Raw genomic sequence first — 131993 nt, 5'->3', positions numbered from 1 at the left:
ACACACATGCTCTAGCTTCATCAGCTATGTGGCAGCATAAATAAGCATGCTGGTGTATAAATATGGGGCCGCGCGCGCTCGCTCACTTGTGTGTGAAAGCTGGAAAAGCACGAGCGGCACACATTTCGATAGGTTTATATTATTTCGCCGTTGAGCGGTTTGGCCGAAACTACCACGAGACGGCTTCCGCTGCTGCTGCTGGGAAATAGATGCAAATTAAAATATTTGCGGTGTGAAATGTCACACACCTGTCTGTTTAAAATGTGGCAAGCGAAGCGGCGTTTGTCAACCGGAGCGGGCTGGAAGGAAATGATTGCGAAATCAATTCGTTAATCGTCGAACCGGATCGGAAATTGCTGGAAACCGGCGTTCGGTTGCACGTTTTTCGGCAGAGCAAAAATTATTGCAATCATGTTAAACTGCAGTATGGCAGTGAGAGTTAGCTGTTTAAGGAACACTTTTTTTCTTTTAAAATACTATGTAAATTTAAAAAAAAAATTTAGTGCAAATATCGTATAAGCAAGACTTCATTTATTAAAGCGAAAACTAGACCCAGGGGCTGCAATTACTTTCCAACTATTCAAAGGCACCTCTAGGACCCTCCTCAAATCATCGTCAATTGATGTCTCAATCAGTGTACCATAAAAAAATTACACCGATCAATGGTGAATAGTTGAAAAACAAACTACCACCGTAATGTCTGTAATAAAACATTTGACGCCCTACCGTTTAGCCCTTCGTCTGTGATTACCAAACAGTTAGAGTTTGGTTTTTTCTTCTACTAACTACAATATTCTGTTTGAATCACAAAAAGTGTATTCTGCTTTCCATCCCATTTGCTACCACCTTTAAACCCGGGAGTGTGAACAGTAACAACCTCATCAATTGTGCAGGAGTTTTGTATATTTCACGAACTTTGATTGCATATTTTTCACCTCGCACTTGATCCTTGTTAGCTTTGCTGTTAGCTGGGATGGGGAGGGAGCAACATGTATATTACAGACAAAAAACACACACACACATTTGGAATGAATTCACTGCTGTACTTAACCAAACAAAACGGGGGTTTGGGTGAGTAAAATTGCAATTCCTCGTACTACGGCACACCTACGCTTTATGAACGCAGGGCAAAAACGATGACCAGGAAATGGTGAGATTTACTGTGGTTCACACGATTCATCATGCCTCTGGGTCGCTGGGTTGGATTCATTACGCGTCGATGGTTAATTCATGGCGACACCTGATCGTTTCGGGCGAGCCGTTTGTGCGAATGCACTTTTTTAAAAACAAGGGGTGAACCTGCTGCGTGGGGGAAGTTTGCGGCCAACAACTAATTGCTTTATTAACTTGCTGCATATTGTACGTAGTAGGTGGAAGAATTGTTTTGTTCAAATTGTTTAGTAGCTACAGACGCGACTTTTTTATATCGCGTCTCCTAACGTTTGTGGTTTAGTTGTTTAAGTCAGGCTGTGTTTCAAGTTCGTTAAGAATACTTAATTTGTTTTAATATTATTTTATCTATTAATTATTGAAGAATTCACTGTAGTGTGATTTCTGTTTTCCATTTCCAGTGGTCTTCGACTGTTTTCACGTCATTTGACATCAAGCCGAGGAAGCCAGAATTGACAGGCCGAGACCATTCGAGGTTGTAGTAATAAATAAGAAGAAGTGTTATTTGAAGCTTATATAATTGTATAATTTATTCCTTAACTTGCCCAAACACGGATATTATTATTTAATATTATTTTTGTCTATTGGAGGCATCCCATGTTGTCGTGAGGCATTTAAATTATTGCGATTGCGAAATTTTATTAATTGTTCCAGTTTTTATTTATGTTTGGAGATCGATCTAGTAGTCGGATGAGTAAGCGTTTCTGCATACTTGGAGTTTTTGACTAGACTTCTCAATCTGCAGAATTAATCAGTCGTCACCATGGAGGGACGATGCGGATGGGATTTTAACACAGGTGCTGCCGTATGAAGAAAGGCGCCATAGTCACCCTATACCACCGAGTCTCATCGTAACTGAATACTAATTGCTTTTTCAAGATGACCATGCTCCTCAGATTACGAGAGGAATAAAGTTTTATGTCTCTAAATCGCTATGTATCAACGCATTTGGTTGTAAGGAAAATTGAATATATGTAGTCCAGACACTCAGAATATCTTGAAGAAGACAGTTCTATTATCTCCTCACAGATTCTGAAATTTAATACAATTGTACATTGGAATAGTTATGGTGGATAGTAAGTTGAATAAATTGGGTTGAATTCGGTAAACATGTTTTAGAAAATATCGTATAATATACGGCCTGAGGAAACTTGTTCGCTCTAAGCTTCTGATGTGATGAAACAGAGAAGTTCTGTGCATAATATCTATTACTCTGGAACTCGTTATGTACTCTGGCCTCTGCTGCCCTTTACAAAAATTGTCAACTCAGTACTGTTGAGTACTCAGTACTCAGCACAAACTCAATGATCTATATTCACTGATATATCTCTTACAGCATAAAATAAACACCATTTCGACCGTCATGTTCAGCAGAACCCTTAATCGATTTTTACCACCAAATTCCACTTCGTATAAGAGACTACCTCCTATTCGTGCGGTTATTAGCCAGAAAAATATTTTAAATACAAAAGCGTTTTCTTGTTAAATACAACCTCCAAAGTTGCCATAAACACTCAACTCACAGTAACTGCAGCGAGAACATTTTCCTTGATGAATGATTTCCTAATTTCGCCTGCCCGTACGAAACCAGCCTCCATATCTATTTGAATCTTTCCAGCGCAAAGGAATATTCCCTAACCACACAACGTGGCAGCGAGATGTGTGCGTGTGTGTGTGTATTTGTGCGTGGCAAAAGATGGAAATTAAAATCAATTTGTCCATCGACAAAACATACCGAGCCCGGCGAGCTTTCAATCATTCGGCACAATCCATCTTTCCCTTCGGCCAAACGCATTTCGCAAAATTCTGAAACATACAAAACGCACAAAGACATGCAGCTGCTGCACGGTACGGTGCGGGTACCGTGGTCCCGGGGCCCACCAAAACCCTGGCCATTCTCTTTCGCCATACACACGCATATCTCGAACGTCGTACGCCCAACTCGATCTCCTGCAATGGCCAACGAAAGAAACGACGAATAAAATCTAACGTTTCACGGAATCGGGTCGGTCCTGCCCAACTCCCACTCTCTCCCTCCCTCTGTGCGTTCGTGTGCGTGTCCGTGTGCGATGTATAATATTTGTTTGCACATATCGTTTCAACATTGAATTTCCAGGTTTGTTTCGTTCGCCTCATTCCACTCCCAGGACCGGATAGCTCCGGCGAAATCTCCAACTCCTCTTCGCCGAATGCAAAACCCGTGCAGGCAGATGCATCTAGGCCTCTCCGAAAAAGGAAAAGCCGTTTCTTCTTCGCCGTGCACGAACCCGGGCCAGAAAGAACGGGGGGGTTTTCCCCGGAAAAAGAACCGCACACGCACACCTGAGCAGAGCTGAGCTGAGGGTCTCACCGCAAGGATTTCGCTACGGTGCAAGGACGGCGAAATTTCATCCCGTTCATCGAAGCTGTCACGGGAAAAACGGCGTGTTCATTTGCAAGCACTCGCCCGACGGAAAATGGGTGTGAGTTGGGGCAGGCGATGCAGCACTGAAACCCCTGTACACAGAAATCGACAAATTAGTTCCACCAGGGTTTCGCTCGTACGCATATTCCGCCGACGTACCGGGTGCGACTTCGCAGCGCATCACCAGGAAAAGGATCTTCTGCGGGTCGGGTTTGGTTACGCTGTTCGCAGAACGCTGGACTCGTGTTCGATTCTTTCGTGCCTTCGAATCGAGTTCTTATGTAGTGGAGCATTCGAGCTGAAAAAACGGTAACAACAGGCAAGAAAGCACGAGTTTAAAATATAATACAATAACATGCCGGACGAGCGAAATTCGTTGAGTTCGAATAGAGAAAATTGGGATTTTTTTCTTCTTCCGTGCTCCATCTCGTTTGCTCTTATAAGAAGCTTTGAGCTAAGCTTTCATCGTGGTTCAGCATCATCAGGTACCACCACCACCACCACCACCAGCATCACTACCATCATCGTCAGCATCATCATCAATCGTTCGATGTTCTCCCTTCGAGAGTCCACATGTTGGCGCATTGATCTCTTATTTGGTCCCTTGGAAACTGAACGCTGGGACTCTAGTCTCTCGTACACACACACACTCCAGGACTACGGTACAAACATTGGCGAGGCGCAGATGCGTACGATGCGCCCGATGCGAAAGAAGCGTAATGATGATGGAAAGAACGCGCGAACCAAGCGGATGGTGCAGTTTCCCAGGGGCCCATGTCTCATCGTTTGGCGTCGCCATGGTGGCCCTCTGTTTTCCAGCACACACACACACTCTTGGAAAATGTAGGCACGTTGCTGGACATTTGCGTTTCGTTACGTTGCGCTTCAGGACACTCCCGCCCCCTCCCAAGAGGGGATGGTTCCGTCGTGTTTGGTCACCTTTAGTTGAAAGGACATCGTCGACGACGACGACGACGACGACGATGACTCGAACGACGCAGTTCGGCTAGCTTGATTGGATACGCACAACACAGAAGGCATAGGAGCCCACCACCACCACCCAAAACCACCCACCAACCCACAACACCTCCTCTTCAAATACACCTCCCCCTCACCCCTTCCCTATCAACATGGCAACGGACTCCGGATAGTGCTCCGAGGGGGCCTTCTCGCTCACGTGTGTGTGTGTGTGGGTCCTTTCTCTGCCGATATGGTTGCAACGGTTACCGCGTGCGTATGATGGAGGCCCGCTGTTTGCGTATGTTTTGTCTCTCGCCCCACTCTAAAACCCCATTCCGCTCCCTTCCCTCTCTAGAAATCCTTGAAGGAATCGGGAAATGCGGGCCGGGAAAATGCTGGGAGTTTGCGAAAGCAACCCGGGTGCGCTTTTTTGATGGAAAGAAAGCAAACTCGAGATGAACGAGTGGTTGAACGTCGTACACGTATGTGTGTGTGGAGTCGCGCACCCGGTCACACATGGCCCGCGCTCGGAAAGGACAGTGGACTGAAGGTGGGAGGGAGTGGAGGACAGGATGAGCGGATTTTCATCCAACTCCAACCGGATGCTGGAACGGGGCGACTCATGCTTCGGAAAATCGAACGCTGAAAGGAATAAAATCGACGAAAAATCCCTACTCTCCCTCTCCCCCACCCCCCACAACAACCCAGGTCCGGGGAGGCAACCATTTCTTCCTGGTAGGCCTATGGTAGCCGATGGAATAGTTTTCTCGTTCTTTCCAACCTGCAGTTCGCGATTAGACACGGGTGCGGACTATTGCGAGATGAAGGCTTGCCCGTTCGATCCGCTTGCCTGGGTGTTTTTGCCCTGCTGAAGACAAACCGAATTGAGGATTTTACCCCCCCCCCCCTCCCAAACATTGGAGTGTTGGAGATATTGGGAGGACCTGAGGTGCACTTCCCATCTGCATCTTGCACAATTCCTACAGAGCCCGCTTTTTCGGTGCTTTATAAATATTATTTCGCATTTGCTGCTGCTGTTGATGCTACTCGAGCCCTACTGGTTCCTTTTTCTTCCCGAACCGGGAACTCATCCGGGGCTGGTTACGATCCAGGCTCACACAGGACACAGGAAACAAAGGCAGAACCCTTTTCTGCCTGCGAACGGTGGAGAAAGGAAGGTAGGCCGGGGTTTAGGTTTGGTTTTGCTCGATGCCGAATCGAATGAAAAACGTCTATATAACGGCGCGCTTGATTCGTTTCGGTCGGCCGTTTGCACATCCGTTGCACATGGGACGAGCTGGGTGGAGATGGGTTTACTTTCACAGAAAAATGTTTTACGCTACACAAAACTGCTCTCGGAGCTCCGGTGCTTATTTGCGCCCAGTGGCCCACGACCGGCCAAATATACATCCTTGCGCCCTCCTCCCAAAAACGCTGGGCCGCTGCATCCTCGCTCTCGCTCCCGTGCTCGGAATTGTTATTTCCGAGGAACCGAGAGCCCGGTTTTCTAATATACGGAATGATTTATTTATTTTGCTTGTCACAAGAAACGGTTTTCGGCCGTTTTCGCCAGCTTGTAGCCGGGTAGCCCGGGTTGTTGCAGAATGCGCTTGCCGACAGTGGGCCTCGGTTGGGGATGGGAAGAAAAATGAAGATTTGTGCAATGTGAGTTCTGTGTCCCCGTCCAGCGATGCCTGTCAGCAATAATTGGACGCTAAGGTGGGACGCCAGGGATAACAGGCACACAAACACCATGGACAGCCGGGGGGTTTTCGTTTGGCGGAAGGCTATTTTGGCTATAGTGTGTGGTTTGTTTTTCGATGCCTATCGACACGGACACTATACTCTATTTTCCTGTCGTTCGAGATGGGTATAGGAGTTCCGGGGGAGTGTTGGGCATAATTTAGACAAGACATAGAATGGAAAGCTACAGCCACACTCTTTGGAGTGCATGATCAGAATCGTGTGGACAAATACAGAGGATTATTTGGAATAAGCGCGATGACTAAATTTGCTTTTATCAATTTGTTTTCAGCCTACGTCTTTAGATAACTTGATACAATAAAGCTATTAGTGAGCTTTGAGGGCTTTTAGGCGTTTTTGTTCTTGTATTATCTAGAACAACTAAAGAGAAGCTAACCTACTAAATGAATTCATGGATTAAAATATTTGAATATAATTTCACTTACTCGCAAGACATTAAGCTGAAGTACATTATTCAATATTCTGAACAATATAAATACGTTATTCAATATTCTGAGTAGTATTCTCAACGAAGTCAACAGATCTATGATTGAATTTAATATAAACGAAGCGAATTTTAGATATCAAACCTCAAATGAAATTCTTCAAGAACTAATTTAAGAACTTAGAATCTCTTGTAAATGATGTTCCTAGCATAGGTATACAAAAAAGTTTTGAATAGGTTAAGGATAGAATCGGTGTCAAATCGAGGTCTTCCGGATTTTTAAGCGTAATGCCTATAAGCATGATCCTTTCCACGACAAACTCCTTTGGGCGATGACAAGGTCTCTTGGTAGATGAGGTCTTGTGATTATCTCATATCTTTACATAGATGAGGTTCCAAGGACTAGGACACACATCCTAGAACATTCAGACGGTATGAATGATAGACTAGGCTCCTATATGATGGACACGGAAGAAGAACTTAGCAAGACATGACCTTCTTCTCGATGACATCCTATATCTCTCCGTCAACCATTAAATCTGCTTCCTTATCGATCTGCTAACTTAGTAAGTTTAAGACCAAATATTTGATTGTAGAAGAAAAATTTAAACACTTTTTGTTTATTTACTTAAAATTTTGAATTGATAAATAAAAGCGTCAGGTGTCGCATAAATAATATGCTGATTTTTTAATTTACATTCAACTACCATAAGGCCATGAAAATATCGTGAGGATTTGTAAAAATTACATTAAAAGTTTTATAACAAAACCATCAAAAGTTATGAACATCACTCCACGATGAACTCTACTGTTGATGTGCTTTGAGACAAGATTCTATCTAGTTCTGCTCATCGCGTACCATTTCACCCAATATCTCATCTCCGATTCTGTGTCTCTTCATCAAAACAACAACAAAAAAAGGCGAACCATTCATGATTCAAACAACCTATGCGGAGTCCGTCGAATGAGCTGTCGTATTGGGCACTAGCTACTGTCCAACACTAGACGGTGACAGTGTTTGAAGAAGCCTTCATCCAAACCGGGACACACACACATAAAAAAAAACATCCACGACTCGCATTCTCTTCAAAGTCTAACAAATTCGAACAGCAACGCACCAGCTATTAGAAACTGTAAGTTACGCAGAGCCACGGGCAGATTGGCACACCCGTTACCCAGCTTTACTGTCCGAGGCAAGACATCGCGCAATAGAGTGTGTCCCGCGTACCTTTATTTATCTTTCCGCTGATAACAAAAGCAACCTCACCTGAGCGACACTGCGGGCAAGCATTTTAGCTGCATCGAGATTAGAAATGAGAGGATGTGTTTTTTGCGTTTGGTCGCTGACGACGACGCTGCCGACGAGTCCTTGCGATGGCTGGTGGCCTTAGAAAATATGCATGCCAGTACGAGTAGTACTGGGTGACTGGGGGAGAAAAACAGAACAGACAAGTCAAATGAATGCCAAAATTCAGCCGAATATATAGCCCAGCATCAAACATATAGAGACGGTCGCGAGTGGCACGATTCGCGCAATCCGTTGACTTCGAATGTGTATCGAGTGGTATCCCTTTTGCAAAAAAAAAAACGCGAAAAACCTGCGCTAGACGCCCGCATTTTCATCGCACCACCGAATCAATATCCTTAGGAATGGGTATTCCACAGGCTCAGCGACAGCCGATGTCAGCCCGCGAAGGAGATGCACTCCGCGGATAAAAGCGCTACCAACCGGCTCGAGGAGACAGCCGTAGACAATCAGACAGAGTCGAGCGCAAAAAAAACCCCTTGGCCACCGACGCAGGCTGGGACAGGATGTGCAAACTGGATGTGCTGCTGATGATGAACACCCTTTCCGGTTATGGATTGTAAACAAACGTGATCGTGAATCGCGATGGGAACACCGCCGTTTGTGTGCAGGGTGCAGTGCCGTGGTGCAAAAATGTGTCCAACCCACCCACTCCCCCCTCCCACGATGCTAACTTTTCGGAACAATGGTTCGCCAATGTTGTTCGGAAGATAGGGCCCCGGGCAACTTCTTCCTTTCCAGCCCCAACTTCTCATGGCACCTCAATTGCAGCGGCAAACGCAACGACGGTTTGGTCAATCGGGCGATTGGAAACGCGATCCGGGCTTCTTCTTTTTTTTTTGTCAGTGGTGTGATAGTTTTATTTCTTAAAACATTGCCATTGCCAAACAGTGTTCCGAAAAAGCGGAGGGTGTGCCTGCCGTGGGTTTGTGTCCCGGAATTGTTTGCTTTTTAGATTAGTAGTTTCGACGCTCTCAAACCTCCGCCGAAAGCCAGGTTCGGGTTCGGTGTCGGTTTCGGTGTGGTGTGATGTTTTGATTTGACTTTATCGTGGGCACATGTGATGCAGAGACGATTGTTGGAGGTACATTTCTTCGGTGATTTTTTGGTTGAAGAAAAAGCAGGGAATTAGCAGCTTTCTTTGCTGTTCGGAAGAGGTCCTGCTTGGAAGTGATATTCCTGAAACTATTATAAACATATTTTATCTTGTTTTACGCTTTGGTGTACTTTGAAGTGCAATTGATTTAGAATATGTTTTTTGTTCTAATAGACCTTTTTTGACTCTGCAACCTCCAGATTATGCTTTACAATCAGTTCTGAGTACGGGAAGTCGGTCCGGATAGGATATGATCCCTGGTCGTGTCGTGCAAAGACCCGTATAGGGACGGCCATCGAACCGCCATAGGAAAAAATTAAAAATCAGAAGAAAAACTTAATAAAAGGCCTCATAAATTCGATTGAAACGGTGTGTATTACAACTCATAGTTGTATAGTAAGTCCTTATTACGAAGGAACGGTCCGTGTGGGATTTGAACCCCAATCCTACCGTATGAAGGCTGGAGCTGTTGTTGCCTGTACCTGGTCTCTGACTCTGTCACTTACTTCGATCACAAGTCTTCAATTTTTGGGTTTCCTTATTCTTGAAGCTAGGTCTGATTCTATTGCTGTGAGCCTTTTTAAAATACTTATCTCATGTAATAATTTTTTACTCTAATAAGCTAACAAATTACCAAAAAGTAAGCCATAAAAAAATCTAACAGCGCAATCATTCGAAAGCTTTATTTAAATCCAATGAAACAATTATTGCAGAATCTCATCCTCAAAGATAAACCGAACGCTTATTAACATTCCCATGAAAAAGACAACTAAAATTGCTTTGTCTCCAACTCCCGTCCTAATTCCCCTTTACCCTCGCAACCACGCTAGAAAGCAGAAGGGTCACCGTGTCAGACCACCGGGAAAACAAAATCTTCAAACTCTATTCGCGGTCGTTACCGCGACTTGCAGTGAGGTAGTTGCTACCGTTTTGCACGAAACACGACCATTACTCGGTCTGGCTTCTGTGTCTGGTTTTTGCTCTACGCTACACGAGCGTTGAATTATGTTGCTCCAATATGTACCGATGATCACGAAGAATCGCGGTAACAAGCGCGACCACAATGCAATAATGCCAGCCAACCAACCGAGGTGCTCTCGCTGGAAGCTGCATTTTGTCATCGGTGTATCAGACCGGGAGGGCCAACATTTGCATACTAATAAACATATTGCTCGTAATATGTTTATTATAAATAATCATGTTGATAGCAAAAGGGGACTCAGGAAACAGACGGGGCGAACGAAGATGCCTGGCGGCGGCCCAACGAAATGGCACGATCTTCGTGGACTTCGTGTGGGATCTTCCGATTTGAAGAAGGGGTTGGTATTTTTGCTTGGTGTTCTTCTGGTAAATGCTTCAGCATCAAACCACATTGTTTCGATTGCCAATAAATGTCTCCAATCCGGTTGGGGAAACACACTCGCTTTTCCTTGTTTCACTCTCGGGCACGATTTTGCCCACCATGCTCGATGAGCATTTTATATCGCTTATCCGCTTACGAAATCATGCTACAAATATCTCCCACGTTACAGATCTAACTGTCTGCCTTCATTTCTATCATCTTTCCACCGGGTTCGCTCACATACTTCATCCACAAGTGCACAATAAAATTGCAGGGAAGAAGGTTGAAAAAGAAGGTACGGCTGCTTTTTTTTGTTGCTGCAAATTTGATTTCCATCCAGCGAGATTTATACAAATAGTAGCCAAACAAAGCGGAGGCAATCTCAACTCGATAATCATACAATTAGGAGCTACCCGACACAATCCAGGACTCTGAAGCGGTAGCGAAGCAAAAATCATCATGCTGGCAGCAGTGGCAATTCCAGCAGCAGCTAAACAGAAGCTGGTTGGAGGGCAAATTAGGTTGCATTTGAATTTATTATAATCAAATTATAGTGCGCAGCCTGGCGCGGGAGACTGTCGACGGGGGCGTTTAGACGTGTAATTGTGTGTAGCCCTCGGGGAGCATTTCTTGGAAGGTTTTGGGAAGAAAATGAATTCGACTGGCCCAAACTTGTACTTATGTTTGATGAGATGCCATATATTAATGATTTGTTGGATGTTTTTTTTTCTATTTACTATAAAATTGAGCCTCTTAAGTGCTATAGTTTTTAAGAGTTGCACTCAGAGACGGTCAGTAATCGATAAAGAAATACTTTAAACATTCCTCATCACACCACCAACATTATGCAAGAGCGATTAACACCTCATAAACCAACACCACATCGCTAATCGCAAACGAACGATCAGTCTCACAGCAGTTCCGTTCAAAAGCACCACCATCATCAACCGATACTAATCCAATGGGTTTCCCGCCTCAAAAGCATATTGTCACCATCAATGCGCGCCCACAAGCATCCTCCAGCAAAATCGCTTATTACCTTCACGGCGTGTGGAGTGCACCGTTTTGTCTGCCATCTCAGCTCCATTTCAAACCCACCAACGGTTTCGTCACCATGCATTCTCACTCAAATTACGACACAATGCCATTATGTAGTTAGCAGCACCGTGCGGCACCGTCACATCGTTTAACCACTGCCCGGTACGCGCGTTGATGCCAGGCAGTTGACATTGCAAAGCGGCACACCGACACGGTCGCGCGCGTGGAAAACCCACCTTCCGTGCGAATCCGTGCGAACGCGCGTTCGATCGATCAGGACGACGCGTGATGGAAATCCGCGATCACGTACCCGCGATGCTGGGAGACGGCGTGACGGCTTGTAGCACACGGATGGACGACTGCATTTTCCGACACGTCCTCTCATTACTGGTTGATTTATCAAAAATGTCACTATTGATGGTTGTTAATGTACGAGTGTAATGCGGGGATAAATAAACAATCGACACTAATCGACACGGTACGTCAATTTTGAATGGCATTTGTGGCTTACCACAGAGGAAAGAGGGCTGATGGGATGATGCATAATAGAATAAAAGTTAAAAGCATGACATTAAAAGTCATTATTTTTTTAGTATTTTAATTCTATTTTGAAACTGTAACACAATTAAAGTTGTTTCAATATAAAAAAGCAAACAAGTGATCTAAAGTAAACAAAAACTGAAGAATTACATGACATCGAATTATGTAATTCCTTAATTATGACTTACTTAATTATGACCACTAAGTTATGAGAAAATTAAGAAAAAAATATCTAGAAAAAATTATGAAATCCTAGCAAGGAACGATTTATGTAAAAGCTAATTAGCAAAATTCAGCAAACAAATTAATAAATTTAAAAGAAGAATAAAATAAATATCAGGAAAGAAAACGAACAAAGAAGAAAAACACACATAAAAAAGTTAAATTTAGTTTGATAAGCAATCGATCAAGACGACCAAGACAAAAATTTTAACAAAAGTTATGATTCTTTATGAAACATTTTTAAAAAACTGAAGAAAAGAGAAGAAGAAAAAATATTAAAAAGAAAGAAGAAGTAGAAGGAGAAACAAAAAACATCAAGAAGAACACAAAAATAATGATTAAAGCAATATGAAGAAAAGCAAAATGTTACAATGCAGTAGAAATATTTGTATAATACAGGATTTTTCCGTTGATAGGGCAATAGCATCCATGTTTATGGCAGGCTTCTTAGATGGAATGACAAACAAAGCTAGTTGATATGGAAACGGCTTCAGATGACAGGGAAATCACATACCTTTAATTGTAATATCCAAAGATGATATTGTCATAGTAGCCGTTGATATTGCACGCACTCACCCGAGCGCTGTAAGGAAGTGTACAATCAATTGAAAACCCCTGTATTAAAATGTTGTACGTAAAAAAAACAGCAGGAAAAATCAAAACGAAATAAAACCATTAAATTAAAAGCTGTTCGTACAGCAGCATTCAAATTAAACGTCTTCCAAAATAAGAGCATCCGAAAAAACGAATAAAATGCTTCAGATCAGCAGTCAGCTTAATTAAAATGCATAATAAATGCACCTTTATCGCATTTTGTTTTCCTTTTCCCCAAACCAGCAAACTTCACACTCACAAATTTATCCTCAATACACTGATTGTTACAAAAGGAATAAAAGAAAACTCACCCAACCCACTGACTGGGGAGGTTTTCCCATACCAACACACGCACACCTTCCTTTCTTTACCATCGGTATGCATTATGACACACGACATGATTTTGTGTTTGTTTTCCTTTTTTGACACCCTTACTTCACACGCACACACACACATAAACGGGTTCGGGTCATCAATGTCAGGAAATGATTTTATTTGCCACTCAGGGCGCCCGGTTGGTTAAGAAACAAAAAAAAAAAGTCACGCGTCCGGACATGCCACCAAACATTTTTGACACTCACGCTTGGTTGGCGCAAAGAAAAACAAAATTCAGCGAAAAACATTAATAAAAAACCGAACCAACAAGGATGCATTCATTTGCATGGGAAAGTGGTGAGCATGATGGTTTGTCGAGAGAAAAAAAACAAAGGTGACTCGCCAGGTTCAGGGGGAAAAACTCACCTCGGTGCATCATCCCGGAGCTGCATGCATGCACTGTACTGCACGGAGAGGTAAAATAAAGAATTCCCACAATGCATGCCAAAAACGCATGGAAAAACAGCGAAACAAACGAAAGGGAAAAAAATGCAGGCTACGAAACGCCAGCCACAGCCACAACCCGGTAAAGTGCAGTTCGAATTGACTCCACTTGGAGATGGGATTTTTCCGGTGAGGGATGAGGCGTTTGATTGCATGTAAAACCACCGAGGATAACCCTGGCCCGCCCGGCACACAGAATGCACTCCCGTACCCGGGTGGTGGCAGGTGCATTGCAATGAATGCCCGGTTCACACAAACGCATCCGATGAGGCTCATGGCATCATCATGTGTGGGGGTGTGTTGCCGGGTTGATGCAACCCCCGGATGGATGGATGGTTGGAAAAGTGATCAAACTCGAGTGTCGAAGAGAGGTGTTATTTTCCGATACCGCGATGCATCCCATCACACCCACCCCGCTGCTCCCTCCCAGCGATGGCAGTCCTGGGTCCCTTTTTTCCACAATGGCACGCAAAATTCACACACAACACACAGATAAATCACACCACCCGCTGACCGGAAAAGTAAGTGAATAACAATTTTACACCTCCCACCTGTGTCATCTCATTGTCCACCTCCATTTTTGGGGCCTCGCTCTGGACCGCATGCATTCGCGTGCGTGCTGCCGATGCGTTCTCCAGTTTACAAAGGGCTACTCCACCCCAAAAAGTGCAACGTAGACCCGTGGTTTATGTGTGTTTTTTGTTGTTGTCGAGCGAGATGCATTTGTTTGTTTCGCTTTTATTTGGTGTTGGGTGACTTTCGACGATCGGCCTATACCGCTGGCCAGATGCAGTAGTGCAAAAATGCATTCGATCGTTTTCGCTCGTGTTTGTTTACTGTTTTGGGCCAATTTTATATTTAACCAAATCCCCAAAGCGGTCACAAAACGACTTTTGACACTTGCGAATCCCTTTTTTTTGGGATGCGTTTTCCCCTTTCACTGGGATGGAAAAACCGTGTGAAATATGTATGGGAATATTTCGATTTTTTTGTTTTTGATCCGGTGCATGTGGGGGAGTGGGAGTGGAAAACTGGAAACCCATTGGAGATCACTATCAAGCGAGCGTAAATCAGTCAGGCAACACACACACACCTCATATACACATACACAGTGTGATACGTTTTATGGATGCAACCGGATTCGCGATGTCCGATGCAACTGGTGTTGTATGCAGGACAAGTGAATTAAACGATGCACGGCACGGTTAGGCGATTTGGGGTGTTGGTTGCAGTGGCCACGGTTGCATGCCGTGTGATGCATTTAACAGGCGCGAGCGCGTGCGACACAAATTTCGACCGGATTAGAACCCACCATTTCCCACGGTGGTTTGATGCATTCTGGGGTGGACTACGGGTGGTTGGGTTGGGTTGGGCTATTGAACACGTAACGGTGTCGACACAATGACACACGGTGCCATTACATCGGGAGCGGGAGTTTTGTAATTCACACCTCCCCTCCCCGCCATTCGGAAACCGTTCCTTTGGGGCAATATGTTCGAATTTGTAACGATGATGGATGTGGTGCACTATGGGTTTCGATCGGGTCATAGGGCGAACTCTATTTTCGTTTAAAAGCTAGAACTAAAATTGTTAATTCAGGTTAATTTGGTTCACTGAGATTTATTTTTGCTCTGAGTATTTCAGGTAAGCTGTGAAGTTTGACAAATAAATATATGAATAAGCTTCTATTGCCGACTCTCTTACAAGTTTTGATTTGTGGCGTTCTTATTGCATTCGTCAAGCATAACTACACTTATATGTTAATCATGATACTAAAAATTGACGGAATATGATTTGGAAAGTTTGCGTACCACGAGAGGAAGATACTCAGAAGGATTTATGGCCCTGTATGCGAGTTGCTACAATGACGTCCTCTAAGAGCTGAGCGGTGATGCCAACATCATCAACATGATTGTTAAATATTGCTCTAGAATGGCCGGGATATTGATTGTCTGATTATCAGACACTGAGCTAGATCATGAGCGGTTTCGAAGATTTCAGCATCAGTAGCTTAAAGTGGATGAAGGCTTTCTTGTGACTGAGTTAAACAAAAAGCTTTTCGCATACTTTTAGCACCATTTGAGTCTTGGCTTACAAAGTCCTTCAATACAGGGTTGCCCAAAATAAATCGCTGCCCATTGTAATCGTGTTTCGATCGCTTTCTATTCAAACGTTATCTTACTATCAGCTGTTTATTTTGAGTAATAACATGGACTATTGCGTCTCAGACTGTGACCTTAAATTTGGGATAATTGTGTCAATTTTGTGCAGGACATTTTTCACTATTTAGGCACTGGATAAATTCTGGATAATTTTCTGAATTTTAAGAAGGTTCCTAGAAAATTATCTTGAGGCCAAAATTTGGCAACGATTTTGTTTTTGGAAGATATTGTGAAACTCTATCCGATTAGAAACACTCGTCACGAGCGATTTCCAGATCCAGAATCCGGATAATTGAATATTTCAACCAAATGTCCGCCTCAAGCCCATCGTGCGATTGACAGCAAATTGCATTCTATTGCACCGATTCAAAACGGAAAAACAAACCAAGATCCAGTGTTAAGTGCTTCCCCTCGCATTTGTTGTTGTGCTAACGTTAATCGACTAATTGAGCAGCACAAAAATGCAAGCCACCATCCAAATGAAAGAGTGTTAGCTTACATTCTACTAAAAACAGAAACATTGAAAAACTCGCTTCCTTGCCCCATGTGCATGTTTCCGTTCAATCAAATCAATCGAAATCAAATTTAAAAGTTCCCAAGAAATATCCATTCCATTCCAACCTATAATAACGCTTTAGTTTAACAAAACTCGATAAAGGATGCAAATTGCACAGTAACAGAAAAAAAAACGAGCGAGACAAATCGCATTTCTTCTTCAATACAGGCAGTGGTCCTTAAAAATCTCATCCAAATATTAAAATGCAAAAAAAGAAACCACCAGCTACTAGCCGACGAATGCAAATTAGCTTGCGGCCATTTCGTAATTTGTATCCCTGGAAGGCAAATGGCCGCCGTTTCGCAATATTTACTTCGCAATTCTGGAGCATTCTAAATAAAACTAAAGCAACAACAAAAAAAAAAAACGGTTATGGTGCATGTGCGTGCGCGTAAGCCTCACCAAATGGGACATAATAACAATGTTCGGTGGTGGTGGCGTTGCTGTTGCCACAGCAGTGCTTTGCGCACTGTTTTCCCCGGGTGCAAATGCTTATTATGGGATATTTTAAATGGTACAACCAATAAGTAAACGAAACCGATACCAATCAAGTGTTTTCGATCGTCGGCTGTGCTGCGGGGAATCGAATCGAATCGGCAAAGAAGATGTTGAGTGAATTATTTATTTATTTCCCATTCTTCACTCTGGTCGGGAGGGAAAGGATGAAAAATGAGTCTTATATTTAACAAAAAAAAAACGTATGCATTCAGGATAATGAAGATGCATTCTCTTAAAATCACTCAAAAAAAGCCCTTTTCGATATGCAAATCGACTGCGGCGTGGAGAAGAGAGACGACACCAATGTAACTTCCACCCCTTTTTTGTTGTTGTGGTAAACTCACTCACTCAACTCATTAATTCGCACGGCCGACTTAATGATGGCGATGATGATGGTGGTCAGCGCAAAAGAAACAGAACGCAAAATAGGGTGGTGCGCGATTACACCGCGCAAAAATGGGCAACCCGGCAACCCGGGTAATTCGGAAGCCACAGCCCCAATAAATGGGGCACAATATTATATAAATGGGTACGAATCTTGCCCCATACGAGAAGCCCATTGCAGGGAGCGGGTAATGGGCAGCGAGAACCGACATAAACACTGCCGACACAAATAACGACTGCAGTGCATGCAATCCTCAATCTGCATACATTTTGAAGTCCCTTCCGCTGGATCGCTCTTGTTCGCCGGCTTCTCGGGTCTCGGTGTGTGCGTGCCGCAATGGCGTTCGTTTCGGGAGGCGTAGAATAGTTATTTTATATTTTTATATACACAACAATGCGATATTCACACATGCGATACGGTGCGTTTGTTGCCCTTTTCCCTCCATAATCGATCGTCCCTGCTGTATGACCAACAGTTTTTTTCCTCCCCCCGGCTGTTTCTTTGCACCTATCTTTGGAGGTATTTATTCAAGCCTTCAAGCCTACCTACCGGTACCACAGACCAAGCCACCAAGTCAACCTGTACCTTGCCGGTAGCTATCCTGGCGAATGAAGCAGGAAAGAAGGCAACAGCAAAAAAATGTCCGGGGGTTGCGTGCCTTCGATCGTGAAGGTAGGCATCATCACATAACATACGAGCTACACAAAAAAAAAACCCGGCTCCATTCCAGAATGAGACCGACGTGCGTGGGGCTTGACGGGAATGAGACAGTCTGCTACGGTGTCGGCAAGCGCAAGTGAGATAGAGCCTGGTCCGAAAGAAAGAGTACGAGCCATCCGTCAACGATTATTGGCAGGCCGGGTTTTTCGGAGCCTCCGATAGCCGGAACGCGATTCCTGGGGCGTTTCTTCGGTGTACGCAGTCGAGACCGGTCAGGCGTTTGCGTCAAGCGTGCAAGCTTCTTTTATGGATGAAAAGCGCATCGCAATGCACTGTTTGCCCTTTTTTTTTGGGCGTGAGGAGATGGTTTGGCAGGGTGGACGGCAGTGGGCGGGAGACGACGGACGCACGAAAAAGTAAAAGACTAAACGGTGGCGGATTTTTTTTTTGCGCCGCGTTATCATTATTCACTCACATGCACGGTGTCATTGTGTTCGGTTTTGGATGATGGTGTTGTGTTTTTTTTGGTGATGTATTTTTAGCAATTCTATCAGGGGATGTTTGGGAAATGATATCAGAAAAAAAATCCATGAAGTAGGACACAGTAGTTCAATAAACCAATTGCAAAATGTAGCTGGTCTTAGTTTTTACGAAAGAACATTTTAAGGCCCATCTTAAGCTTAGACTTTCGGTCTGATCGATAATCGTTCATAAAGTTAAGTTACAGGTCTTATCTTCCACACTAAACTCATATATTTTGTTAATTGATTTTTTTCTCTTAACTACCTTATTTAGAGGTCAACTTTCTCGATACTTTAAAGTTCAACTAACTGAGGGCTGTGTAACTATTATTATCTGTAAAGATAATGCAGGATGTCTGTGAGTTAAACGATGATCTCACTATTGTGCAGTGAGTCAGGTTCTACAGGCTTCTGCAAAGAGCTGATCAAGTCATGCGAACGGTACCGGTCGACCCAATCCGTAAAGTATTTTTGGAATGGAGAAAATAGTTCTTCAAAATTGAGATGAAGTAATGACGTTCCAAGTTCCACAGAAAAGCCTGCATAACGGACTGCTAGTGTGAAAGTGATATCGAAGACTTCTATGGCTGGTCAATTCCAAGAAGCTTATTTTATACCAGTTGAGATAATATAAAGTCCGGCGGAACCGGTCTTCATACGGTAAGACCGGAGTTCAAACCCGATCCATTACAACTCCCCGCACGCAGGACGAACCGTCAGAGCTACCGAAAACGCTCGAGGTTGTAGTGCCAAGGGAGAAAAGGATAAAGTTTCTATAATTTTTTTTTGCTGTCATCTTTTACTTATTCTTTGGCCTTGTATATAACAACATTCTGCTTAAGTTTGTCGATTATGAGTTTCATGTAGAAAACCAGAATCAAGAAACTATTTTACTTAATGACGATCAGATGACTCCATTACTACCACATAATTTATTGATCCGGTATGTGAGTGACTGGACCCTATACTGAAAATGTATTCATGTTATGAAACAGAACTACAAAAATGCTCCAACCCCAAGTAGCAATTGCCCAAAGCACCAAAACTATGATCGTTAATCGATCGAATTGCAACCCGTTCTGTGTTTTTCTCCCAAGTCGCCCCCTGAAACCAATGGCGTTCCTTCTGCGATGGCGATGGTAATGATGATGATGGTGATGGACGCTGTCTGACCATAGTTTACCCCCTCCCCCCCCCCCCCGTTTCACCCCGTTTTCGATTAAACTAAAATGGGCACTCAGCTTATGCACCGATTATTAATGCAAAGTGATGGACGTAATTCGACATTTTATTTTATAGCGACATGTCAGTCTCGCCGACCGTGGCGTTTTGTGGTCGAAATGGAAGGACAGGAAGGGCATACTGGCGATATTTAATACTGTACATTGTCTCCGAGATTCGATGGATGGTATTGAGAGTGAGAGAGAGAGAGGGAGGAAGGCAAGAAGAAAAACAACACACACACAATCATTATTGCACGATCGAACAATCAAGATCGGAGGGAAAATGTGACAGCTTTGGGGCAACTTTGGGGTTATGGTTTTTCCCCACTCCTTATGCTTTTATTAGTATGCATTATGCTTTTTAAGTTGTGTTTTGTGTCACGATGTCGAAAGCTTGCAAAGGGTACTATCAAATTGTGCATTTTGTTCCATAAAATATTTATCATAGATTGTGCGAGCTTTCGAATGAGCAATCATTGTTAGTCGAATCGAACAAGCCCATCCTTAGAAAAGGGCTACGATATCAACAACACTGCCAATTTCAATTCGATTGCATGCTTTTCAGCAGTTAGCTTTTCCACCATCTTTTCTCTTATCAATTCAAACCGGCGTGTACTTATCATCCTTTTCCCTAACATTAACTCAACAAACAGAGCTGTGCGTAACATGGCAGTTGTAAGCCTGCCACAGCCTCACAGTTTCATCCTCGATAAAGCATCGGAAACATTGACGAGGTGGCTTGCCTGGCTGGGTGGAAATGTTTTTTTTTTTCACCCTGCAATACGCCCGGTTTTTCACCCGCGGCATCTGAAGTGCTCCATTGAGCGTAACCGTCTAACCGTGAAAACCGCCAAACGGGAAAACCGACGAGTGGTGGCGATGGTTAACCCCTCTTCAATGTGCTACAAAATGTTGCGGAAAATATATCAATTTATACACGTATGTAGAGCGAGCCAGCCCCACTTGAGGCGCGTTCTCGCAGTCAAAATGGTTGCGTAGAGGAGGAAATGATTGAAGAGAGGCAAAAAAAAAACACGTAACCCACCCGACATATATTGGTAAACATCGGTGGGTGGAGTGTCGGGAGCATGGAATTGGCATCCGCAGACCCAGCCGTATAGAATCATTAAACTTACATTTAATTTACACTCGTAATGAGAAGGGGAAAAAATTGCCAAATAAAATTTTGTTGGATGGGAAGAATCAGGCAGAATCAGGACGAAAGGTACGAGTAAAAAAAACGATTCAAAAATAATCAAAATGCCTCGAAGCATTGCTGGAGATTTATGAGTACCGCGAGAGTTTGCAGAGAGGGTTCGCCATTGCTTTTTTGTTAGCTGCTGTGTGAGTGGAAACCTTATCACCTGCTGATTTTAGAGGATGCTAAATATTATTTGATATGAATTGAGTTAAGTTCAAAATAGGGGTCCTCATCGCAAGCGCAGAAGTGTCCTGCTGGGATTAGTCTAAAGGACTCAGTTTGTAAATAGAAGTTAAAATTTATTCCAGACAACTCTAGCTTTGATAAAATATTCTATTTGATTCACTTGCATTGAAAAATATTTTCCAAGAAAAAAAACGAGCCAACCCCGCTTCAAGATCAAAAATCAAACACCTGATGATTCAATTCCTTCTGCCCTCTGTGCAAAAAGGCCCCGAACGACGCCCTGGGAAAACTGGCAACAAATTGTCCGTATCGAGCGAGGGAGTGGTTTCAATTGCGATTTGTCAAACCGACACCATCTTAACCGAAAAAGCCACAACCGGCACTTGTGTGCAGCCGTCGGTGTTGCCGGAAGGAAGCCGTTAGCGACTAACATCATCATTATCAGAATCAACACCCGACCGTCATAAATCTATTCCCTTCCTATTTGCTGGTGAGATTCCTAGCCAGACGTTCCACCCCCAATGAATGGCAATGCAGATCGGCAGCCTTTGAACGCAAAGCAAGAAACGACCTTGCCCAACGTGCCATCGAATGGCGAGGGATGAATCTTAATCTTCTTGGAGTAATGCCGTTTACCCAGCCATCCGCCACACGCACAGCTCACCAACACACTCGCACACCCCACAAAAAGGCAAGATGGTAGCTATCAAGTCACTCGAGTCCTTGTGGAAAGCGAAAGTAAATTTTCACTCAATGAACAGCCCGACCGTTTCCTACGACGGCACCGTTGCCGTTCTGTACACGAGCAGCACGAGCAAGAATTCCTTGCCCTTGTGCACATCACAACACAACGCTCTCATCCTTACACCAACCACAAGGACGAAACTCCGAAATCGCACACCCGCCCCACCTCAAAACCGACCAACCGCCTGAACCTTTCCAACAAAAAGGGAAATCTTTCGCTCGGTAAACACACATCCGTACACATCCGAGAACGCTTTCCTTCACATCCGAAGCAACAGGATGCCCGAAGTTTGCCGGTGTGTGTGTGTGTGTCTGTGTTTGGGGCGTACACCGCAGCAAAAAGGACAAGAAGCAAAACACATTAAGCAAGCAAGCAAGCAAGCCCAAGACTCGGGCAAAACTCGTCCAAGCAAGTGGGCAAGACGTCTGCAGACGACGCAGTACGCAGGGAACGTGCGAGACATCACCACCCTTCTGAGGTTGGAAAAGGAGCAACATTTGTGCCCCAAGCGCACACACCGGGAGGATGGGGCAGCGAATGCAGCGAGGTTCGGGTTTTGCGACTCGTCTGGGGCGACAAGAAGGCAACAGTTTAAACACACTTTTGCCCATTTAGCACCATTTTGTCATTTTTGATAGAGAGCAGATGGAGTTGAAGCCGAGAAGGGGGGGGGGGGAGATTCGGTGGGGTTGAGTTGGTGGGGGAAGGGTTGCGGTTGGAAGGGAAGAGAGTGTCGGCTTGGTGAGAAGATATCTTGTGAGATCCAGTTACGGTTACAGCATCATGGCTGGTTGACTGGCTGGCTGTGAAGTTGTGGTGGATCGTGAGAAGTGAATTATTAACCGAGCGTTGTTTGATTTGAAGAATGCTCTAATGATGTGAAATTGGGAATGTTTACATAGTCAAATTCTTTGTCGAGAAATTGTTTAGATTTTTTTTCTGTTTTGAACCAATCATGTCGGAAGGAAATGATTTAACTCTAACGTGCACAATTTGAATCAGCTTGATTTAGCTAAAGTTGAAGGAGAAGCAGAGTCAGTATTGTTATTGAGCCTTGCATCATCCATATAAAGTACGTCAATTTCCCAAATAACTGGAATTCATGAAATCCCGCTAACGTTATCAGCTCCGTAGAATGCTGTGGCCCGTTAAAAAGCGGAAAAGCTCCTTTGAAGCTGTTTAACACGCACACGCAATTCGAAGAAGCTTAAGATTGCACTTTTTAACATGTTGACGATAGGTGCTCTTATCGAAGCATTTGTTGATGTACACAACCGTTTTCATTTTAAAATTCTCCGAAATGCTGGAAATTGCTCATATTCCCGAGGCTTGTTACCAAGATTTCTGTTAAGACGTACCTTAAGGGCTTTTCAATCTTCCTAAGCGATGAACGTAGTCAAACAAATAATATGTTCTAAGGTGGTCCGGCGGCCGAGGCTATAACGGTGTCGTTCTTCACACGGCAGGACCGGGATTCAAATCCCATCCAGAACGCTTCCCCGTACGCAGGGCTGACTACTTTGCTACGGGTGAAATCAAGTCACAGTAAGCCAGAAATTGGCAGGCCGAGACTTTTAGTGCCTAGGAAGAAGAATAAAGTGATCTTTAATATATTTTTAACTTGCTGCTCCAAAAATTTAAAAAATTTGAGACTCATAGAGATTTCATTCTTGCCTATAATCCATCTCAAGGCGATCTATACACAATTTTCATACATTCTGATGCCCAAAGACGCATTTGTAAGGCCACAAGGATTAAAATAAGGATTAGAGGCGCCAGAGGACTCTAAGAAATTAAAAAAATTGATCAGGGTTCTCAAGTCTTGAGCAACTAGGAATCCTTTAGCTCCTAGCAAAACTGCTAATTGAGCAAGTCTTGCTCAACGTAACAAACCAAACCTTGTCAACAGGACGTTGAAAGGTGGCATAGAGCCTAACAAGAAATCTTTTTTCATGATTTTTTATCTGTCAAAAGATTTAACAGTTGATTCTTCCAGTTTGAAAACAATTGACAATTGAATCCATTTTGAAAACAAAACAATTATTTTTTCTCCTATGTTTCTCACCTATAAAACAGACACGAAGCCTCCAATTGCATATTGATTTGTCAATCATTGTACCGTCTTTACAGTACGCACACGGGCATCACAATTGCATCTCCTTTGTGTTCCGTAAACAATTCCAGGATTGAAATTTCGCTTAATTTGACGCAAACGTCACTTATCTATTCTTCAACCGGAGTTTTGCGTTTCGAAACTAGCGCCATCATCTTCCCAATAGACATTCCCGTCTCGGCATTGCACTACACGCACGCCGATGCAGATGAATGAGTGAGTGAATTGAAGACAATACAATCGCTCCCCTGATTCTGTGATGCTAATGCTCTCAAGCAACACCAAAAACATTTCCCCACTAAAACAGAGGGCCCACTCTAATTCTAGACAAACAAGTGATTTTGATTGAAAACGACTAGCCGGCGCCGGGGGTTCGTCGTGCGAGCCACCGACTGGCCGATAAATTGCGTACCAAAACTGACAGTTAAAAGTGGTTTCGGGCGTCCAACGTTCGAGAGAGAGAAAAAAAAGTCTCACGTCTCATTTGAAAGGCTTGAGAAGGACATCAAACGAAATGACATTTCTTCTTCAACACATCCGGGCTCCTGAGTCCAAATTGACGAGAACATTTCACTATTATTTCGCACACAGTTTCACTCACTCGCAGCACGTCCTGTTATCTTTAGCTAGGGCCAGCGGAAAATGTGTTCCTTTATGGAGGTATCTTGTTCTTGTTGGTTTTTTTAAACAAAGAAATTGGGAGGAGTTTTGTGCCGTATGTTGTCGGAAAATGTTCAATACACTCACAAGCTCACACACACACACGAAATGCTGTGTAATGCATCGTCCTTCATGGTTGCCTTTATGTGTCGCAAACTCCCCGGCAAAACGGATACACGCAGCCTCGAAGACTTTTGGGGCCGAAACAGTGCACGCGGTTGCATTTCGAACTGCATGTTTTTGACAAACGATCTTCAGCACGCAGAGTGGCAGCGGCCGGGCGCAAACCCCTGCGCAGGCTAACATTTCCGTGTGAGGTTTCCCTCGTTTGCTACGTTCGCGGAAAAGCGCCGAGAATAAGGGATGCCGCCTTTATGAAAGGGAACGATTTCACCACGTATTTCGCATACTTGCAGCCGGGTTTGGTCATCTCACACGCATCGGCTGCATCGGTCTTTGGCCTGGCTGCCGCATCAGGAGGCTCTGTCCGGTAAATACAGTCCTTCTGCCGTCCTTCTTTTTTTTTTGGTCGTTGCTCGGTCGGTTTGTGTGCATGTGCCGTTTAGATTCTCTAAACGTGGCCGGCATTCTTGCGATTGCTCTCTTGTTTGATGATCTCTGGCTGGCTCTGCCACGGTCAGTTCGGGGTGGGCTAATTTCTAGTGCACGCGAAACTTGAAACAAGACCCCCGTACCGTACCGCAGTATGAATCGAATGGAGCTCCACACGCACACACGCTTTTTTCTATCTTGTTGAACAGAAACCGAACCGAGGCTCGGTCGCAGAATGTCAGTTCTCAAGATCCGCTGCAGGAATTCTGGTTCGCGCCTGGAAGCGTTTCGATACGGTTCGTTTCCGTACGGTGCCGGCATTCCTTGATGGATGCGACTCACACGGCCACTTATCGTCCGTCAACTGGCTGGCTCGCCGATCCCTGATTCTCCTCCCCGCTGCTCTCGGCCTGCCGGTCAACGCTTCGCAAAACGCGATTGGTACCGGTCTTATGCGCGTCCATGTCCTGGATCTTTGCTCCAGCACACCCAAAACGCGGGACTACTTCCGAGTGGTGCAATTGAAAAAGTACACTCTTGGCGTCCCTTTGGACGAAAAAAGGGAAGGGAGCAACAGCCCGTCCGCGGCGTCCGTGGGCGACGAAGCGTACACTCGGAGCAGCTCGGTCGGCCGTTTGTGCGCCAGCCCGACGTACACTTCCGGGATGAAGAACGCACAAATGCACAAAGATTACGCTGCATCTGGCCGGGACGTGCGCTAGAATTTCTTGAGCCCATAACGGCACCGAAGCGGGACCCCGGATGGAGTGGTTTGGGATTTCAATTTCATTTCCTACCAAGCGAGAGGCCTGCACAGCTCGCGGTCCATCGGTGAATATGATTGAAGTGAATCAAGCGCAAATGTTCAATTACAAATCGCGTGCAGTATGTGTGCGCGTGGTTGGTACACACACACAGACAGAGTGGCCTGGTCAAAAATATGCAAACAAGCGGCCACGGCGAAATGCACCTAAAAGTGAATATATAACTCGAGGAACAAAAAACCCGAAGGAGCGACTGATTTGCATCGTACCTCGAACGGTGCAACCGAGAAGATGCATTTAGCGCTATGCATCCGGAGTGAGCGGCCGATAAAAAAGAACCACAATTTTTGGGAGTAAAATTTTACTGCTCAGCATTGTTTTAGTGAGGATCCTGTTTTTTCGTTTTTCCTAAGGAAAAGTTAAAAATCGTTGTTGATCTTGCAGTTGCAGTGAGCCCAGGTTCGTACTGGGCCACCATCGGTATCTATAAGGTACATTTTGTGGAGAGTTGTCAAGTTTGACTGCCGAAAGACGAACAATGGGACCCTCCATTTTCTGCACAGCTCGACTTTGCATACAAACATTCTAGTCGTTTACTTTTTGAGGTATTTTAAAGTGCAATTTTTAGCTTCGTATGAGATTTGCAACTGCTTTTATATCACCAGAGTGGATCACTTTAAAGGCAACGAATGGGACGGTATTGGTAATCATTTACTTTTCGTTATAAGACCCTATCAGTACCAGACTATCGAGCTCAGGGCGAATTTAAGTCAAGGAAAGCCAGAAGTAGCAGACTCTACTTCCTGATTTTGTAGGCTCAATAGGAAGATGAAGTTAATCGTCCAAAGTTATGCTCCTTAATTAGTATCACTAGAGAACCTTGTAAATGCAGAAGAAAATCTTATTTGAGCTCTTAAAGTATGGCTCCAATGGCGTGTATCAGATGTAGCTAAAAGGGTGTACCTTGAGAAGGCAGAGTGGATTCTGATGAAGAGTATTTCGAGATTGTAAATTGAATACCTAAGTCAGTGATGTCAAGTGCTAAAGGGCATTGCTTTACAAGTCCATGGTTTTACAGTCACTTCAGATGTTGAAAAGAGTTTAATCTTACCTTTACTATATCTCTAGGAGCCTGCATCTGGAATGCTTTAAAGGAACTTCCGTCAAAATTCCACATCAAATTGATGACGGATTTACAAAGTAGTTTAACGCAAAAAATTAAATACTTTCTCCCTATATTCATTCCAAAATATAGGAAGTCTAGACAAAGTTGTTAATCTGTTCTAATCGGATTTGATCCACGACCTCTTCTTGACTGGAATAATCGCCATGGTTCATGCTCTAAGGCTGTCGAATATCCAAAGTTTAATCCTACACCTAAATCGAACATCTATGACTATTTTCAATTTAACCTGCAATTCCGCCAAATAGATTAAAGGTTAAAGGCTCCATAGGCCCACCTCGAAACGGCTCTTTCAACTACTCTTCACTGCTTTAACTTCGACGTTTTTTTTTTCTCTCTCGGAACCATATGACAAGAAGCGCTAGCAACTTTAATTATTCTTTCACCGAAACGAAGAACAACGGAACGCTTTTTTTTTTTGTTTGGTTAGCTGCAACTCAACTGCAATTGATGTAAAAGGGTTGCCAGCCAGCCACTTCACATTGTGTGCGACCCAGCATGGCTTCTTGCCTTCATGCGTATGAACATTGTACAAAATCAATTACATTACAGACACATCGAGCCAACACACCACTTTGATGCTGAGGTCCACCACCATGCCGAAGTTGAAGGCGACCAGAAGGCGTAGGCCGAGATCCCGCTTGACCAAACGATTCCTACACGCACCAGACCTCCGTGCACTCGTGTGTGTGTGTGTGCCTTTTCTCAGTCACCGTAAAGGGAAGTGCTAGAAATGAGCGGACAAACAAAAAAAATCGACCCAAAAAATGCCTGCACAAGATCGAAGTGCTTTCGTCCCTGGCTAAATGTGCCCGGGACAGCCACCAAGCCGGCCGGCTTGTAGCATTAGACGCTTCGTGCAATTTTTCGTTGTTATTTTTTTGCTTTGGTTTTTCTCGCTTTCCACAATCCCTCTCCCCTGGACTCAGCGCATGCTTCCGTAGCAATAATATGCATAAGCCATCGGAAAATCGGGTTCTGCATCGTGCGTATGGTGCGGCCCTATCCTTGGAAATGCCTTCACAGGGCCAAGGCTCACACACACACACACACACACACACGCACAGCCGTCGAACAGCGACTTGCATTTTTATGGATGACGTGGATCATTCCGGTGTGCAAGAAAAAACAAATGCCGGCAAAAGGGTTTTTGGTTGGGTTTAGTTTTTTGTTGTTTTTGGACTGCTGCTCAAATTAAAGGCAGTAACAGGCACGGAGCACGGTACATTATGAGAGAGAGAAAGAGAGAGAGAGAGAGAGAGAGAGAGAGAGAGAGAGAGGGAGACGTGTCTTCCAACTGGCAGCAAAAAGATAAGCCTAAGGGCAAAGGTTAAAAAATCAATCCAATAGAAAGGAACGAATGGGAAAGAGATCGTACAAGTGCGCTGGAGCATTAAAGAAAAAATGGAAAATTTATGTAAGGGGGTTGTATAACGGAGAAAAAAAATCACCCACTGTGCAATATAAAAGTTGGAAAACGAAGGAAAAAATCGGTCTGAAACAATATGTAACGAAAATGGAAGACTTTAAATAACACATCGTGATCAAAACTTTAATAAAAAAATTGAAAGTATAAGAAAAAACGAGGTAACAAAACTTAAATAGATGTTAACCAAAACATCACGGAAACAAAACAAAAAAAAATGATAAAAACTTTAACAGCGATATTTTCTACTTTAAGAAAAAGGCGAGTATAAAGAACAAAACTGTGAATAGAAGAACAGAAGTGGGGAGTTTCGAAAAAAAATAACAAACAAAAAAATAAATATCAAAAGTAAATCAGGAAAAATTAGCTGTAAAATAATAAGTGAAAAAATAAGAACAGTCATACGAACAGAGCAAAGCTGTAAAAAAGAAGAATACGTAAAAAGTAAAATGAATGAAAAGAAATGAAAAAAGAGTATAGAAAAAAGTAATATAAAAGAAAACAAAGAAAATGTGAAAAGAATGTTAAAAGCGCACAACAGAAACATAAGAACATTGAAATAAAGGAAATACTGCATAGAACAATATAATTATTACTATTTGATGCTTAATGAAATTAATTAACAGAGCTTATTGAAACTTTACCCAAATCACCCGATCGAACTCTCGGTAAATGTAGCACGGTTCGTTAGCTTAAACCAATTCCTATACACACACACACTTGGAATCCTCCTAGCGTTAGTCCTAGCCTTAGCCAGGAAAGTGTGCATTTTTACTGCTCCTACTGCTGCGCTTGGCTGGCAACCTCTTACCTTCATCCTTCATCCGGACCAAAATAACCAAACAGAAAAAAACACTGACCACACTGCAATCAGTCGCCGGGATCCCGTTTCGCCCTGTGCGTGTGCGTGTGAGACGAGTGTCCGTGTAAGGCCTCCGCTCATACTTCCGTACCGGCCGGACTGTGACTCTTTTGATGATGCGCCGATGTGAAGAGGCCTGATGTGATAGGGAAAAACGAAACAAAGAAGAGAGAGAGAGAGGGAGGGAGCGAGCAAAAAAGAAGAAGAAAGCCCCCATGGTAAGGTTCCCCACCTGGTGCCGCCTGCAGTCACCGTCACCGGTCGGCAGGAAAACTTCGATGCCATCGCAAAAGGCGTATGGGTGCGTGATTGTGTGTGTGGGGAAGGATGCGCCAAATGATCGAAGCCATCGGAGAAATGGGTTTTCCTTTCCGTTGTCATTTTTTTCGCTCAAATTTCTTTTTCGATTTTCTTTTTTGGGTTGGATTGGTGTATGGCGCGTGTTGGAAAGGGGTGAGTAGAGAAAACCCCCGCAGGGCCAAACGGGGAAAAAAAACCCGGATTCGCCGAAAATTCTCCCAAAAAAAGAAACAGAAGGCCTCGCTAGGAAAAGCGGGAGCCAGGGAGAGACAAAGCGACGGCGAAGGAAAAACAACTGCAACGAGTGAAGAGTGAAAAATTAAACCTCGTTCTCGGATTCACGTGGAGAAGGACGCGTGAGCATGTGTGAGTGTGTATCTCTACACCCGCGTGCTGGGTGGCGTCCGAATTTTAGAATTCGAATTTGAAACCCTGGCATTCGACTGATGACGCTAGAAAACCGGAAAGAAACCCATTCTCCCCGATGCCATCCCCGGTTGCCAGCGACTTTTCCTGTGTATGAGCCCCCCTCCCCTCCCCCCATTTCCCTCCCAAAACCACCCCCTACCAACCCGCTTCGTATGTTATTTCCCTTTCCACCGACCAAGACCAAGAATACTTTGAACGATGGCCTGCAGGGAATGCAGCCCAGCCCAGCGTTGCTTTATTTTGCACAAAACTTTCCGAACTGATTCTTCATTCGCGAACCCTTTCGCGTGCGGGGAGAAAATGGCCAAAAAATTCTGGAGCTTGCCGATCGATGTCATCTACGCGGTGAAAAACACCGCGGAACTGAAACCATCTCAATTCGCTTCTCCGCTTCCCTTTTTTTTGGAGTTTATCTGTGTACCTTGGTGCCGTGTATGGTGGTTGTGTTTTTCCGAGCAGGTTTTCCACCCCCCCGAAAAAGGAAGGAAAAAAATAACAGGGTGCCTATAGTTTCCCTTAAAAAATGCGCACGATTGCGTATCGCTCACCGGATGCGAATCAGTCACAGGACAACGCTCCCGGGGTCTGTCGGATCTGCCGCGCTTGGCCGGAGCAAGATGGCTTGGCTTGCACCGGAATCAATCTAATCGCACCGCCGACGACGACCAGAACATCGCACACGGGTGAAACGCATCGCGACGCCGTCATTAGAGTCACACTCAGGCCAACACGCTCAACACCACCACCGCTAAGCAGCGAAGAAGCGCCCTTTAGTGGACGACGGCGCTAAATTTATTAAAAAAGGGGAACATTTTTGGGGGTTCGGGAAATAGCGTTTCGGACGAGCGTATCTGATTCTTGTTATGCAGTTTTCTTTTCCTTTTTTTTCGTCCTCCCAACAAACACTTCTTTTTTGTTTTGCTCGCACAGAGGCACACATCTTTTGTGCGATCCGAGCAAAAGCTAAATTGTGACCGTCTATTTTGAGTTTTTCGGGGGGTTTTCGCTAGTTTTTGTTTCTTGTTTGAGTCGTGAGCCACCTCCTGGTGCTTTTTTATTCAGACGCAAGTGAGATTTGATTTTTTTAGTGCGTTTCACTGTTTTTCACCTCAACTTTACCGGTGTGTGTTTCGGAAAGTCCAGCCTGTTTAGAATCCGACGTGTTTGCTGGAGGTGTCGTCGAACGAGTTCTTTGCTTGTTTTTAAGTTATTTTTACTTTTTTGAGACTCTTGTTTGCTGCTCAAGGATTTACTATCGTGTTCTTCAACCTAGACTTAATTTTAACATTTTTATATTTAATTACAGGGTTTTTCAGATGATAAGGCAATAGCATCCATTTTTATGGTAGGCATGTCAAATACAAACAAATATCTTTTATTGTGATGTCCTCATCGAGCAGCCGTTGATATTGTACACTTCCTTTCAGCGCTCGGGTAAGTGCGTGCAATATCAACGACTACTATGACAATATCATCTGAGGACATTACAATTAAAGGTATTTGAATGCCCTGTCATCTGAAGCCGTTTCCATATCAACAAGCATTTGTTTGCCATTCCATCTAAGAAGCCTGCGATAAACATGGATGCTATTGCAGTTGCAGGATTATCAACTGAAAAATCCTGCAAGATGTTTTTGTTTTGATTTGCGATTGTAGTTTGATACTTGTTTCATCTGTTCTTTATCTGTTCTATATCTGTTTCAACTGCTTTTTACGTCTATTTTTTATATATTAACATCAGTTTCATTCTCAAAGCTTAGTTTTTTTACTTTTCCCTTTTTTTGTTTTGTTTTCCACTTTCTTAATCTTTCGTTTTCTAATTTTTGGGTTTTATTCTCGTATACACTTTTTCAAAGCTAGTTTCATTTTTAAGTGTATTTTTATGTTACGAATCCATTTAACAATGTTTTTTTTATGCTTCTCTTTACATGCTTTTCGATTTGTTTGTATCGTTTTGTTTTTATTGTCAGGCCACGTTCTGTAAATATTGCTTATATTCCACATGGTGTTATTTACTATTTTGTTAGGCTTTCTACTAGCTCCTTTTATCGTTTTTTGTCTCTTAACTACTCTAAATACTTGCTATGAGTATGTGTTTGCTGATTTTTTACATAAATTTAGATTTTTTTATTTATTATTTCTGAAATAAATATTTTAATATTTAGTGTGTCACCGAAGTTCAATCATAACATTAAATTTTCTCTTCTTTAAATACTAAAATACATTTAAATAAACAACCAATGCAACCAAAAGCGATTGTGCTCCAAAACTTCTCGACCATCTCGCTACTAGTGCTGAGACAAAAATTAATTTAAAAATAATGAAAATAAAATTAAAACCAACCTGCCCGCACCAACTCTTCTTACCCCGTACATTTACCAAACATTGTAATAAAGGTGGAAAAATAAAACACAATTTGTCCTTCCCTTAGCCCAGCTGGAAACCAGCCCCCCGCACAGCAGTAAGTCACGGTCACTCGACGGACATCCAAAATGTATGCCTGCATGTGTGAGTGTTGTGCAAAACAAAGCGTTGTTAACCATAAACCAATGCTGCTGCTTCAATGAAAAACGTAATCAAAATCAAGCAACAAACACAAGCGCAGCACAAGCAAAAGCAAAAATAAAATTAAGCGAATAAGAAGAACAAGAGAAGCGAAAGCAAAACAAAAAACACAAAAACACAATTTTAAACGAAATCAAGCGGTGAACAGAACGGATATTACATAAAATATGTACATATTCGGCATGGACACGACACAAAATACGGTGCGGTGCGGGATGCTGCAAGGTGTGGTCCAGTCTAACCCACGCTCGTATGTGTGTGTGTGAGGGTTGTAATATTGATTCTAAGCTGTACACCCCCTTTAGGGGTTTTCGATGGGGAACGACAGGGAAGTGCCGTTTACCCCGGGATAAGCTAACCGAAAAGGGGTTAGGGGCCAGTGTTGCACGACAACAACAAAAAATCCTGCAAAACACCGGAAGTTCCGTGTTGTGTTGTTCCGAACAGCAAAGTGCGAAGTGTACGCGAGTGAGCAGAAGTGGTTTTGTTTTGTTTCGGTTTATTTATTTTATTATGAGTTTTTTTTTTTTTTTGTATGCCCGGCTCGCGCGATGCATGTTGATTTTTGTCTTGTTTTCGCGAGTTTCTAATTGAGATCACCGACGTTACCGTCGTCGTCGTCGTCGTCGTTCTCGGTGATGATGGTGGCCTTGCTGGGTGGGGTTGCACGATGTGCCTCCCCGTGGTTGTCCGGGATTCTGTGACCATCTGGTCAGGAATTTGTTAGCAAAGCGTTAGGGAGTGTCTGAGTTCGCGATTTGCCAAAAGGGGTTGCAATAAAATCGGAAACTCGGTGGGTGGCAGCAGAAATAACGCAAGGAGCAAACATAATAAGCGTTATGTTACCCCTGTTTTCGTTCGGCGCTGGATGAGCGTTCAGGGGTGACGCTATTGCCATCGGTAGTGGTGGTCAAGATAGAGTGTTTTCGAGGAAAGATTTCTATGACCTACTGACCATAAGTAAGGGTTATTGAAGGACGTGATTGATCTACATTAAAGGCGCATTATTGTCTTTCCACGAAAAGGTAGATTCGTTTGGCAATCGAGTACATGGGTTTTTTAATTACCGATAAATGAACACTTTTACAGTCTAATACCCTGGCTGTATTGCTCTTACAGGATAAGTATTTAAAATCTAAAGGATAGTTAAATAAAATTTAAATTTATTAGAAGATCAAATCACATGGATTGCATCATGCATATTATGGCTTTTTATATCAATCTGTTTGACTGCTCTAAGCCCTTAAAACTCTCGTCTGGTTTTTAGTTGTGACTTGTCCTCGACATTTTCCATCTCTTAATTTGTCACTAAAATAATGCATTTATTTAAATTAATACTAAAATATTTTCAATTCCTTCTGACCATTTACTCCATATCGAGGCACAGAAAAGAATAGATTCTATGCTGAATCGAGCACCTCGCAACATAACTGCTCGAATGCAGGAGTGCGTGAGCATAAAAGCTTGTTCGGTGCACAAGCTTTCGAAATTGCGCTGCATAAAGCTTGTAGCATTGATACTTAAAGCTTCCGTAAGCATTGTTCGAAAAAGTTTTACTCTTTGCTTCCTTTATTTAGCTTTTACTATTTTGAATTTGAGAAATAATGATTTTACATACAACAAATGTTTAAGGTATTGGATAAAAACCTTTTACAGCGTAACCAGTTAATACTAACAAAATAATTCATGGATGTATGCTATTTGAGTAGGAGACATTTCCTTCTCCTGCTATTGAAATGCACCTTATCCCGGGTGAACTCGGTAGAGGATGGGGAGTTCCGCTGGTAAAGTGGGAATCGGGAGCGTCGTCAGGTTTTCGTCACTTCAGGTTTTCGGGACAGGAGGCAGCCTTTGTGGTTTTTGTATTTCGGGAATTTGATGACACCGTCCTCTGTGTCGAACTCCCTCGATGAAGCTTCGAATCTCCTAACCGTTTGTTTCGGATTGCGTGCTGATGTTGAGCTTAGGTGAGTCAACGTAGACACACACACTCCGCCGGCAGCATGGCCGCCAATAGCGACCTCAGATCTCTTGAGTACTGCTTTGACACCAACTTAGGCCAAAAATGTGACTGGCGCACACAGCGTAACCAGTTAAAGCACAAACTTTTACAACCTTATGCTTATATCGATTATTTTATCAACATTATAATCAAATATGATTGACCAGAATGAGTTTTACAGTTTTATCTAATTGTACGTATGTAAACTGATTATGTCAATTTTCCTTTAAAATATTGAATGATTTTTTTCTTTCCTGTTTAATTCAATACAGCTTATTTTAACCTATTTTTTTATTCTTCTTGCTTGACTCTACAGCATCGAGAGGTTTTGGTCTGCAATATTTAGATTTCTGTGACTCAATTTTTACCCGTAGTAGTATAATCAGCCCGGACATGTACGTCTGGATGGTCTGGATGGTATTTGAGCCCCGGTTCTACTGTGTGAATACCGACACCACTATCTCATCGCCCTTCGGACCTAGGTGGACCGCCTAGGATTAAAGATTTTCGTAGCAAAAATAAACAATCCCCAAAAGCCTTTCAAGTAATGCTTAATGCATACTGTTTATTGGAATTCACAGCAGCAGATTTGTATGTTTGTATTACATTGACATTTAACATCGAGATTTTGGTAGAATTTACTTGTGTTACAGTTTTCGTATCCGTGACAATCACCAGCACAACTCCATACAATTAAACGGAATATTACCTTTAAAATACTCTCCCTCTCTCTTTCTCTCTCTTTCTCTCTCTCTCTCTATCTCTCTCTGCTAACTGACCAAAGTTTTAAATTGCCTTCAATTTTACAAGCATTTCATCAACAAAGAAGCATTAGCATGATATTGTACATTAAATTTGAGATGGACTGCAACCGGATGGACAAGTTTATTCTTTCTTCACCGTTGGGGTCGTACTTTCTTCGGTGCCGTCGGGTTCCTCAGTGCCGAGTGTCTTATCGCATACCTTTGAGGGGAAAGAGAATAAATATGAAGATCTTCTTCCTATGATCATTTCATCCTATCTCACATGTAAACTGCTGGAGAGCAGTTTCTCGATCTTTTCCACATCGAGATTCTCATCCATTGCGGACACTTTCTTCAGCGCGGACGAAACAATGCTCAGATCGCCACGCAGCTCACTCACGACGGCAGTGATCTTCTTCGCATTGCTAAGCACCTCCACTGTCTGGGTATAAGGGTTGTACCGGACTCCAAACGGCCGCTGTATTGTGTCAGCATAAGCTCTGCTCGGGAAGAAAATCATTAACATCCTCAATTCCCGTCAAAGGATCAATATCTCACCTCATCTTCTCCTTAGCCTCCTCGAACGAGTCCGTGTAGTAGTACGCATTCTGGTACGCCGTAATGATGCACTCCTCCTCGCACGTGATCTCCGGATCGAACCGCTTGATCTTCTCCGGTGTAGTGATTGCGTGCTGCAACTCCGCCACCGACGACAGCAATCCCGCCCCAAACACCTTGAAGCTTCCATCCTTCTGGCGGCACAGACCAAACTCCACCGTAAAGAAGTACAGTGTTGCCAGCTTGTTAATGTCGTCCTCCGACGCGCCCAACGACGCCAGCCCAATCTCCTGCGAGAACTGGGCGAAGCTGGAGTTGGCCAGCAGTGGCATATGCCCGAGCAGCTCGTGACAGCAGTCGCTGGAAATACAAAATTTCAAATTATACTTTGCCCGCTCGCAGTGGTATAATTCGAAATTTCAATTTACGGCTCCGGTGTGTAGAACGGGTCCGACGAATGACGGATGTACTGGGTGCAGTGAAACACCCGAAACGCCAGTCCGGACAGGAAGTCGCGCGGGGAGAGATATCCAGCGACGGGACGAATCTGGAAGCCTGTCTTGCGCTTCAGAAACACGTTGATATCCTGGAGCTGGGGCAGATTGTCCTCCCGGTAGCCACAGTACTTCACCAGCTCGGGCCAATTCTCCAGATACTCCGGGACGGCGTGCTTGATGTACAGCTTGTGCAGCTCACGGAAAACGGTTCCCCTGTGGAAATGAAAGAAGGGATGTAACCGCACCGACCATCATCGTCTTCAAGAGCCGGAAAGTTCACTCTTTCGAGAGGCTCCTTTCGAGTAACTCAATTAACCCCACTGAATGGGGCGCTCGTTAGACGCAACGGATACAACGCCTGTGGATTGATTACTCTCACAAGCACAGCCGGATGTTCCCTTCTCAAGCACTGCCCAGAGACCCCCCAGAGATCGATGTCCTGAGACATGCAAAGTCATTGAAAAGTGTAAATCTAATTTACCAGGTTTTGATTTCCTCCGGTGTGTACTGAACCCTCGGGATGGGACTGCCACTGTAGCCGGCCGGAGAACGGAAAGAAGAGAGAATCGGAGCAAGATTAGCCAAAACTACCCCTTGCACTCACACGACAATAGCACACACACACACACACTTACTGCTTGTAGGAGTTGGCAATGGCGGCAAATTGCTCTCGGCGCATGCGGTAGACCGGATCCTTGAACCCGGGATGATCCGCATCCAGCTCGCTGCCGTACATCAGCACATTCTGCGCACGGTCCAGGTCGGAGATTTTCCTCGGAAACCAGTGCATCTCGCCGAAATCTGTTTCCAAAGCAATCACACCTATTACAACACTCAAAGTATAGGAAGTAGAGTAACGAGACCTACCAAAACTTCCACACGCGGACAGCGGAGTCGGCGGTGGTCCATCGCTGTTCACCTGAGCCGCATAGTTAACCGATTGGACTTCACGCTTCAGCAAACGCAACACCTGATCCAGCCGATTCGCATCACACTCGACATCGACCAGGACGTCCGCACTGTCACACGCTTCGCCGCTCTTGTTCAGCTCCACGTGCAGCACGTTGATGCCGAGCTCCTGGAAGACGCGCAGCGCGCTGGCCAGACCACCGATTTGGTTCTTCAGCGTAAAGATAATCGAGGTGCGATCGGAACCCATCCGCTCGTTGCCGTTGCTGTGGTCGACCGATTTCTGATGATTGGAAGTTGTCGAAAGGAAGATGCATGGAGATTATTTGGGATCTGCCTTTCATATTTGTAAGTTTAGGAATATTTATGACGATAGTTTTGTTAATTTAAGCTTATTTTGATCAAGATTTCTTAGTTGCGATTGCAAAAAAATAAACTCGTTTAAATGCCACTAAGCAATGCCTCATCTGATTTAAAGCAAGTCGAGCAGCTGTACAGGGTTCAAACCACAATCAGACTTTGGCCTGAATATTTTGATCTAAAAATCTGATCCCTTCAGCGAAAATTTATTAAGAATTATCAACTCTTCTTTCTTCTTTCTTGGCCTAACGACCTCTTAGGCCATGCATGCTATTTCCGGCTTCAGGAGCGGTTGGGTTCTGCCGTGTGAAGGCCAGAGCCATTAGCCATTAGCCCAAATATCAACTCACAATGGTACAAAAATCGTTAATTGAAAGAAAATATTTAAAAAATCCCTAGCAAATGGCAATAAACTTAATTTAAGTGGTTAAATGTGAACGAAGGGCTGACTATCCAGCTACGGTTATAATCTCGAAATGGCAGACCAAGACCTCTCGAGGTTGTAGTGCCAACGAAGAACAGAGAAGAAAATGGAGTCCAAAAAATCAAATTAATACAACCATGTTGTAAATAAGTGCAAAATATGTTAAAATCAACAAGTAACACAAATTTTGTGCTGCATCGAATCACTTGAGAAACTAGTTTTAATATCCCATCACTTCACACAAAAACTCCATGCATTCAATATATCCGTGTCCATTAAAGTGGCGATCGCATATGAGCTCCCTTAGTAGCACCAACCCAAACAGCACGTTAATCCTTCCTGGCCAAACTCTTCACCGTTTCACCCGTGTTTTACATTTACATAACGGCCAACACTTGTTGATAATTACAGCAAATTCCTTTCGACGGTGCAACGGGCTGCCCTCCTTAACGGCCCACTCCTGATCGCCACTGTGATACAGCCATAATCCCAATAATCCTTTGCCGGAACCACTCATCGCGCGCGCTGGCCCTTTTTTGATTCACCAAAAATGTACCACCAGAATGTAGCAACTTGAACACTTGGACACAAACTTGGTCACACGGTTAAACGGCAGCTAGTCCTGTGCGAGGATGCACCCGGCAGCGACACGACACGCACGCACCAACGACACGAATCAACTGGTGAGTTTTTCAATCACTAATGGCCCCTTTTATACGTTTCCGAGCGTTGGGGCGAACCTGTGGGGGGGGGAGGATGGGGACCACCACCCCGCTAGGTGGTGATCCTTCGTCCCACGCTCAAACTGTGGAAAGGCATGGAATACATTCTAGGTTGCTTACCGTTCAGCATTCGCAGCCAGCCGGCGCTCCACTCCAGCACGCTCGCTCGGCGCTGACGTACCCGCATAAAATCTTCTCGCTTTCGACACATTTTCCTGACTCCAAAGGATCTCACCCGTACCCATTCACAGATAGATCGTTTCTCTATGTCTATGAGTGTGTGTGTGTGTGTGTGGATGGGTTGTTTTTTTTGTTGCTGCTGCTTCTCGACGATGTGGCGCAGTGGATTCGGTTCGATGTTCTTTCCCGTCGGACATCCTTAAGAAAACCGTTTCAGCCCAACCCGGTCACGATTGGCTGAATCACGATAATGTCAGGAATAATCTAAACTTTATCGTCGATGTGATTTTATGCTGGTATTGGAGCATGATTGGGAGGGGGGGCATGTACTCGTAGCCGAGGATGGGGGGGGGGATTTGTTAAACGTTAGCCCAAGCACGAGTTGTTGATTATGACCATCCGAACGGCACTGCTACTGGTGAACAGGCAGAGTAATGACGATGACGATGGAACTGTTTTCATTCGTCAGACAAACTTATCACTTCCTGTGTGACGTTAACTTTGTAGGGATAATGATGGACAGAGCATTGGGAACAGGCTGTTGTAGCACTAGTTCGGGGGCAAAAGAACGCATTTAAACTGCTCTTATTGAAATTAAAAGCGATTAATCGTTCATCGTTTGGGAGGAAGTTATAATTTTGTTTCTCGGAGGACATCCACCTCATACGACATCAGACGATTTATTATAGATGTTATGGATTTTATGCATAGTTATAGAACATCATTTCAAGAAATTCTCACTCGCAAGACTTAAGGAATAAAATCGCCTAAGGACATTAGAACGCGCTTCATCCATTCTCCATGCCGGATAATACTTACTACAGGCTGGCGACTACTCTGTAAAGTACCCGAAACGAAAGAAAAAAGAAAACCCGAAAGAGAAAAACGAATCTCTGCCCAAGTGTGTTTATCTACCGGCTCGAGTACGCATTCTGTATAAAATCACTATTTGTTCCGTGGCTTGGCGCCGTTTATTCTTAGACCAGGACCAGGACTACATGGGCATGGGCCATGCACCGACACACGCACACGATGATAAAGGGCACCCTAGGATCCCTTTTTCCTCGAGTGCTACTCGTCCCTGCTGGCGTCCAGTTTCGATGGGCACGGGATCTGGAGAAGGAGCCACTCCATTCGCCCATGTCACTCTTAATAGTGGAAAATCATTCCCAGAGAGTTGGGGATCGTCACGCAGTCCTTTCCACGGAGCAGGAGGTTGAATTAATTTCGTGAGGGCCGCTCTCACTTCCCTCTCCAGGCGCGTTAAAGATCATCAACACTGACCTTTTTGCCCTCCGGAAGCGGTAGCGGATCGTTGGTTTTTGGTTAATTTCACTGGCACAGTTTTCTTGGTGCCCGCAAGAAGGAGTCAAGAATAAGAGAACGACTTGTTAGAAGAACTCTTTGAAGAACGGAACGCTGAAGCGCACTTAAACGACCACAGGCGTGCACTGCTCGTCTCCCGAAAGGACATACAAACAGGACCACAGGCTTCAATCGTTGCAAGCTAGAAAAGGGGGGGGGGGGGATGAAAACGAAGTGGGAAACCACACACCGACGGGGAGGGGATAATGATAGTGATGATAAGGGAAAAGCATGTAACAATGCTGGCAGCAGTTTTCCACTTGTTGCTGACTGGCTCTGTACGATTCTCTGCTAGAACCGTCGGATGGGTATACCGGCTGGCTTTGGTTGGGCGGGTTTTTTGCTTTTGTTCTTCAACCACGGAACCTTCAAGTAGATTCCTGTGTGCGTTTGTGTCCTGTGGTGCCACAATGTTTGAATAGGAAACCAATCGAGACTAGATTGAAAAGCGCACGAAACGAGTACGAGATTCGAGTGATGGGAAGCAAGAAAAAACAACCATCGAGCACTGGGATTTTCGACCAGGAAGCTCACCGTTTCCCTGTAATGGATTGACGGCTGTGAATGTGTGTGTGTGTGTGTGTGTGTGTGGATGCTGGGAATACTGTCCAGTATCGATTCACTTAATGTAACGACTTGCGGTGGTGGATCGTTTCGAGCGAAAGTCAGATCTTCAAATGGACGGCGCAGTAAACGATAAGCGTTAATTCATGAATATATTCATCAGTGTGGTGTGGGCAGAGAATAGAGGGTTCGGCAAGAATCAACTGGTGGCAGGTCGAAGGCGATAAGCTCTGGGTAGATTTCTTAACGAACCATCATTGATTGATTATCCTGGTATGCTATCAGTGGATGGTTAAACCGTTTCCTTTCGCTAGTTGTTGGTAGTAACCGGTTGAACTTATAGTACACGCTGGACTAACCTTACTTCTTTTTAAAACTCGTTTAAAACCTGACATAACCAAAGTTGTCTTGCCTTGATTCACCGTCAAAAGGTAAATATTAGAAAGGATTACGAAACTGAAAGTCCTCCCAACAATCCTGATGATTATTGCAGAGCAATGCTTCAACTCTTACTATCCATTGATACCTATTGAAGTCGCAAGTAACGTAATGAGCACATTTGGATCTTGGCCAACGTCTTCAGGGTTTTTATATAAAATTTAAATACAAGAAGTTTCTTTCAATGGAAGGGGGGAAACTCTCAACGGAATTTATCTGGAGGACTTCAAGGACCTTCTTCAGAGGGATGCTGTCATTATCCATCTTTTTAATTCTCAACTTGAAGGCGAAAATTTCGGGATAGTTTCCGTTGGCTTATGGAGATTTTCAAGAACTTTGGTCTATGCAGAAGAAACTGGATCTGAATTCCAGAGCACAGGTAAGTGCTCACTCCTTTGAATTCCCCCTAAACCTAATCGTGGATCAATAATCAACCAAAAACATATTGATATTGAGATACGATGCAAAGGTATTGGTATCCTAAGGATACTTCTCAGCAAAAGCCTGGTTTTTGGAGCAGGATGTTAATACTGATTTTTGCCACTAGACGCAGTTTAAAGCAAATAAGATGAGAAGAGTTTAAGGACATAAGAAGAGCCTTTGTTATTATGAGTTATAAGAGAGATGAGTTCTGAGTGTCTGGATATCATCAGACTGGCATCGGATGATACAACTCGCGCATTCTTTAAGATCTATCCTATATCTACTCCTGGACATAGTGATAGTCCACACATTAACTAATGAATGGGTCTGATACGTCCTCCTGAAGGAAGAGATATCTCAATCTGGAATAGGTTTCAAGGAATCTTCAGAACCATTAAAAATCTTCATGCAATACAATTAATTTTAATATTTCTAGGATCTAGACGAAGCTCAAGATTTGCTAATATTTTATACAAGTAGGAATACAAGGTATTGATGAGGTCCTTATTAACATATGTTTTTATTGGAATTTATTTTCGAGCTAGACTAAACCTACTCAACTCACGTAATATATCGCGTGCTACAACATTAAAAATTATAGCAACGAACAGCCCCACTTAAATCTCGCTCATGTCATCGAAAACCAACGCAAACGTGCCATAAAAACAAGTGACAGCTCAGACCTATCCTGCTAAACGCCAGGAAAAAAACCATCCTTCGAACTACACTACCGGGCGCATGCGCACCACACATCCATTTTCCCCTTTTTTCCCGTGTGCTATAATCGATACACGAACGGCGCCTGGCACATGGTTACCGGATGGGATGGAAAACATACACACGCTCTCACTCTCTCTCTCTCTCTCTCTCTCTCTCTCTCTCTCAAAACCCTGATCCTTGCTCTCCCATTAGCCTAAAACGTCATCAATTGGAAGCCAGTGGAAGAAAACTCTCTACCCTGTGTACGGCTGTCAATGGGCATCGCAGGGCTTCTTTTGCTGCTGGCCCCTTTTTTCCGTGGGCAGGAAAACATCGCACGAGAGAGCGAGAGAAGCCCATCGCCGTATCGTCCTCGCAGAAGATAGTGCGGCCATCAGACGCAGCCTCGTGCGGTAGTGTAGTAATCCACCACGGCACGGGAACGGGCAAACTTTGGTTTGGTTTTCCAGCCAAGGGTTTGGCAGTGAGGATATAGCATATTTGGCAAACAATTCACTGACTGTTCAATTTGTGGTTCCTTCTTTCGGGTGGGCCCCCGTCGAGTGGGCCCTGTTCTGTGCAGCAGAACGGCAGTACGGGTGCGGTGCTATTTAGTGAGCAGGTCGAGGTGTGTGTGAGCTGCCATAGCAAGTGTGGTGATGTGAAAATTGGCTGCAAAAGTCTTCTTTTGCGAAGGCCAGTGAGAAGAATCCGCAATATCTTGCTAAGCTAAGCCTGTGCAGAGATAGTTGTGGAGTGAAATAGCTGTGTGTGTTTTTCTCCCCAAAGCAATATATTACCCAACGACAAGTGACCGTGTGCGAGTTTGTATTTATGTGTGTTTGACATAGTGTTACCGAAGCAGTGCAATCATTTCCACCGCCCGTAAGCCACCATGGCCGATACGGAGTTCGAGGAGCTCCGTCAAAATCTGGACGCGTTGCCATCGTTCCGGAAGGCTCCAGCCCCATTCTACTCGTAAGTTAAATGTGTGGCAGGAAGTGGGGGAGGTTATGAAAAACAACCCGCGAGGGGGGAGAAAATCATCGGAACTAACCTGTAATTTCCACTCAATCGCGTTAAAGCAAGCGGCCTACCACCGTTCGTCTTCGTTCTCCTGCCCGTCTTTGTGGGAAGAAAATTCCTTCTGTTTAGTTCGTGTGCATGCGTGCCCCAATGTGTGTGTGTGTGTATGAACGTGCGTGTGTGTGTATCAAATCAGTTCTTGTACTAGGCGGAAAGCACTAAAATGGCACGGCATGTCATCATCCTTGACACGTTCGAGAGCGAAAGCGAGCCGCCTGGTTTGGCTGTGTGTTGGCACATGATGATGCATAAACGCCAGACCGCCAGGAGCGTGCAGGCAAAATGGCATCCCCACTGCGGGCACGGGATTTGCGTATTTAGTTTTCCCGTCGACGTCTTCTCAACGTCATCGGTTGGAAGTCCTTTTTTTTTGCTTACGCGAGTGGCTCTTTCGCTCTCCGGATGAGCTGGAAATGAATGCAATAACATCTGCCCGTTTTGTGTACGCGAGTCCGTGTGTCTGCCTGCTCCATCTCACAGGTGTACTCCCCCCATGCAGCATGTGAGCATATGTGCTCCCACGGTTGGGAGGATGTTTCCACCTCGAATGGGAATCGGTGTTTTTTTATATTCTCATCGCCTTCTTGATGGAAAAAAGCGAGACCACCATCGACAGGAGCAAACATCATCGTGTAGGCCATGATGCCAAGGCTACACATACCACCGACCAAATGGGGATAATGGAGAGCATCTTTTGCGTGTGTGTGTGTGTGTGTGCACTGTTTGAACGTGATTTACGTGAAGAAGTTTAAAAATAGTCACTTCCTGCATTCCTGTATCTAGCAGCGCACATCTCTCTCACATCATCCACCCTGTCCGTTGAAGCAAGGCTGTACATTATTCCAACGAGGAAAAACTATTCAAATTTCCCGTTTTATTTTTCTCACCAACCGTAAAATGGATGAGAAAACAGATGAACAGGTCTTTCGCAACAAAACAACGACACAGATGCTTTACAATTCCACGGAATGACACGGACAGAGAAGGTGTCCCCCCCAGTGTACGTCAAACACACATAGCGAAGAGGCTTTTCCTTCTTGTGCTTTCCTGCTAGCATAATTTTTCCATCGCCTACTAGCAGTGTGAAAGAGCGGTGGACGGTTGCTAGGACCATAATGCAACACCCAACTGGAAGTCAGAAAGCAAGGAGCATGCTTTTGAATTAAAACGCCTTCTTTGCCCTCCATCAAATGCAGACAAGATTGTTGCCTCGCTTGTTGTGTGTGTGTGTGTGTGTGTAACTGCAACTGGGCGGACAATTTGCATTGTGCGTGGGGAGCGGGGATGAATAAAACAGGTAGCCAGGGGTGCACGTGCACCGGGGGCTTGATTTTCCTTCCAACTAATGAGTCACGTTTGACTGTAGCGCGGCTCATGACGAGCATTTTTAATCACCGTGTAAAGTGAGGCACAAGTACACGGCACACAAGCATTTAGGGAAGGTCAGGTACATGGCTGCTTTGCTGCATGCGGCGACATGTTATGTGACTGACTCCCCTTCTTTAGAATTTTTAAAACAACAAAAAGACCTTTTCTGGAGCAGTCAGCAAATCCGGTATAATTAACTTTTTGTAACATGAGAACTCTTTTAGGAAAATTGGAAAGAAAGGAAGTGGGAAAGAAAACCAGAACCTCTTTAACACATCCCCAAAGGGCAGTGCATCTGTTTGTCCGGCGCTTAATCGGGGTTGTTAAATTTAATCGAATTTCCATTGTGCGCGTTAGCCAATAAACCTTCATTAGATGCATGTGTCGCTTGGTCGTCGCCAACCAAAAAAAAAACAAAAAAACAAACGATCACCTCCTTACGCTTGATGCCACTTTACGATGCCGGCAAGTAATTGAGTTGGAGCGCGTTCCTCGGGTACGGAACGGAGAAATCATCCCGCCCCCAGTATCATTCTAAACGATGGATGAGCTGCAAAGGAGAGAAAAAAAGGGCCACTAAAGTGATGTCACTCGCAGGCAGATAAAATCCGATCAATACTTGCGCGGGTTCAATATAAGCCGGGCCTCGAGTGCTTGTTGGGCGAAGAATCCTGGCCTGATGTGCGCGGTGCAGTGTAAGATGAGGCCGGAAGTTTTTCCACTTTTCCATAGTATCGCTTGTTTTTTCTGCGAACCCCACTGGTTCTGTGCCATTTTTCACACCCGAGTGGATTGTCTGGGACAATACACGATGCGGAATCACAGTTGAAACGAAGCTGAAAATGGGGTCATCCTTCGTCCAGGCTCCTTCGGCTGGGATTTGTTAGACCATCGCTCGGAATCGTTTTTTAATCGTATTTACCAGCAAATTTCTCGCCTCGATTGCAATGTTTGCCGGTCTGCAAGCGAGCTAAACTAATTACATTCAACCGGCACCGACTGCGACTAATCTATTTCCATTTCGTGCTGTGCTCGTTTCGGTGCAGATTGGTGGCGGACGTAGATTTGGACGATTCGCCATCCTCCAAAAGTGATGCATCGTCCGACCACGAGGAAGATGGCCCACTATCGACGAGCGATGGGACGGTGGAGTCAGTACTCAAAGGTACGCCCAGCAAGACGCAGCAGATCATCCAGACGATAAGTACGATCAGCAGCAGCAGCAGTACGGGCGAGGACGATGAGATCGGAGACGGACTGCGGACCGTAACGCTCGGGCCGAGGAAATCTTCACTCGTGACCGATGCGGAGGAGGACCTGATCGTGGTGTCGTCCGGTGGTTCGGGTCCGGAAAGTTTACTACAGCTGCATCTAACGTCACACGGCCATACGGTGACGGCCGGCGAGTCCAAGAGCACGACCCTAGGGCCGTCGAATGTGGGCGCCTCGAACTTAGTGCATGGTCCGGTTGCTGGAGCTGCCGCTGGAGATGGTACATCGACGAACAGTAGTTCGCAGCTGGCACGGACGAGCTCTCTCCCTTGGATCCCGGGACAGGTGGAGCGAAGAAGGCGTAAGCTGCCGGAGATTCCAAAGAATCGAAAATGTAAGTTCGGAACTGGTTCATTTCCAAGAATAAATCGATCCTTACCTATTTTTAACCCTCCTTTCCACAGCTTCCGTGCTGCAGCTGCTAGCCGGGCAGACCTCACTGGCGGACGAGCTGAGTGCCAGCAACCGAAAGCCCCACTACCCGACGGGAGCATCCGGACATCCTGGCGCCAACTTCTTCAAGCAGAGCTCACTGCTCGCCCTCAAATGCAGCTACCTGCTGGACGAAGACTCCAGCCCCGACTCGGAACGGCTGCAGAGCTTGGGCGACGTGGATAGTGGTCACAGTACGGCTCACTCACCGAACGACTACAAGAGCATGTCCCCACCGCCACCGCAAGCCGCATCACCCGTAACGTCACCATTCCCACCGCCGTACGGTGGTGTCCCGTACAGCCAGCTGGAGATGCTCGAGGCCACACACAGGGCGCTGCACAAGTTCATACCGCGCCATCACGACGAAATCGAGATCGAAATCGGTGATCCGATCTACGTGCAGAAGGAGGCGGAAGATCTTTGGTGCGAGGGGGTGAATCTGCGCACCGGACGGCAAGGCATCTTCCCGTCGGCGTACGCCGTCGATCTGGACTACAACGATTTCGACCCGACCTCGATCGAGATGAAGCGCGAACGGTATCTGCTCGGATACCTCGGGTCGGTGGAAACGATGGCCCACAAGGGTACGGGAGTGGTGTGCCAGGCCGTACGGAAAATCGTTGGCAATGGGACGGAATCACCGAAGGCGCAACCCTGCATACTGGAGATATCGGACCAGGGACTGCGAATGGTTGACCGGTCGAGGGTAAGTTTGATGGGCGAACGAGCTCGAACAGGTGCATCTGTTGCATTTTTAATGTGCGTCAATTTTCCACTGTCAATTCGTTCGGGGGGTTTTTCCCGGAGTGTCAGAAAGTATAATACGACCGGTATTAGTTCCGGGTGGATGCTGCTCGCGAACTGTGTAGCGTAACCGTTAGTAGGCCTGTTACATTATTAAGCAGGCCTTCAAACCGAATCATCACACTGTAATTCATTTTGCAACGAAGTTAACAAAAAACCCATGGAAGCTAACTCCACCTTAATCCGTCACTTTTCGCGAACTCGGGAAAATGATGGCTTGACTTTCCTTTTCTTTTCCTTCCTTGCAGAACAAAAAATCGAAAGGCCCCTGCATAGACTACTTCTACTCGCTGAAGAACGTGTCATTCTGTGCGTTCCATCCGCGGGATCATCGCTACATCGGCTTCATCACGAAGCATCCGACGGTGCAGCGGTTCGCATGTCACGTATTCCAGGGCACCGAGTCTACCCGCCCGGTAGCCGAAGCAGTTGGGTAAGTTGGGCGGTCAATGAATAATTACATGGTTAGCATAATACTTACCACTTAATTCTCTGCTTGCTCTTCGTCCACAAATCTAGCCGAGCTTTCCAGAGATTCTACCAGAAGTTCATAGAAACGGCATATCCGATAGAAGACATCTACATAGACTAAGGGCGGGCAAGGACATAAATTATTCCAACGGTGAGATGGAGCTGACTGGTGCTCACGAAGAATCTCACTTCCCACACACACACATTCGTTCTCGTTCGTTCGCCTTAGTCTCATCAGTTCCGCTGCTCCGTTTACCATCCTTCTGCGGTTAGGTTAGGTTAGCTGGCATTTAGCGCATTTTGTACAGATTTAGTCCCTAGCACCGAGCAGCCGTGTATTGGCGGGCTGCAATACCAAAGGCAACCAAAGAAGAATAAATGTTAGACCCTGTACTACTGTATCTGTACGCTTTTTGGAGCCGTTACTGTAGACTATGTTGTTTATGTTTTTTGTTTCTATTTAGGGAGGAAACTAGGAAGGACTGCTTTACACATCGCTTGGATGCATTTTGTGACGCCGTGCCCTCATGATTCCGTTTTTGATTAGCTTTGACTAGTGGAAAGCAGTTACTGAGCAAAAATGAAGAGAGAAACGGACACATGATAGGGAGCACTACACACATTACTCGCACGCTTTCCGACGCGGCTTTGCGCAGAGATAACACATTTTGTATCAGGACTTTTTTCTTCGATTATGAGCAAACGTTTCGCTTTTTTGCAAACGATTCATACGAAGTACGTAGCATGCACAACACCCGGTAGTAGTAGCAGCAGCGTTATCAGCGTAACGCTCACCATTTTTCGATTGGTTTTGAGCGTAACGCAGGCACGCGTTACAGTCGTAAAAAAACGGTCGAACGATGCAATATGGTGCATCGTTATACAGCCAGAGCCAACCAAGAGTGTTGTTTGTAATAAAGAACTAATAGAAAAGCTAAGCATCACTGTTCCGTTCTACAGGCGACTAGTAACGCATCAAGGTTTGCAACTTTTCCCTAACTCTTTAAACGCTCTTTGAAAGTTTGAAACCCAGAAACCTACAAGAACTACTTCTTCTTCTGCTCTTTCTTGCTCTATCCTACACTTTCGTTCACTGTACATAAAGTAGATAAAAGCAAACAACCAACTTTCCAACGAAGGACGAAATGCATCAAGTGAGGGAGAAAGGGGACGGTAGTAGTGCTCAGCAGTAAATCCTATTTGCAAACAATAAAATGCACCCAAGGCGAAACCCGTGGAAAGGAGAAACACTCTATTAAAGGAAAGCGATAATGCGTAAGAAAAATCTATATTTATAGCACAGATATAAACTAAGAGAGAGAGAGAGGATTACGAAAGCTTAGGAATAATGAATGGAAAAGGCATAGCTGAAGGACATTTGCTTGCAAAGTTAAAAAAGAAAAGAAAAGAACAAACAGATTGTAATATAGAACGCTTTTCTTCCAATAAACGGTAACTAACTTCTGATCCCCGTTTGCTCTTTATGCTTTGGAAGTCTCACGAGTAAAGTCGAGTCGAATACGAATACAATATATATTTTTTTCGTTTATGTACCTCAAAACTCAATACGAACAAAGCAGCCAGATTCAAATTTGTAATCAAAACAATACTCAAATACTTCAAACAAACGAAGAAATGTAATGCAATCAGCTTGGTAAGGCAATGTTGGATGTCGTTGGTTTCTTCTCCGAAATTTTATTCCGTTCTCTCGACGGGTCAGCAAGCAAGATAGAATTGAAAGTGCAAGAAAGCTTTACAGCAGACCAGATATCTCGTGTGAGAAAAACAAGAAGAAAAGAAAGGAACAAACAAGAAAAAAAATAACACAAACATACAAAACATTACTAGTTAAATCGATCATCAGCTTACTCGAGGCAAAATGCATCCAGCTATCAAACAAATAATACTCTTACACAAAGAAGAAGAAAAAACGTAGTTACTACATACATTGTGCATCCAATGCCAACACATAACACAAAGAAAAACATAAACAAAACAAAATAAACAAACAAAAAACACACGCTCGTTGTCGTTCTACTTATAAACATTGTACCAAACAAAACAAAGAAAATTTGAGGGAAGGAAAAAGGCCCTCTAACATTCCGAAGCATTTACACGGAGCATATAAACGTATGTAACTGATGTTTTGGGTGTAAATGCGGTGAAAACGGGAGGAACTTGTTAACTGACTCTAACAAACAATCTGATGAACAATAAAACATTGAAGCAAAGTGTGTCTAAAACAAACAAAAAAAAAAACCACTCACACACACACGGTAATGAGTCTATAGACAACTAAGCTCTATATTGCAAAATACAAAACAAACAATGATTACATGTGCACGCGCATCTACTCAAAGAAGGAGAGAACAGAACAGAAGTAAAACAAATACTTTCTATTGCACAACTTTGAGCGAAACATTCAGGAGAGAGAGAGGTACTAGAGAGGGAAAGTTAGGGGAGCACTGATATCAGGGAAAACTGGATCTTGGATTACGAAAATGATGAAAAGTGTCTTTAATCGTTAGCTGGTTGTAAACACCACGAGGATCACAGGCAAGGTGGCAGCAGCAAGCAATTGGAGCAAGCAAGCGAAGGGAACGCGGCAGCAAGCCTCTAATGTTTAGTGCAAAACATGTACAAGCAAATAAATAACTGTGAAAATGGTCAACCTCGCATTGCTTACTTACTTGATGGGACGGTTTCAGGAGTACTGGCGCAGAAGTCGTCACTTCATCTCAGTGTTGGGCCTAGCACTTGTTCTCTGTCCAGCTTAGAAGGAGCTTCTACACCCTTCAGCTTCCAGTGACCCCACTAAACTCCATAGAGGTCCTAAGCACGATGGAAGCTAGAGGCCATCTGACACATCGTATCTGCCAGGACAGGAGTTGGAGTTTGGGGCCCTCTTAATGATCAAGGATCTCCGAAGCGCACAGTCTTCTTATAGAAAGATATGCCTCTGTCGAAATGAAAGCTCCAATCATCGCTTTAGTTTGCTTGAACTATCAGAATTCGTCTCTCAGTCCTTGTCAAAGAGGCGTATTCACATACGTCTAGAGGGCTCCTAGAGACTTCAAATGTTCAATGAAACTCCAATTTCCAGGATGTCCTGTTGGCAGCCAGCAGCCCTTCTAGATGACTTCACGGATCTTATAGCAGGTCCACTCGGAATTCTATTCTTTGCCTTTGAAGCTTCTGCTGCATAGGACGGCTTCAAATCTATGATGTCCATGCCATCAAGGCTTGGGTGACTCTCTCTAGCGCTAGGTGAAATCACGCAAGCCTGTCCGACTTGCAAGACTTAACCAGCAAAGGGAAGGAATCGCTGAAATTCTTGAGATGACGGAGATGACCAAGAATAGTTTCAATAATCCGAACCTTCGCTACTCATGTCACGCAGCTTTGAACGAAATGGTTAGACCTCTGCCAGCTTCTCCAGCACTTGCCATGAGGATCAGGTAGACGATCTGGTCAGTTCAAAGCTCTCCCGGATAGTTTTCAACGATTTCATCCACGAATAGATTAATCCAGATAATTTCGGAACGTTCTCGCTTTGTATTCGTCGAAATTTCAAATAGTTCACCAAAACGGCTCTCTTCAATCTTCAATTGGTTGTATTGTGGTTTATTTTTCATCCCCCATTTCGTGAGTGTTGTTAAATTTCCGCGTTGCGTTTTCTTTTCTTTTCTTTTTTTTTTTTGGTTGCGTTTGCATACTGAATTGAACTTGCCTGCGTGTGTATGAAGTTTTGCAATTTAAATAATGGAACAGAAAAAACTGGAACTGTTAAATGTGTTTGTTTTTTGTTTCTTTTTCTGCTGCGACTAGTGGAGCGGAACAGGAAATTATTCATTCGTAGCATGGTTGGATTTGCAAGTTGGATTATCGGCAATGCCAAGCGCTACCAAGGCTGCAGCGTCATGTTGGTTGGTTTCCGGGTTGCGTCATTGAATGGGAAAGCGGGAACATAATCACTAAAACTGATCAGTTTTAACTAACATTTTGCTTGAAAATATCGTACCGGTGTGATCGTAACGCTAATAATATTAGGTGTAGAAATATCCCACAGAATTACCCTTACACTGCTCCTTTGCTGACCACCGTCCTCTGATGCTACGCCCTCTGTCTCTCTATTGGTGTATAGGGTGTGTGTGTTTTTTTTTTATTCGCTGCTATTTCCACATGTTCCTATGGGACCATGGTTCCTGTTTCTCTTCAGTTGAATCCGGGCAAACGTGTTATAATAAATATCATAATCATTTTTTTGTCTCGTTTTTTCGTGGCTTCTTATCCAAACTGACGTGGCACAGAATGCTTTTTAGTACATCATATGTCGCGTAGCTTTTTTTTTGTTGTTGCTGGTTGTTTTCTCTTCTTCATCATTTTTTAACGCCTACAAATCTGGAATTGACCAGGGGTTTTTGTTTTTTTCGTTTCGTTTGCATTTGCACATCCGTCCCCGTCTGTCGCAATACTATGCAGCAGGCGATAAGAGGATGATTGTAATCAAACATCCTCCTCATTCCGATTTAACACGCACGCACACACATTCACACACGCACACACACATATAAAAAGTAACTTTGTTCCATTCTACTAAATACACCTTACATTATCAGTAACTTGTTTCTTTGTGTACCGTTGGTCTGCTTTTTTTTGTTTGTTTTCCAGCCCTTTCCTCCGATCATGAAGCGCGGCACCTCCTACTAGCCCCGCGTATTTGACTTAAGCAGCGATCTAACATTAACAAAATCAACTTGCTTAAACATCACATCACCCTCTATCGCATTTGCCACACTTACATCTCATTCTAAAACAAAACAATAAAACTATATCATTCGTGCCTCGTGCCCTTCGTTTTCATTGTGGATAAATTACAGTAATGAGACTTTGTTAAACGCACATCCTACACGGTATGAATTTTGGGAGCTGGTTTTCCTTACCTGCCCTTCATATACTAACAAACCAAAGCCACATATCACGCGGACCTCTCGGATCTGTCCTGAATGTGTAAACAATTAAAAAAAAATTACGAAATCTTTCCTCTTTCCTTTTCACGATGACTTTCCCCTCATTCTCTCTCCCGTTTTTCTTCTCCAATATCTAGCCTACAACGAAAACAGTAGCTTAAACCTATCTGTGTGTGTGTGTTTGGGGGAGGGTGGTTGGATACGTTAAATCTGGCGAAACATCGCTCAACATATTTGCTAGTAATTGTGTTTGGGAGTTTTGGTCATAAAATTCCCTTCCGAGTTGGTTGGAGTTGGTTGCGTACGGGACTTCCTGTTCGGTTCGGTTCGTTAGGAATTTACCTCACTCACATCAGTGCTAGTCTCCGGACTAAACTTCAATGTACTAAAGCATACACACAATTAGAACATTGAATGCATCTGCATGCATGTTGGAACTGCAATTCAAACTACACGGAGCAGGAGGCGCAAAAAACGGTCACAGTTTCGGTCGCACGATCACAATGAAGTCAAATAATCAGATACCGATCGAATCGGTTAAAAAATCGTGGCTGACTGCCAGTCAGTTAGGATTGTTGAGGCATAGTCAGGAAAATTTTGCCTAAGGCTGTTAATTGAGGTCAGAGGCAACCTCCCGTCTTCAAATCAACTTCAATCATTTCTTCCCACTGTACACATTCGCACGGTGAAATTCTTATTGAATTTAACGGCTAGTGATCACATGGTAAATTCTAAGCTTATTTTAGAATTTATCCGTGGAATCCCTGAAGTAACCGGTAATCATCAAATAGAGAATCCCTCGTGGTCAAAGACGTCCTCAATGGAATGAGCCCTCGTGGAGCTATCACAAATTTTGAAAAAGATCGCTACATTGAAGTATATGAAGTAGTATAACCGGAAAGAACATCGCAACAATTGAGAAGCAGATGATCGACTCAACCGGCTGTGGACCGAAGAAGTTTTTCTTAGGGATGCGTGTGGAGTACAACCCGGTCCGTGATGAAGAGTCCTGAGAAAGAACACATCAAAACCGGGAATCACTAGGCAGTCTGCCGGCTCCCATAGCTCTAGGTTTGAAGGGACTTGTCCAACTGTATGAGTCTAGCAATCGGCACTTTATGTATACCTTAGTACCCCTTCGTATATGATTAGGTCGTTCGCTCTGCTTCCAACCGTTGTCCTCAAGCCACACGTACAGTAAACCCGATGCTACGGGCAAACCACATCTACCTAGACATTACAACATTCATTACAGCTCGATAACGTTTTTCCTACATTTTCTTTTGTTAGTTTATAAAAAAACCTTTTGCGTGTTTTTCCACCGTTTTCAGCGAGCTATTCCATTACCCAGGGGGACATTGTTCTGTACACGAGTGGACCGATCACATTGGATCCTATTAGCCCAGGTAGGGATATCGAACCAAGGATGTAAGTTTGAAGATAAAAATCCCATCGGAAGAATAAATCGAATGTTGTGTAAAAAAACATTGGAAGAATTGGAGAAGATACGCGAACGAACAACACAAGGAACAAAGCGAACGATAGAATGTGTGGAAACAGAATCGAACAGATATTAACTTCCCGCATCCTTCTCCGATCGTACACTGCCACCCTGGTTCGGTGCCCGCTGAACAACGTTGGATGTGATCACGGAAGGCATCATTGACGTCGTTGTTGTGGTTGTGCTGGTGAGCGTACTGACTACTCTCCGGCGTCCCATCGGTCCCTCGCTTAATGAATTGCACAACATTCCATTCGCATCGGCACTGCTACCGTACAGATGTGAAGCGGTAGTTGTGTTGGTCGTTAAGCCACCACCACCACCACCGACACCTCTACTATGGGCCTCACTGTTATGTACAGCGGCCGGTCCTATTGCATCACCTGTCCCGTTGGACTGCATCTGCAGTTGGTACTCCTCCTGAATTGACTGTAGCATTTCTCGCTGCTCTTGATGTTCTTCCTAAAAATGGAGCGGATCAAGATTGGCAACGTTAGGGCACCGGGTGTGTCTACTTTTTGCTGGTTTGAAATGGGGTTTCCACATACCACTATCCTTTCCAAGCGGTCCTGCGATTCGTGTAGATTTGAGTAGTTGCTCACCCGGTCGCGTATTATGGTCGTTGTCGTTTCCATCGTCAGCAGCGATTGGTCGAGTGCGTCGAATGAGTTTGGTAGCAACGCAGTAAGGTCTGTAAAGAAGATCATTGAGAATGGAGAATGTTGCGAGCACAATTAAACCTTCAAATGCTTACCAGTGCCGGGATTGATAAGATCGCTAAAGCAGCTCGCCAGCTCACTGTTGGACAGGTTCATTCTGGCCCGCTTACTGTCGCCCATACCGACCTCACCATCGCCAAAGTTGTCCAGCGAGTTCAGACTGCTGATGCTGCTGTTGCTGTACGTTCGCTTCAGCACGGTCGTCGTGCGATTGAACGAACCTCCGGAATGGACCGTCGCCGTCGGGGAAGAGATTCCACTGCCAAAAGCACCGTACGGACTTCTGCTGCTTCGCTGGCTGTAGTGGGACGAGGCGGGTGAGAGTAGCGACACCGGCACCGTCCCACCACTGCCCGACGGCGAAAACGGTTGCGTGAAGTAATGTTCCGAGCTTGGCAGCGGTGGAACACGCTGCTCCACGTTAGCACCGACGGCAGCATCCTCCGACAGCAGCTGGGACGAGGATGGATCGGTTTTCTGCAAAACCGTTGGCCGTTGCGCCAGTGCCGACGGTACGCTTGCCGAGGGCGACACGGATGGCGGTGGAGGCGATGCGATAGCTTCCAGCGACGATCCACCCCTATCCGCCGACGAAGCAGAAGGACTTCCGAGACCAGTGCTGGTGCTGCTGCTTCCATTGCTGTTCTGCTGATCACCGTTCAGCGGGGACCATTCGCCCGACATCGACGAGCAGCGCGTTTCGCGCATCGTTTTCGCCGCGATCGACACCACGTTCATGCTCTTCACGATCGCCGATTTGACGGAGTTCTTCTCCGGGGCCACGATCGCCAACGGAGCACCCTCGCCGTAGCCGGACTTGATGCTGCTGGCCGGTGAGGCCGGCATCGTGTTCAGCAGCTTATCCTCACTGTCCGGCTGCAGGTTGGTGATCAGATTCAGGACGGCTTCTTCGATCTGTTTCGGGTTTTCCACCACCGGCTCGCCGCTCTCGTCCGGCAGCTCGACCTTGTCCACGATGACGGAAAACTTGCGCTTCATTTCGCGCACCAACCGCTGACCTTCCTCCTCCGAAACGAGCGTGTTGATGCAGACGAACGACTGCACCACTTTGGTATCGTTATCCACCTCCAGATAACCACGCGTTTTCAGATAGATAAAGTCGCCGGTGCGCGACATCAGCCGGTAGCACGATTCACCATTTTGATTATAGTCATACACTGGGCGGGGAAGAGAGAGAAAGGAAGGCCCGTTATTAATCAACAATTTTGTTAAGTGCTGCGCAAGATTCGACATACTTTGCCGTAACGCTACTATCACCCAACGGACGTCATCCCGATGCATAAAGGTGAACGGGGACAGGCCGGACACTTCGTCGGTCAGATAGCCGGCCACTATCGATATGCGCTGATCGCATTGCACTATTCGCCCGTCGATCAGGTGGCGTGTTTTGTACTCATATTTGCAAGCCTCAATCAACCGATCACAGATAGATGGCACCTTCATCACTCGTGCTAAACCAATTAGAACCTGCCGATGTTGGTGGGAGCAGAAGAATTAGTACGCTGCTCGATTTATTCGACCCCCCAATACGTACGATATCATTCCCGTTGATGCTATGTAGCGGTATAGCATCGTCACGACCCCGGGCTCGTCGTATCATCTGCATACCGGACGACCCACCCGCTTTCGACGTTCCTCGGGGTGCGGAGTCCGCCCGCCGAAAGCTTCCGTCGATCGTAACAAGCTCGTACGTTGTTGCCTCGGATCGTGGTCCAGCACGGGCCATCCTGAAACGTGCAAAGAACGTACGGTTGAAGTTATTGTCGGTTGTTTCGGCTGTCAGCGAAAGCTGTTTACCTGATGGAGAACCGCCGATGATCCTGGCGCAACTTCTTATCAATCTCCTCATCCTCGTCGTGAGATCTCAGGAACTCAGGACCGCTATCTGTGCCGTTCGAGCTCGTCCCTTCCGTTGGACTGAGTAGGGCCGGTGGGCCACAGCCACTGCTGCCGCCACCACTTGTTCCTGGGCCACCGTCAAACATGTTGACCAAATTCGACGGTATCAGCTGCTGTTTGAGCAACGCATGGTCATCCGGGTGGGTTAAGTTGAATAGGTTTTGTCCGTAAAGATCAGTCTGAAACGAGAAGCTTGCCAGGGTCACTCACTGTTGTCACCGTGCACCGCTGTCGGTATGTATGTTACTTCCGGCCTAGATAATACGACCGGGTACGAATATTGATAATGCGTACGATGTGAAAAATGCAAATCATTCGGAAACATCTTGATATGCCCGATTCTTGAGGCTGCTAATCTTGTGGAGCAACTCGGTGCAGCTTCAACATATTATGTGTTCTGTGTCTGGCTCGAACGCGCACGATTATTTTTGCTCGTTTTGCTTATCTATTACCAAACAACCACCCAACCCAGAGCACGGTCGGTCGGTCGGTCGCTCGCTAATCAAAAACCATTTGACAGTGAAGCATCGAATTTTGGCTTTGCAATTTCGAACGCAACCGAATTAATCCATTCCGCCGTTGATAAGTATTGGCTAGCAATCAGGCAAGAAGTTGTTTGCCGTACGGCCACCGAGTGGAACTACGGGGCGGCTACGTGTTTCACATGAGTTAAGATGCTTCCGTTCAATCTCGCGCACCCACCACGCACAACCCTGACGCAACAACCAACGCTCAGAAGGAAACAGTTTCAAAGCGTCTGATGGCTGCACACACACAAAAAAAATAACCGCAATACCCACCACAAAATAAACACAAATCACACAGAAATGGCTCGCAATGAATTCGCTACAAGTGACTTTGATCCATGTCGCGCTGCTACATCCAGGTCACTGCTTATTAATAATTGTAAAAAGGGGTTGTAATTTCTCTCGGGCTTGCAGAAATTTAAGGTGTAGTTGAGTTGTTAATTTTTTTGTTTTGCCACCAGTAATCCACCGACCTTTCCGGCATAGAATTATAAACAAAAAACCCCCCCTTAAGATACGGTTGTTGCGGATCAAAGCAACATAACCTGAGCCCGGGAGTAAGCGTACCGTGACGCACGTTAATTCGCTGACATGTTATTCAGGTTTTCATAATCGAACCGGGCGCATATATGTGTCTTGCTTCGGGGTAAGTTTTGGCAAACATCATAAAGTAACATACACACACACGCACACACGCCAGTATGTTGAAATTTGAGGAGAAATTTACAATCTATTTTTTATTTCACTGTGGCAGGTCCAGACAGCCAACGTAGGATGGAAAGGAACAAAAAAAAAAGCGCAACAGTCGCCAGATAGCTCGAGCTGCTTGGAGTTTGGACCGTGGGCTGACCTTGAGAGAGGGTGGCGATGGTGGTCAGCTGCTGGCCAATGGCGGAGAAATCGCGCACACACACACACCGACCAACGCCGTCCGCAGCGGTAAACAAACAAGTGAAGACATCCTGCTGTTAGGCACGTAGTCACGAATGTTTAAGTTTTCCTCGCCACAGCTATGCATTCCGGCGAAGATGCAATCGACAATGTGCATCCGTGGAATGCGTTTCCGTTGGCACAGCAAACAACACGGCTCGCTAGTCCTCCGCCAGCGGGAGAAAGATACCAGCTCTGCCGGTCTCGGTCGCGCAACACAAGCCGCAACGCCACCACCATCACAGCTATTTGTGGCCTATGTCCTTAGGCGTGTGGCGTGTTATATTCGAACGGGGATGGAAACCATTCCGAAGGCTTTCAGTTTACCCTAGACTTTGTGTCGGTTGGCTTTTATTCTTTCCGAAAGAAAGGAACAACTGAATCAATTCTTGGCATTCGTCGCGGAAGTAAACACATGGCCAGGACTTTGGGTCAAGTTTAAAAGCGACATTCAACATTTGTTTTACTAAGTATAACAAGAGTTTCCATTGATTGGTGTTGAAACTGATCGTTGTAAAACTACAAGCACATAAATCAATAAAGCTGTTGCCGCGGATAGCAATCACCACCAAGCAATAAAGTTACCCCATCAAATCAACGTGGACTGGTATTGGAAAGCCTAGTAGTGACTGTCCAAAATGCACTACCACTCTATCACATGTCCGTCACGTGTACCCCCGCGTTTGGATATTATATTTTTCGCACAACTTTTTGTCGAATTTTATTTTCCTCGTTAAGGCTTCGGTCAGGAGTTTCGGAAAATCAAAAGCACATTAAATCATTTTTTGATTCGCAAAGTGCGTTGACAGTGCGCGATGACATTTGATCGTTGTCGTGCGGCGATCGAGTGAATGTTGCGAACACGCTGGCTCATTAAATTAGGATCGTTGCATTCGAAAGCATTCATAGCAAGACGCGAAACGTTATGCGCCTATTTTACTATTGCCTCAGCTGATGCTGGCCGAAGTCAATAAAACAGATTTGACACAATTTTTAAAATCGGCTCTTTCTAATGGGCGTGCGTGCAGCAAAAGTAGGGCCTGGGGTGCCCACACACACACACGCTCGACAGCTCCTCACATTCGGGCAAAATTTTAAACGAAGATAATAATCATTTTACACCTGTTGGGGGTTGTTTTTTGTTTTTTGCTGAGTGTCCCACTTGTTGATTCGTTTGGTTTTTGCAGTCTAAATACGGTATGGATTTTAAGAGGGTTTTTCGAACCAAACTTTCAAGGATGACCAGTGTTGAAACGAGAGGCGTAATATGCGTTATACGCCGAAGGATGATAGTGTCAACGAATGTCGATCAAATCTGGCCACTGGCCGTATGATTGTGTAATTTCATAAGTAGGTTTGGCGGGGAGGGAACTAAACACTTTAGATGGTAAAATATGATTAGAAGAATTCGAAATGAAAACGGACGAATGATGGAAGCGTGACGATATCATAAAACGATGGGAACGATAGTGTCCAAACGGATGCCTCAATTAGCCGATATGATAGAAACACAAGATAGCAACATTAAAAATATGCAATATTTAATGGAAAATTATGATTTCATTAATATACGGCGAATGACACTGTATTTTAGATATAACAAGACAAGCAGAGATCTAAGCAAGATTAACAGTAAGATAGAGATAGATCATTACCACAAGAAACATCAATGACAGAAGAAGGAAATTGCGAAATCAAATAGATATTTCATAGGATTAAGGAGAACGTAACCAGTTTTAAGGTCACAGGAAAGGAAAGGAAGGAAAAAAAATCAGATAAAAAATAATTAAATATGCAACAACAAGCCCGGGACAAAGTGTATAAATCGATAAATGAAAACCACAAAAAAAAAACCGTTTCATGAGAAGTGATTCAAGCCACGGCATTGTTATTTTTATCCCGCATTTGAATTTCCATACTCTTGTCAATCAGGTTAGTGACCGTTTTCAGTCACCACTCTAAGCACGATATTTAATTACCACCGACACCTTCAATTTGGGAAATAATTTCAACACTCGACGAAGACGATATCGTATGTGTGCGTGCGTGTGTATGCATACCAACTGTTCAAATATGGGTTTCAAATATGGCTGACTGTGTAATAGCGCATCTTTAGCTAGCGCACATTGTAAACTTAAGAAAGGAAAGGAACGAGTGCGAGTTCCCATCCCCAAGACGCTCCCTCTTCGTGCGTCGTTCTGGAACTGAGGTGCGCTGGTAGCAGAAGCGAGACCCCCCCCCAAAACTCACCTGACAATGGCCCAAAAATTGTTCCACGGACGGGGAGACGAGCACGATCTGTCCTCGGCAGGTGACCGTGATCAGGAAACCGTTCAGCATACGAAACAGCGAGTCCTGGGCTTCCGGTTTGACCGTTTCATCCGGTTTCGATTTGCCGAACACTTGTAAGAGAAGGGTGAGAAATATGATTGCTTCAAGTTAACCTCAACTTTGTAAAAACACCCAACCAGTAATTTGGGTCTAGTTTCGAGCCTTACCATAGTCTACCCGCAAACCGTGGGCCGAAAAGCGTAGAACGGCCGTTTTGTCCACCCGCCGGGGAGATTCCGCGACGTGCGGTACCATGGCCGACAGTTCCTGTATCGATCCATTAAGCTTGTCCCGCCGGTTCTTCTCGGCCCGGTTTCGCGCCTCGCGTCCATTTCTATAGAGAGCAATAAAAAAAGAGAACATAATCATTAACTAAGTTATCTCACCGCTACAGGAACTAGATAGAGCGTTAGCAAAACAAAAAATTTAAATCTGATGCCGATGCCGTTTCCAAAGTGATTCTCTATCATTCACCGACAGTTGTGCTGGATTGCGGACAATGATTTTTAAAAAGTCAACCCATTAGATAGGCATTAAGCCACCCGCGGGTGCACGCGCCATGATTAATGGTTAGCGGCGGTATTAAGCCCGGGTCGAAACAAAACTCAACCACCGTTTGTAGCTTCCAGTGCTCACCACGACAGACTACGATAAATGCAGCCCCCTTACTGAACTCCGCGATTTAGGTTTGTCAGGCAGCTAAATGATGATCACCTAATTTGCTATACCGCCCAGCAGACGAGGATCTAATTTGTTGATGATTGGTGTAGCTGAAATCGTACTCAACAGCTTTGTAAATCGTCAACTGAATTGCTCCGTATCGCCCAAGAAGCCACTCCATCCGTTCGCAGTGGAAAACAACCGCCGTTCACCACGCAACTCTCAATTGAATTGAATGATTTTACGATTTACGACCACTGTGGAACTGTGTTTTGAAGCTGTAGGCCGACTGATATGGTTGGGTATTGGCTTCATGCCGATTGCAAAAAAAAAAATCTTAATTGCCAAGAACATGAAACACGAGCGAGCGGCCTTGGGAGCTAATGCATCTCAAAACAAAATGGCGGTGGTGTAGGTCTTCGATAGATATTAGATGTTAGCAAATGAGTAATGAGGGAAAGGATCAATTCTAATTTCTTTCTTTCGTTTCGGAAAAAAAATTCTGTAGGTTTCTTTCAATTATGCTACACGCGAAGATGCGAGTTGTTTTCCTTTTTTGCTGCTTCTTCTTCAGAAAATAACATCACAAGTATATGATAAGAAAAATGTTAACGAAACGGAACCGTTCTTGACATCACGAGATGGGGAGGCTTTGAGAGCAATTGCTTCTCGGTGCTGGACATTCACCGCCGAGCGATATTCCGCGATGGGCGTTTAATGTACGATCTTCGAAAAAAAAAATTAATAATAATATACTTAGCTGCATGCCAACTTCAATCATAAATTTCGGCTTCGAAAATGTTTTTTTTTTTGCTTCCCCAACCGGTATCTGGGAAGTGTAGGTACGGGGCGAGGTAATTAATTGACGAACAATCGTCGATTTGTTCCTGGCATCGTGGTCGTGGACTGCTACCGCATACCGAATGTGGGCCTAGCTTGCGCAACGCTATATCATCATTCGATTCGGTAGAAAAACTTGGTGCAAAAAACATTAGAAAAACAGCAATCGATACTGGATGGGGAAACACTCCATGTGTGTGTGTGTGTGTGCCCGGTGTCTCTACAACAACCACCTCCGAACAACAGCAGCGGCTGGTTTCTTGGTTGGAGTACATTTAAAATGTGTACGTTTCATTAAAATTTGAAGCGGAATTTTCGCAAAAGCCTGCCTGCTGGATCTTGTACGAGTGCAGGGCAATCACAAATGAGATTCCGCTAGCTGCTTTTTTATTGCGCCGCGTATCGTGTCTTGTTTCGCGAGCGTTTCAAAGCTTCCACATAAACGACTTTACAATAAAAACACACGCGAGGCACGAGAGAGAGAGAGAGCGCGAGAGGGGGATTACTGAACAGGGACGACCCGGGGCAAGCAAGCCTGCAGAGGACGACTCCGAGAAGTATCCGGAGCATCCGAGTGGCACACACAGTGGAAAAGCGTTGAATCATCCATAATTAATTTATTTCCATTAATTACTTTAATTCTATGAAAAGGAGAATTGTTGAAGGAAATTTAGAAATCGTTTAAGGGAAATGACACCAACAAAAAAAAAATGGACACCATTGGAGAGCAAAACACATTTTGAGCTATTCGCGTAACCACATTTGTTCTAGCTTGAGTTGAGCTTTAGCTACGCGTATTACTGGGCCAGTTAATGTATTTGAACACTACAAGCAAGCCGCCATTTTTTTCTTCTGATCCTCTCAATCAGCTTACTTCAGCTAACTCAATAGAACCGCCACCAGTGCGAGCCTGAACTTGACGACCTGGTGAACGAGAAACCGAAAAGCATCATAATTGAGAATGCTTATTCGTCAAGCATAAGAAATGGCATACGCGTCACGCAAGGAAGAGGAATTAATTAATCAGCCGTGCGCAATAATATGATAAGTCTTACTCGCTGCTGTGCTGGAAACACACACACACACGCGCCGGATACATTTTAAGCTGCACTAATGAACTCGGCATGCTTATTATCCTCCGAGGGTTGTGGTTTCTATGAGCGAGAACGCGCGCTTTAATAACTCTGCTTGAAGGCAGAATGTTCTATTTCTTCTGAGGTTAGGTTCCCAAGCTTTGTTGAGTTAATTGGAGGAACAGCTGAGATGTGTTATCAAAGGGTAACCAATTTAGATATTAAGTCGAATCCTATCCTAAGATTTAAAATATTGCGCAAGCAGCAACATGGAGCTCCAGCTAATCCTGATGTGAAGTATCAGAGTGGTTGCAATGTCCTCACCTCTATTATGTCAATGAGTGACAGCGAGTTCCAGCCTGAGACAAAACTAAAGCATTAAAAAGTTTTGAAGGAAAAAAAAAATATCGGAGAACCTGCAACACGTGAATCACGCAGCTCGTCTCGTCTAGACGCCAAAGTTCGGATGAAATGCCGTGCAGTGTGTAATATCAAACCTCTATCCAGCGTAAGCCCAGCCGTAACGAGACCGGGCCGTGAACAGATAACGCTCGCGCTGGGGAGGAGAAAACTTCCCAAGACTCGCGAGTTCTCACGAGTTACCCCGGCTGGACGAAACTATCGGCACGTCGTACTCATCCCACTGTTGGCGCGCTGCTGCTGGCTCTTCCCCATTCCTTTAAAAAAAAGCCGGACCCGGCCAAGGATGTGACTGGCGACGGAGGAGGGCTGGCTGAGAGCCACGAGGAGGAGGATGAAGTTGGGGGTTGGTTTGGAGTGTTTGTTTTGCGGTTGGCTCGTTGCACACCGGCATCGAGTGATGGAGGTGCAATTGGTGCATGGACGGCTAGTGCAATCGGTGCCCTCCACTAATGCGCGCTACCACTTTGTTTGGATAGGCAACATTGTTGCGTTGGCTGGGTTCGCGCACTCTTCCCGTTGTTTCCCACCATCTCTCTCGCTCTCTCTCTCCCTCTCTCCCTCTAGTGCATGCCCTCCTCCATCGCCATGGCACGCGGCCTGGCACGAGCGAAATACGACAACGAAAACTTCGATTGCAGTGAGCAGTTAGTTAGCCCACGGCTGTTGGATGCATTCTTAACCAAGTTGTTTTTGCTTTGTTTTGCTTTTCTTTGCTTCGTCATATGGATGCAAGGGGATACAAATATTTGTATCCATGGGAAAGTGGCCCATGCCGCCGGGTGGGTCATATTACCCCCTGGGGCAGAGGGGAGGGTGGGAAGGTGAAATAACAGCACAGCACTGTCTAGGAAAACAACACACTCACGCGCGCTTAGATCTCATTTCTTCTCGAAAGCTAAACAAAGCGACTGCAGAAAAGGAGGACAAGGTCAACCCGTCGTCGGCTAGCGCCAACTCCCCTGTGTCTGGGGGTTCTTGAAGGGGTCTTCTGCCAGATTTGGATGTCATGAGGGAAGCGAGAACTTATCAATCAAGCACAAGCAGCAAGGGAACAGCGTGATCCGGATCACACTTCCACACTGCGCTGGCTGCACTGTAATGCACACCCGCCAAAACAACCGATCGTGGTGATCGGAGCTAATTTTAACTGGCCCTTTCACTACGGGGCTCCCAGTGAAAGCCGGGATCCTGTGAAATGTGCATCTGTAAACTATAATTATACACAAGTTTTCGCGCTCGTCCCACGAAGCGCACATTTCCTCACGAACGGTGTTTCAAACCTTGAAAGTTTGGCCAGTGTCGGATTGGCTCTGTCGAAGGCGAACAACGCCATGGATGTGTGGGGGCATATTTCCAAAACCAGCTCGTACACTAGTGTCGCTTCGTTTATGTTGATTTTCCACGAAAAGGAAATATGTTAATTGTATTACTGGATATTTAAGTAGGTCAAATTGTGGCACATTGTATTCATCGAGAGCTGATAGATACAAGTAATTGATCGTGAGTTCCATTGTACCATTTGTATTACAATTATTTTATACTTTAATCTATTGTAATTATTTAAACATCTACATAAGGATGCGTGACCTTTCCACGACAATGATACACATATAAATTTCGCCATAAGGAATTGAGACAAGCAGTAGCAACATATCTTCAACTCGTGCTTGAATTAAATTAAAATGTTTATCCTACAATTAATGATTTTAGGCTAACGGAAGGCACGCGACTACGGTGGCACAAATTCGGAGCGTGCGGCTTACATCATTAAGATCTGCGTTCGCGAATAAATTCGATGATTAATTAAATGTCTCATTCAAAACTTCCCACACCACCCACAGCACGGTCCGTACGGTCGCGCACCGGGTATGCTTAAAAAGGTGATTTTTGATCCTTCCGATTTTCCCATGGCCCCCGCCACCGAAACACCCACCCCAAAACCGAAAACTTTTCCATTTTTCATCATGCAGATGGAAGATGAGATGAGCACACGAGGGGGTCGCGCGAAAGAGAGAGAAAGGGCGGCGAGATCGTGGTTGGCAAAGTCTGGGTAGAATTCGGTGAGTACTTTCAGCGTCCGACCCCCAATTGGGACCGTTTTATCGTGCTCATCACGGCCCCCGTTGTTCGGTCGCTTCGAAACGTTGAGCGAAGAAAATCTTAAGGACGTCAAAGGATTTCTAAGAACCTCCTTAATACGCGAAGAGGACACGCCGGCGATCCTTCAAACGCCGGGGTTTTCCGTTGCCTGTCATCGACATTGTCGTTCAGTGTGTGTGTGTGTGATATCTCCAAAAATCCTTTTAGCAGTAGATGGCATGGTCTCACCTTTCCACCCGGTACAGCGTCACCCTTGCGGCAATTCCAGCTAATTCATCCTAAAGCAACAGTGAACCAGTCCCAGAAGAAATTGTGTCTGGGGGGAAAGAAAAAAAATCTGCCACGCCATTGCGGGCAAAGCTTCATCAAACGACAGCAGAACCTTTGTGCAAGTGGACAGAGATGGAAGGTTCCGCAAATCGTGCTTAATTTCAAATAGGATAGATAAACCGGCGATGGTGATCGAGAGGGAGAGCGTTAAAAAAAAAGGAAAAGGAAACAAACAAGAGTTGCGCCCGTGTAACGACGTGCAGATCCGCAAGCACGAACACCGTGCTAAACGCAACCCCATGCTCATCTTCGCTAATCCTCACGAACCCATATGCCCCAACGCACTCTAACATCGAACTCCTTCCGTGCGGCAGCTTCCTTTCAAAATCGGAATTATTTTGACTATTTTCTCTCGCAGCATAACAACTCATCAAAGCTCTACGTCAGCCAGAAAGATGTTCAAGACGTAGAATACCCACAAAAAACACACACACACACGCGCACGCACAGGAAAACCGACTGAAAGCCGTCAAGGGCTACGCTTTTCCGGAATCTCGTTGCGAAACTGACAAGACCCATCATGGCAGATTCAAGGTTTCGGTTAAGGATAGCCGTACCGCCGAGCCACGACGCACGGGAAAAAGATGCGTCCGTTTCACTTTCTCTCTCTCACGGCGGCCTGGAAGATATTCGGAAAGAACCGGTGTAGAAGGCGAACCGTTCAATAAAGCATAAAGGGCAGCCGGGTAAAAAGGTTGTCCTTCCTGCTCGTACCGTACCGAGAGACCGGCGGAACGAGCGAGAGTGCGCGTGTTTCCCGCCGGTGTTTCCGCCGAAAGAGAGCCGGCCCCTTTACGCAATATTGCCGTTTCAAGTGCACGATTTTGAATGGCATTCTAAGAATTCGCTAATACAAGGTCGAAAACCTGTATCAAGATATTCCCGGGACCGAGGGTTTCGGAAAAGTGAGCGCCCGTGCAGCAGTGAAATAGAAGAAAGCACAGCGCCTCGGGCGGGGTCGGGCAGCTCAGGCAGTTGAGGGCTAGGCATCCTTATTCCCGGGACTAGCGCTATGTAAGAGTTGGTAGCCGGCAGTTACTACTGATGGCAGTGTTTTTTTGGGAATATCGGATGAACTACACCGGTTGCCTGCTTATTGTAACTATTATATTGGCTTTTTGCCCACTCGAACTCGTCCATCCGACAGCATAATGTGAGCTGTACTGTAACAAGCCAAGACATTCATTCATATTTCGATGTACCTAATAACAAAAAAAACTCGTACCTGAAACAGTCAATGAGAGCAAGTTAACTTCCATCCCGGGCCAAATAAATTGGGACGGAGATAAATGATAATGGTCGAACAATTTCGATACCGTTCAAGATTGAGAGTGGCTCCGTTCTATCGGTAAAACACGCAACGCGGAGGCTGCGATAATGATCCTAAGAAATCTGTAAGCATTTCCCCGAAAGTGACAGGTGAATGACCGCCACTGATTTACGGGCCAAGGACTTGTTATTGTTAAGTTCAGCGGAAAATAATGCAGCTCTTTCAATTTCGCTCAAGCTCTACTGGACGCGCACTCCCCTAATGGAAGAGGGATGGAATTAAAGCAAACAACACACCGAGAGCTTCGTTAAGCAATAGGAAAATGGGCGATTAACGCAAGCGAGAGAGAGAGACTGGACATCAAAATGCGTGCTAGTGCGTGCGGAGCAGCGAGATGAAGAAACGCATGTCAGGGATTACCCTAACAATAATCCCTTTAGATAGAGCTTTATTTATACAGAGCAGGCAAACGGGCAGGCATGTTCGGCCAAACTTCAAGGGGTTTGCTAACACGACGCTGTGGCACGTAGCTTTGGCAGTGCACAGAAAAGAAAAAAATGTACCGGTAAAGTGATTCCTCAATATCCGAAGAACGGGAAGATAATTAAGTAATTGGGTAATTATCCTTTCGGTTGGTTAACTGTGAGAAGATTTGTCAAGTTTAAGCATATTATGATGCTGGAATGGACCACGGATCGGTGACGAAGCAGAAAGTTTCATTAGGAAATGAATTAGGCATCGAAACCGAGGAAGCTTTTTTTTGGAGAAAAGCTTTAAAAAATTAAACGATTCAGAATGTAAGCTTTGTGGAAAATTCTGCACGCTTGCATGCATACTTAAGTACAACAACAAAGTCTTAAATTAAAAGACTTACAGGGTGTTTAAACCAAATTTGACAGTTGTGTTTATCGCTTCACATATCAAGCGATACCTCTTTCTACAGCTAACGTTTCTTGGCAGTGAGAAAAATGTCAAGTGAATCAAACAGGTGGAAGCCCCCCGAATTGTGGACACAAATCACAGGGATAACGATGATTCACACAACCGGACAACCGGACCTGATTCGGATCAAGACACTATGAAGGTTGCACAAGGTTCGTTGAAAACCTTGATATCAAGCCAAAAGGAGATGGAAAACTGCGAAAGGGATTCAAGCATTCCTGACGAATTTACCGGACCATATTGCTTGTGGCGAATTTAAAAAGGATTTCAATAGATCACAAATATATTAACTGTTTTTGTAGCTTTTGTAAGGAAGACAGCAGCCAGGGTTTGTTGGTGATTCCGGTGCCGCATCGCAACCGAGACCTCTATCGATGCAGAGGATTTAAATCCAATGATTTAAATAAAGAGAATGGTAAGCTACTTTTCCTTAAAAGTACTTAAATGATATATTGATCCCAATCCTTTATCCTTTTTCTCATACGGACTGTCAAATTTGACTTAAACACCCTATAAATAAATCATGAATAGCTAAGAATATAGAACAGTGAGCATTTAGAAATAATCATCAGTACCACCAGGTGTTCTCACGCTAATATTACGCAGAAACGAACGAACAAACAGTAAAATAGAAATAAAATACAATTTCCCGGAACGTAATTTCATATCGCTGTAAGAGACATCATCACCACAGCACGGTGTGATTGAGATGCATGTTTTGTTGCAACAATGTATGGCGCTTCGTATCAAACTATCAACCGCGTCGTCCACTTGTTGACGGCCGGTTGATAATTAATCAACTATAATAACAGAAGCTTGCCCGCCATCCTTCCGATCGCTGCCGGACTACGCGCATGCAATACGAATCAGTTTCGCGCCACTTTGCTCGCCACAGTCTGGTGTGATGATGTTTACCGTCCGAGAGAGAGAGAGAGAGAGAGACAGAGAGATGGAGAGAGGGTCACAACGATTAAAAAAGATCACGCTCATCAGTGGTTGTCATCGGTTGTGTGGCTGATGGTGACGCGAACACTTACCGATGGCTGGCTGGCTTCCTTTTGGCACCACCAACCACCGGTGGTTGCTGATCGTTCCTCGGATGACTATTTTGCTACCACGCTCAAACATTGGCGATCAATTAGCGCGCCGTGGAAAGGGGGCCGGGTTGTAAAGGGGAACGGTTTTTTTTTGACACAGTTGCAACAAAACTACTCCAACAACTATCAGATAAGCTTTGTTGAAAGATGGCGGACCCGAGTAGTGACCATCCATCCAGCTATGGGAAGCCGACCTCACAAACGATGATGTCCAGCCAGGAGCGCAAATAGACGGGTTTGCAAACATATTCTCACTCTGGAGTGGTGCAAGTTTGTATAGTTTCTAGCTCAAGTGCAGCGTCAAATGATCCGCGTTTGTTTGTGTTTTAACGGCGACAAGATAAAGCCTTGGATGTACTTTCTTTAAGCGGGAATCAAATCCGGAAGACAAGCCGTGAAGGGTTAGGGCTTTAATGGCTTGGCTTGGGTCGCGCTACGGTATCGTACGGTTCTTGCTAGGTCCGGTCACGTGTTCTGAGTGTTTGGACAAGAAAAAATAAAAACAAAATCGCTTCAAATCGCGGCTTGGTCAGCAATCCTCCTGCTCCTATACTTCCCCAGAGTGCACCTGCTACTGCGCAATTTACCGACCTCCCTTCACCCCCCCCTCGACGTACGGTCAGAACGTGAAGTGGCCAATCGAACAATGGTAACACTAATTACCGCTTATTACATTTACATCGCATTGCGACCGGGACCTGGAAAAAGCTGATAATGGTTTACAGTGTTATGGACGAACGGTTGCCATTGCTGCTTCTAGGGTTGCTCGCTATGCCACCCAGGGAGGATCCGATGACGCATGTAAATGCGCCTGTTGACGCTTGGCCGGGGACTGTGGAGCGCAACAGTAGATGATGATGCTGATTATTCAAATCCTTCAATTTACTACATTGCTTCCAGATACACTCGACGGACTACGTGCATTTTTCCACACTGTCAACACCTCAGTTCATCTCACTCGTGCTCTCTCGCCCTGCCCAACTCTGTAGCAGTTGTTCTTCACACACCGTAAATTACACACCTCCCTCCACACATGCCCACATCCCACCCACCCAAACTAATTCCGATCGGCGAAACATTGTAAATATGCAAATAATTACTGGACAAACAGCAAATGCCAGCGCGCAAAAACGACACTTGCCCGACGCGTCGTTTTCCACCACCTACAACTACAAGCGCTCCATTTTGTGTGTGGTCCCCCACACCACGCCACAGCTCAAGGGACTCTAACAAAACCCTTCGATCGGCAGGATATGGAGAGCTGGTAGCCACAAAATGTGGCGCGGACAGATATAAACGGTAGACGATCGAAGAAACATATAAACACACCTCCGAACACTGTGGTGCGGTGTGTTGATGGTAAGGCGAAAGGATACTGAAACGTTTAGTTTATGTCCGAATGAAGCGGACCACCACCGTGTGGACGGTATCGTGTGGCTTCTTCTGCCAGTTCGATAGTTCATGAGAAAATTCAGTTCGCGAGCCCGGGGAAAACAAAACACGGTAACGAGCATACAATGTACGGCCGAGGGCACGTCAGGAGAAGCATTTGAAGTACTTTAAGTTTGTTTGTGTTGGAGGCGCTGGTCATCGCTAGCCAGATAGATATTATAATTGCTTAAGTAAATTATGAATTTTCTCAAACATCACGTGATAACCGGAAGGAACATCCACTGCAAAGCGGTGAAGATTAAGACGAGTTACAGCGAATGCAAATCGGCACACTTTATGCGGCCACCGTTCTCACACCGGTACGTGCGAGTGTATATGGCCAGTGGTTCATTGACGCACACTAATAACACTTGACTTATCCACCCCTGCTTCGGAGGGTGGAGGGTGTTTCGTTTTTCTCGAGGTAAAGCCAGGGGGTACACGCGCCCTTTCACTTACCCTGAGTACTACTGCACCTAACCTCACTTGCCTTGCTCGCTCTTTGTTGTGCAAGTGCAAAAGTAATAAAATTTGGCTGTAGTGGTGAGGGTATTATGGGGTGGGTGGTACTTGTTGCAACAATGTTGCAACGACGATTCGCTCAAGTGGAACGTATCATCATTTTGCAATCGATACAAATCTCACCCCCACTAGCAGCGGGTGGGATGGCAGCACACCGCACCAACACCCTTTGAACTGTTCTTGGACCCGTTGGAGGTGCACGGATGACGTTTTGATTTGCGTTCTCTACCGGCGCGCCCGGGCTCATCGAACATTGAGCATTGCTTTCAATAAATGGGAAGTGATGAAAACATGGGTGGGAGAAATTCTAAGTTTCCATTATTTACAGTGTAACTTGATGATTTCACCTGCCGCTATTAGGTGCGATAAGTTTTTTTTTGCGCTAATAGGTCAGTGGGGAGCAGCGGATCTGTCTACAGGGTTCTGACATCATATGTTGCCCATATTTGGTATTCTAAAGGATTTTGAACTATTTTGGGATCTCTTTTTGATGATAGTTAAGAGATCATGGTAAAACCGTTCTGCCAAAAATTCTACAAAGTTTATAAATTAATCACCTGCTTCACGAAAAGCCAGAACTCGGCCACACAGTACGCCACAGCAAGTCCTGAGAAAAGGAAAACTTCTCCCTTTATCCGATTTATTATGTCCATGTGCAGATGACGCAATTTCAATAACTTCTCTTCACATGAAAACAGAGACGTCCAAAAACTACACGCTCGACTTCAGTGTGCACAACGCACGAGGAAAACCTTTTGCCAACCTGTAACTTAACTCCAGCCCGCCGTCCAACAAGTTATGATTTTCGGAATGAACTTTCTTTACGGCCAGAAACTCTCCAGGAACAAAACAAAAAAAAACCAAACCTCCCCCGAAACGCCATTACCTTCAACGAAACGGTAGTCAATCTGGGGTCGACAGCAACCCGACTAGAGTTCCCAATCATCTAGTATGGGGGCGGGGTGATAGGAAAAACAGCATGGTTTTGAAAAAGTCGTACGGTCCGAAGACGGAAAGCTTCCAAAAGTGGCTAACAACCTCCAACCTCCCAACCCAACCAGTGCGTATTGCACGAGATTTACTTTTTGACATTTTGGACGAAATTTGCAACCTTCCGAGAATTTATTTTCTAAAATGTGTATTTGCATTGCACGAAGAAGTTGAAGAGTGGATCCCGGGATGCTTACTTGATGTTTCCTTGATACTCGGGCTGCTAAGAGAGCGCCAAGAAAAAGACGCGTAATCGTGTGGAACTTCTTGGTGGACGGGTACGACATTAGAGCCCAAAAGAGTCCAGCTGCGAATAGCGGGCGAATAGCGAGCTACAACGACGCTGTTTGGCGGTTTATTTTAGCAAGCAAAATTCGTCTTTTCGTGGAAGATGGCAGACGGAGTAACGAGATTTGGTGTAGAACATTAAAATAACACAACTTGCTGCCGGGATGGGCGCTTGGAGCAGAGCAGTACAACATGGCGAGCAGTTCCATCCATGGCGAAAAGGGATAAAGTGGGTAATAAGCATTGGGAAGCGAAATTGTGAAATTGTTTGCTGAGGATGTCTAGACACACGGAGACGCCAAAGACAAACGACAAACAAGATATTTCCATTTTTTTTGGTAAATCAAACACCCAGCGCCTAACTTATCAAAGGAAAATGTGCTACGAAATGGCCGATTAACCCTACTTCCAGTCCAGCGATCGAACCATTCCATCCGTCAGCGAAAGATTACCTGTTAAAGTTAAACATATTGTACATATGTTCCGGTGGCATCGGATAGCATCTCGGTGTGGACGAATGTTGATGCTGCTGCTGCTGCTGCTGCGAATGATGATGGTGGTGGTGATGATGATGGCCGGACTGTTGATGGTGGTACGACGAATGTTGCTGATGATACCACGGTACCGGTGGCGTTCCGTAGCATCCACCGTAAACACCATGGTCGGGTGGCATTCGCAGTGGTGCGATACCCTGGTGGGAATAGCTCGTCCCACCGTAATAATTCGCCAGATACGCCGAGTGTCTTTCATCCGGACCCGGCGACCCGTAAGAATCGGAACCGAGCGGAGGTGGTGCATAGAATGCCTTTTCGCTTCCAAGATGCCCACCCGATTCACCAAACATCATGGGCGCGCCGGTAGCATGATGGTGATCGTGGTGGCGTCGAGTGTGTGGTCCATCCATCCCACCGCTGTACGGTCCGGGCGTCGGTAGATGTCCGGGCCCGGGACTGTCCGCACCCGCGTAGTACCGGTGGCTGTGGTAGGCCGATCGCGCGTAGGATCGACTCATACCGTCCGTCGGTGGGTACTCGGTAGAAATGTTCATCTCGGGGTACGATTGAAGCTGGTGGCGAGATGGGTTTCGCACTGACACCGGTTGTTGATTAGCTGCTAGAACCGTGGATACCGTGGACGACAGGGTTACGGTCGCTGTGCATGACGTCGGTTCCGCTCGCTGCTGACCGGACGAATCCAGCTTGGTACTAGGGGTGCTCGGAGCCGCTGTCACAGCAACGAATTGCTGCTCAGCTTCGCACCAAACCTTCAAACCCGAGCACTGGTGCACTGGAGGGCATCGTTCCTTGGAGTTTTGGCGTCTACCACTTCTTTATCACAACGCTCACACTTGGACACATGGACGTTTTCTTTACATACGGCACGACGACAAGCACACCTTAAACTTGAACCACAAATACATCGCATCTAGCGCACAGCTGCTCTTACAGTCAGTTGAGCGTCTTGCAAGCTCCGCAATTTGCGTCACTAAATACTATTTTCAATTGTCTACTGAAAAATGGAAGAAACAAACCGATAATGATGAAAGCCGTTTTATTGAAGCCTTGAAGCCACCACCCCATTCAAGCTTCAATGTGAAATGAATGACACTCCATTAAATAACTTCCCACAAATTTATGCTCGATGCGTCTCATCCTGCTCGCGTAATGTTTTGGTTAAAGCCCGCCCGCCCACGTCTCGCCTAATGAGCGAACTCTGCACCTACAATAAATCCTCCAAACCGATAAGGCGACTTTTAACCCCGGGCCGGAACTGAAATCCAATCAGCGCTCCCACCGAATGTAGCGTTTGTAGGATCCATCTCCAACATTCTCAACAACCGATGGCAGCGCCCCGTTGTTCGGGTGTCTGGTGGAAGGATTTGATAAGACATTGCAGTATTTTGATTGGAAGAACGCAAAGAGAGTGCGAAAAAAACAAACACGAGAAGAACAAGGCTTTAATCGTGCAGGCATGCATGCCGCCTCTATCGCGAAATGGACCAACCGGACATGTATGCACGGAACAGAAAATTAATCAAACCGTGCTTAGAAGCTCGACAAAAACAAAACGAAATCTCGAACAACTTCATTGACAGAGTAATGTCGGGTTCGCCACGGCTCATGGTCGAACATCAATGGGCCATCGCAAGCGGAATGGCGGCGGTATGATTAGGTCTTCAGGCTCGGTCTTGACAATATTTTTGTTGTTGATAGTGCGGGAAGGTGGAAAGATTAGCGTTTCCTAAGCCCGTCGTTACCTTGAACGCTAACCTTTCAAAGACATCATGACGATCACCGTACCCATCATGTCTCGCACGATGAGCAGCTAGATACAGAAAGAGTTACCACCGAGCAAAACTTCAACCTTCAACTCTTTCAACTGAGCGACCACTCGCTAGTGGCCCAGGAAAACTCCTTTAATCACAAATTTCTACCGCTTTCCACACACACACCCGCTACTGCTCGCTCGTCGCCTTCCTCGGAATACATCTCTTTTTGAAGGGTTTTCGATAAAAAGGGGACCCCATTCTTGGGCATGATAAGAAGCCCCCCCGGTACCAGAAAAACCAACCCTCCGTTTCACAGGAGATCAATTAAATTAATTAGAAATTTTCCTGCAAAACTGAACAGCTTCGCCGGATTCCGTGAAAGCTCGGGGGGAAAACTTCTGGAACTGATGCTGCTGCTGCCGCTATTCTCGGGTTCAATTACTTTTCATTCACCCGTGAATGTCAATCATTTCTCGCAAAATGCGGCTCCAAGTGTTTGTCGAGTGTTTCGGGCTAAAAGCTGCTTTTGGTAGCCGGGAAAATTTGGCAGTTGAAAATGGGAGAAGAAAAAAAAACCCCCCTTGGCCCACCGCAGTATGGAAGGATGTGCCAAACACCGGGGGGGGGGGGGGGAGGAGGGCTGTTTCAGTCGAACTGGGAGTCGGCTGGTGGAATCCCGGTAAAGTTTGTGTGGAGGTGGTATAAATATTACAATTCATTTACTAGGAGGACCTGGGTTCAAGGTCGCTGCGGTCTTGCGGTACCCAAACTCGTACCCAAAGTTCTGCTTGACAGCTTTTGCTATCATGTTTCGAGTACAATTATCTTCTTCCTCTAAGCAAGTTGGTGGCGCTCATTCGCTGGTAATACTCGAACACGTGTTTAATAATTTGTTTTTCACACTCGTAAACTTTCCTAACCTATACTGCACAACTTCTGCCAACTGACCGTGGCTAGCCAAGTTCCAAAAACAAAACCAAACAAAAAACCGGGCGGGTTCCTTCACGCAACTAGCCGTGGCGCGACATTCCCCAACATCGCCCAAACATTCACTTTTCGTGGACACTACGCTCGAGCGCCGGGCACGGATGGCGTTGGCATACGGGTGCTTCTGGTGATGGTTGGTTTTGGTTCGGTGGCGCTTTTGGGAAACATCGGCCAACACAGCACACACAGAAATACCATTTTAAGTTGTTGCATTCGCTGTCCCCTTCAGTTCCTGCTAGTGTGTGTGTGTGTGAGGTGTTGGAAATTCGTCATAAGTTTTCTGACAGCATCCATTACCGGTTGCAAACACACGCACGCAATCTTGGCAATAAAATATTTCGCAACCCGTGTTATCAACTTGCAACATATCTATCATCAACTTTCCTTTTCGGAGCCCTTCGTTTTTCACGGAGTTTTGTTTTCCTTTCGATTCCACTAGTTCGCTCGTTCGTGTTCGCGTTTATGCTCCTGGGATCGGTGTTGTGCCGTTACTTTTAACTTGTTTTCGTCTTTTTTTTTTGTTTGCAACACATTTTTCATTCCAGTTTCTGTTCGTGTTTGATTTTTTTTGTCTGTCTGTAGGTTGAATAAAATAAAGTCAACCTGTTTTTCGGGACCTGGTAACATTTGCAAATTGCTTCTTATGCATGTGTGTGTGTGTGTGTTTCAATGCCACAGGCTACTTTGGATTAGGTTTTAGGTGATACCAAACAAGTGCCGTGCGAACGAAAGGAAAAAAGGGCAACAAGCATAAATATTAAGCGTTTGTTGTTAGTTTTCAAGCACGAACACTCGCTTCCAAGATCGACCAGGGGTAGTGTCTTTTTGCTGTGTGTGTGTGTGTGTTTTTTTTTCCTACCCCAATATTGATCTTCGCTTTAGTAACGCTTTGTCAACCGAATTGTTTACAAATTGTAGGAAACACATTCCAACTAAATGCAACCAATTTTAACTAAACACACACACACATACAGCTGCAACAACCTGGCCTTTCTGCCAGCGAAACGGAACGGGTTTCATTAATAAAGGGAAAGCTTTAAAGCTTTACTGTACCGGCTAATATTGTTATATGGCGGATGGATATGTTGGCGACCACTACACGACTTTTTACTTCTGCGTCACGCTTCACCTGCTCCCACATTGCCAAAACTGTCATAAATAAAGGAGGAGAGAGATCCACCCCGCTTGTCACTCTGCTGTAATCTTCTGCACGCATGCACGGCCCCGAACGGTTTTTTTGTTATCCCATCCCGCTTTGAAACATTGGCATTTTCTCACGACCCGCGGATTCCCCCTCCCAAAACCCTCCACATAAGACGATAAACTTGGCAAATCCACACACTTACACAACCCCCCAGCTTGCATTTTTGCCACACACAAACGCAACCGAACCGAAACCAATAATGCCGGGTCCCGCCACCGATTTGGAAATCTTCTCCGGGGCGGGAGGCGTGTGTTTTTTGGCTTGACGTTTCGCTAAACAAAAAAAAAGTCTGTTTTGATAGCACTCTTCGGGAAGATTCCTCTCGAGAAGCTCACTCGGGAGTGTTTTTTTTCGCCAGGTTAATGTATTCTTTTAAATAAACCTCTCACGCGTCTACGTCAAACTGAGGCTGCTCCTTGGGGTAGATATGCAACCTGTGGAATATTCTGCCCCCAGCACTCACGCACAAATCGCTCGATTTCCCTCGGTAAACAGCTATCACAAATCAGTTCACGGCCGAAAGCAACACACGTTAGGCACCACACCCCAAGTTTATTAACCTATCTGCCAGTACGAGCCTCGCACGCAGAAAATTCTCACAGAAAAGCATCACCCTCTTATCATCCACCCTTTTACGTCTTCGTCTCGGTAAATCAACGAGGTACGTTGTGCAGAGTCGCCGACCGTTTCAGGACACTTCATCAAACATTTCGATAATTCACATATTCTCAAAAATCTAAACACCAAACCGCGAATCAAATCACTGTCGCGAGCAAATCAGATACCAGCAGCGGTTTTCCACCGAACCAAATGTCACCAAACTTCACTTTCCCTTTTTTTGTGTAACCGATTTTTCCTGGGACCAGAGAGATGATTGCGACATGGGATGGGAGGGACATTTTTGGGGCACAAATTCTTCCACCCCCACGCACTCACACAAACGTCATGGGCACGGATACGCTCACGCACGCAGAGAAACTCCTGAAGAGAAGCGGTCGACTACGACTTCCGATGCTCAGCGAACGGAAATCAGCGTGTCCCCGCCGTCCGCGTCACGTACCGATCGGACAGACACTGACCCGGACACAAAAGCGGAGAGATTGGCATAGCGTAACGATACACACACACACACACACGCAGCAAGGACGACTCTTTTCTCTCCTCCAGAATATTCGATATTCGGGCACTCGTTTGCTGCCAGTGATAAAGCGCAATGACGCAACAGGTGGTGAGTGCGATTTTCCCGTTTGCTGCCGATACCAAAGCCATCCAAAGCCACACCAAGAATTGTAAGACGATGGTTAGAATTCTGCGGAACTGATTTGCATAAATAGACAACAGCTTCAATTTTTATACACACTCGAGCGCGCACTTGTTCGGAGTCACAGTTCCACAATCACTTGTTTAGCTTTACGGCCACGAAATATACACACGCTTTTCAGGATATTCCACCATCCGATAAGGTGCAAACCGCGCGAACAACATCACTCGCCCCGCACGGGACCAGCAGCACGAGCAGGCGGTGTCGTTCAAGGTGACAGACAGGCGAGGCGACCGTACTGTGCCCGCTCCGAGGGTACAGAAAATTCACGTACGACAAGGCGACGGGAATTCGATTGCGATTCTGCCAGCCAGCTACGGGCAGCCAGAGCGACACACAACACAAGCTTCCCGATAGTACCACGTGCAAGATGCGACTGAAAACGGTTCGCGTCCGACCAAAACGGTTCGGTTCGGTCGGACACTCTTGACGGGGGTTTGTACCGTGCTTCCGTTTTTGTCTTCGTTCCCGCGCGCGCTCTTCGTTTTTCTTGGTTGGGGTAGTGTTGGGCGAGTTCCCCACGTCGTCTGGGGTGCATGTGGAAGACGGGCGGTCGGTGTGATAACGCTTCGCGATCCGACCGTCCGTGGTCGTGTGGGAGCGGTATTGAGAGCTGATGATAATGTTAGCAACATTTGCTACATGTGTGTGACTGTGTTTCAGAACAGCCTCGTGCCGTTCCCAAACACACATGCAGCAAACGGTATTCTTCGTGTGTGTGTGTGTGTGTGTGTGCGTACCGAGTGTGGTGTGTGGATGGCGGGTTTGAGTTCCTAGGCGATTACAGGCAAGTTCTAGTATTGCGATCTGTAATGAGTAGCCCCGACGAAAGCTTATTTCAGCTCAGAAATAGCTCTTCAACTTCAACTTTAAGTAAATGATACATCAATATTATTAGACGACATCTCTCAAGGATTTTCCAATAATATCCAACAATCAATTTGTATAAAATATTCACCCCTAATCACGCAATATCTATCAAACAGCTCAAAATATCACTAGAACTCAAGCCAGAGTTCCCTCCCCATTATCGGCAGGGTCACTCACGAAAATCAACCTCCCAATCGTGTAGCGAGCCTGAGTGACCTGAGTAATCATCAACGGCACTCGGAGGAGAATCTCGTGCCAGGGGTAGCGAACAATTTCCACCGGCCGAATACAGTTTCTGCTGTGTGCCAACTATCTCGGAACACACAGCGCGATCCATCCACATCGCGTCCGTTTCGGGTTCGGCGATTCTAGCGAGTGAGTGATCGCGTAATAAATTCATAACTTGCCTACAATGTAACGCATTTGTTGACGAACGCAAATATACTTCCTCTCACGACCCTCGTTCCCATTTCTCTAGCTTTACCCACCCAACCCTCTCCCCCACCCACCTCCAACCACCCCCGTAATGGCAATCCCAACCCCAACAACACCAACAATAAATACCAACCTCTCGAAGCTCTGCCAACCGTTTGGGATGCTTGTTGACTTGGCAACCATGACCAACCGCACACACATACACACATACACGCAGTCGCATTAGGTGATAGATTAGAAATGGCGCTCGGCAAAGGGAACTCCGCACAGGGAACTCCGCGTGCAAAGATGGATGGGGCGGGCGCACGCGGACCCATCGTCGCCGTCACCGGGTTTCTTTTGATCCGAAACGCTAAAAACGAACACTCGCGGCTCATACCAACACCTTAACCCCCCTTAACGAAAACCCGAAGCCGCGTAATGGTGATGCTTTTTTTTTGTCGTTCGCTTCGTTCGCTTGATTATCATTTAAAACAGGTTGATTTGTCTCGTTCTCACCTCGATCGTGGCCCCCCGTGCCTATTTTGTTGCCTTCCTCTGGCTTAGTTTGTGTGTCTTTAAAAAATCAAACGACCTGCTGGCAAATGCTTTCGATTCGATTCGATTCCATCTGCTGCTTCACATGCCCCACAGCTATCCCAACAAACTGGGCGAACATTGGAGCGCGCTAATTTGTGCTCAGTTGATATGGCCAGTAGTGCAGTGGTGATCGTGGTTGTGGTGGTCGCTGATGATTTCCTATTTTGCAATGTTTCTCTCTTTCGTTCTCTCTCTCTCTCTCTCTCTCTTTCTCTCTGTGTTTCTTTATCAACCCAATAATAAACCACTTCTTCCACCTCGCCCAAAGAAGCGAGGGAAAACTTTTCGTTAAAGCTTTTTTTGGCAATACTCAACCGTGCCCAGACCAAGCGGCAACAATAACAACAGTGGAACGGGCACATACACACCCAACCGAATCCCCATTTTCAAATGACGATGGTTAGATGCTACTTGCTGCTGTTGGTGGTTAGCCTTTTTTTTTACTGTATGGTGAGTGAAAATTAGAGGCGTCATTTATCTGCCTTTTTCCGGCAATTTTATTTGTGGATGCGCGAGCCCCGCCAAGATTTTGGCGACGATGAGGCCGCCCACCGACGAGAGATTGGATTTGACGACGATTGGTTTTGATCGCTTTGAAAGCTATTTTCTGTGCCGATGGCCGCCGCCATAAACATAAATCGAGTTATCAACTATGGTGAATAGTTCGTTTTCCGTGCGCTAGCTTTAATCATTTTTGTTAATACTACGTTTAGATTACGATTGTTAAGGAAATGATTCAATTAAATGTGCATTCCGCTAAGCTTCGGTACAGCAGCAGCCGAAGCAAATTTCGTTAAAAGAGAGCGCTTTTGTCTCGTTTGGCCTAGTTGTTGCAGCATTCGAGCACAACATTCACGACTCATTAACCATTTGTTTCGTGAGCTTCGATCGTTTTTACGAGACAGTTTTGTTTTTAATTGTATAGGCGTTACTTAACTCCATGCAGCTACGAATCCGTTGCATTCAATTTTTTTTTATTCGATAGGAACGGCCTCAAGACTTCAATATTTTAAATAGATAATACATTAATCTTGTGCGTTTTTTGTAATAAATTGAAAAAAAAAATCCAATTATTGTTTACTCATAAGATACACATAAAAAATCCTAATAAGGAATGGCCGCTAACAAGGAAAAAAATCCTATAATGGAGGCGGATGGTCTTTCACGAGAATTTCTGCCATAGTGTCCCAGATATTTTGACTGAACCATCGTGTGGATCGTTTCTACCTAGCAATGGCATACTAGGCTCCTAGTTGGATGGTGAGTTCTTGCAACCCGATGCCAGTCCAAATGAGGTTCGCTCCACGAACATCCACATTTGGATTTGATCCACAGGCCGTATATGCTATTGCTCCACAATTTCTAAAAGCCGATGTTATTCAAACTTCAGCCTACTATCTTCTTCAAGAATACTCTAGGAGATCTTCGTCTGCAATTTCCTTTTTTCTCGAACTTTTTATTCATCAGAAGCTCGATAGCTATTCCGACCTATTGTAGGACGAGTTGAAACGGATTTTAGGACCCACCTTCCTAAGTATAAATCTGGAGTTTCTGTAATTTTCACATCATTCAAAACGGTTCATCAAACCAGACTGATAAATGTTACATCATTTACATCAAATTCCAGCACGCCGTGGGGCAGCTATCTTCTCGGAGACTCATTCCTGTGAAACTTGTCATCAATGCGTGTAATTGCATTACCTCGTGACATTTATTGCAGACCTTCCAAGAAACGAAATTCATTCTCCACCAATGAAGCCCCACAAGAAGGTATGCCCTTGGCAAACGGATGCCTAGACACGAAACCATTGACACTGTTCGAGCACAGCCCAATGCGGCAGAAGAAATCTATCAAATTAAAAACGTATCGACACACACACACATCGATTGCAAAACTCACCTGGAAGAGCTATTATCGTGCAGGTCTTTCAAATTCGTGCTCGTATCCTTCCGTGTATCATCCGTGTTGGTGGTGCTGCCGGTCGACGGGTCTTCACCGTCCGAATCGTAGCCAGCGGCAATCGAACCGGCCCCACCGCCCGTGGCACTCGTGTCACCCTGGATCAGCATTGCATCGGTACCATTTTTAATGCTCGCAACAGTAGCAGCACTCGCACTCGAACCAACCGAAGACGCCAATGTTGCACCAGTATGCCCACGTGTATCAACACCTACAACGGGTACGAGGCTGCGGCGGCTCGACTCGTTCATTCCGGCAACTGGCCAGACCACACACACACACCCGACAGACTTCTCTCGCCTCCCACACCGGGTGTGTGTGTCTGACAACTCTGGCGTCTCGGTACGCCAGGTACGTCCTCCTAAGGTTCCTTTCTTTTGCTTCCAATGATAAAATTACGACACGTCCTGCCGTTGGTCAATCTCGTGCCGTGCGCTGCCAGTTTTCAACGCTACTACAGTCGTCCGACATGGAATCTCCGACGCTTATTTACTCATGTCCTAGTGGTGTGCATTTGAGTTTGATTAGCGTTGGTTACTCTGCAATGAATGGAAAAAGAGAAAACGACATCAGTCTTGGATCTGTTTCATGGTCTAACTGGAGAAAATCATGTAATGAGTGGTGTGGGAGTAAATAATCGGCGAATAACAAAAAAAAAAACATATGCGGAGCATATCCGTACGGGCTCTGGATGAGGTGGCAACGGTGCGAAGGAATGCATCCTGCGCATAACGGACCAGACTGGGGAACCTCGCTCAGGGAAAACACTAACGGTTTGATTAGAACACCAACCGCGAACGGCAAGGTTTGCCCCGGGGGAGAGATGGTTCCATTCATCAGCGGGACAAAAAAAAGAGCGACGTTAGGTCGTTAGATATGCGAACAAAACTGTTTGCTCCCATCAGTCGGTCCGGAATTGATCCGGACGAGAATAGTAGAAGCTACTCGGGCCGCAAACCAATGCGCCCCCCCCCCCCCCCCCCCCTCAGGTCTAAATGAGGACACACCGAGCGACAATTGACAGGGCAATCAGAGGCACATGCTACATCATAATGAGTTCATAATCTTGATGCGGGAAAAATGCTTGACAACCGGAGATCCCACAAGAAAGTGGGAAATGTGAAAACTCAGCCATCCAGAGCTCTGTGCAGTGCCACCACACTGTGCCTCTTCAAGGACCATCTATTTACATTAGCAAAAACAGGAGCTAGAGTTTCCATTTCTTTTCCCGCCTTCCTTCCTCTATTTTTCGTGTGTGCCAGATATAGAAAGTTAATCGCAGCGAATCGCAACATGTAACGTCGCCGCTGTTTGTTTGTGCGGAACGGCATTGGGCGGTAAATGGGAGTTCGAAAGTAGTTTACACAAAACTCCCACTTCCTGTGTGGAAAATCACTGCAATGCTGTGCGCCCTGCTATATATATATGTGTACGGACCTTCATTAACCCCATCACATACTTTTGATTGTAAAGGAATTCTTCCTTCCTGTGGTTTCTCGCCAGGGGAAAAAACAACTTCTATTCGGTCACGTACGGTTCCTGAGATAGGGCTTACTTTGTGATTGCGTTGTTGTAACGCTACCCAACGCAGGCGGAGTTCGGTAGAAACAATGCGTTTAATATATGCCCGTCATACGAATTACAATAACCACGAATAGTTCCATTTTCGCCACTTAGGCAATAGACGTTGGAAGACTTATAATAGAGCTATCTCCAAGGAAAACCTATTGAAGAAGAAGGTTGTAAAATGTATGTTGAAAGAGCCATTGATTTCAAGGACAAAGCATTATGAGCACTTACCTGGGTCTGGCAGGTCAATCATACTTCGACCACAGGCTATTGTACTGGGTACAGGTAAGCTGAGGACAACAAGTTCAAACCTCAAACCCTTAGATAAACAACCAGTTTGATAGTTGGAACACAATGCCTGAGGTTGCACACCTAGGCAACTGATGATGATGCTTGTACTATTTCTTTGTGAAATGCCACCCCGAAGTTACTGACCCTTGCAAGATGCCTCAAGACATTCAATACTAGGTTCAAAGAACTTTGAAATGGAAACTGAGAACTACGCAACAGAATTATTGGAATCTAAACTAGAAACCTCCTTTGTGAGCTTGAGCCTCGACATATTGAAATGTACACTCAACTATTGAACATAAATCGACGTGAGGTATTAGTAAACGTACTATCAAACTAATTAAATATGTTTCAACATGTTCTCAACTAACTAGGCACACATAAAACAGCTTCATAAACGCGACGCGATACATATGCAAACACAACAGAACATGGCCACAAGCCGGCAGGCGAGTGTTTGCCAATTTGATCAATACAGTATGTCCTGCAAAATCTAATCAACCCCGGTGTTTGTTCACTTGGTATCGATTCTGGGAATGTAAAGCGTTAAATTTTTCTTCCCACAAAATGTGTCACACCGTGCACCTTCACACAAACCCCCTGGACGACCAAACGCGGCCCAAAGGCTAACCGGGGAGATTGCGGGAAACTACATATCGTGCCCGAGCTTCGGTAACAGGAAACCTAACGCAAAACAACATCAACAAAAAATGGGGAAAAACGAAGACCCAACAGGTTGTTTGTGTGGCAAAATATGAGCACGCTAGTGGAAACGCCGTCAGGCTGGGGAGGATCTCCTGCGCACGTTGAACGAAGCGTGACCGATGGATGTTGTTTACCGAGAGCAAGAACTGACCGACATTAGCAGCGGGATATCGGAGAACGGGCACACAGCATTAGGATGACACAAAACACCAATCAAAATTAATACCGGCGAATGAAGGTTACGCCAAGCTGTTCCAATAACCAATGAGCACTTGCTAGGAGATGGATGATATCTCCAATAGCTCAGGCGGTGGATGCATTCGAAGGCTCCAAATGTGCAGCCCATTACTGAAGCTTCAACTCACCATAAAAAGTCAGACTATGATAACCGCAGCCGCACAAACTACATTGAATCACGCAAACGAATGGAGATTGAACCTACGGCACTAAACAGTCACCTACACCTCACTTTAATGGGTGATTTGTTTTAAGCAACTGTACTTAATGCACAATTTACCCTCAAAAAACGCATACACACATACATTGCACAGTCATTTTAAGTCGACAAAAAATCCTGGAGCTTGTCGATCCATTACCAAACGGAGCAAATGTCTTCGAATGGCTCCGCTTCGCACTGTGTTTCACCAGGAATCACGTACCGAGCAAGATAATGGCGATCATAAAATGGACATAGACGCGCAAGTTTAGTGCTGACATCGAAATGGATGCAGCAGAGGATGACAACAACAGTAGAAGTACGCGAAACAATCGGTGACACATTGTGGGTTTAGTTTTTGGCATGTTTGGCCTTGGCAATAGCTACCTCACGTCATCTCGTCGTGTAGGAATAGCATCCAGAAGATGAGATGACTCATTAGAAATTTAAACCCAAAACCGTTTTAGTTACTTCTGGTAACTAGGCTTCAACAGATCACCATCAAGCCCTTAAAGCACATAGATAAGGGATATTTCCGTTCTCTTAATTCTCGGAGGACAATTGAATTTGATTCAATAAAACGCATAGAACACGCCATTAACGTCATTACACTCGCTCGGCCCATATACATCGCGCCACCCGGCCCGGTTGCTAAAGCTTTAGCAAATTTTTGCTGATGTTAAGAAGCTCGCTTCTTGCGTAAATTGCTACAAAAACTCGTGCGGTGTTGTTTGGTGAACCATTGACTTTTCTTTGATTTCATTTTCGTCAATCATCGACGTGTTGAATTACGCGCATTCTGCACACACACACTCGCTCACCCCTAGCCACCTAGCACTGCATCGGTGACGGCACACGGGGCACACAAGAAATGGGAACTTCACCAAGGTTTCCTGTTATCGTCACACTTCTAGCAATGATTGCATTTCGCAAAACGGTTCTGCGTCTTTCCATGCATGTTGCCATGTGTTTTCCCGCTCAAAAGCTTATGACGATCTCGGTACACACCGCACACACACTCACTCCCATAGTTTCCCCAACGAGATCAATCAATTACTGAAAAGTTTGCCTTTTACGCGCTAACTAACTTTTCAATTAAGTAAATCATTCCAATTCCCCAGGAGGGCATCGGGAATCTCGCTACAACATCCCGGACATGGCAAACCTCGGGATACTCGAGGATTGCTTAACTTTGCTTACTTCGGTCGGGATTTCCTGCCTGCCTTATCACAAACTTACTCCACCAAATTACTTCCAAGCGTAGGTCGTAGGTTAGTTGCCTTTTGTTACTCCACGCCACAAGCGGAGCCGCGGGCTTTGCGGGACTGGTTGGAGATATCCTCCACGAAACCACATACCCGCCGGGGTACACATGCCCAGCAAGTCCCGTCCAGCGGTTGACTATCCGCCGGCCACCACAGCTCCAATTGCTTTGGTTTCAGTTTTGCCAGCAGTGCACGTTTTGTTTGGTAACAGACATTGAAACACGGGGCGACAAGGGCGTTTCTTGAGGCATTTGCCTACCAAGCCGTAGGAAGAATGTGCAAGGCACTGAGCTAGCGGGGGACTAAACAACAATAAAAAAAAAAACACAAGACGTCACCCAAAAATGAAGTCCTTGAACGATGGAGTGAAACTCGAAAAGTTCAACGCCGAGCGCTCAGCAGCAGTTGCAGTGCTCACCCTCAAGAACATTTACATAATACTGCTCGGAGATCTGGGGAGAACTTCTCGGTCCATCACCAGCAATATTTGCTATATGCTATGCAACTATCATTAGCAGTGCATACATTGTTCCGAGCGCGAATCACCCGCAAACAACAATCCCAACCCAGGATAAGATTCTGGGAAAACAATAATTACTACTATCTTCCAACGTAATCCGATACAATGTATTCAACGAAAATGGTGTTATACGAGCATAATTTAAATCGAACCACCACCGCCAGGTACTCCGCGTCAGGTTTGCTGGGAAGTGTAATTCGTGATTGCTGCTGAATGTACAATTAATTACATTGCGTAGCGTTGCAAGGCCGACGACCACTGCGTCGAGTGTTTAATCGAGAAACACTTCAGTTTTTCATTTCATCATCGATCGAAATGACCATAGCACGTACCGAACGCATTTTGAATAAAAAGCAATAATGGTAATACATTTTAAAAGGGAATTCGCAACGCCCGCACACAAACGGATTCAAAAAGTGGCATAAATTGTGGACTCAAAGCTTCATCAACGCACATTTGTTTTTAATTCTTCGTTTTTTTTTGCGTTTTCGTTCCCTTTTTTAATTTTCACATCATTGCTCGACCCATTCCCAGAAATGGTTCGATTCACAATAACTCAGGGCCAATTTATTTATGAAACTCAATTACTACAATTCACCGAGATCACGAATCATCGGACGATGGTGGTGGAAAAAAAGGTTAAAATTTTGAACTATTTAATTAATACATGGTTCAATCGTTTTTTTGTTTGTTTTTGCTATGGGTTTATTGGAGGATAAAACGGACCTCAGTTTTTGGTATTTTTAAAACATTGAAAACGGATAAATTGTAGGTTTCATGGTTCAAATTGCTTTGACGTCAATTGGTATGTAGGTAGCTTCATTAAAGCTACCTTGAAAAACAAAAATATTAATTACTAATTAATTTAATCTTGTTTTTTTTTCTTCCCAGCTGGAGAAAACATGCGAGTGCTGCTCGATAAACTTCAAAACTGCTCGAAAACTGCAATTGCACGAGAACTCCCAGATGGCGCTAATGCCCGTGCTTTCCGATAGAGGACGCGCAGTGATAGAAGCTGCACCAGAACACGCTTTAAGTATTTAAACGTGCCAGCCATTTCTCTCTCTCTCTCTCTCTCTCTCTCTCTTGCTCGAGCTTGTTCATCGTTTTTCCCTCCCTCTCTCTCTCTTATTAATAGGTCAAAAAGGGCTCACCACCAGTTCAGGTCGAGCAAGCTGCATATTTTTCCAAAGGATTGGTCAGTGCGAAATTTATTCAAATGGCACACTAATCAAGCAAAACCTCAACCGGGCCTTGCGCAGTGGCCCAGACCAGACGGAATGATAGGGGGAACCGTTGTTGCAATCAACTGGGGAAAATGTACGTACATACGTAGCGAATGTAGCCGTATTTACCCACAGGACTGCGACATCATCCACAACGACGCCGTTTTGCGCCGGTCGTATGTGAGTAAATGGTTAAATGCATCGCTGTGCTGTGGTAGTAAACGTCGGACATCTTACACCACCCGAAACGTGGCTGTGTTGAGTATGGTCGAGAACGATTCTACGCGCTGTGAGACGGTTTGTAGTGTGTGGGCCTGAGCTGTAGCTGTGTGGCTCACTGTTGATAGCCGCGTAGAAAACGCTCCACTAGACGCCAACACCACACGCAGACGTGTCAATGGAAAACAAACAACCGACCGAACAATGGACGGCGATTGCTGGTTGGCCAAAAAATGGCTGCATTTTATTCGGAAATATAACGATTAACTATACACATTCAGGAACTTTCAAAAAACAACTCGTGTTAAGTGAGAAATAATTTCATAAAATAAATATTCACAATATTATTCTGCAATCGAACAATCACCACATACCTGGCCGGACATTATTGCAAGTCATTGCAAACCAGTACAATCTAGACACCACTCCGATGCATGATGGATCCTTTGCATCCTGGCGGATGATAAAAAGCATGAGGGACCAACGTTGATAAGCCCCCAATCGCCAAATCGCTTTTATCACTTTGCACTCAATTGTATCTTCTTCCGAAAAGTTTGGAATTTCTCTACTCTTCTTACCTCACGACTGTTGTTAAACACATCTAATCGGCAGCAGCATTCGGACGGCAGCGATAAGAGGCGAAATGTGCCCTTGAAGTAAGCTTTGTAAGCTTACAATGATTCATTGTACTTAGAGAGGGCGGTGGTTTATTTAAATGAACTTGCCATTTAAGGGAAAAGGGAAGGCAAAAATCAATAAATATTTTTTAAAACCCTACTTAAAGTTTCACCACAAACTGCTGCTGCTTAACTGACCTATGTGTTCGGCAAGCTTATTTCTATCGGCTTATCGTGTTGTGTGCATGTTTCGAAAGTCCTCTCACTTGCATATTGCTGTGACTTTTTATTACAAACGTTAATTTATAGTTTTTCATTGCAGATTGCTACGCTAGATTAAGCAATATAGTACGCAGCACGAAAAAATAAAAGTCGTGCCCGCAATCAACCACTACATACAGGTTATATTCATAATTATGAAATTTGTTGTTCCTTATTACATACCACACGGTACAATTTTACAATTACGCCTTTATGGCTTATGACCGTATTCGCGTATTCGCATCGCGGAGGCAGGCTTTTCAATACAGAAAAAAAACCACAACAAGGCGTTGCATTAATTGCACCGCAACCGTCCAAAAATAATTCATTACCCTCGTCGAATGCGCCTCCGAAAGGATGCCAAAAAATGATTGTCCTTCCGCTCTGCCAACCAGCACACCCAATCAACCCCACTCTGGTGGCTGGTGCTGGCTGGTCGTCGGGACAAAAAAAAACCCCATACACACACACAAACAAACAGTGCACCCTAGGGATGCATACATGAATCCAGCGCGTCTAGCCATTTCGAGCCGCATTGCCGACGGAACCGAGACCTTGAAAATCAAACTAAACCCCACCGCCACCCACTGCACTGCTGGTGTGAGGGGTGAAACACAAACACACACTCGAAAAAAAAAATGGCAAAACACACCAAACCAACCCACCCACCCACAGCGTATTGCATAAACACGGGGCCCTTGACAGTGATATTGAAGGCAGTTTAATTGGTATTTGTGCCTGGTCGTGACTATATTTATATTACGCCGGCCGGCAGTGGTGTGTGAGATTGCAGTTGCAGTTTCTGATGCAACGTTGCAGTTGTCGAATAGGCATACACCGGCACAACCGTCACCGCGCCCGTCCGTCCGTCGGCGTGTAGCCCGTCCTGCGCGGGCCGATTCCTACTCCTCGGTTGTTGATGGCGTGTTAGACAATTTGCGGCGTTGCAAAGCACAGTGAATGTGGCGGATGCATTTTATGGTCAAAACTGGTTCTTTAACTAAAACACATTTATATTTTCTCTAAAATTGATATGAGTTTAAATTAGTTTCTAAAAAAAATGCAAAATTTACATCATTGTCGTGGGGTGGTCCGGTAGCATTGATGATAACGGCGCCGGTCTTCACACGGCAGGACCGAGGTTTAAATCCCTTACAGACCGCCCGTTGCCATGGAAGAACATATCGCTGCAGTCTGTATAGACTGGACTGACTAGATCGTAGAACTGAGACTAAACCATTAAGAGTCCTCGCACTCACATAAACCTCTCAGACATGCCCTCTGTGTCAGAGTCACACTACAGGATTTTGCATAATATAATGGAACTTTTGAATAACTCAAACATGTTTTTGGTCTCGTTTGTGTGGAAGGATAATCGACAAAGAAGTAGCCACTTCAATGGTGAGCTCCACGAGCTGGACTACGATTTCGCCATGAGACTTGTAAGACATCGATGGGCTGATAACGTCATAAGAAAGATACCGGACGACTCGGCTCGTAAATTCTTTTCTAGTTCAGACGAAATATTATTAGCGGTATCGAAGAATATTGCTGCAGTCCAGGAGCGCGTAGCGGAGGCCAGAGCACCAAATACTATAGTCGATAATGTAGTGCTCACCGACCAACGTACAAAAACTCCACGCTACAGCTACAACGTAATGCCACCTAAAGAGCAAACGAAGAAGACCACGTGTCATAATACTTCAGCAGCAATACGGCCATGCCGTTCTTTATGAATAAAAAAAAAATAATAATACTTCAGCGGTCAAAAATTAACACAACGATGCAAAAATTCCATTAATTAAGCTTTTCTGTCCATCTTTGCTTCTTAATTAATTTGTAAACTGAAAATTTTAGCTACCAGAACGATTATTTCTTAGAAAACGGATGAACATTCTGGAAAAAAAAGCAAAACCGGTATTTTAACTTCCTCAAAACGGACCACTGTGCATTGCATTGATAAAACCAACGATTTTTTCTTCGCCCAGACACAACATGCCCACTGATTAGTGTACGGAATTGGTGCCAAATGTTGCGATCCCCGAATCAGGCCTCCGAGAAGGGTGTCAAATGGACCGCGGAGACCTTTCACCATCTCCCAGCTACTACCACCAACAAAGCTCTGCTCTGGGCGGCAATTTGCATCGATGCAATCGATCGTCGTGTGCCAGCAGCAGCCCCAACACCGCACACATTCAAATGCCGGAACGGAAGCTTTCCATTCTACTCGATTATGCAATCCAGCGAACCACCATTCTCCCTTCTCCCATGGCTCGGCGGATTCAGCTGTAGCTTTCAAACACTTGTTCCCTTTTTCTAGCTCCTAGATGGTAAGGAATCATAGGCATGCTGGATCAGACGTGATTCGATCACGCGCGTCTCATCGCTGGACGTACAACTCGTTGGCAACAATCAAAACCGGTAACGGACAATTCGTTCCGCAACATCCGGCAACAACGGGCCGAGGTGGGCGAGGGTGCTGCATATTCAAATGACTTCATGCAGCCATAACCGTTCGGACTCGGTAGGCGTCTACTGCTGCGACATTTTTGCCATGTTGTCATCGGTGGGTTCGGCGGCGGATTCCTTCGGCCCCGTGCCTCTTCACCTTCACCTCAACGCCGCAACAGCTCTCCTCACTGGCTGAGGGCATCACGCCGCCACGCTAATCTGCGCCGATCGCGATTCAACTAAAAATAAACAAACACAAATCGTCTCAATGCCAATCCCCGTCCGAGTCCCACCCGTGACGCCGTCGTGTGCGCTATTAATTGCGTCCGTGCGCCAGACCACACATACACACACACAGAGACAGCCAGCTGTGGGCGACCCGGTGGTGGAAGATACCACATCCGAACGACGATAGGCATCGCGGACAGGGCAAACCAATGTGTTTGAAAAATGTGCCGAAAAATGTTGAGATAGGTTGGAACAATGACTTCCCGTGGTCGTATGACGCGGAAGAGTATCACGGCCGTGGGGTGGACAGCCTTATTCGTTGGGATGGTGGACGGGTGGACGGGTGGACTGGTGGTCGCTCATTGAATGCTGATGGACAGAGTTCCACCCTCTCGAGCGCGCGTGCACACACACACTCATACGCACGCACAAGGGATGAAGGAGAAACGCAATAAACCGCGCGCTATCCCCGAAATATAACTGACCTTCTTTCCGTGGTTTCATGTGTTCGGGGGTCCGATCCGGCTCGTCTTCACAACACAACTTCTCCGGCCCAACACGGATAGCTAGGTGTGTGTGCGTGTGTGTTTGTGGTGTGGTGGTGTGTTGTACTGGTTTTTTTTTTTGCTTTCCGTGTGCGTTGCTTCGGCTACCGTTGTCGTCGTCGCCTGCCTGGTTGATTCGCCCCTATCAGCGGAACCACACCAACAGCAGCTGCAGCAGCAGCAGCAGCAGCAGAAATCGTCACACCAGTAGTAGTTGTTGATAATGTGAAACGGTGGAATTGTTTGATGGTTGTTGGGTAGTGGTGCGCGACCACGGAATAACTCTTTTCCTTCGCGAATGAGCCGCGCACAAACACTCACACACACAAGCGAGCGCGCGCGCCCGTTTCTTTAGCGATTTAAAGTAGTTTTCAGGCAGGATTACCAGCCAGGAAGTAAATATTGATATTCGTAAGCGTGTCGCAGGCACTGCTATGTTTGCTTTGCCTGCTGGCCACCAAGAGATAGCGCGAAATGCCTTCCTCGATGTTCGATACGACCTGGCGAAATACTACACACTTCCATGATGTTGAATCGCATCGCAATCACAAAAACGATATTCCTTAAACACTGTTAAAGCTCTTTAAACACTCAGCATACAAACACACAGCTGCACTGTAAGGACACTCGGGACACTAGGATTTTCTCTACCACCACATCAGGCTCACTGCATTCCCGGCGTTTTGTGCCGATTCTGGACAAATAGGCGGATAGAGCCAGAGCCTACGTTTCGCTCATACTGAGCCATTTGTGTGTGGTGGACCAGCGGAAAAACACGCTACAAACATCGGTGGGGTACACACACGCACGCTCACAGAAACACACAACAGAGACAGCCGCGGACGGGGTCGCGAATAGATCTGCATGAGCGTATAAACTGGTTACGGTAACCTTAAGGCAGCAGCAGCAGCAACACCAACAGCAAACATTAGCAGCAGCCGCTCTATCTCGTAGTTTCTATGATTGTGTACTTTTTCCTCGCCGTCTTCGCCTTCTTCTTATTCTTCGTTTGATACGCTCACCTCCCACCCACTTCGCGCCTGCCGCAATAAAAACAGCGCACCTTCCGAACGCGCCGTGTCCCCGCACTGTCGATTGGATTGGTGGTGATCGTTTCTTTGTTTCGCACCACGGAAACGGTGGAATTTGTGCACCTCCGTACTACGCTACGCGACACACTGAACCGCTGCTCGACGGGTGCTGCTGTTTTCCGTCTGTTTTGGCCATTGCTGCAGCCATCAACACGCGCGAGGGACCGATAATTGCGACCGGACAAGTTCTGTTTCCAAAAAGTTCAGCACAATCAGCTTTCGTGTGCGTATTTATTTATCTACAACACGGAATTTGTGCATTTTATCGTTTGTGACAGCTTGTGCTGTCAGAGCTGTCAACTGGTCGGTTGACAGGTGTGAAGTTATCGTTTTTTGTTTTGGTTGAGCTGGTTCGGGAGCGAAAGATTTCGCGTGAAATATTTCACCAATGGCGGTTGGTGAGGTAATTTTAAAATTTAAACGTTGATTTTTTATAAAGATTAGAATTTTTGTTTTATTGCTTTGAAATTAAACTGAAACTAATTAACTATTGGTCAATTTTACGTTTTTCATCTTTCAAAGTATTGGCCATGGACTCATTGACTGATTGCATACAACAGTCAGATTTAAAGATTCTGTCCTATTGTCCGGATCAGCTACTTCCAAAATACTGAAGGAATTATAAGATTTGTTCACACTATTTTCTCCACATGCGTAGACGCTGAATCTCGTGAGACACTTCTTAACCTTTGACTATGGTTAAGAGACGCAATAACGCTTGGTTGATGCCAGAAACAAAATCTAATTATAAAAAAACCTGGAAACCGGTTGGCTTCTTCAGACATCAAACTCTCAAAAACGGCTAGAATAATAGTAAGTTAATATTTGGCAATTCATAATATATCTCCCAAGAAGCGCCTCGGTGTAGTCTTTAGAGGTAAAGAGAGCTACGCGATAACGCTACGTTTGGCAAGGCCAGGTATGGCAACGACCAACAAGTCCTGGACCTTACTCTACGAGCTGTCAATAATGTAAGTCTTCAAGAGTTCCTATAAACAGCCCCACAATTTGCAAAGTGTTACAAGACATCACAAACAGTATGAAGTACCCGTCGGAAGTCGCTGTGTTCTATCACACAATAAAAACGTATCACGCAGTAAAGGAGACGATCGTTCGGTTTGTCCTTGGCTCGAGTCATCATAAGTACAAAGACACTAGTGAAGAGATATGCCCAATCGGAGACTACCTATTATCCATCAAACTCTACAAACTGTCTCCCATCTACTAGCAGAATTGCTAGCAAACCTTATTTGAAGGACTTTGTCCAATAATTGTCCAAGGACAGAAAGACCACCCGAAAAAATGTAGAACGCATCTTGCTTGAGTTTATTCCAGATAATAGATCATTAATTCCTTGATTAGGCTTGCTGGTCTATTATCAAGTTTCTGGAACTTGAATAAAAAATAAAGTTTTCTTAAATCATTCAACCAATTCACATTCAATAACTATTTCTTTGTTTGTTGTTGTTTTTTTAGGTTCTTTTATTTGCATCGCTACTTTGTGCTGGATAGCTTTTACATATAAGTTTTTCATGAAGACGGAAAATTTTTACCTGTATCCACTGTTCTTTTTTTTTGTTTAATTTTTTTCACTTTCTTTAACGTGCGCGTGCTAAGATTGTCTCGTATAAATATAAATAGAAATTTTCCGCTCATACTCATTGTTGCTCATGCCTTTATACACATTAATAAAAAAAATACACAATTATATAAAAAAACAAACATGAGATTACAGACAGTCGAGGATGAATTTTCGTTGCAGTGTTGTTGTTGTCTTGTAGGATACGTTCTTAAACCCTGTCCTGAGCCGAGAATGTTGCCGTTTTAATGTCGCGGATCGGTTCTAACCAGAAAGGGAAGATGTCTACTAAACCTAGCTTACGGTGCCGCTTAACATCCTCCTACTCCTAAGCTTAACGCGTGTAAAGTAAGCTCACTAGCTACCGTGATCGGAAGGCGGTGGAATAGTTCTGGACAGTAGCAGAGTAGCATTCACCAGGTTACCAATACTAATAGAAGCTCACATACACACACGCTCGCAAGTGTGCTGAGCCCGCTTGCTCCTTATCAGATGTTGGTGTATCGTATTGGACAGTCACTTCCTTTACGATGGATAAGGGAAGGCTAGCGGTCGGCACACAGTTGCCGTATGTATGGTTGGTTCTATCGCAGGCCCACCGGCACGACACGCTGCACTGCCCGATCGTGAACTATTCAAATCCGCGATCGCGATCACGTTTCTCCCGTTCTGCCTTTGAGCTAATCCGTCCCTTTAGTAATCAAAGGAAACTTGCAACATTCCGCACATTGATCTGCATATAACGAAAAACAAAGTATCTGCTCAAGTCAAGTGAATAATTTAACTTTAAACACTAACTTTAAATAGTATACAATACTTAAGTTACGTTAAATAAAAAAAATATGTTCTCTTCAATAAACAATACTCTTCTACGCTACGTTTTGACAGGACGTACACATATTGAAGGGAATTCAAGGGGAACAGGGGATAGGGAATTGTGGGCTCGGGGTTGGGGATCCATACGGATGCTAGGATTACTATAGGTTGATGGTGTTGTGTTGTGGTGATCGGGAACGAAGAAGGGAAGGAACTTGCGAACGGGCGCGAGACAGCGAGAGAGATTAATAAGAGGGAACAAAAGGGAAGGTTGGGTTGTAACTCTCGACTGATGGTGCTTGGTGTTGGGATGGTTGGAGGGAAAATTGTGTCGAACAGGAACCACCTGTTCCACGCAGGTTGAACGGGATGAAGGATCACGGTGGTACCGGATGGCAGTTTTCTTTTCGGTACCACCCTGTGTATAGGGAAGAAGGAACAAGGAAGAACGGAACGTTGGAGGTCAGGATAAAATGTTGGTGCGTGTGTATGTCCTTTCCTGTTTGGATCCGTTTGGCAGGATCCTATTTTTTTTTTTTTTGGGGGGGGCGATTGCAAATACTGAATGATGTTGTTCATCCGTCGTAGCGTGTCCTTTTCGTTTGGTTGGCTCGCATGCACATCGACATAGTAGCGTCGCATGCAAGTCGTTGGAGAAGAGGAACGGGACGCTCAGAACACGAACACGGGTTGATTGCACTACTCGACAACCGAATAGTCGTCGGTCTGAGGAATTGTCCAAAAAATCCTCGGCACCTCGCGATGGTACCGGGGGGGTTCTCGGCGATGTTGCTGCGAAAAGAATAGATCCTTCCTCCGTTCGTCCTCCGGCATTGAGAGGGGAAGTTCACTCTCGGTTTGTCTCCTTCTTCCTTACTTCCTTTTCCGTTTCGTTTGCGAGGGCTCACGAGCTTCGAATACCGAAGCTGTACAGCTGTGGCGTTTCGTTGGAGCTGGATACTCCTGACGCTTCTCCTGACGTCTTCTTCTACTGGGGGTGGACGATGTGGGATCCCTATTTTCCGGACAATACGAACCGCACATCGTCGTTGGGGGGGTGAATGGGCAGGGTTACTCGATTGCACAATTTTCCTCCAGCAGGGGTTGTGAAGTGGCTGTGCGCCTACCCCTGGTCGATACTTCGATTCGATCGTATGCTTGCATACGGTGGTGCATAGTAAAACGTAGTACACAAAAAAACATATATAAAAAAGGATCTTCGCACCAGCAATCCTGTTTGCGAGTTTGGGTGCTCCGAGTTCGGGGTGCAGAATACTGTTCAGTATAGTAGTTGTAGCAGTAGTAGTAATAGTTGCTGATGTAGTAAATAGTAGTAGCAGTGGGTAGAAGTAGCGGATGATATAGTATACATCGAGTTTAGCGTAGTCCGCAGGATGGCGGGAGCTAACGTGCCCCTCTTCTTGCTGACGTTGGTGCGTCGTCCAGGACACAACCGGACAGCCAGGGGAGGGGGCATACGCCTTATTGTCCTTGTCGATCAGACATATTTCCTTTTCCTTTGCTTTGCTTTTTAGTGTCTCGCTTCTCTCTCTCACTCGCTCCTATTCTCGTTCGTTCGCTCTCTCTCTCACCCTCACGCACACACACACACACACACGCATCAGATCACATGCTGCTGTTTGGGAGTGGGGCCCCGCTGGGAGCGCGCGAGACTTAGCAGAATGGCTGCTTCAGCTTGGCGATGGCATTTGTAAGGTGCAGCACTTCGGTGTTCAGCTGCGAGACGAGCGTTTCCAGCTTGTCGACCGAATCGAGCACCTCCACGCGCTCGGTGTGCGGGTTGAAGCGTACCTCGAACGGTCGCGACATGGTCGAGACCCAGCGGCGGAACTTCTCCTTCGCATCCTCGAAGCTCTCGGCGACGTAGTAGATCGGCTGGTACTCCTGGTCCTGGTACGGCTGGACCGCGGTCGAGGCGGGCTCGAACGGGCGGTGCTCGGGCTTGTCGCTGATGGCGTGCAGCAGCTCACCGTAAGCGGACAGCAGACCGGCACCGTAAGCCTTGACCTCGTCCTTTTCCTTGCACAGTCCGAACTCAACCGTGAACCAGTACACCTGTGGAGCAAAAAAACAAGCAGATTAGATCAGTGCACTAGAAAACGAGATCTGCTACAGAATCGCGCGGCTTCAGTGGGACAACCAACGACACGCTGCCTCCGACGGGGCTATTAAGTTTTTCTATCAAATGTCCGATCGCTTGAATAACTGGATCGGAATAAATCATACCGCTAGAATGCCATTGATCGGTGCTGCTAACCACGCAGCACGCAACAACCTCCCATCCACACTCGCGAAAGTCCGTTGGTTTCGGTGAACCACAAGAACACCGCACGCCTGTGATCGGGTACGAGATCCGGCCTTCGTGGCCTCCTTTCCGGTTTTTTGCTCTGCGTGTGTGCGAGAGTTTTTCGTGACAATGGCAAACTGCATCGTTCGAAGTGCTCGAAACTGCTCGACTCGATAGATGGCGCGCGTGTTATGAGGAGGCAAGCGGCAAAAAAGCGATCAGCGCAGTTGATGGCCATGTGATGTGATGACCTAGCGAAATATTGCGACCGCTTTTGAGTTTCCGAGGCGCAATTACTGCCATGTGTCCGTGGTACCGTTTTGTGGCTGGGGCGAGCGATGCCGTGTTCGTGCGTTACTACTACTGCGCCGTATTGCGACTGTACTTACCGTCGAGAGCTTTTCAATTTCCTCATCCGAGGCACCGAGCGAGGCTAATCCGATTTCTTGCGAGAACTGGGCGAAGCTCGGATCGGCGAGCAGCGGCATATGACCGAGCAGCTCGTGGATGCAATCACTGGAAAAGGAGAAAAACGAAGAAGTCGGTACGGAATTAAGATGAGTACCAGAACTGGGGGGCGATTGTGGCGAAAGAATTGCCATTTGGAGATTTATGGCGAAATAGAGAAGACTTAACAAGACTGCAGTCCCACACGCAGCTTCGAGAGAGTTTTTTTAACTGAATTTACCTAGGCTGGGGCTTTTCTTTGGGGCCCCAATGGGAAATGGGGCTTTCCGTTTTCTGAGGATGCGTACCCAAGGGTTGAAGCTATGGTAACTAGCCGTTGGAGCGTTTGACGAGCGTTTAGTAGCACCAGGCGAACCAGGCAACGGGACTGATTGAAAATCACCACCATCATCATCATCATCATCATCATCGACGATGTCATCGTATCGGAAAAATCAATTAGAAAAGGACCGCCTCTTTTACATGCGCTTCCTTGTTTCAACCGTTGCTCCAGGGGTTTTAATTGAGTTTCCTTGGCGAAAGCGAAAAAGTTCATGAGCCGAGTTATTGGCGGCATTCTAGTTGTTGTGATGATGGGCCACTTGTTGCGTCGTACCGTCGCTTTGAGTTGGAAAAAAACGTGGGCCAATATAAATTCTCTAAATGGCAACGTTATACCCGAAGGAGCAGCAGCGAGAGCTAAATTGTCCACCACCAATTCTTCTCTTCACTCATAGTGCACATCAAAAGCGCCTTACATCAAATGGCGCGTGGGAATATGGCAGCAGCAGCAGCAGCAGCAGCAGCTTTTCCCGAAGGAAATGACCCATTTCGGGGCACCAGAAAGTTGCTGCCACAAAGAAGGAAGGAAGTCTGGTCTGGCAGTCGGTTGCCGGAAGCTGGCACAAAGAGCGGTGGCTGCCGTTAAAATCATTTTATTCTATTATGACATCTTATGCCTTTTTGCCACTTTCACACAATGGTTATGTTTGATTGTGAAAGTGTCTGTGTATGTGTGGAAGTGCCAAGTGTTCAAACGACTGGAACGAATCGGGAGCAACGTTTGCCCACCCTTGAAGGCGGTATGAATGAAGGATCAAGGCTCCATTGAATCCAGCGTTCAGTGGTTAAGTGGTGAACTATAGGTCGAATGAAGCAATTCTAAACTTGAAGCAAAATATCCCTTTTTTTTAATATACCTAGCTATTTGTCATCCTACATCAAGGAAGTTATAATAAAGTCAACTTCAATGCAAAAAAATCGGATTTGATGTTAGTACTATTTAACAAGGATTTATAGATCCAATTTACAACTTCAAGATTCCACTGTGTGGACTTTGAGTTCACATTCCAGCTGGATGTGTCCTCACCATGCCGGGAAATGCTTGCCTGCTGTAAAATGGTGTAAGCACAAGAAAATGGAACACTACCAACCAGCTCTCCCCCTCAAAAGACATACGTCTTTTGATGCTACACAACAAAAGAAAAAAACCACACACATTCACACACACCCACCCACAATGGAGTCATAAATTGTTCTACAAGAGATGCTCGTCACTAGAAGGGCCACTGCCAAGGTGAAGTTCTAAGGAGCTGTGTGGTACACATAATGGAGCTAAAATGGAAACGAGGTGAGCTTCCGGATTCAAGTGGTACGGGGAAAGGATCAGGGGCAAAGGGGGCCAAGAAACTGTCAACTTACGGTTCCGGTGTGTGGTAGGGTGAGTTGATGTGTCGCACGTACTGCGTGCTCTGGAAGATGCGGAACGCCAGCGAAGCGAGGAAATCGCGAGCCGTCAGCAGACCGGCGGCCGGTCGGAGCGTGAATCCGGTGTTCTTGCGCAGGAAATCGCTCATTTCCTGGAGCTGGGGCAGGCGCTCCTTCACGAAAATCTTCTCGTCCTCGAGCTTCTTGAAGACGGCAATGTACTCGGAGCAGGCGTGCTTCACCATCAGCTCCTTCACGCGCCCGAACACGGCCGCCCAGGTCTTGTTCTCCGTTTCCGTGTAGTCAATGTGCGGGATTGGGTCTCCACTGTGAGGATGAATAAAGGATGTTGGTTAGCCACCTGATCTAGTGATGTTTAACGGGGATCCCACCGGGGGTGAAATACTCACTATCGGTAAGCGAATGCGATTTCGGCAATTTCCTTGCGACGAGCACGGTACACCTGATCTGCGAAACCGGGATGGTTCATGTCAAGATCCGGCTCGTACTTGGTCATCAGATGGTTGCAGTTGTCCAGCTCGGACGCGTGCTTGGGGAACCACGGTGCCTTCACGTTGACGTTGTTCTCCGACAGCAAGCTAACGCTACCGAAGGACTGCGTCTGGCGCAGGGACCGGATCAGCTGCAGCAGATTGGAGCGGGCCATATCGACCTTGACGAGGACGTCAAACTGTACGCCCTCGCTGCGCGACTGGCGCGACTCCAGATGTACCACGGTGCCGTGGTACGCCTCCACCGCCTTAAGGATGCGTCCGAGCGATCCCATACCGTCCCGCAGTCGGACGACCACGGCGGCACGGACCACCTCCTTCTCGGCTTCGGGCGATTCCGAGGCAGCGTTCTGCAGTACAACTTCCTCCTCAGTTAGCCCAGCGTCTGGTGGGAGCAGTGGAACGATTGCCGAAGAAGGTGAGCGATTAATAATGGTCTTTGTCAGTCATTCCGAGCTCTCCGGCATCATCTCCAACGAACCGTGTGTGTGTGTGTGCTCCTGCTTTTCAGTCGCTCACTCTAATACGTACAAGTAAATCCTTTCTCCCAATGGACGAATGCTTTGCACTCTGGACGTGCGTATAATTTATTGCTACCGACCAGCGCGAATTCAACTTCCGACCGGGCGGCGGATTAAGGGTGAAAATCGGAAGGTTTTTGAGAAATCTACACACGATTACGTCACGTGTACGAATCTGGGACAACGAATGCTTGATGGAACGGACCGTCAACTCAAGCTCAAGCGTCGGTTAATGGGAAGCCATTTTCGCTGGCCAAGAAGCAAAGGTCCATTTTCGAAAGAGCTTACTTTTATTTCCACCGAATGACCGCAGAACGCTGTCAAACGAGTGTGTCGCTGACGTAAAGTATGAATTATGCGACGAGGAAAAGCTTTCTTGCGCTTCGGAGGGAGCGTCAAGCGACACAACGGGTTGGCGCCGGGGTTTTGACGGTTCTTGGTGGGATAATGGTCCACCCTACTCTCGTTCTAGCACGCTACAACACTACGTACCTTTTTCCTTCTCCTCATCGTCGGCACTTGGAACGTGTTCCTGGGGCTTCTGGGGTAGCTCATCAACTAAAGGGTAGTACAGCGAAACACAACAGCCACACATACATAACGACGAAACATAACACAAGAAACTCATCAATATAATGCCATGCGGGAATTAGGTTCTAGCTCGATTTAAACGACGCTTACCTGCGACCATTCGAATTTCCTCTTCGTCATTATCCTGATCCTCGACTGTCTGTTGAACCTCTTGCGGAATTTTGTCTTCTACGAGATCGGTTCGCGGACGGATGGATGGTTTTTTTTATGAAGGAAATAATTGGCAAACGAAAGAGGTAATAAACGAAAAGAAACAACACAAAATTAGATAAACGAAAGCATTAAACCACTCGCAACCAAGACAAAGAACCGAAGCAGTAGAACTTGAATTGAAGGAAAATCGAACGAACGAACCGAAAAAAAAATCAAGAGCAAACAAATAAGCTTTAGACTTGAAACAATTCGTACGAAAGTGAACGGAATCGTGGTGACCTTCGCTATTTGGTTCAAATTCACCCTGTACCACTACTGCCCCGGCTACCCAGCCAAGCGAGCCAGGGGCTGGTTTGGTGGTCAATTTGTGACAGCTATCCTCGCTCGTGGCAGCAACTATAGCAAGAGCCGCTCCCTTCATTTTCTGGTTCTGCGTTCTAGGTTCGGCGATCGGGCTGAAGTTCTAGGAAAATTGGCGGCCTCGGTGGCCTCGGTCCAGCTTCGGGTTCTTTGCTTGATCTTCACGTACGTACGATCACGTAGGCTTACCTTGTTGATGCTGTTCTTGGGCCTGCAGAATGGAACACTCCAAGGTAGAGTCTAGAGTGCCACCAGATTGCCAAGAACGGGTTTTTTTTGGCGAACGTGTATTGTCATCGGTTTTAATCGCAATCATCATCGCGACCAGCCACCAAACAGTGTATTTGGAGTGTACCAAATTGTTGATAACCAGAACCAAAAAATAAAAATAAAACAAGAACGAGGTAAAATCATAAGTAAAACAGGATTTTCCACTTAGACAAGACAAAGAGATTACTGCTACCGACATCAGAGCAAACACAGAGGTCGCATGCCACAACATATGCCGGAAGACATTCACTACTGCCGAAGCGCTACTTACCGTTGGCCTTTGCGCGGGCCTCGTCCAGAACGGTTTGTTTGGTTTGCTTGACCACAATCGTCTCAAAGCGGGCATCGTCGACCAGAGAACGGCGCCGGGATGGGTATCCGTTCTGGAAGAGGGGGAGGGAGGAGAGCACAGAAAACATATAGTGGTGAATTAATTGTTGTTAATCATCGTAGCAACAGTGGCCACATCGCAAACGCTTTTAATTGCAAGGAGAGTACACGGTTGACGCGTGACGTGCAGCGGGAAAGAAGCGAACTAGACGAACGGCACAAAGTTGGCACAAGGCGGTGATGTGGCCGCTAAAAATGGTCAAAGCCATCCACCGGCAACGGGCCGCGCGGGCCCGCTCTTGTGTGGCTCGAGGCTAGATTAGAGCCTGCATGTTTTATGAGCCTAATGACCATCGCGCACCACTGTCGCTAAGGTGCGCTTGGTGGTGAGGAGTACACGCCATCTAACGCCTTGGCGCAGGTCCGGTGTGGGCCATGATTGAAGGGGCACACGTACGCGTGAGTAGAAGTAGTAGCTGATGCAACGCCACCCCTGCAACGGTTCTCCCGCCTGCTGGACTCTGCGGGGAGTACCCGGGCCGCGATGGGCGCGATGACGCAACCGCGATGCAACTCTCGTACTGCAGGTGCAGCGCTCAATGCTGGCGTTGTTGCGAGCCTCCGAACCACCGGTTATTTCCAGCTACCGGAACATATGCGTGTGAGAGCGCGCGCGATCGCGCTTGGAATCGGTTTTACGGCCGAAACCTTGACATGATCGCGATCTACCGGTGCGCAACGAACGCAGCGCGGATTGACCTGATTAGTACGGCTTCTCCCACTGCCACTACGCCTGCTACTGCTGCTGACCGCCGAGGTGTCAGCAATGAATGTATTTTCCCGCTACTACATTTTTCTTCTAGTCATCGGCGAAACTTCAAGAGACGAAGTTGTGAAGGGCTGCCTGATAGTGACCCGAAAATTATTTCGTTTCCGTGTCTAAACGCTTGACAAACCTCTACCGGTGGTTTTGGGCTCTATCAAGAGCAACTACAACAAGAGGTCCGACCCTCCCTCTCCGCATTCGATCTGGAATCCCTGCTTGGGTACACCGCAAACCAGCACGTGTTGGGACGCGAGGGATGGGACCTTCACGTCAGTTAGCGTCAGTGGCACTGGCACTGGAGGTTCGTCATTGACATTGGCAACGGTTCGGGGCGCAAATACAGGCCTGCGTGTGTAGAAGCAGGTGAGCTACTAACAAGCGCTTCATTCACCGCGGCCGTTGTGGGTGCGAATAAGTTGTTACAAACGCGTTTGATGCGCTGCTACTAGACACGCATTATCGCGCTGTTCGATGGAGATACATCACCATGTGTCAGGTGTGACAGGTGTTGGTGTAGCTGTCAGTAGCTAAAAAGGTGAGAAAAAAAACACGGTCGGCGCGGTGTTGGCGAATGATGCATTCCACCCGCAAAACGCAAGTACACCGGAGCTCCTTGAGCGCGATATTGTCGAAAGATTCCCGTGGTTGCCTCGCTCCGGAAGGTCTCGAAGTAGCCTGGGCTTGACGGTCGGTAATGAGGACCGGTTTAATGACACTCACTACGACTTTGCTTATTTCTGCCAAATTCAATGTCAATAAGTAGATTATGTGTGTTATGTGTTTCGCACGAGCGCGAGGCTAGTGAACGTGATCTTGCTTTTTTTTTCTCTGGCATGCACTATCGTACACCAGGCTGCCCATTCTGTGTGCCCTTCCCATTGCACTTGGGTACTCCATGCGTGCGTGTGTGTGTGTGAGTGTTTTCCACCTTCATCTTCCCACCCGGCCGGTTGAGGTTGGGGTTGACCTTGAGATAGAAATCCCTCGGCCACGAGCGCGATCACCTGTGCCCGTGCCCACCATTATGGCCGGTTTTTGCCATACATACATTTTCGGTTGCGCCCGGTGAAAGGAACGTCTCGGACTGGACCCGCGGACCATTTAGGACTCACGGGGACCTGAGGTACTTTGGAGGTGTGCGGCCAATCACTTCCGCAAGCTTGCTTGTTTTTTGTGCGGAGAACGGACTCGAAGGAGTGTCCGTTGGCTAGTTACTGCTCGGTGTCTTTGAAGTTGCCAGTGGTCCCACAGCAGAACCAGGAGTTCTGTTCTCAAGAGAGCCAACTCTAATGGAGGAAAATTGGCATGACGGTTATTGGCCATTGTTCAAACAGTTTCCCCCTGCGTTGACATAACGGAAGTGTAAAGCTTTCAGCGCGGTGTCCACATAACGCCTTCCGAAAGTCGTACCGTGTGCGGATAAACGATCTCTACGATCTCCGCCAAGCCAAACAAAGAAAAGCCTAAGGATACGCTAATAAGCCCCATCTACGATCGTTGAACTAACTTGTCCCATTCTCAACCCCCTTTTTCCGTCTCCCCTTTGCTTTAAACAAGGCAGGAGTAAAGAAAAACTTTGTAACGCAAATTAGCATCATTTTCTTGGCCGTTTTCCTCCTTCAACCAGCAACCAGCCTCCGTGTACGCGTCCACCAACCGACACTCTCGATCGTGTGTGATCGTGCAGGCGGCAATGGCAAGCCTGGGTAGAGCAAATGGGTCGACCTTCGGTGGATGCATTTGCTCGTCAGGCTTCAGGTGGTTCGCGCCGTTTCCTTCCGTTTTCCGAAGTGGCCAGCGACGTGTGGCCTTAACCTCAGGCGAGACCGAGGACCGACCGGTGGTTGAGCAGTATGACGAGAAGGAAATTGGTCATAATTAGGTTGGTTCCATTACGGTGACCAATCGATGATGAATCGATTTCGGTGGTGCCGGCACCACTGCACACCGCCATCGCGGATTGGCGATCGTTTCCTTTTTCCTGTTGTTGTTTGAGAATATTTATTGTACGCGGTGTGCGTGCTCAAAGCCTGCCCTGGGAGGTGAAACTTTTATACGCGTGGTATTTTTTTTTTTGAAACGCGGATTCACCAGCAAGAAAAAAATCGAAAACTTGCTGCTCTTCTTGTGAGGAGATTTTTTCTTCAAATGCTTTGCTGGCCAAGATATTACCTCCAGTACTCTTCTAACTATCGGCTATGGTACGGTATCAGTACCTTAAGGCTTCACTTTTACGAGCCTATCGTAAATGTTTATCAAAGAGACAAAATACTTCGGTGGCACTGGTGTAGCAACCACCTGTGGAGCAAAGCTGTAAAGGTTGCTCCAAACGAAAAACGATTTCACAAATACTTTCAAAGTCGGCGGTCGCTGTTTTTTTTTTCTTCGTTCCTTTCCATTCGAGTGAAAAGATTGTTCTAGAACAAATAGGAACGATTTCAGGGCATACAAGGATTACTCGACCACTAATCGACCGCTCGCCATTACGACAAGTATTCTTACTGCTCTCGAGATCCCTCTATCTCTATCTAACACTTCACTTTGAACCCACTAAAGCATTGCAAAAATCACTTTAATCTGTTTCCCAGCAATTAATCATACGTAAGCGCTAGAATCTCAAACAAACGAACCACCTGTTGCAGTATATTCATACTGCCGCTCTAGCTCTCGTGCTAGAACCTCAACTACACGATAAGTGCTTCTTATTCAAATCGATCGCACTTGACCACAAAGAAAAACAAACTCACACAGTGTTACTAAGGAAGTAATCGCCTGCTTTGTGCTTGCATACACGCAGGGGCGAACATTGTGGCTGCGCTTATCGTACGATCGAGAAGCAAGCACTTTTGATCTTTTGCTCGTGCTAATTCGAAACAAAATGGGCGCGGAATAGGATATCTCTCTATGATTTGATTTTTGATAAAGTTTTTGAGGATTTAAAACACTGGACACATAGAACACACAGTCACACATACACTCACACACATTCAATCACTGTTATAGTTCCTTTCTCTGTTGTAACCGTTTTTTTCTTGGACTTCAGTTCACACTGGCTTCACCTTAAAACACCTTAAAACACAATCCTTACCTCAATGCTGTAAGATTTCTTGATCGCGAACATTTCACGGTTCTTCTGGGCAGCAGCGACGGCCATCATTTTATCTTTTAGGATGATTTGGGGCAGAAGGTTTTGCAAAGTGCTTTTCGTAGTATGTAGCCTTTTCTAGCCGAACACTTAGCACGCGTACTCTGTTGTGTTTCTTCGGCAAAAACTGCTTCTCTTCGGTTTCGGAGCTACTGGGGTCCCGAATTCAGCCGTCTAATTTGGTGTTCGCTTCGAGTTTGTGGCGACTCCTTGGGATAGGATTTCGCTACGAGTTGCTTAACGTTTGACCACAGGAGGCTTCTGTTTCGTTACTGCAAAGTCTGGACACGGTTGTGACTGTTTACCGATCCGGACCTGTGGGGAATCCTGTTTGTCTCGTTCTGAACACTGCTCGTAATGTTAAACAGCACTAACGCAACACGGTTAGACTCAGCGTAAAGCGAACGAAATAAATTACTACGGCGAACTGGCGAATCTCGCAAGGACCTTCTAAACAGTGTGTTTTTCGCTGTCTCCGAAACTTCGGCACTTTGCAAAAAGCAAGCAAACCAATGAATGCATGCCGCTTTTGGTTTGCATCAGTTTAAATACCCGCGGCCGGGATCTCCGGTCCGGTTTTTTTTCTCCTTTGCTTCGTCTCTCGCGTACGGGGTGGGCAGAACACAGCCACCGACGGGCACGAACACATGCACACACACGGTACGCGACGTAGCATGGGTCTCCCCCACCATAGCCCCCGAGACACGACACGCACAAAACGGCACGATTTTGCTACACGAATGCAACAAAGCAAAGGCGCGCGCGAGACCGGGACAGGTGGCTACAGCCGTCGCCTGTGTAGGAAGGAGCGAACGACGAACAAATCCGTCCAACTTCGTGTTTTGTTACACCTGCTACATCGTACAGCGCTGCTGCTTCGGCCGACGGTTGCGAGAGTGAGAGCGCGTGCGCATAACAAATTCGCGCGTGCAACATATTTCCATACGACATAAACAATAGAGCAACGCACAAACGATATGAGCGGCAATGCGGCTCCGTACCCACCCGCACGATTTACCCTGCGTACCCAGATAACAAAATAAATAAAAAAAAAGGTTTACGTGTACAAGGTGCGTATGACCTGCTCACTGGACATAAGTTGGGTCCCAGGAAAAATACCGACATTCAACAGGTAGTGACAGCGATCTTGGCGACGAGACGAGCCAGCGGAAATGGGCCGACCGGTCGGTCTGTGCGGGAATTACGAAATTGTCGGTAGTGCGGAAATCGTGTAGGCACCTGTGGGATTTTTACCTCCGAAAATCCTCCTCCGAAGCTTAATAGGCCCCGTCACTCGGGTCTCGGTTTGGACGGGCCGTGGAAACAGGTTTGTCTGGTAGAAGTGCTGCAAATTGGCTGAGATGTTGAAGGTGGCAAAGCGTTTCCGGACGCCGGCTGAGTTCTGGCGGTTATCGTACGTGTTTGTTGATGTTTGGTTTTTGGGTTGGATGGATTGTAAGCTGACAGCAATTGATTAGTGGGTAGTGTGCTAACTAGCATCAGAAGCAGTTGTCGCCAAAGGTTCTAGAAGTTTGCAGGGTAGTCGGTGGTCCCGTAGTTCTCTGTTACCTGTAATTTTTGGGCCTAAATTTTTTAACTCTTGCTTCTACAAGAAATCAGAGTTTGGAGGCGATCAGACGATGTCTTTGGTTAAATGTCACCGATCGTAGATATTTCACTAGCTGCAATATTTTGAATAATTTCATCAACTCCTTTCATTCGCTATGACTACCAATTTGGAAGCTTAAGGAGCATAGAGTCGTTAAGTGAAGTACTCGGTGCGTAACCGCAAAGAGGTTTCCACTTGACCGACAAATTGGGTGCAGAGAGGATCACCCGTTCACGGTACGTCTTCAACGATTTGTGTGTCGTATCTCTTCAGCAATTGTGTATGATAAAAGCATATAAACAATAATACACAAAACCCCAATCAAACACCACAAGAAACCGACCCACGATCGACGACCATTCGGTACGATCATTCTTTCAAGGGGAAGTCCCTCCAAGATCGCAGGGAATCTCCCACCGTCACAAGGCTTGCTGGACTTTGCAGGCGAATGTTGCGCGTGAATCATCTCGTTTCCGGTCGGATTACGGTCGCTTGCGGCACAACGCAACGCTGCCGGGTGGATTAACCTCTCCAGCACACGTAATGGAAGAATACACGCCTTTCGAAAGATTGCCGACGAGAATGGAAATTTTTTTTTCGACCATGTGTGATTTTTTGCAAGTTTTTTGTTGCGATATTGCGGAATTTCTATCTAGGAGGAGTAAGAATCCCCCGGGCTACTGCTGCTGACAGGTTGAACGATCAATCACTCATTTTGGGTTGAGAAAACGGCTAGAACGGCCTATTACGATCGATTATTAAACTATTTATTGCGCGTAAACTAAAACCTGACCCGATACGTGCGTGAGGAAGACGAGAACAATCAGATATAATGCACTGGAGCAGATGCACCGACAGATAGCCCTCCTGAGCATCGGTATTAGATAACGCGACCGGAATTGATGAATGAAGGCGAAAGATGGGTAGTTTTCCTCATTCATTTGCTGGCATGCTAACAAGCCATCCTAACAACAACTTAACATACACTCGGGTGATCATTATCGGAAATAAGTGGAGATCACTTTTCCCATCGATACGGCTGCGTTCGCTTCCATTCAGGCGAAACAAAACAATACCAATAACAAACAAAAGGGCTAACTATTGTTTGAGCGATAGTTTCCTGCCAGCGTGTCTGACTGACTACACTTTCATTCATGAAACGGAGCTGCTAGAATCGAGGAAGCCGTTCGGTGGTGGAACAATCTAGAGTGGAGCTTTTTTTTTGCACGTCCCAGTCCAGAAGGCTGGCTGCTGCGTTGAGTTGCGGCGCTGACCTTCGGACACTAGTCACGTACGCACTAATGCTTTCTAATCGTTAGGAAAAGCCATTGCTTGCCTTTTGTTTTCCGTAGGAGTTTTTTTTTTTGGTTGACTCTTACGGCAACTCCTGGGTTAAATGCATTTAATATCAAAAAGGTTACTACACCAGTCAAGCACACCTCTGCTCATCAAGCGATTGATCAATTAAATCGATCACACATGCAATGGCCGTAATTATGCTTCTCCACAAGAGGGAAAAAATCAAAACAAAAGCAGCAAAGCCACTTGTAGGTGGTTCATCTCGCATCGAGCGGAAAGTGTTTGTAAACATAGAAGACGATGGCAACTCTAGCGCCTCGCCGCTGTCAAGCTTTGGGAGGGTACGTCAACAACTTCGAGCACCTACATGCGCACCTGAACAGGTCGCCAAACTATGCTGCTCCATTGTGTAAAGATCTCCGAACACCAAACAAAAAACGGATACCTCCAAAAATATCACATCAGAGAAAGAGAGAGAGAGAGAGAGAGAGAGAGAGAGAGAGAGAGAAGAGCTTTAAATTCTGCATAATTATAGCGCATCGTGTGAAGATTACGATGAGCCAAAATTGCGGCACCGTGTCGTGGTTCGAGGCGAAAGTCCATCGAGGTGGCGTCGAAGCCGGTGAAGAGGATCACACACTTTACACCGATGATTGACAACGATCAGTAGTGACGCCAGAGCGCCAGCGATTGGGAGATACCAGCGGCAAGTTATAGGGACTAGGAGAGTACACGTGTAACGCCATCGACCGAGCGGTGTTAATGTGCCAACGTGAGGGTGCCGAACGTGGTGATGCGTGGAGTCCTGGCTTAATTGACTTAAAAGTGCGTACACAAGACGTCCCGACACGCGCACCCAGCCTGTGGAGTACGTGCGGTGTGGCGCGAACATGATCACATCGTCGTTTACCGATGGCGTCTCTGGACGGTCGTTCCTTGCTGGGGTTTGGGCGCTATCCTGAGGAGGAGCTTCTGCTAATGGGGCAGTTAAGAGTGCTGTGGGCTGTCGGGTCTCGAAGATTCGCCAAGCGAGCTTCCTGGGAGGCAGAGCGAACCTGGTAAGGATGACGCTCAGAAGCGAAAGTTTGCATCATCCTGTGTGTGTGTGTGGCGTTTATTTATTTTTTGTTGTACCCAAAGTGTCTGTGTGTAGCGTTTTATTTTGAGGAAACGCTCGGTAACCGGATTGCCGAAAGCTATGCAATTATAATCGTAATTAGACGTAATATAACAATATAACCTTGCAAATGGGGGTGCCAATTTTTTTGTTGTTGGTTGGTGCTGGTTGGCTGCTACCTCGCTGATGAGTTTCGCCATAGGTTTCGCCGCAAAAACTCATTAAGTGTGGAAGAATCGTGCCGATATTCATTTTGTTTTTGTTTTCGGTTTTGACGGCCGGTAGGTTTTGTGTTCTACGAGCGAAGCGGCAAACAATCTAAGGCGACATTACCGTGCTGACTGCTGGTGTTGACACACGGTGACATACGGAATCATGACATTAGACCAGATCGTTGACCAGAAGAACCGGCAACGGTAAACGATGGAAGTAGCCGGGTCGCGAATGGTGCAAACACGGCTCAGGGGCTATGGACGATGGAATCCCCTGCGTGACTATATCGGCCCAGTCGGTACGTCACATTGCAAAATGCACAGACCGTACCGAGCGTCTTCGGAGATTCCCCGATTCGGTGAGTGCAGGCCCGCGAGCATGATTCAACGGGGGAGGTAGGTGTTCTGCTACTGAAGACGAAGGCCTTTTACCGTAGCTTGACAACGCCGCATCAAACCCCCGACAGCCGGTATAGGTGTTGTGCTCCGTGTCTTGTTCAAGTTATCGGGCCCACCACAGGTGAAGAACCGGTTCCGGGTAATTCCAACGCATCGGCGCGTCGTTGTCGGCGGACGGCGAACGCACCATAGTGTGGGGTGTGCGCCGCATAACGATTCGAACTTCTCGAAGGGGATGGTTGGTTAAATACTTTTGGCCCCAAAATTTCCCGTGTCCAGGTTTTTCACAGCTAAAGGTGTAATGTTATGTTGGTTGAAGTTGAAGTCCAACCAAACGAAGACTTTGAAAAATTGGACGATCGCGTAAAACAAACGATCGACCAGAAGAAAGTAAAAGCTATCCGAACATCTCTATGTTGGGATTTTCCCCATTAGCGTTCATTATGCTTCTTCTTCCTCCGCATCTTCAGCTGCGGTCGCATTCTACGGGTTCTTCTCGTTTGAAATGATCGTTGGAAATTCCGCGATCGGTTTCGTCGCAAAGCGCCGTTGTTTGTTTTGGATGCATAATCTCTCTGCAAGGATGTTTTTTTTTGTGAAAATCCCTGTAATTATCCTTGCCGGAAACCGGTTTATAGCTTCCCTGCTCGTGATACATTTGCGTACGTAGTAAGGGAGCAAAAGCAGGTTTGACCAGACACGCTTACCGCGCCGGGTGGAGAATTGCATATTCAACGCCCTAACTGTATTGAACGGCTTCAATTATCAGCGATCGACCAACTCGAGTTAACACCTGCGCTACGTGCGTTGTACTCCAGGTTAGCGAATGAGTATAGTTCCCAAGACCAAACCAAACAACAAAAAAAAGCAATAGACTAAGAACAAAACACGATTTACGCAGGTAGGTTTCGAGTCCGGCTCCGCTTGGTACGATCCATTTATCTCACTTGACATATATGGAGAGAGATGATCGACAAGTTCCGAGAGGACATGCTGTTGCTCTTTTCCGGTTCAGAAAAGCCCATTACTCGTGCGCTCCGTTTCGGGAAACTGTGCCTGACTCACACGGTCCTCAGCAGGATAAGGATAAGCTGACCGTGTTGAAAAAAAATGCTAGCCCCCTACAAGGTGTACCACCGCATAGTTTGTGGTCTAGAATCGATTCACCTTATCATTCTCGGCTTCAGCGGCCTGACGTTGATTACATATTAGTTGACGCGGAATGGAATGAGCAAATTAACCTACTCGGTCCGGTCGGTATTTCCTACACCTTATTCACCATTACGCGGCGTGTAGGTGGAAGTGCGACACTTCCCTCCACTGGAGCAGCACCACCCTTCCTGGAGTGTTCTATCAAATGCTTCTTGGTAACAGGTGTGCTGAAAGCGTTAGTACACACTATTTAATGGAATATATGCTAATCGAAAAGCGTAAGAGTGCGAACGAGAATTATACTTTTATGAGCTGCGAATCGATTCGCCGTAGGCCTCGCGCTAGAAGGGTGTTGTGCAACGGTCTGACGGCTCTAATCATCAAACGCGTCGACTGATCTTTATCATTGAGGTCAAAGCAGCTGAAGCGCTGGTAGCGGAACTGTGGTAGCTTGCGGGGAGTACATTATTTTATCACTTCCAGAATTTGAGCATTGCTAAGATTCCTTCCAAAAGACTCCATAATTATCCATGTTCGAAGTGTGATTGTATTCTCAGCGAGAGATGCATCAACAAAGAATAGGAGCAGGTGCGGATTGCTGAGACGATGATTGATACTCGTCAGAGGATTCCTCGCAATGAGGCATTAATTGAAGTGGCAGACATCGAGTCACCATCTCGTTATCAACCATAAAGGCGTTCCGCGTCCAATAATTCGCTTTGTCACAAACTGATCAGACTATAGCTCTTCGCGTTCGAGTTATATTTCTCCGCAATCACTCTCATGATCGGCCAATGTCTGGCGACGAATGAGCCAAGATAAATTACACCCTTCAAGCCTTTCGTTCGCAGGCACCGCGGACAGCGGGCTCGTTGTAAGAAAATGCAGCTCTAGAACTCCTTACTTTCAAGGCTCCGACCGGGTCCAAGGATTGCCGACCCGCCGCCGCCGTTACCGAACACCTGTGTACCCGGGTCTCTGTGTCTGTGTGTGTGTTTACCCTTGCACAGACGCGCTTTTGGAGCTGCCCGTGAAGGCAAGTCTCATTGTCTCCGTATCCTTTCCCTTTCCGTGCGGGGACAACCGCGTTCGCACCGTTGGCGGTTGTCTTTGGGGCGGAAGCACCCAGCGCAAGGACGCGCGGGTTGCTGCAAAACGGGCAAGCGGTTTAGAACGCGTTCTCCAGCTCCGAACGGCGGTTCGCGTGCAGTTTGTTGCACCCTAGAACACGCGTCCTGTAGCTGGCCAGGTCAGATTCCCGGGGTTCGTGGCCTGTGCAGTTGCCCGGTAGTAGTGTTGGTGGGACTAATTAATTTATTCTTACGATTGTGCAAGGGTGTTTTGCATTTTTTTTCCTTCTTTCTTCGATCGTGAGGCTTAAGAACATGATCACGGATCTAGAGCTAGACGGTGCTCGTGGGGGGAACACTTAGCCGATTGGCCGTTCTCGTCCCGGTAGTGAGGTTAGCCCTCCAAGGTCCCTTCCCTTATGGGCAAGCTTACGGTCGTCTGTTCCGTTTTCCAAAAACAAAAACTTGTTCCTAAAACCGATTGCCTACCACCCCTAGCTGGCACTAGTCAAAGTTTTGCATTGTTCGCTTTTCGCTTCAAGTAGTACTATTAGCTGACTTCGTGCGTGTGTGTGTGTGTGGGGTGAGGTCTTTTTTTTCTTCTTCAAAACATTCGTCTTTGCTCCGTACGTTAACCTGCCGGTGACGGTTTTTCGCTCGGAAACCCTCTCGATGACGGTCGGACGGTAAGGCCACCGAGGCCGCCAGATGACAGTCGCTCCATGTGCCACAGGAGATTGGAGATCGAAGCCCGATCGTGCAAACGTGACTCGGTGACTCGCGCAACCGATCTACCAAACTGGCAACTTCCCATTCGCCATCATTATCGCCGTCACCATCATCATCATCATCAGTGGCAGCGACGGCGGCAGCAGTGTGGTCAACATCAGCATTCGCCGAGCCTGATGGACGGAACTGCTCCAACACTGACACTGACATTGAACTTCGGTTCGGTACTGTGGCGGTGATCCGTGTCCAACCGTGCCAACTCTTGGAGCTCGTTTGTTCCGTAAGCTTGTCAGTTTGCCTTCCCCCGAACAGATTGACCCTTGCTTAGGATGAGGATGATCTGCTTGAAAAGGCGAAAAATAGCCTTCCTGACAATGCTTCCGACAGACGCGGCGGTCCAAAATAGCCGAGATCGAATTGTTCCTTGAGCGAACTAATGAGTAATCCCCGAAAAAAGGAGGAAACACACAACGCATCGATCGTCCGATGCTGATTGAAAGCACGCAAATCGGAACCAAACCACCCGCTCTCTTCGAGCTAGCTCTGCGGGGACACACGGCTTTGTTTGCTGCTGCTGGTTACAGATCGTCGTTTCGATTCGGCGTTTGCCACAAGTAACGAGATCGCTTGGCGGAGAGGTATGCGGTTCAAGCCGAAAAAAAATAAACTCATACTACCACCAACCTCATGTCTTTCCGCGTGCCAAAAGAGCCATGATCCGGCTGAAGGTCGACATAATAAACATGAAAACGAAACCGAAACCGAAAGCACACCGGCGCGCTTTGGAAGGTGTGTGAGGTGAAGCAGAAGACGAAGCAGGTGGGGGAAAAAACAAACATACACACATGATCGAATTGGATTGACGAGCACGAGCTTGCGTACGGAGTCGGCGAAAATGGAGTACAGCAACACGTAATGGGTGTAAATGAATGTTGGTAGTGAATGAAGAGCCGGAGAACAATGTCTACGCCGTGAAACGATCTTAATTGAAATGGAGTTCGATCGTGAGATGGGTGGGGGGGGGGGAGAGAATGAGAAATGGAAAATCAAAACAAAAATTATAGCATCGCCACTTCAATTGGGACAAAGAGAATGGGAATCACTAGTCACAATGGAGTGATCTTTTTTTTTGTCGTTTAATGTCTTCTCCACTTTCTTAATCCAATCAATCTAGTGGTGCGTTTTACGATCTTGCTCGAAACTGCGTGATGACATGATCACGTTTCGATCGAAATAAATAAAGAGCCTTCGGGGCATGACACTTGTAAAACGCCGCGTTAACCACATCAGCCATTGTTTGCATCCAATTAAAACCGTGTTACGTTACGATGTAAGTGACAAATGACGATTGATGTAATGATATCGGGCTTAATGTCATGTGTTGGTTGTAATGGAACCTCGTCCGAAAATGGTGTCTAGCTTATGGCCGGAAAACTTGCGCATTACGTCTAATCGGTTGTTTATCATTGAACTTAACCTCAATAACCGGCACGGTGTTCTACAGCCATCTCCAGTAGCATCACCATCAAGAGAGGTGCAAAGACGCATATAACATGACCAACATGACGAACACAGCTACTTGAAGTTGCAGATTTAATCCTGCTGTAATCAAAACCCACCGGAACTATCCAGAACGCAACTGTGAACATGATGATTTGTCTCGCGACGACGATGTGCAGTATCGTTAGTCACGTCACGCACCTGAAGTTGTTTTTGGACACAACCTCAATAAAGTTACGGGATCGACGTCGAAATTATGTAACGGACCAACGGACAGCAAGGGGAAACCATAACGATGACGCTGAACAGTATCGGTAGTCGATTATTATGATGAGCTTTAAAGCGATGATGGCCGGCCATCCCGACAAGACAACACGCGGTGACGGCTGTACCGAGGTGGGTTTGGTAATTGGTCGAAAGTTGACCCCAACCGATTATCATCGAGAGGCGGGTTACGGCTCAAGTGTGTTCCATGTCGCCTTACATGCCATGGGTACATGAAACACAGGACCGGTCGAAAATTATTTCACTCCCGAGCTCGGCTCCCAACGCACCTGACAAGTGTCATGGTGATGAGGCGGGGACCTGATATCGGTCAAGTGCTATCGAGCCATCGATTTTCGTTGCGCTCTTCAGATGTATGGGATGCTTCGGTAGGATAAATGGGCGTCCTCACCGAATCGACCACTAGGATCGGCGTCTGGTGATGACGTTTCGGTAAGCGTTCGGACAATTTTGCTTTCACCTGACCCGGCCACAGCTGGTGTGTTTCCGGGTGCAGTACGTACACTACACGAACTGCACTTTGACGTGACGTGTCCCGAGAAAAAGGACCAACCGATTGGTTCGTTCGTTTCGAAAGCTTCAATCGAATTTAATAAATCACTTCAAATCCATGCATTACCACATTCACTTTCTACACACGGCACCGTCGACAGTTTTATTGGGAAAATGATGTATCGCGCGTCAAACGCAAAAGAACACGTGGAAGTCATGGTGTCCGAAGCGTCCAAGATGGCAAGTTCCGTTTTGGAAATGGGAACGGCCATCGCGGAAAATTAAGCCCCCATCGCTTCCAATCCGGACAATGGCGACCGGAAAGGTTAGAACGAATCATCGCCATTTTGTACGCCACACACCGCTTCTCGATGGGGCTGCGCGTAACTTTGCTCTCTTGCTCGTGCGATTAGTGCACGCTGCAATTAGATAATATATGTATTCGCCCTTCCAGCTCCGGGTCGGCAAGCATCTCAAAATCCGATGCAGATATTAAACGCATTTAACGCGCGCGCCATTGAAATTGCAATCTTGAGATCTTGGCCGAAGGGCGCGACAAATGCTGGCCGGTAGACGGTTGGTGCATGTGGCACCAACACCTTGTGCGAGGGCACCACGCTAAAGGCAGGTGAGAACAGGGTACATTTAAGCGGGTGATTTTAATCTCGCTACTGCAGCGGCTGCAGGGTCAGGGTCCGAGGTTTGGAAGATATTGATTCTATTTCGTTCCGTTCCGTTTGGCTGCGCTTGGCGCTTGGACGGGTTTGGACGGTGCAGTAAAAATCGGTTCGGTTAGAGATGCATGAGCACCGATTTGCTCATTTAATTGAGAACATTAATAGGTTAGCGAAACCACGTGGAGATATGCAGATTTGGGGGGCAAAGAATTTACGATGCTCAAGCAATTTTCTAGAGTACAGCTCCACTTACCTCGTCACATTCCTCCAGGAAGATTTGGATGATCTGGAACGGCATAAGCTTCGAGGGCGAGGTATGCATGTTTGTGGGTTTTGGTTTAAAGTAACGATGTAAACCAAATAATTCGAAGTGCTAGACTAGAGCGATAAAATGTCGAGCGAAAGTACGTTCTCTGTCTAACGTCGAACCAGTCGAATGAGCGCGTCGAATGTGGCGGAAAAAATATTGCCTTTATCGGACGGGGTTATAGCACCGGGCTAATTTCGCTTCTATTTTACGGCAAATTAACTAATACACAAACACACTCGAGATCGCGCACACACAGCCACAAACACGCACATACACTCAAGCACAAACTCGCAAGGAAAGCACAGCTTACCGGGAGATTGAATCGAATCGTTATCACTTCGCTGGCGATTGAAGAACGAATGACGATCCTGGCGAAGGATAAGGTACCTTTTCTGCTCACTTTCCCATGTGGCGAGGTGCCGGAAGTGTGTATCCTGGATCGAACAGGATATGGAGAGATGCTCTAGATCAGAAGATGCTCTAGGGCGGTTTAGTATGAGGCAGGATTTTATGGCAGATAGTCGGTTGAGCTAGATCGTGCATGATCGCGCCCTTGACAAGTTGGTATCCTAAATATCTGTAATGCTGGAATGTATCTTACATAGAATTCTATAAATAGAGGAGATTTTTAACTGTGATATATTCACTCTAAACTGTTTCGGTAATCATTGATAGTGAATACATTTTTCGAACGTAGGAAATAAATGCGAGAATTAATTAGAGTTAATGAACTGCTGGCGAGAGCCGCATACAAATAAATTGCTAATTTCGATTTGCTTGCTTAACAAATGGGTCTTCATCCAATTATTCTACAGTCCGCATCATAATTTAGTAAAATAAAGCTTATGGCAGGCTTGTAAGCAGCGCCTAATCCGTTGACAACTGTACGCCTCTCGAGACAGGTGCAGCTCGTGCCACTAGACCCATGTTAATCGCACCTTTCGGACTAAGTATGCGTGTGTGATTTTAGTTAAAGTGCCTTGGTGTGTGCGTGTGCACTCACTGGTGTCACCATGGTGTGCCGTATTAGTGGCAACGACAGGCCGTGCCGATTAACGGGCTCTCTAAGTCGATGGACCGGTTAGTGTATGCCGGTAGTAAACGCGTACCGACCCAAGCGTACTACCAGAACGTGTTTTTCGCTAAATTATATGACGACGATAGGCCCGCCGTAGATGTCGTGTGCACGAGGCATTTGACTCGCTCGCCTCCCCCTCCCCCCCGCTCGCTGTCCTGTCCTGGCAAAAACACCAGCGGGCGGTTAAAATCTGGCAGGCAAAGGTTCTGTCCTTGAAACATAGATGATCTATTTTTTCGCTTCATCTGCAAGCCGCTTAACCTTCTTTCCTTGTTGGGGAACACATTGTGTGTGTGTGTGTGTCTTTTTGTGCTTCTCTCACTCGTCTTTCTAGAAGTTAGCGGATTATTTGCTTTGGAAAAAAAGGTAGCTGCTGCTCGTTGACACATTCAGGTTGAGGTTCGCGTAAGGCCGGGACAGCCGAGCAACACCATCCGAAAGTGCGCCGCGCTAAGCAATGTTGTGAAATTCGCCGTGAAATGATCGATGATGGAGCCGAGATTGGAATCGTGGAGTTGTTTATTGTGCTTTTCACTTCCGAAGAGGAAGGAATAAAGTTGAGCCCGGAATGTCGTTACACCGATAGTGATCCGCACCGCATCAGGGCGTACGTAATGAAGGTACGTATATTACCCTATCCTTCGGCCAACTAGTGCATATCTGATGGTTGTTTCCGCCGGCAGTATTATACTTTTAGCTTTGCCTCGCTACTCCTCGGCGTTGGAAGTGCTGGCGAAGGTTCCATTCTATCCGGCGGCTCTACTTGGTACTCGGTTTATTAGGTGATCGTACATTGGGCGGTAGCATACTTACGATTGCTCGTTCTCGATTCTACGCCCGCATCCTTCCGCTCGGGGTTCAAGTGAGTACCTCCGAAAGGGTGGTACTTCTTGTTGCCATTCACCGCGGACTGAGTCACTGGACGATCGAACGGGGGTGGTTGGTGGGTAAGACTGATCATAAAAACGGCTTCGGTCGGTTCCGAACTACGTACGGTTGAGCGGATGTTACTTCCCTACGGAGTTGGAGTTGGAGTTGGACCATCTTAAGCTGAGCGTAGCACTAAGGGTTACTTTAGTGAGCCTAGTGATTAGTAGATTCCGCTTCGTTTAGCATCAATAAAAACATAAATCTGATGTTAATTTTAAATGAATCAGTAAGTAGCAGTACAGGGCAGTAGCTGAATAGTTGATACATTCAGGCTAGGCTAGTGAGCCCTTTGAATATGTAAGTGAACAAATGATGTTTATGATAAAAATGAATTTGAAAGTAGGATTTTCGCTTTATTTATCAATTTTATTAACAATTCAAATTCAACTTTATGCGTACGCCTTTAAGGTTTTATTCAACAGATTGATAGATACAGAGAACGAGACCGTTTTGTTGAATAATCAGGTATTATTATCTTACTTAATGATTGTTTTTGCAAAAGTGTGTTTTAGTGTTGATAATTGAGAGCGCTTTTCAAGCAACGATCATAGTTTTCTTTTAATTCAATTTAACTTCACTATAAATTTATTAAAACTCTAAAAATGATGTATTATTAAGCTTATACAATGTAGGTCAATCTGCTAACTGAGCAATCGCTTATTTCCCAAACTATATCGATCTATCAAATCGATCCCCTAAAATTGAATGATTTACGGAAGTATTTAAACTTCTGGTCAATCTCCATCACAATCAACAATAAACCAGAATCGCAAACACTTCCTTTAGCACCCTGCAAAGCAATTTGTTTCAGCTTTGCACCCAGAAAGTCCAAACGGTTTTGAGCTAAAAAAAAATGTCATTTCTATCCTTGGTGTTTTATTTTTCACGAGCTCACCGTCAAGATCAATCGGAACGATCGCGCGTTCGTGGGGGCGTGCATTAAATAAATAAAAGCCCAAAAATTACAAAGCCTACCCATCAGACGATCCAACGGGTTCGGTTTTGTGGAGTTTGTTTTAGTTGTGAAGCAAACGATATTATCTGCGCTTGTATAAATTACACCGGTCGTGAAGGGAGGAAACTTGTGATATTTGGGAATTTCTAAAACTGGAGCGGATAATTGAATATGTGTTATGCGTTTGGAAGTTGCTTTTGTAATGTTTATTCAACCGTCAGATTTGTACATAATTCAATTACTCTAGTTCACTTTTCTTACATTGGCGTCTGGTTTATACTCTCTGCTCGTAGTGTTGTCAAGTGTTGTTTATTTTTCATGCAATAACAATTCAAAATATTTTCATGCAAATTAATTAATTATACTAATTATCCAAATTCAACATTCCGGCCACCAAAAGAGAATTCTTTTAAATGCATGAAACTATGTGATCGACGTGTAAACTTAACTTGACTTGACGCTCCAAATGTCAACAACTGTTGTTTACTATTTCCCACGTGTATCCTTCTTCCGCTCTAACCTCTCTGTTCGATTGGATTGGGTAGTAACGCGATTCTGCTGACGGCTCGAACAATTTCTTTTCCTGTGCCCACTCGTAAAGTTACTACTCTCACTACACCGTCCTTTCCTGGGTGCAAAGCTGTTATTCGCCCTTTTGGCCAAACTGCAGGTGGGGTATTGTCTTCTTTCACGATCACTAATTGGTTCACTTCTAGCTTCACCGGTGTATTGTTCGCGTGCTTTGCCCTGGCCTGTAGCTGCTGTAGATATTCTGGGTACCACCGTGCCCAAATCTCTTGCATCTGCCTTTGCACTAATTGGTACTCCTTCAAACGGTTCGGAGAAATCTTGCTAAGATCTACTTGTGGTACCGCCTGCATGCTACTCCCTATCAAGAAATGGCCCGGGGTTAGTGCTTCCAAATCTGTTGGCTCATCTGATATTGGTATCAATGGACGCGAATTTAAACAAAGCTCAACTTGTGCCAGAAGGGTAAGCATATTTTCTTGCGTCACACTTCTAACTCCTATCGTCTTTAACAGATGCCTTTTAGCGGACTTAACTGCCGCTTCCCAAAGTCCTCCAAAATGAGGCGCACGCGGGGGGATAAACTTCCATACCAGTTCGTTCTCTGCGCACCAATCAAAGATCGCTCTCCTATCACCCTCATCGATTTTCAGCATCCTATAGATGCGATGCAACTCGTGTGCCGCGCCCTTGAACGTCGTTGCATTGTCCGAATGCAATTCGGCTACTTTACCACGTCTCGCGACAAAGCGACGTAGTGCTGATAGGAAAGCAGTCGATGTGAGATCACTCACCAGCTCGATATGGACTGCCCTTGTCGCGAAACATACGAATATCGCGATGTATGCCTTCGTTGGGCTTCGGTTGCGGACGGTCGACTTTAACAAAAACGGCCCACAGTAGTCGACGCCGCTGACGGCAAACGGTCGCGTTGGTGTCACTCGTGACTTAGGCAAATCAGCTACCGCCTGTTTCACCAGCGTTGGCTTGTTCCGAAAGCATGTGTGGCATCGATGGTACACGCTCTTTGCTAAGTTTCGGCCCCCAATCAACCAAAACTTCTGCCGGATTGTTGCTAACATGAATTGTGGCCCCGCGTGCATCTTTTGATGATGAGTGTTCTCGACCAGTAGTGTCGACAGCCGATGTGATGCAGCGAGGACAATCGGATGTTTGGTTGACTCTGGTATGTTGGCGTTACCAAGCCGGCCACCGACGCGTAACACACCCTTTGGGTCGAGGTATGGAGACAACCACTTTAGTCTCGACCTTCCGCTCACCAGCTTTCCTCGTTTCAGGTCGTCCATCTCCTCCGCAAACGAATCATGTTGTGCCCGTTGACACAACCTCAGTTCCGCATCCTGCAACTCCGCCGCTGTAAGCGGTGGAACGGAACTCAATAGCGTCTTCATGTCCGTATTCCGCTTGACGCTGTTGATCGACGTTGACTTGCTCGCCCTGAGGTTGGAGAGGATTCGCAAGCAATAAGCAACAACCCTTCGCAACTTGCCGTACGAGGAATAACGTGCGAAAAGTGTGTTGCTAAAGTCACACGTCGTAGAGGTGATGACTATTTTGGACACCGCTAACCGCTCCTCGATGTCCGTCTCGTTCTCTTTCGCGAGTACTGGTTCCACCGGCCACTCTTCCTGTCCGTAGGACAACCAACGTGGCCCCTGCCACCATCGCTCGCACTGCAGTAACTCTTCGGGCCTCAACCCGCGCGATATATCATCCGCCGGGTTATCGCTACCAGGAACATGACGCCAGCATGAAATTCGGGTCTCCTCTTGTATTTGCGCCACCCTGTTGGCGACGAACGGCTTCCATCGACGAGGTGATGATTTGAGCCAATGCATGACGGTCATGGAATCTGTCCAACAGATAACCGTCGACGATGAAACGTTGAGTGCTCGAATCACCTTCTGGAACAGGTGTACTGCTAGCCGTGCTGCACACAGTTCTAATCTGGCGATGGAATGTGTGTTTGAGAGGGACACCACCTTGGACTTAGCCGCTAGCAATCTAACCGTAGAGCCCCGTGTCGAATCCGAGCGTACGTAACAACATGCTCCATAGGCTCCTTGAGATGCATCCGCGAAGAGATGCAGCTGCAGCCTTTCCGGATTGCTATGTGCCACCAATCGAGGTACTCGCAGTTCGCGTAACACATAGAGCGTTGAGTGGAACCTCCTCCACTCTTCCTGAATCTCCGCTGGTAGCGGACGATTCCAGTCCAGCGTCTTCCCCTCGTGCTTCAATCCCCATAGGCGTTGCAGGAACATCTTGGCGAGTATCACCGTTGGTCCCAACAGACCAAGAGGATCGAAGATTCTGGCCGTGTATGATAACACCAGGCATCGTGTCAGCTCTTCTGCAGGGGTTGGCAAATCCACCCGAAACCGAAACATATCGTTGGATGGTTCCCAAACCAAGCCCAGTGTTGAGACTGCTTGGTCTTCTTGCCAGTCTAGAACTGATTTGATGGCCAAATCGGCGCTTGGAACACCATCAAGCGCAGCCGGTATGTTCGACGCCCATTTCTTTAGTGAGAAGCCCGCTGATTCCAACATCGATGATATCTGTTTACGTGTTTCGATGGCTTCTGAAACACTTGCTGCACCAGTCAGCAAGTCATCCACATAAAAATCATGCAGAACCGGGTCTACGGCTTTGGGGTACTCCTGTTTGTTGTCATGCGCGATTTGTTGCAACGTACGAGTGGCCAAGAACGGAGCTGATGCAGTACCGTAGGTCACCGTTTGTAGCTCATACGTTGCTATTGGTTCGGTTGAACGTTCCCGATATCGAATGCGTAGCAGTTTTCGATCTTTATCATAATGCAGGATCTGCCTGTACATCTTCTCCACGTCTGCCACTAATGCGACAGAATGCTTCCTGAATCGCAAGATGATTGTGAGCAGATCATCTTGTACCGTTGGGCCAATGAGTAAGGTGTCGTTCAAGGAGTAGCCCGATGTTGTTTTGCAGGATGCATCGAAAACAACACGAACCTTGGTTGAAGAACTCGACTCCTTAATCACGGCATGATGAGGGATGTAGCAGTGCGGCTCACTATCGTCGACAGGTTCGGTGAGTTTCACCATGTGTCCCAACTGCTCGTATTCTACCATGAACCTTTTATACTCCTTTTCCATTACAGGATTGGCCTTTAGCCGCCGTTCAACTCCCAACAAACGCCGATCTGCTATATCCCTTGACAAACCCAGGACTTTCTCCGGTTTGGCATTTCGCGGCAACGACACGACATAGCGACCTTGAGCATTTCGCGTAGTCGTGGAAGCATAATACTTGTCACACAGGTCTTCTTCCAAAGACAACGCAGGGCCTTCTAAAATGCTCTCAGCCTCCCAGAACCGTTGTAGCGAAGCTGCAATGTCACCTTCATTGGTTGCCAGGTGACACAACCGCAAATTGGGCCCAGAACAACGGGAAGTATTCCCAGAGATCGCCCATCCAAACGGTGTCTCCAACAACCATGGTTTTCCTTCGCCCAGTGACCGCTTCCTTCCAGTATGTAGTTCCCAAAATGTATCACCGCCAATAACCACATCTACCTTTCCGGGGACGTGGAAAGTAGGATCAGCCAATTTTATATTCGGGAGGAACCACGACTCTACGTTTATCGGTGTGGTTGGAAGATCTGCCGACGGAGTCTTTAGTACAAGAAATTCCATTGTTGTAGAGAAGTCAGCCCCTTTCGATTGAACGGCCGCTGTAATGGAACCCTTGACGTGCTGCATGTGTTGCCCTATACCAGATATGGCAACGTCTACCTTTGACAACGGTGTTAGCAATCGCTGCGCCATGGTTTCGGAAACGAAATTGCACATCGATCCCGAATCGAGAAGTGCCCGCGCATCATACGTGTTGCCGTGATCATCCACGAGCTGGAGAAGGACCGTTTCCAGAAGAACCATTTCCTCATCGGATTGCGCAGCCATGGTCACCGCTGAATTCACATGTAGTAGTGAATGGTGTCGTGCCTTGCACGTAGTGCACCGGTACGACGAGCGGCAATCCCTCACTTGGTGATGACGATTCAGGCAATTCCAACACAGCCGTTCTCGTGTTGCGATTTCCCGCCGTTGGGGTACGTCCTTATTTGCGAATTCCGGACAAGCCCGCAAATGGTGAGCCTCCGTGCAACCAAAAATGCACGGTGGTTGTGGTGGCTGTGGCGCTGACATATGCGGTATTGCTCTTCCTGCCGTCGCTGTGTTACCCACCAACCTTGGTCTATGTTCGAATATTTTTTTGCTACCGGCCACCATTCTCGTATTTAGTTCAGTATGGGAAAACTCACGCGTTGACTTAAGGATTCGGACACGACTATGAAGGAAATCTACTAACTCCTTGTACTTATCTTTCGTGTGCTGTGCTGAATGGTTTTCCCAAGCCAAGATGGTCGCCGTGTCCAGTTTCATCAGCAAGAGGTTGGCGAGCGGCGTATCCCAGTACTCAACGGGCTCGTCGAGTTTCTTCAGCCCGTTCACGTGCCGCGTGAATTCATCCACGAGCTGCGCCAATTCATCCACCCTTTCACGGCTCACTGTCGGTAGGTGATGAATCTTCCGGTAGTACTCGCGAACAAGCGTACGCGGGTTGTCGTATCGCTTCAGCAAGGCAGTCCACGTCACGTCGTAATTATCTGCTGTTAAGGTGGTATGCTCGAAGAGCAATCCAGCATCACCCTTTAACGACGACAGCAGATATTGCAGCTTCATGATGTTAGGAATGTCCGCGGAAGAATCAATCATAGCTACAAATCGGTCCCGGAAAGTAAGCCACTTGGTAGAATCACCATCAAACGTAGGTAATTCGATTTTCGGCAGACGCACATTCACAGCACTCGATCGTCCCGTAGTATTCATCGTTGAATTCGCGATCAACACCGAATCACTCACACCCGGGTTCGAGGGTTGCCTTCGTAGAAGGAAACCCTTCACGCGTCGGTAACGCGTGTCCATTTCGCAACGTTCCGCCACATACGTTTCCGCCCCATCCTCATCTAGCTCCGAAACTTTCGCGCTTGCCTGGAGAAAATCTTCGTAATACCTTTCCAGCTGGTCTAGACACACTGATACTTCACTCACTCTATCATCGGTATATTCACTGGTGAACTGTTCCACGGTTTTAATTAGCTCGGCAGCTTGGCGTTTTTTCAGTTGAAACGCTTTTAATTGTTTCGCCATTTTCTCTTTGAATTTTTGGCGCGTAGGATAATCTCACTGTAACTTGGATGCAACTTGTACGCAAAACCAAATTTCGAATGGCGCAAATTTGAAAACGCAATGGGTGTCGTTGCAGTTATGGGTGCCAAATTTGAAATGGCGTGGGTGGCGTCGGTTTTCTTACGCGTTCCGATCGAACTACACACTCGCTTTTCTGTTCCTTGTTCGTGACACGATGTAATCTTCACGAACACTTCACAAACGTCTCCTTTGCCCGTGATAGCGGGGCAACCAAAGGAAATGAAAAACACAACGGGTTTAAACGGAGAAATATCACACTTTGAATCACCACTGTACATAAACGGTACGTAGTGCCGTTTATTCCCAAATCTGTGAACACGTAGTGTCCTGCTGCAAGTTTCACTGCACGTAATGCTTCCTTTCACCGATCCGGTTCGAAGGACCAAATGTATAAATTACACCGGTCGTGAAGGGAGGAAACTTGTGATATTTGGGAATTTCTAAAACTGGAGCGGATAATTGAATATGTGTTATGCGTTTGGAAGTTGCTTTTGTAATGTTTATTCAACCGTCAGATTTGTACATAATTCAATTACTCTAGTTCACTTTTCTTACATTGGCGTCTGGTTTATACTCTCTGCTCGTAGTGTTGTCAAGTGTTGTTTATTTTTCATGCAATAACAATTCAAAATATTTTCATGCAAATTAATTAATTATACTAATTATCCAAATTCAACAGCGCTAATGATTTATGTTCGCATCAACACGAACACAGTTGTCCTAGGGCTGGGTTTGGCAAAACGGTTTGCGTCCCCCAGCAGCCAAGACGCCTTCTATTAGCCGGTCACTTTGCGCGACTGTCTCCGGCCGCAAGCTTGGGGCCAAAGCAATAAGACGTTGTATTTAACGGGTTTGACAAGTAAAGAAACGAAAATGAAATAAAAAACAGATAGCGTGTGTGTGTATAAATTTCATGTTGCGCCCGATCGCGTAATGGCAACTTCAATGACCGAGGGTAAGGGTAGGCATAAGACAAAACCGGACTAATGAACTGTGCTTTGCGTTCGGGACAAAAAGCCTTCCCTGGAAGTCCAGAACGTTCCGATCGCGTCTTCGGGATCGTTCCGTCGTGGCCGGCTTATTGGGTGCCACGTTTGAAACTGGATTTTTTTGGTATGGATCGGATTTTCGCTGTGGACAACCTTAGCATGGGTGTTTGGTCATGGGTAAAACGCGTTGGGAATTACCTGGCACACTTGCGTGTGGCTTTTTTTTCTGTCTCTCTCTCTACTTCATGGCCGAGTGAGTTTGATCGTTAGACACGAAAGTGATTCACTTTTCATCGAGTTTAAATGGTGCGTTCAAGCTATCATGCATTTCATCGAAACACTCTAATACGCGCCGGTCGTATAAAGCCTGTTTATGAGACGCCGACCGGTAGGAAGTGAATCGGAGTAGCGGTTCGATGGATGAAAATGGGCTCCAATAAAACTGCTCTCGCGGTGGTGTCGTGGTCACGGCCAAAATTGAAGCGTCCAAGATATCGTCCAAGGATGGAGGAAGGTGTTGCAAGGCGAGGTCATTTCGTGTGTGTGTTTTTGACCGACCGTTGCGTCGTTCCGGATACGTGCGAGTATACCGATTTGAACCGCAATGAACTCGACCAAATTTAATTTTCCTACCAAACAACCATACCTTACGCGCGAAGTTTTGGACCGAGCCGAAATGAAGCGTGTCGATGTTTTGGTGTTTAATTTTGCGAAAAATTAAACCATTTTTCACCCTACATTCAGTTGCGTACGTTACGGGGTGTACATCCTGGATTGCTTCAATTTTTTGTATGAAGAACTAGTACAAAAAAACTGTAAATAAAAATTTGAAAACAAAGATCAGCAAAAAACAAGAGCTCCAAACGGTTTACTTCCAGGTAAATAACGGAAGCAATAAAAACAACCATAAATCTCGTTGTAACAGCGCTGTAACATAATCGCCCCTAATCGATGATCGTGCTGGAACGTTCACAGTCGGAAGGGCTTGCGCGGTGTGTGAACCTTTACACGACTTCCAGGGTGTATGATCTTGAAAAGTTCAGAAAAATAAGATGCAAAGGATTATTAGTGTCCCAGCCAGTTCATTTGTTGTTGCTGCCAAAATCATCTTTTAGACCTGTAAGCTCATTAATCAGAATCCAACGAGGGGGTGGGGAGAAGGACACTGGGGAGGACCTGGCCCAGGGTACATCACGTTTGGCAGGGTCAGACTTTATTCTTCCCCTGTCCCTTTGATCGGCGATCCTCAGACTCGCCTCGCATAGTACCCACCACAAAGACAGTACGAAAACCAGTCCACAGGTTTCCTGCTGGTTGATGGGATTATGCTAATCATCGATACTGAACTTTACATGATCGACAATCAATCAAGCGTTTCGCAGAATTTGGTGAGCGTTTTTTCTGGGGTGTTTTGCCTGGGGACGCCAAGGCGCGGAACGGAAATACATCCCTCAGAGCTAACATTATTTCCACCCTGGCGTTGTTTTTGCCTACACCGTAGCTCCAGACGAAAATTCCATCACCGATCGTTCGAGATGTTTTTGACAGCCAAACAGAGCCTAAACGAGATCGTGGCCGCCCCGACGGCCGATGACGGATGCCGACATCGCGTGTAAGGATTAAGTAAATATTTTGGCAAAAGTTTCGTATGGGCGTTTGCAATAAAACCGGGTCGTCGTATCGTAGTGGTACGATCTTTAGGTCCGAAAAAAAAACAAACAAACTTCCTGCAGACACGAGGCGCATGAAGTTTGTGATGGGGCAGGCGCTTGGCAACAGACACTACCGGCAGACTGGCCGGGACACAGTTTATACGCGTCGGTGGACAACTTTTTCCACCGCCGTGTCGCCCGTAGTTGACGCGCTCCGTTCGTCCGTACTTGGCCTATGACAACCGAATTTGTGTTGCAGCTGGTTGTGAGCGTTCCTCGCTCCCTATCTCTTTCCCTCGCTCGGCCGCGCGCGTAATCAGCTGGAGGTGTGTGTGATGCTCAAAGGTCGTCGTTGTCTGAAGCATAGACGAGGGACAGGTCCCCAGGACCGGGTAACGCTTGAAGCCGGGCTGAAGTTGATGCTCTGGACTGGATAGCGATGTGGGTGTTTATGAGCCTTGCTTGGAAGCTTCTAGAGAGATAGAAGGTAGAAGGATGGACTCGCAACACGTTCTAATCTCAGCGAGCGGCACACAGAGCGGCACGTCTTGCCTGACGTCACCGGAGCACGAAATTGATGGTCTCGTGCCAAAGAGCATTCAAGGATATGAGGATCCGCGAAAGACGTGAAATTTCTCATCGTCATTAAATTTAACGAACGTCCAAGGCACGTCAAAGCGTACCCCGAAAAGCGTGCGGGGGGTATCATAACCGCAAGGATAGCTGCCCGACAGAGTTCCGCACCGCCGTGCAATAGTTTTGACTAATCGAACCAAATGTTGATCACAATCTTACCGATCTCGATCACCGACAAGTGTGCCCGATTTGCGTCATACCGTCCAATGTCTGGAATCTGGGAAACGGAGAATGCTCGGATCAAAAGATTCTTTGACACACCTCCAAACGATCGATCGTGATCTTCGCGTTGACAGCGAACCTTCAATATTCCGATCTGATCTGGAGCTAAAAATAGCGCACCCAGCAAGTGGCGAACCTTCTAGTGCGAATACAACAGGATGCTCTCTGCTCGAGCAGGAAACGTACCTTGATGGTAGGAAAAAGCTCGGACAAAAAAATATGGGACACAATCAAAAAATCGAACCTAACGCGGTACGGCAAATCAATCGACCGGTGTATAAAACTCAATCAGCGCACCAATGCCATAATGGTCAGTGAAGCGTGTCGGTGCTCTATGGCGCTGAAAACGGTTGCCCCGGTTGCTTCCGAGTGCCCCTTCGTGGCTTATTAATTCCATTGTTTTACATTAATTCGCTCGCTAGATCGGTGCGCCGTTCTCAGGGCGAGAAGTCGCGGAGGTGCCAGGTAGTGGTAATGATTACAGCTGTCCAAGCGCTACCACCACCGTTCGGATCGGTGGTCTACGTGACCGGCTCGTGCAAAACCGTCCAAAATATTGCCCCCATTGTTACGGCCCTCAGACGGTTATGGGTTTTTGGATAGCCGTTCTTGGCCCGGTGACTAACCAGCCCTGGTGAGCGCTCGCAGTTTCCTGGTCCCCCCCCCCCCCCCTGCAAGTAGCTGCAACTGCGTGTGCGTGTCGGTATTGCAACTGTTTGCATGTGGCAGCCCTCTAGCATCTAGTCGCTTCTCTCGAGTCATCTGACAAGGTTACGGTGGACGGAAATCGGTGCACCCCGTACTCGGAAGTACACGATACCGGGTGTACTAAGGGAATGGGAAACAAAATGGAGAACGGTCCAGACCGGACGGCTACAGCAAGCTTTCACCAGCTTACCAACTTGTAAACGATTATGTAACTTGATCTCGAAACGCGAAGCTCCCACCGCGCCTGTCCGTTCTAACCGTGCCAGCACCTTATCAATGCCACCAATGGCGAGGGTGGCGATTGTATAAAGCGAAATGGTGCTCGACGTGTGATTAATTAGCGCGCGCCTCAATCAGAAAGCATTAGCCGTAATTATACGATCTGCACACTCGCGGCGATCGACGGGCGCAGAAACAATCACATTACTCGATAATGTGTCGCTGGTAACGATTCACCATTTTCCTATTACGCTGATGGTTATCAAATGAATGATAACCTCCTGTCCCTTCTTCCACTTTAAACACCCCTGCTACTTCAATCAGCCCTACCCCAGGAGGGAAACGTTGTTCGTGTCAAATTAGAATGGTTGTGATCTGTCGACTCCGATCACTTTGTGGACATTTGTGGAGATTGACGACCGATATGACGAATCTCGGCACGGTGACATAAGCGATTGTACTTCCGGCTTTGCGGGTGGTG

At 46.1% G+C, this 131993-nt stretch overlaps 5 protein-coding genes across 21 annotated transcripts; 1 reads left to right on the top strand and 4 right to left on the bottom strand.

Moving 5' to 3' along the window:
• Window positions 1-35210: 35210 nt before the first annotated feature.
• LOC118510078 (tryptophan 5-hydroxylase 1) lies at window positions 35211-46061 on the bottom strand. 4 transcript variants are annotated; one of them, XM_036051486.1, is made up of 8 exons: window positions 45442-46061; window positions 37338-37662; window positions 37106-37271; window positions 36952-37002; window positions 36402-36683; window positions 35974-36333; window positions 35699-35915; window positions 35211-35635 (listed from the first exon to the last, which is right to left on the bottom strand). In XM_036051486.1, the coding sequence occupies exons 2-8, from the start codon at window positions 37627-37629 to the stop codon at window positions 35558-35560; spliced, it is 1446 nt and encodes a 481-aa protein (XP_035907379.1). In that variant the 5' UTR covers window positions 37630-37662; window positions 45442-46061; the 3' UTR covers window positions 35211-35557. The 4 variants fall into 4 exon arrangements, with proteins under 4 accessions (XP_035907379.1, XP_035907380.1, XP_035907377.1 ...); XM_036051487.1 differs by lacking the exon at window positions 45442-46061 and adding an exon at window positions 39006-39401; XM_036051484.1 differs by lacking the exon at window positions 45442-46061 and adding an exon at window positions 38573-38975.
• LOC118510077 (JNK-interacting protein 1) lies at window positions 42956-50661 on the top strand. 2 transcript variants are annotated; one of them, XM_036051482.1, is made up of 6 exons: window positions 42974-43182; window positions 43344-43532; window positions 46055-46614; window positions 46685-47421; window positions 47768-47952; window positions 48039-50661. In XM_036051482.1, the coding sequence occupies exons 2-6, from the start codon at window positions 43450-43452 to the stop codon at window positions 48109-48111; spliced, it is 1638 nt and encodes a 545-aa protein (XP_035907375.1). In that variant the 5' UTR covers window positions 42974-43182; window positions 43344-43449; the 3' UTR covers window positions 48112-50661. The 2 variants fall into 2 exon arrangements, with proteins under 2 accessions (XP_035907374.1, XP_035907375.1); XM_036051481.1 differs by having other exon boundaries at window positions 42956-43532.
• A 925-nt stretch (window positions 50662-51586) lies between these two features.
• Window positions 51587-94157, bottom strand: LOC118510075. 11 transcript variants are annotated; one of them, XM_036051477.1, is made up of 10 exons: window positions 92753-94157; window positions 82420-83018; window positions 61056-61222; window positions 60808-60959; window positions 56999-57279; window positions 56736-56928; window positions 56437-56668; window positions 55216-56358; window positions 55010-55152; window positions 51587-54923 (listed from the first exon to the last, which is right to left on the bottom strand). In XM_036051477.1, the coding sequence occupies exons 2-10, from the start codon at window positions 82728-82730 to the stop codon at window positions 54534-54536; spliced, it is 3012 nt and encodes a 1003-aa protein (XP_035907370.1). In that variant the 5' UTR covers window positions 82731-83018; window positions 92753-94157; the 3' UTR covers window positions 51587-54533. The 11 variants fall into 11 exon arrangements, with proteins under 11 accessions (XP_035907370.1, XP_035907372.1, XP_035907366.1 ...); XM_036051479.1 differs by lacking the exon at window positions 92753-94157 and adding an exon at window positions 86681-86697; XM_036051473.1 differs by lacking the exons at window positions 82420-83018; window positions 92753-94157 and adding exons at window positions 73307-74363; window positions 78910-79059.
• A 1193-nt stretch (window positions 94158-95350) lies between these two features.
• LOC118510885 (tyrosine 3-monooxygenase) lies at window positions 95351-118708 on the bottom strand. 3 transcript variants are annotated; one of them, XM_036053265.1, is made up of 9 exons: window positions 118263-118708; window positions 103439-103550; window positions 103087-103137; window positions 102475-102552; window positions 102286-102351; window positions 101171-101657; window positions 100755-101087; window positions 98996-99122; window positions 95351-98374 (listed from the first exon to the last, which is right to left on the bottom strand). In XM_036053265.1, the coding sequence occupies exons 1-9, from the start codon at window positions 118329-118331 to the stop codon at window positions 97973-97975; spliced, it is 1725 nt and encodes a 574-aa protein (XP_035909158.1). In that variant the 5' UTR covers window positions 118332-118708; the 3' UTR covers window positions 95351-97972. The 3 variants fall into 3 exon arrangements, with proteins under 3 accessions (XP_035909158.1, XP_035909159.1, XP_035909160.1); XM_036053266.1 differs by lacking the exon at window positions 118263-118708 and adding an exon at window positions 107412-107986; XM_036053267.1 differs by lacking the exon at window positions 102286-102351 and having other exon boundaries at window positions 118263-118692.
• Window positions 118709-121570: 2862 nt separating this feature from the next.
• On the bottom strand, window positions 121571-125511 carry LOC118513004. Its single transcript, XM_036058265.1, has 2 exons — window positions 124819-125511; window positions 121571-124164 (listed from the first exon to the last, which is right to left on the bottom strand). Exons 1-2 carry the CDS (start codon window positions 125506-125508, stop codon window positions 121798-121800), a joined length of 3057 nt encoding a protein of 1018 aa, XP_035914158.1. The 5' UTR covers window positions 125509-125511; the 3' UTR covers window positions 121571-121797.
• Window positions 125512-131993: the final 6482 nt, after the last annotated feature.

The sequence above is a fragment of the Anopheles stephensi genome, chromosome 3 (genome assembly GCF_013141755.1).
Source record: "Anopheles stephensi strain Indian chromosome 3, UCI_ANSTEP_V1.0, whole genome shotgun sequence".
Taxonomy (NCBI): Eukaryota; Metazoa; Arthropoda; class Insecta; order Diptera; family Culicidae; genus Anopheles; species Anopheles stephensi.
This window is presented reverse-complemented; position numbering and strand designations above follow the sequence as displayed.

Excerpts from the sequence above, each read along its gene's own strand:
- LOC118510078 (XM_036051484.1), bottom strand. The coding sequence starts at position 38,680 with ATGAGTGGTTCCGGCAAAGGATTATTGGGATTATGGCTGTATCACAGT. Across the intron at positions 37,003-37,105 it reads ATTGCCAACTCCTACAAGCA|TGGCAGTCCCATCCCGAGGG; the intron begins GTAAGTGTGTGT and ends GGCCGGCTACAG. Across the intron at positions 36,334-36,401 it reads CCGTTCTACACACCGGAGCC|CGACTGCTGTCACGAGCTGC; the intron begins GTAAATTGAAAT and ends TTGTATTTCCAG.
- LOC118510077 (XM_036051481.1), top strand. The coding sequence starts at position 43,450 with ATGGCCGATACGGAGTTCGAGGAGCTCCGTCAAAATCTGGACGCGTTG. Across the intron at positions 46,615-46,684 it reads GATTCCAAAGAATCGAAAAT|CTTCCGTGCTGCAGCTGCTA; the intron begins GTAAGTTCGGAA and ends TCCTTTCCACAG. Across the intron at positions 47,953-48,038 it reads CCGGTAGCCGAAGCAGTTGG|CCGAGCTTTCCAGAGATTCT; the intron begins GTAAGTTGGGCG and ends CCACAAATCTAG.
- LOC118510075 (XM_036051473.1), bottom strand. The coding sequence starts at position 73,902 with ATGAACATTTCTACCGAGTACCCACCGACGGACGGTATGAGTCGATCC. Across the intron at positions 57,280-60,807 it reads AATTTTTGGGCCATTGTCAG|ACTGATCTTTACGGACAAAA; the intron begins GTGAGTTTTGGG and ends TTCTCGTTTCAG. Across the intron at positions 54,924-55,009 it reads ACCGCTTGGAAAGGATAGTG|GAAGAACATCAAGAGCAGCG; the intron begins GTATGTGGAAAC and ends CTCCATTTTTAG.
- LOC118510885 (XM_036053265.1), bottom strand. The coding sequence starts at position 118,331 with ATGCATACCTCGCCCTCGAAGCTTATGCCGTTCCAGATCATCCAAATC. Across the intron at positions 102,352-102,474 it reads GGAAATTCGAATGGTCGCAG|TTGATGAGCTACCCCAGAAG; the intron begins GTAAGCGTCGTT and ends ACTACCCTTTAG. Across the intron at positions 99,123-100,754 it reads CCCTACCACACACCGGAACC|TGATTGCATCCACGAGCTGC; the intron begins GTAAGTTGACAG and ends CTCCTTTTCCAG.
- LOC118513004 (XM_036058265.1), bottom strand. The coding sequence starts at position 125,508 with ATGGAATTTCTTGTACTAAAGACTCCGTCGGCAGATCTTCCAACCACA. Across the intron at positions 124,165-124,818 it reads GTTCTTCAACCAAGGTTCGT|GTGTTATCATACACGGCCAG; the intron begins GTTGTTTTCGAT and ends ACACGATGCCTG.